Genomic DNA, 144179 nt, shown 5'->3' with positions numbered 1-144179 from the left:
TTACGACCTGGCATTTGGCTAGCTTCACCTAAGCCAACCAAATGTTTGGTCGTAAGCCCTGGGATGCAGACTCCCATCTTCACTCATATAACAACAACAAAAACCATAGATGTTTCATATCAAGTAGAGACGAGACACCTATATGTATATATAAAACTAATAAAAAATATTAATCCATACATTTTTTTGTTTAAATTAGCGTTTTTTGTATTTTAAATTTGATAATCTTCACATTTATATAAAAAATCATATTTTCCAATATTTACATATTATTTTTCTCATATATCGCGATTACTTCAAAATTTAAATCCCTTTTTACAAAGTGAACGGGGCAAACTATTTGACCAGTTGTATTCCGGCCTTATCTGCCGCCTGATTGATGGAGCCAGATAAGGGAGCGCCTTCATGCCCGGTCCGCACCCCTAAACTGTCTAACTACACCCTAATTAAAATACAACCACCGCGCCGAAAGATCCAAACCATTCGAAGAAAGATAAAATAGCGTCCTAAAATCACCCCGACCGTTTGTTTCGACTCCAAATGGGCTCGACAAATTAATAGTAAGTTCGGGGATGTGTCTTGGTACCCCCTAAAGTATATTCCTTAAGGGGCTGGTTGCATTTAGATAAAAGAGTAGACACCTCTCCACCTCTTCTGCCCTCCGCATCCCGCTAGAGAGATAAGATAAAGACTCCGTGAGCTACGACAATTCGACTTTTGTTCATTTTAAAAATAAGCATCCGATTTTTCTTTATCGAGCTCTCCGCCTTATTAAACGAGATTATTCAACCCGATATATATATATATATATATATATATATATATATATATATATATATATATATATATATATATATATATATATATATATATATATATATATATATATATATATATATATATATATATATATATATATGTGTTATTCTGAAATTAAAACGTGTTTTTTGTTATTAAAACTGCGAAATGTATCACATTTCAATAAGTGAAAAGAAGTCATTTAACTGTGTTTGAAAATTATGAGGAATGCTTCGAAACACGTGTCAAATTAGATTTTAAGAAATAGTGGTATTCACTAAATTAAACTTTAATTAAAAATAGATACATATTACCACAAAGTGACTGGCGAATCAATTAATGAAATATTTCATATTCTCTGATTCTTGTTTTGAAGTTTCTGAAAGTTATTCTGTAGTTAGATTTTAAGAAATACTGGCATTTACCAAGTTAAATTTAGGTTTGAAAAAAACTAATTATTTCTGATTGATACATTAAACACACATTTAAAAAAATACGATAATGACTTTGACATCATGTCTTATTATTTTTTAAGACGTTATATAAAGTTGTGTATGGCAATTTTTATACCTTATAAAATCTTAATGGTCTTTTTAATTTTTTAAAAATCTTACGTATGCCAAATACTTGATGGCGCGTATGTATGACAAGAGATGCATGAATGTGAAAGAATGTTTTCAAAAACAGAGTGGTATGGCGTTTTATTCTGTCTGCCTACCCTTGAGGGGAGGAGGCGTGATGGTTACTTAGTAAATAAGTATAAAATCGTAATATTTTGGGAGTTAATCCTCAAATTTCACTAGGAGCGGTCACGCCGCTGTATACTGGTTTATACTGTACATATCGCTCACTCCTTTCAACAACGTCACATATCAAAAATCCTCAATTTTCAGTAGTGTATGTTTTCGCAGAGCCCAAAAATGTACTATGTCCCAGCAAAAGTGGCATATTTTTAACATAATATTTACCCGCTACAGGACAGACAACTTTGTTTTTGCATTTTGAAGAAAATGTATTGTGTAATTATTTTTTTAAATATACTAAATATGTTTCAAATGGAGAAAAAACATACAGGTTTTACCTAAAAAGATCTGTTACACAGTAAAAAGTTCAATAAGTGGCTTGATATTTATTTTTAATACATTTCATTATATTTGCACACTTTAAAAACGGTCTCCTGAAAAATCAAGTTTTTTGATATTTGGCGTTGTTGAAAGGAGTGAGCGTTATAACATTATCTTTCTGCAATTAATAACGAAATAAAGTCCGGCTTTAAAAACCCGATGAAGTGTGGAAAAAATGCGAAAACCAATTTCGTATTTGGAATATCGTTATCAGCCCCCCCCCCCCTCCCGCATCCTGTACCCCTCCCCACCCTCCCCCCATCTCCCCCTCGCCCAGCCCTGACCACCGATAACAGAATCAGGCGAGCTTTCAAATAAAATAAATATGTATATTGATGAAAGATTATAAAAATTTAATAAATCTGACAGATACAATCAATTTACTTTGTACTAATACTGACCCTTTTAATCCCAGTAACGAATCATAAATACGATTTAATGTTATTTTTAGAATAACACCTTTTAACCAGTGTATCAATATTATAATCTATATACATAATTAACTAACCCTTATAGATTTTATAATATTAATAATAATAATGATAATAAATTTATTCCAGCTTGACTAAGTGATGGGTGCAATACTTAGTCAGCCATATGTTTTATTATTTTTTTTTTATTTTTATTTCAAACCCTTATCCGCACACCAATGGTACATAGGGCACTGCATTATACAAACACAGTGTTATCTCGATCGTTAGCACATGAAAGAAAGGTGATCAGCCCTCCGCTTCAGGTACCAGTCCAGGGTAATTTTGAATAAATATTAGAGTGAAAAAAATCACCTATATTTATTTGACCCCCCCCCCTGGGAATCGAACCCGGGACCTCCAGAACGGTAGCCGAGCGTGCTGACCATTACACTGCGGAGGCGGACAAAAAATTTTATAAAGTGAAATTAAAATTAGCATAAAACAAATAAAAAAAAATAAGGAACGGCGCAAGAAAAACATTTAAAATAAAGTTTTAAAAAATGTTGTAGAGATGCAAATCAGCTCGCTGGCATATACAAAAGTTTTTTTTTCCATATACTGAATAATATATCCCCCTCCGTGGTGTGATGGTTAGCGTGTTTAGCTACCATACTAGAGGCCCTGTGTTTGATTCTAAGGAGGGTGAAATTAAATATTAATGATTTCAAACTAATATTTATTTAATACTACCCTGGACTGGTCCCCGAAGCGCAGGAATGATCACCTTGCTTTCATGTTAGTAACGATCGAGATAAAACTGCATCAATATGATGTAGTACCCTATGCACCAGTGGATGTGGAAAAGGGTTAGAAAAAGAAGTATATAAAATTATACCTATGTATGTACATAAATTCACAGTGAGTAACCATATTACAATCTTTGTTTTCTTTGAACCCAATATTGCGTAGGCTGCTGCACGTATATAAGCAGTGTAATATTGATCCTTAAATACATAGTGATCGACAGAGCGCTTCAGATACCAATTAATTAATTTAGGTAACATTTAAATATTGGAGGAAAATAAACTTATATTTATTTTAACCCTCCTGGGAATCGATCCTGGCACCTCCAGTATGGAAGCTATAAGCGCTGACCGCTACACTACGGTAGACGATATAATAAAATGATAATGTTACAATGTAATTCTAAGAATGATTTATATGTAAATATAAACATAATATGTTAACACAACTCTATTACAGAACGCCCGATAATACATTATAACAAATTTAGATATATTTTGTTTTATATTATTTTATTTAAAAAGTTTATTATATGATTTATGCCTACATTATGTGCGCGATGAGATAGGAATCGCGAAAGGTAATAGTATTGTACATACGAGTAGGTAATAATAGTATGAGATTGTGTGTATAACAAAAAATAGTAGCATGGTCGAAATGGGTTCAACGGCCAGTAACTAAGAACTCTTAACCTTTGGTATAAATCAAAAATATTCAACAAGATAACGACAGAAGTTATTTCTTTTTTCACAGATATCATTCTCGGCTATCAAAATTATACAGAGTGTTAAAAAATACGTATTTTAAAACTGCTTTGTAAAATACGAAAATTTCAACCCTTTGTGAGAATCACACTTAAAAGTACGTACCTTTTTAAAATGAAAATGCACCGTTTGTCAAGAAAAATAATCTGCTATCTTAGTGTAATAGTTAGCGCGTTTAGCCGAGTTTGATTCCTAGGGAGGTTAAAATGAATATTAATGATTTTGCACCATATTTATTTAGTTTTGCACTATATTTAACTCCATTTTAATTTATGTTTTAATTTTTAAAACAAACACAGATTTTTTGAGTCTACCAAGTTGTATTTTATTAAAAATCACAAAAAAAATATTATGACAATTGTTTCGCCTAGTTATGGCATTTTCAAACTAATGTGAAGATTAAATGGACTGACGGTCCTTATGTAGCTATACAATTCTAGGTACATAAGGTATAGCTACATAAGGACCGTCAGTCCATTTAATCTTCACATTCGTTTGTAAATACCATAACTAGGCGAAACAATTGTCACAATATTAAATTTTATGTATTTTTTAATAAAATACAACTCAGTAGACTCAAAAAAATGTGTGTTTGTTTTAAAAATTAATACATTAGTCATTTTATTGTTTGGTATATACTCGTATACTGTTACAATAGTCGACTCTATACGGTACAGTAAAAAGACAAAATTCAAAAAGAAAACTGTAACGAATCGTTTTTTTTTTAGACCCTGTATATCAAATTATTGCGTGCATTAAATGTTATAAAGCCGTATCCAGAATCCGCTAAACAAATACTAAAGCATTGCGCACCTTCAGAACGAACAAAAAAGATTCAATCATCACGGTGTTGTTGTCGAATCAACAAGTATTTAATATCTCACTTTGTGTAAAGTGCACGCATTTTAAATGTTCACAAGACGTTTATATCTATCCGGATTTATTCGAGCAATAATCTAAAATCAATTATCTTACAAAGCGTGACTTACCATACCTTAAAAGTCATAAATTGAAAACTGAACGAGAGAAAAAAACGTCAGTACCACATCATACAAAGGTCTCAAAATAGATCTCGTTTTTTACTACACAGATTTCGATCGTTAACAAATAATGCACATAGGCTATTATTTAATTTAATCGACGAGAATCTAATTGTTTTATGTTTACACGAAGCAAATAACAGTTTGCGAATGCCTACAAATTAATTTATAACTGTGTAAAAATAAAAACAATTACATTATATCATAACATTAATCCCATTCTTTCTCAATTTTCTCAGTGGCGTACGATGCATACCTATATATTTTTTTAAACTTTTTAAAAACATATGCGTTATATTATAATATATTTGTGAAATTGTTTACTTAGAACGATTGGAGGATTCACGCTGCAATTGTTATATTTCCGAAGAAACAGAATAGTGAATATTTTTTAAATTGTAAATTGAGGTACAGGAAATAACGAAAATTGACGTTATAATCGATTAAAAAATAGTTGTTCGTTTTTTGGCAAAAAATTTCGTTGAATGTTCATATATTAGGAGACTGAAAAATGGTTAATAGTTTTAATAAAAAATACGCTTTTGATTTTCATAATTTATCTAAACGTCCATTTTTTCCATTCAAAGTAATCAATAATTTTATGTATGACTATACGTAGCCTGTTATATCGGGTTGAAAATATTGTGTTTTTTTTTTCTTCTTTTTATTTGGTTTTATTTATCAGTAGGTATCTACTCAGTAAACGGCCTTAATATGACTTACGGAACATAAATTGTTGCAGTATTTGACATACTCTAGTTAAATGTTCACGCTATTTCAATATATTGAGGAAGAAGCGAGCAAAGCTGAAATCCGACAACCTCTACTACTGGCAACTCTCGAATGAAAACCTTTTTTTGATACACGGGTGCTTCAATAAACAAAAGGTGAGATGGTATCGCTAACAAATTTTACTGTTGAACAACTCACAAACTTGTGCTACGGTCACACTGCTCATGGGAAACAGGGGTGTGCCACCTTTTAGAAAGGAGCTTTATTTTATTTTTTGTCATAAAATTAAAATTAAAATAAAATATTTTTAGCAGTGCCTTAAAAGTAAGTTACAGTCATCCATTCTTTTTTTAGTACCCACACATATAAAATTTAATTATTTCTCATCATACAAATATTATATTATATTATATATTATTATATATAATATATAGACCGAGAAAAACTTGGCATGATCAGGTATGCCAAATACTTGAAAGTGGTCAGGTTAGGAGTCGAAACAATCGGCGGGTATGTATGAGGAGATGCATGAATATGGAAGAGGCGAAGAATGTTCGCGAAGACAGAGTGGTGTGGCGTTCTATTCTCTCTGCCTACCCCTTCGGGGAAGCGGCGTGATGGTTAGTTAGTTAGTTATACAAATATTAACAATTTAAAAATTACGATAATGTGTCTTTTCTGTGTTATCCCGTGCCGATGACTTTTATAGTACTTTTTTAAATAAAAGTATTAGATAATTAATTTGTTTTTCTTGAGTGATGCAATTATGTATGACATGGCCGAATGATACGATTTCCATTATGAAATTATGAATAGCTTTTTTTATTATATAATTTCGTTATTTATTGACTTTGAATAAAGGGAACACGTTATACAGCTTTACTAACTGCGTTATTTTCAAAGTTCATTTGACTAAACGAGGTTGGTGTTGAATTTTTTTGGTGTGTTTCTGTGTTTAATTAATTAAATATGAATTAATTACATTTTTGCTTTAAAGGAATTAAACATAAACATGTCTCACACTGTGTATAAAGTAAGAATGTAAGAACGAGTACATATTGATGAAGGAAGATATACAGAAATGTATCTAAAATGAACATACAAAAAAAAATTGATATTGATTTATCCCTAGTGAATTTAAGGCAGCAAAAATGTTCTTGTTTTCTCATACATTCGTATTTGATTTTTGTATTGCATTAGAAAACAAAATAATCTATCGTATTAGGAAATCAAACATTGGATATAGTAATTATCTGAATGGTTTCCATCACCATTAATTAATTTTCTAATCAAGAGTAGTCGACATTATTGTGTTAAAAATAATTGATTGAATAAGTTAACTGCCATCTTTCCTGTATTCAGACATCATAACTGTAAAGAGAAACATGATGTGTCATGTTTTGAAATGATTGATGAGAACATTTTGCATTACACTATTGTAAGGATAATGTGCCGTAAGAAATATCGTAATAAGGTCGTGATTGTATTGTATATCTCCAAGTTCCGATAGTAGCCACTAAACAGAACATTCTGACGTTTAACCCTTTAATACGATTTATTGAAATTATAAAACTTTATTTAAACTAAATTATTTACTCCTTTTATAGAATAATTTGAAGATGGAAACTATATAAGAAATATTTCTGATTTGATAAACATCATTGAAAGGTGAAAATGCTTATAATTTCCGGGATCAATTCCCGGAGAAGTCAAAATAAATACTAGTAATTTTTCACTTGTATTTATTTTGACTTCTATTTATTTAATATTACCCTGGACTGGTACCCGAAGCACAGGACCTTGCCTTCATATATTTAACGATTAAGATAACACTGTTTCTAGACGATGCAGTACCCTATGTACCGTTGGGTGCTGATAATGGTTGAAAGAAATAAAAATATATAAATTAAGTAATACAATATGTTATAAAAACCAATTTTTATCATAACACAGCGAAAAAATATAAATTATCTTTCATTAGAAAAAATACATATTTATTTAAAATGTTGGAAAATATATTGAAATATTGTAGGAAAGCAAAAAAATGTGTATTTTGTTTCTCAAATTATAAAAGTAGCGAAAATTTTATATACTTTCATGCTTTTTTATCGATAGCTAAATGTACTTGGATGTATCTAAGAATAAAGTTTAAGTGTAAAACCGACAAGATGACTTTTAACGTATTTAATTGTAAATATGCGGTTACAAAGGGTTAATTAATATTTATACAATACGATTTATTCCCGTACCATTTATAAACAAACATCTCACGATCCGATCGGATAAATCGATTCCCGCCTTTTTGTAGATCCATAGATTTTTCCCAAGAACAGATATGGAATCAAATTTAAAATTCGTCCCGCCCACGGAGCCTCGGGGTTGCCACAACCACAACAATTTTATCTGAATATGATCTGCTGCGCGCGCAACCAGTCTGAAATTCTGACGATCTATGTTTTGGGCTCTTATTATTTGTATTATCAAAATTTAATGAAGGAATCATACACGATATTATTAATGATAATTTTTAAATATTTTAGTTTCTACGTAACAATTATTCATGGAGATTTACACGGAAATTTGTAAATTTTTCTTTTCGCTTCGTAAATTTTGATCAAAAGATAATTTTAAAGTACACATACATATATGTTAGTGGATAATTGTGGATTTTTAGGTAGTATAGGGTTATCACTATGTGCTAAAAGATTTATATTTCTTGGTAATTATCCTTCAAAGCCTTATCCACACCCGATGGCGCATAGGGCACTGTATCATATAAACGCAGTTTTTTCTTGATCTTTTAACACACAAAGAAAATGTGATCAGCTCTCCGCTTCAGGCACCAGTCCAGGGTAATATTGAAATAATATCATAGTGAAAAAATCACTTTATTTTACCCCCCTGGGGATCGAACCCGGGACCTCCAGAACGGTAGCCAAATGAGTTGACCATAACACTACGGAAGCGGACAAATCACTTTTATTTATTTCACCCCGTCCACTTGGGAATTGAACCTGGGACCATCAGGATGGTAGCCAAACGTGTTAAAATTTCTTGTTAAACGATTGCAAAATAACAGTCTTAACACTTGAAAATTTTATGAATTATCCAGGACTGATAAATTATTCCAATACACAAGGACTTTCCTCCATGTATCAAAATGACAATTTTTTAAATCCAATTTTATTTTCTTTATATTTTTTTTTCAATCTAGAGCATTAACAAAACATCATCGCATTGAGCTACGGTCCAAATCACCTACACCACCAATCACACGTTAACACAATATTCACGAACCACCCCGATACACAAAAGTTGCCGTGACACGTGGTTCACGATCTCCAATACACACAGACGAAATATACACACACTCACTCACACGAATCTATCGCCGATTTGTTATCTCCTAAACTAGCACCAGCGGTACTAAGATCTTATCTTCGGCTCTTGGGGACGTTATGGAAAAGGGAAGGGAATATTTTAGCGGCTCGGGGTAGCATAAAGTATAAATATATTTTCTTTTAATTTTTTTTATAAATGTAACGTTCTTTATCAGTGTCATGACTGTTATAATTTTAGGAATTTCCCAGTTTATAGATTACTATCGCATTTGATATAATCAGCGGTAACAAAAATAATTAAGATAATTTGATTAAAATACATAATAATAATTGATTCCTTAAAATAGACGTAGATTGCAAAATGATTAAAGTGTATATAAATTTTTTTCAAAAGGTTTTAATTTCTGCTTACTTTTATTTAAATTAATAAATGCATATAACACATACATGTAAAAAAATGTATTGATATGGGAGTATTTAAGTTTGTGCATTTACAGTACTTACTACCTGTCATTAGCTGTTTAAAGCGATGACTTATAATAACGTGATCGCTTAAGCCAGCCAATGACATGTTTTAATCTCTGATAATATTCACTGACTTACTTCTTTGTCTCTTTTAAGATATCAGTCAAAAATACGTGTTGAAGTTTAACTAGTAATTCTGTTTACGGAAATTTTTGTGACAAACGGAAATTTCTTAATACGTGACATACCCATATTAAGAAATCCCGTTAAAATTTGACTCATCGAATGAAAGTTCAAATATAAAAGAGTTTATTCTGATCCTCACACCTGTATCCTACCCTCATACAGTTAGAGCTGTCATTTATCAAGTAATTCACCGTCCGTCTTCATGGCATATGCTAAAAATAAATTTAAACTCACCTATTTTCGTTACGCTTAATAAGATTTCCAAAGACAATAAGTAGAAATTTGGAAGATCTCTATATTTATTGCACATTCTCCATGCCGTCGTTCGTTCAAGAAACGTCAGTTTGACAGTTGCTTTTGTTATTATTGTAAATAACTAACTTTTTCTGGTCACTGACCAATCATAAGATAAAAATATCTCGTTTAACTAGCTGAAAAATGTTAAATAAACGCGTTACCTATTCTATAAATTACCAAAAAAATCAACTATTATAGATCGAATATAAGTGACAAAATAATGTTGCACTTTTTTTAACTGTTTTTTCGTTGTGACAATGATTTCCTACAACTTTTATAGAAAAAACCTAAATTAGATGAACCTCAGTAGAGTTGTTTAGTTTTTTATAAAAATAAAAATAAAATACTACAAAATGTCTTAAATTAATTATCGTACGTGATAGATCGCACTGTATAATTAATATTTTTTTCCTTGTTAATATAGAAACCTTTAAAAAAAATACAATATGATTACACGAATTATAAAAAAATACAATTTTAACTTACACACGTAAATTCTTCAGTAATTAAAATTTATTGGTATACATTATAATATTATCTCAGTCAATAACATTATTATTGCACAAAATATCTAGACACTTTAAACACAAAATGATTCAATAAGAACTGTGACAGTAAAAGTTGGACACAAAAGTAGTGTCGCGCCGATACTAACACAGTACACATAACATAGAACACACAACGCCGCGCAACACGTTTTAAGCACACCGTGTACCAACACAGACTGATCGCAAATTATCTCACACGACACAACACAATACACAATGCACCACCATTTGGAGAACCGGGGAACTGGTGATAAGAGAACAGCCCAGGACCTTCACTCTCCTATCCTTATCCCTCAGAACTTGTGGCACAACCCACGGATGAAAAATGACGTCAGATTCTCAGAGATAACAAATTTAGGGTCCGGGCGGGAGAGATCCTCGGAAGATAAGATAAATTTGGAAGACAGGTCTCAGGAGGCGGAAATGAAAACGAAGAGGGGAAGTCTAGAGCTACAATAAAATTTAACAATTTGAATGTATTCGTTTTGGAGATTACTGTTTTGTACGTGTAAATTAAGATAATTTATTGATTTTATGAAATTATTTACACTGATAATATAGTTCAGAATCTTAAGCTTTTGAAAAGATAATCCCCCATTTGTTTGTTGGTCTTTAATAACTTTGTAAAACCAAAGCTTATTTTTTTGAACACTCTTATATTTTGGCCATTTTTTGTCAAAATTTAATGAAAGCGCTTCTGAACTGTTTGGTTTATCAATGAAAAATGCGTTTTTGAGATAAATATAAATTTAGGTTAAAATTTTTACGTGACTGGAGAAAAATATTGTAATACATTAGTATTCGGCTGTCCAAACTTAAAACACAATAAGGGACATTTTTTTGAAGAAGTTTTTTTTTTGCAATTTTGGATAAGTAGAATCTACTTAGTCCAAAGAAGCAAAAAAAACGAACTACAAAAAAAATGTCCCTTACTGTGTTTTAAGTTTGGACAGCCGTATTGTTGGTGTGCTTTTTAAAAATAATATTGCCAACAGGGAACAATGTGTAAAAGGTTATTATAAGTTGTTATATCTCAATCCGGAGTATATCTCTCCCCACACCCCATCCATCCACCTCTTACTCACCTACAGATGTAGAAATAACAAAAGAGTATAAAATGTGAGTTGCCAGTGTTATCGAGCGCATCTTATATTATTCTGAGAATGGCCTTAATAAGTCAGCGCAGAATGTTATCTATTCTGTTTTATCGCTTCTTTTGCTCCGGCTGATAATAATCTGAATCCAATTAGTGGTGGAGTGTAGGTCCCTTGCTTTACCTACCCACACCGAGCGCAGTACCGAACCGGCCACACGAGGCGAGTTCCACTTCCCAGGAGAGGAGTGGATAAAAAAGGTGAGGGGATCGAAGACATTGTACACGAGTACATCCTTCAATCACTAAGGCCTTTTGATTCCCAGGCCCGCTTTGCGATATGCACCGACAAGCGTGTTGCGGGTGATAAACAGACAATAAAGCGAATCAGCTGGGACGCGAGAACATATGAGAGGAAGTTGATAAATAGTGATAGTAGGCACTTCATACAGAGTACTGAGCGATGCTGATTATTTGCCAATTAATATCAAATAAAATCATTTTTGATTTCCGTTTTAAACATCAGATGCCGTAACAATGAGTGCCAAGGTCGGCAAGGACCCGATTTGGTTAAAAAAAATACAAAGTTTTGAGTTTGTCCACATACTTGTTTACAAATTTCGAAAAGTGTGGTTGTAAATCATGGGTAGCATTAGTGAACGTTGCACGTATGTAAAGTGACCACTTAACCGGCTTACGATGGGTCGCAAGCCCTGTAAATGCCCGGACATCCATATTCTTCATCATGTATGTTGAAGTGTAAATTGTAAAAAATTTATACCAGCTTACAAAAAAACTGTGATTCCTCTACTATTTTCAGTGTCATGTCATTATTGTACCATGTCAAAATTGGATATACTCCTATACTACTGTTTAAAACTAACTAACTTACTAACCATCACTTCGTTTCTCCGCAGGAGTAGGCAGATATAATAGAACCCTACACCAACTGTCATTGCAAACAATCTTCATGTCTTCAACGTTCATCCATCTTCTCATACATTCCCGCTTAATATTCCGACTCCTAACCCGACCACTTTCAAGTATTTGAAATACTTGATCGTGTCAAGTCTTCCTCAGTCTTCCTCTGCTCCAATTTCACAACAACATTCGCCCCATAAATTTATTTTATAGTTCTTTCTTCATTCTTTCCACATGCTCAAACCATCTCAACACACATGTATTAATTTTATCGATAATGCTTATGTCCGCCTCCGTAGTGTAATGGTCAGCACGCTCGGCTACCGTTCTGGAGGTCCCGGGTTCGATTCCCAAGGGGGGTAAAATAAATATAAGTGATTTTTTCACTGTCATATTTATTCAATATTACCCTGGACTGGTACCTGAAGCGGAGGGCTAATCACCTTTCCTTCATGTGTAAACGATCAAGATAACACTGCGTTTATATGACGCAGTGCCCTATGCACCATTGGGATGCGGATAAGGGTTTTATTATTTATTATTATTATATTTATCTCAGGCTTGCATTTTTTCCTCATTTCCCCTTTTCACGACCCTAATAGCAGTACAATGATTATAATAAACATATGTTATACAAACAAAAACAACAGTTGGGCAGTGAAAAGCATTGCAGTACTCTATTCTTCACTAAGAATGATTTTATTAGCATTTGTTTTGTATTTTCCCCTGAAAAGAAAAATGATATACGAAAGTTGTAGATAATATTTTTCAAGGTGGGCCTTCATGATTATTTACGAATAACGAGTATGCTTTATATAAAATTTAAGGAGTACAGCATCGTATATAACGTTTATACTTGTAAAATGGGAGACTTTAGGTATCTAGTCATGCATGTCATAAATATAATATTCATATTTATGAGGTGAATGTGGTTGGTAATAGAAGCAGAGGAAGACCGAGGAGGATTTGGCATGATCAAGTATTTCAAATACATGAAAATGGTCAGATCAGTGGTCGAAATAATCCACGGCCATGTATGAGGAGATGCGTGAATGTGGAAGACGCGAAGATTGTTTACTTTGATTTATAATTTATATTGCTTCATTTTTAGTTTTAATTTTTTTTTAAAATGTAAATGAACGTCTTGTCACGGGTTCTGTTTAGTAAGACGTTCGTAAAAAAATTAAATATGTATTGTAAAAGTAATAAATAAAATATAAAGACATTGGTATGGCATTCTATTATCTCTGCCTACCCCTGCGGTGAAACGGCGTGATGCTAAGTTTTTTTTTTTTAAAAAAGCAATATTGATAGTCAAGCTTGTTGTCCAAATAATTTGACAATACCCGGAGACTAGCCCGCCTGAGGAGGTGTGGAAAAATTGAAAGTATTCTCTGCTCCCGGTAAGACGTGGTCTTGCCTAACCTAGAAGGTAGAAGGCACAGGGCACAGCTCTGTCTCCCCTCGCAGTGGCCTGAGTGACGGCGTCTGCGGACCTGATCGTCTCGGTCTTCAGTCACGACTCGAGATCCCACACATCCCTTCTCGGAATCACGTGTATACTGGATCTGATTGCGTTACTTCTTACTTCTACGAGTACATCCTGGCAATACAACAGCCGAGCCCTTATCGCTCCCGAGGCACATAAATCAATCTTGCTGCTAATAAAACATGAATCACCACAAGGGTATTATTATTTGACATTAAGTGTGTATTTTTGTATGTGCAATATGCTGTTTCTGCGGTTGGTACATTCCATTCCAGATGCCATGTCTTGTTAAACTAGAATAATTGGATTCTGTAAACTCGATCAATCTCAACAATTAACTACTCTAAAAAAAGCACCGATCTCCGCAATGATTAAATTGGTTGTGTCACCATTTAAAAAATAAACAATCTATGATTTCCGTTTTATCACAATAATTTGATTGTGTTTGTCTCAACTTTTATATTTATTTATTGACTTGGCGTTTAATTTGTAGAACTCCATTTTAATTTATGTATTAATTTTAAATCAAACACAGATTTTTTGAGTCTACTAAGTTCTACTTAGTAGACTCAAAAAATCTGTGTTTGATTTAAAATTAATACATAAATCAACTTTTATACATACATACCCGGCAATTACTTTGGCTCCTGATCTGACCACTTTTCAAGAATATATTTTAAGTACTTAGTTATGCCAAGTTTTCTTCGGCCCTCCTCTGTTTCTAGTTACTTCTACATTCGCATCATAAATTTATTTTTTACTGTTATTTCTTCATTCATTCGTTCCATATGCCCAAACCATCTCAACACACCTTTCTTAATTGTATCGATAATGCTTATTTCAACCTTGTATTTTTTCCTTATATTTATCACCATTTGAACATCATTCTATCATACATCGTTTTGGCGCACATTAGTCTGAGATATTACATTTCGGCTGCATTCGGTCTATTTTCATAATATATAGTATAATATTGATACATTCAAATCAATTGTAATATATATTTCTATATAGTTTCAATAGAAATCCAAATTTATCTCTAAAGACGTAGTAAATATTTTATGTTTATACATGTAAAATACAAAAAAAACGTTATCATGTCACTATTTAAACACGTGCACTCAATCATTGAGAATATTTTTTTTAGATCTAGTACGATTCGCAAATGTTTACAATACGAATAAGATAACTGATAACATTTTGTCCTTTTATTGCCAGTAAAACTAAATCACAAATAAAATTCTCATAATATAAAAAAAAAACGTTCCGATAATATTGTTTTTAAGCATTGATATATCTGAACGGTTCTTCCGACATTATTATTTGAAAATATATATGTTTATATATCGCTCACTCCTTTCAAGAACGTCATAAATCAAAATACTTGATTTTTCAGGAGAACGTTTTTTATTTATTAAAAATAAATATCAAGCCACTCATTTAACTTTTTACTGTGCAACAGATCTTTTTAGGTAAAACCTGAAGGATTTTTCTCCATTTGAAAAATATTAAGTATATTTAAAAAAATAATTAAACAATACCTTTTCTTCGAAATGTAAAAATAACACTTTCTGTCCTGTAGCGGGTAAATATTAAGTTAAAAATATGCCGCTTTTGCTGGGATATAGTACATTTTTTGGGCATTCAGAAAACATGCTCAACTGAAAATTGTCTTTTTTTGATTTATGACGTTCTTGAAAGGAGTTAGCGATATGCATATTTATAAATATATTCTTATTTTTAATCTTCTTACGAAGAAACAAAAATCCTTTAACCATTCTCATTAATTCCTCTCCTTTCCTTTTCCTTCCTGACAATTATATTTTTTTTACCATACCCTTACCCTTTTACTCCCTTCCTCACACATACACTCCCACTATTTTTTTATTTTATTTTTTTATCTCTTAATGTTTTAATAGTTATTATAACACAAATGTGAAAATGTTTAATCGGCTTTATTTTTATTCATGCAACTATTTTTGTTACAATGATTAAAGAAAACACTTCGTTTTTTACCACTTGAGTTTTATTATAGACTACATGTTTCAGAAGTTAAACTTCCATCATTCAGGTCTGTATAATAACAATATGTTATTATACAGACCTGAATGATGGAAGTTTAACTTCTGAAACATGTAGTCTATAATAAAACTCAAGTGGTAAAAAACGAAGTGTTTTCTTTAATCATTGTAACATGTCTTACCACAAAGTTAATGCCGAAACAATAAATAAACTATTTTTGTTAATGTAATGTAATGTTTATTATTGTCAATGTAACTTTTTTGTTTTATACTTTTTTAAATGTAAATATCCGAAAAAATAAATAAAAATAATAAAAAATACAGAAAACGAGACTTAAACCAGACTTGTTAGCTTTTATATTTTATCAGCAATATTTATTTACCATTGCGAATGCGAGATAAGTTTATGGATCGAGCAAATACAGAATGATACTGATCATGCTTATCTCTCGAACGTTTTTTCCGTTATCTGTTGGACTTAATGCCACAAAGTTGTGATAAAATCATTTTAAACATTGTGTTTATCTATAAAAATCCACAAAAATCTGCAGAATTTCAGGCGTAATCTCTCCCCGTCGTGTTTGCTTAAAATAAAAGCACTCGTAAAACGTGTCCACGATGTGTTAAAAGCCGGAATGTATTTGCAGATAAGTTTTGTGAAAAAAAATGATATCTTAACGCACACAATCATAAGAATAAAGAAAGCCTTATCGTATTCCTTATAGTCAAACAGCTTTTTTTAAATCAGTAGGTACCTTATAATAATGATAATATTAATAATAATAATAACTCTTTATTCCAGCTTGACTATGTGGTGGGTGCATTACTTAGTTAGCTATATCGCTCACTCCTTTCAAGAACGTCATAAATCAAAAAACTTGATTTTTTAGGAGAACGTTTTTGAAGTTTAAAAATATAATACAATGTATTTTAAAAAATATCAAGCCACTTATTGAACTTTTTACTGTGCAACAGATTTTTTTAGGTAAAACCTGAAGATTTTTTCACCATTTGAAAAATATTTAGTATATTTAAAAAAAATATAAAAACAATACCTTTTCTTCAAAATGCAAAAACAACACTTTCTGCCCTCTAGCGAGTAAATATTAAGTTAAAAATATGTCTCTTTTGCTGGGATATAGTACATTTTCTGGGCATTCCGAAAACATGCTCAACTGAAAATTGACGATTTTTGATTTATGACGTTCTTGAAAGGAGTGAGCGATATATGTTTTACAACATTTTTTTATACAATGAAATTAAAAATAATAAACATAAAAGAGGGTGAAAGAAAAAATAAAAATAATAATAATAATTAACTTGGAGAGCTGTAGATGAACATTAGCTTATAATTCGATTATTATCATATCTCGTATAAAGTATGTTATGAAATTAATAGGGGCCGATTTAACGTCTGAATTTCAATAAAAACGTGCTGAAAATCTCACCCTAATATAAAACTTGCAGTTGACACTATAAGGTTGCGTGGCTATGAGAACCCACCTTTAATGGCGTTTCATTTTAGTTATGTGGCAATAATTATTAAATCGGCGATAATTACTATGGTAAATGACGCAATATGTTCTGTTTCCAATAGTAACAAAAGGGTATCTGATACAATTATACTTAAGTAAAATTATACTTAAATTATAAGCTAACATCTTCTATTTTTTTACAAACGAAAGAAATTTCAAATATTACAGGAAAAATATAAAGTAAAAGGACATACAAAACAAGATTGCTAGAAAAAGGCAGTGACACCAGATACTATCTTTCCTCACCTGTTTTAATTGCATGTTTTTTTATATTACTAATATGACTCCATATTACAGTTTGATAGGTACTCGTAGTAGAAACAGATTGTGCAAAGGTGTTTAAGAACTGGAATTTTAAGCATAATTCAAGGAGTGTAGGTACATAATGCAATACAAATTAACTGAATATTTTTTTTACTTTATTCTTTGACATTTCAGCAAAGATGAAGAAAAATATGGAAGTCTGAGCATTTACGGGGCTAATCACCGTCATTGGCTGTAACATTCACCACTTTACACACGTGTAACATTCACCAATTCTGCGCATGATTGACAACCATACTACTGAAATTATTAGAATTTCCATATCTTAAATAATATTGTTCAAATTCGAAACATAGAGCTTGAATGCACTAGAATTTCACTAGAGACATCTATGGTGAAATAAATGAAGTGTTTTATTAAGCAGAAATTCTTAATTGGAGATAATCCAGATTTGTGAACAAGTATTTGAACACACTCAAAATTTTGTAACTGAATATTTGTTATTGCTCGCGGTAGCTATATGTTCGCGTACTATCTGCGTACCGCTGCGGGCGCAGAATCCATCTTGGAGATAATCAAGGGGATTTATTATGGCCATTTGTCAACAAAGCCATTCCAGGATACCACCAAGTATCTCTAATTACATCTGTTTCGACAAAGGATGATTTAAATTATTGTTCTCGGTTAATAAAAATAATGGAAATGCTCCCATTTGGGCGCAGAACATGGGAACCTTATCGCCATATTTCAGAAAAATGGCATACTATTGTGCGCGCAGTGCCAGTGTTCTGATACCGCGACCGTGTTGTCTAGTGTGGTAGACTTCTCACATTCGTTTCAGTATGAAGAGCTTCAGCTTATCCGATCCATTGCGACTGGGAAAATCTTATTTTATTACTAAGATTTTTATAAAATTTATGGCGGTCTTATTAAACCGATTTCTGTCATTACAAAAAGTGTACGTATTTACTTTTATTTATATCTTTTTGACATCTCAACAACGAATATCGAAGTCAAGAATTAATTTGATATAATCCAGATTTGTGAACAAGTATTTGGACACGCTCAAAATGTTGTATTTAATTATGTTCTAAACAATTACCCAAACAGTAGATTATGTCTAAATTACGGTAATTGAAAATGATGCAGAATGCATCGAAACAAGTGCCACAATAGATTTTAAGAAATTGGTGGTAGTAAAATAGTAATATTTACGAATTAAAACTTAAATTTTAAATATAAACCTTAACTAATGTCATGCAAGTTTATCGAAATACAAAGAAAATTTTGATAAAGAGTACCGAACCAAGAAATTATTTATAAAATAAAACAACATCTATATACAGTCTCTCGACTGATGATGATGTTGTCGGTAACGATGAAACCCGGTCACTGGACTAATTGAATAAAAGTGAAAAAAAAAAACAACTTAAAAGTTGCTTTCTTATTTTATAAAATGCAGTTTCGAGAGCAATGTAAGTGCAAACCTAAAATCTAAGAATTAAGTTTTATTTCATTACACACGACTAGTTTCAAATACAACAGTTGTTTTGTTAATCACTTCAACTGGTTTAAAAGCAAACAGTTTTTTGCTCAACTTTTGGTATAATTATTTGATTCAATTTCATTTTAAAACCCCTTATTGTACGAGTATTATGTCATAAAATTATTTAATTTAATTAATAAGTTCAACAATAATGTTTAAGTACAATGTTTGTTCATAATACGAATATAAAATTAAACAGTTCGTTACACATAATTTGAATATTTAACAATCACACATTTATTATCAAAATAAAACCATTTTATCGTTTAAATTTTGCACCTTGAGTTTAAAAATTATTATTTTTACATAAAGAATTAAGATAATTTTACGTAACACAATAATAGATTCAAGATGATGCAATATTAATCTACTTATTCCATTTATAAAAATAACTTTGAATAGAGGCAAGAGCAGCAACAAAAATAATTATGTGGTTTTATTTTTATACGGTGGTAACTCCATTTTTGTTACAATTTATCTCGTTATGTCATTACGAAAAAACTGCACTATTAATATTTATTAAAAAAATGCTGTAAGTACCTACATATTATGTTGATGCATTTAACGTTAAATAAATGAAATTACAACATATGGAAGAATTCAACAACAGAGCATAATACATCTTTTAAAAATTAATCCAACATTGATGCTCAATAATGAGCAGAACACAATTATATTATTTTGATATTATACAAATGTATAAATAGTTCACTTAAGTAAGCTAGGCAAATGCTAAGTCATAATTCCTGGCACACTTAAACTTCCAATTTCTTTCGTATAAAAACAATAGAGGCTTCGTGTCAATGTTAAGTTTTCTCACGTTTTGGATAAACCACGAGGTTGGTCAGATAAGATTTTAGATGTTGTTTATAATTTCGCTAATTGTTAAACAATATTTGGTATAATTTGGAGTTGACACATTATTTTTCCTTGTAGCGATAGTTATCTGTCAGTGTGATTACTCCAAGATTCTGTGGAATATCAGTAAGTGAAATAAAACTAAGCTAAAGGTTATCTCTCCTCTGATCCGGACCTGGTTGATATATTAGATCTCTTATCATTCTTCAACAGCAGTAAAAAATATATTTATTACATTTCCGATATCGTGCGATACGAGCGCAGCTATTTAAATAAAGGAAATAATTGTGTTCTTTTCATATTGAAAAATTGCGACTTCAATAAGTCTTCCAATAATTTTCATTAACATATTACTAGAAATGAGGATAAAATAAGAATACCATTTAAAAAAATATATATTATGTATATATATAGAAATTCCAATACGTTTTTTACAGCTCTCGCTCTAAAATGTAGGAGTCCCACTTTAAAATTAAAGGATTGAACGTTAGTTTCTTTTTAAACAGTAATATTTCTAAATACCAATACACGAACTCGATCTTTCTTCTAGCACACGTTGTGACGAGGGTGTGGAGTATACTAGAGTGGTGGCATGGGACACGGGAGGGGGGAGGGAAGAGGGTTACGGAGTCGGAGAGTGGGGAACAGATCGCTCAAGAGAGATATCATAGATTGGCAGTAAGATAACCGATGTATGAAGTCAGGGCTCGCCGTGTTCACTAAGAGGAAGTATAAATTATGAGAATAAATTGTTTTATTAAATCACGAAAATACAAGTTACTTCCGTTGTTTCATTTGAGTAGAATTATGTAACAATGTATTACCTGTCATAGTTTTTCCTTTAACATACCCAGACATGGAAATAGTGCACGTCTGCAAACGAAAGCTTCTCGACGGAATTCTTTCTAATTTGGTAAACGTGATATCTTTTTGTGAAAAATTTAAATAAGTTGAGTTGAAAATGACTTTGTTGAATTGATTGGACACAATCAAACAGCTTTAATGATTTTATTCAAACTTTTTAAGAGTCGCAAGCTACCATAAATTTATCACTTTATTTTTTTATTTACTGTAAAAGTAAGGATTTAAATCATAAGCATTAGTTTCATTAAAATAAATATATAAGTTTCTAACTAACTACCAACCTCTTTCTACCTTTGTTTATTCTTTTTTTTTTTAATATTGTTAAAACTAAAATTGATTAAAGTTAAAATAAAAAAAATTCGTATAAATATTAGTATAAGTTATAAGAACATAAATAACAGCAAAGAATAAAAATAAAAATAAAACAAAACAAAACATCAAATCAAATATCGGCGTGAAATCCTTTAGTCAAATCAAAATAAAGGGCTCCTTAGGTTGTTTGTTACGAAAATAGCGCCATATAAATTATTAAATATTATAATGTTCTTTAATAAAAGCACGCTCGGCTACCGTTCTGGAGGTCCCGGGCTCGATTCCCAAGGGGGGTAAAATATATATAAGTGATTTTTTCACTGTCATATTTATTCAATATTACCCTGGACTGGTACCTGAAGCGGAGGGCTGATCACCTTTCCTTCATGTGTAAACGATCAAGATAACACTGCGTTTATATGACGCAGTGCCCTATGCACCATTGGGGTGCGGATCAGGGTTATATTATTATTTACTATTAATAAAAGATAATAATGATATTTTGTAGTAAAATAAGACGAAAATTAGAATAAATTTAAAAGCAGTGATAGAACATTTCTTTGTTTTACTTTTTATAAAATATTTTATTTTTAAATTACAGTAAATTTTTGGCACTTATTTTTTTTCATCCATTTTTTATCTTAGAGACGTGTCCTCGACTCATCCATCCATTTGGTGGAACTATCATTAGTTATCTCTGCATGAAGCAGGATGGCGCGATACCAGATCTTTCTAGAGAATCCATTTTAACTCCCTTATCTTCTCAGTTTTACAAAAAATAAGTGTGTCCCTTCAGAACTAGATTTGAGATTAGTGCGGAGTAGTTCGGAGCCAGACTGGGCTAAGACATATTTCATATTCCCGATATGTGCGAGTCGAATTCTGAACGATGTGTTACTGATAAGACGAAAGCAGTAAAAAAGGATCAAATGTAAAAACAAAACTTTAATGCGCTTGTAACAGATGAAATCTTTAACATGAAATAAGGAATAGAGCAGAAATCAATTTGAAGAATCAATCAGAGGTTTCAATAATAAAAAAATCATTAATATTTTTTTTACGTGCATACATTTATTTTAAGCATATCCATTTCGATATATGAATCTACGTGAAAGATAAAAAGGTTTTTATATATCTGTAAACATCTATTGTGCAAAGTTCGAAAAAATATCAATCGATAAAGCCATAATCATAAATCATACACACATCTCTATCATTGAAAATCTTAATTGAAAATTTGATAAGAATTTTTAAAAATAACGATCAATGATTGTGATGAACAAATATTATATCGAATATGAGATGGTAGTTTAATTTATTATTTTAATAAGTACCCTTATATTAAAATCTGTTCTAATTGATTTAGGCTAACTCCAGAGCTATCTTCACGAAAGACATAAATCTTTTAAGAAAAATTAAGCTTTTAGCTAAACCATTAAAAAAATACGAAACAAAAAAAAATTAAAAATTAATTAAGTACTCGTATAATAAATAAATCTTCCGTGTAAGTCACAATTGATTAGTCTCTTTATTTTTGAGAGACAGCGTATCTAGAGTGATATATTTTATAAATTGGTAATGTACATATAGTTAATAAATTAAAGTGTAATTTATATTTTTTTTAAAGAAAAATATTTGTGTTTGTTATTATTTACACAAATATTTCAAGTTCATACTATTTCTGTGAGCCTAAGCGGCTCGTAATTAGAAATAGGTATCAAATTGTGGTATAGTGGGTTCTGTCTGTCAAACTCTGACTTAAGAGTCCGCGACACTAACCACGGGACCACAACCCGACACGAGCTCAATAAGTTCCAAAATAATTTATTTGTTATCGAAACAAATGAATATTTATGAATTCATAAAAAATATGAATTATCTACATTTCAGTGAAAGAACTAACCAGCCAATTTTATTTTGATTCATTACCATTTATCTTTTTTATTAATATTTTATTTATTTATTTTTTATATGGTTATGATAAATAAATCAATATAGCATAAAAAAATTCCGAATAATATACATTTTATACAAATATTTCCATCTCGTTCTATACATGCACCTATAGTATTTTTTTAAAACTAATTTCTTTAATTTTTAAAAATGTAATAGGTACCTAACTATACATTTTATTAAGTACTTATATATAGTACCTACCTGTACATTTTATTAAGTACTTACATATAGTACCTACATAAAACAGTTCTACCACCAGATGTCGCATGCGTCGCGCTGAATAAAACAAAAGACATCAGATAGAAAAAATATTATATTCTGAACTGTCAGAATCAGATAGATAGATAGAAAAATATCATAAAGATTAATTAAGAAAAAACTTTAATTATGAACTTTAATTACAAGGCAACACATTGTTTATTTTATTATTATACACCCACTTTACATATTATTTACACCCAATTTACGAAGGAAAATATTACCACGTTATTAAACGATGCTGGTGGGGAAATTATATGAAAAAGATGTAGGTCCATATTGGCGAACAATGGATAAAATATATTATCAATACCTGATTTATTATCTTAGTAACATCGATACATTAAATGATCAATCAATATGTGATTAAGAATGTTGTAAAGTAAATCAACTGATAATGAATTTGTTCGATAGGGAATCTGACGATAAGATGGCATTCCTGATTAAACACAATTGGAAATTGATATTTTTAATAGAATATCGTATCAACATCTATAAATAATAATTATATTTGATACCGTACATAATTATGATCATTATTTTATATCAATTTTAGATCCCCTTATAAATTATCATAATTTAATTATGAATTTTGGGGATACCTATCAAAACCACATCTTTTCACAGATTGGTAGATTTAATAGCAATAAATGTATCTAAAAATATGTAGTTATTTTTTATTTTATTGGAAGGAAGAACAACAGTTACAATATATGATACATCAGAATACAAAAAATAAAATCATGAGTACCAATTATAGTTCTTCACAACTATACATAAGAGAGGTCTATATAAAGGAAGAGACATGAGACAAGGATGGGATAAAGAGAAAAGGAAATGGCAGTGATAGGAAAAGAAGAAAAGGAAAGGACAGGGAATAGAATTACTTTTTTAGGTTTATAAGATTTCGAACAATTTAGCTTTAAATTTTGAAAGATTTTGAAATATTTGTTATCTCTATTATTCTAACCTTTATCCGCACCCAATGGTGCATAGGGCACTGCATCGTAGTGACGCAGTGTTATCTTGATCGTTAATTACATGAACGCAAGGTGATCACTCTTGCGCTTCAGGGACCAGTCCAGAGTAACATTAAATAAATATTACAGTGGAAAATCACTAAAATTTATTTTAACCCCTTCCTGGGAATAGAACCCGGGACCTCCAGCGCAGAAGCTAAACACGCTTATCATTACACCATGGAGGTGGACAAAGTATGTGTACTATGTAGTATCTACAAAAAAAAAAAAAATTATGGTATTAATATAGTATAGCCGTTGTGAAAATTTTTATTTTGTTAGCATCTTTTAATAAATCATCTTTGCAGTGAACGCGTTAAGCAAAGTGTAAAAATAATATCTTCTACCTTATTATAAAAGATTCTCTGTAGATGCATATAATTATTAAATATACGGTTTGTAAACATTATTTTTGTGTTAATTCACACCACGAAGGCGACAAAATATTTTGAACATTTTCACATTTATACCGTGTTGTTACAATTTTTGAATATCATTTATTTTTGGGCGAGGAAAATTCTTTAAATTTCATAAATGTATCGGCTCACCCATATGCCCAAGAGTAAGAACTGTTGTAGCCAAAGTTTGAAAATCTACCACCTTGAAATTTCCATATTTTAATTCGGAATCTTCGATAAAACAGATCAACCGGAAACTTCCATATTCCGTATTCCACAATTCACATCACATACGTCACTTAAAGTTCCACTTCCCCCAAACGGTAAGAGGTTCCACTCCGTGAACATACGAACATTTATCTGACCGCGTGTTCGGATACCGAAAGCAATATTTCTACATTTATGGACTGAATATCTGCAGGTTCTTATCACGAGTTAGGCACACATGGACACATCTATCCAGAACACAACGGTGTGTCTGGAATTCCATTTCCTTTAACCCTTTAACCGCCTAACCCCTCCCATGCACCGCGGGGATGAAACAGGTTAATAAATACCATTCTGAAAAGTACATAAATTTTCTCATAAGGGTATAGTCGGTGAAACAAAGTAGTACATTCGGCGTAATAATAACTGTAAAATACTCTATATGGCTATAACCTACAGTAATATATTATTAATAAAGTACTTTAATATTATTAAGAACACATCATTCTTATTATCAGAGTTATATATATTTCAGAGAATAAAATGTGACACAAAAATTATGGATTTTTATAAGTGTGTAGTTCATTAATGAAAACTTACTCACGGTAATAAAATTATAATTTTTTAATATTTTTTATCTTTCGTAAGTTTTTGTCCGCCTCCGTAGTGTAATGGTCAGCATGCTCGCCTACCGTTCTGGAGGTCCCGGGTTCGATTCCCAGGGGGGTTTAATAAATATAAGTGATTTTTTCACTCTAATATTTATTCAATATTACACTGGACTGGTACCTGAAGTGGAGGGCTGATCACCTTTCCTTCATGTGTAAACGATCGAGATAACACTGCGTTTATATGAAGCAGTGCCCTATGCACCATTGGGGTGCGGTAAGGGTTTTATTATTATTTATTAAATTTTTACTTTAATTGAAAAATATGTAATTATCTGTAAAAATATTTATATATTTAGATTGTGTGTTTTTTTAAATTTCCTATTCTATTTAACGAACTGAGCTTCAGCGATGTTTGCTCGGATACAGCTATTTGATAATATATTAATAAAAAATGTAACTTTAATGTGTTAAAAATAAAAACTCATTTCAAAAGATTAAAAATCAAAAAGTTTTATATGACATTGAAATGTTTTAAAGATTTTTTTATACAGAACTGTCCATTGTTCGTAGAAAATCACTGTAAATCTTTTTTTAATTGATCACACCTTGATTACTTCATGAATTTCTACGGGTTAAGGTCGTCGAAACGTTATATTTTGATATTAAGTTAAAATTTTACTTGATAAATATCACTTTATCTTAAATCTATTGTGACACGTGTTTTGAAATATTACGCATCGTGTCATGCATATCAAAAATGATATGTAAAAATTATATAAAAAATGACTTTTATTTTCAGACTACCATACAAGACCATACAAGTTGCCGTACGTGTGTGTGAAATGTGACAAGTTCAATATTAATTGTTTAGAAAATGTCTCTCATTACTCGTAACATTTGTCATGAAGCTACTGGCCGAAATAATTGACAGAGAGGAAAGATACACAGTAAATAGTGACGCAGTAGCTGTCAGGAATGTTTATGAAAAAACTATCTAAGCCGAGATGAGTGACGCGAGATTTGTTACATGAAAAATGGTCCAGGGGAGAGGCTAATGGGATCGGTAGCAATGCTAGCACCAACACTGCCAGAGATGAACTAGGGCTTAAAATATTTATTTTAGTGGCGTGCACAGAGAATTAATTAAGGTAGGCAGTAAAGGTAGGTAGTAAGGTAAACTTCTTCTTCTCCTTATTCTTCTTCTTCTTCTTTTTCCATGTTCGCTCCCTAGGTGGCGCATATGGCCAACACGAAACATCTCCAAGTCACTCTATCACGCGCCATTTCCATAGCTTACTCCCAGGTCAATCCGGCATTTCGAAGTTCTGCTGAGTATAGTCGGTGAATGGTTGTTTGCGGCCTACCGGGGCGCTGGAATCCTCGGGGTTGGAAGAAGATGGAATTCTAAGGGCATGTCCCAACCATGTCCACCTTCTCTTCATCAGGACTTTCAGTATAAGGGCCTGTTAGGTTCTTCTCCTCACATCCTAATTCCTGACGAAGTCATACCACACATACAGCTGGGCGTCATCATCACAGGAGGAGTTGTAGTCAAGAATGGTTAGAATTGGTGAATGTTACACGTGTGTAAAGTGATCACTTAACCAAGCCTAAAACGTCGTAAGCCCTGTAAATGCCCAGACTTGCTGGGTTAAAAAATATATTAGAAATATTGCTTTCAATTTTCTTTCTTTTCCATTTAACTGGACTGACTAGTAATGCGTGGCCGGGTACAGCTAGTTTAAAATTAATAATTTTATTTTCACAGTAAACCAAATACACCTCTTCTCGAAGAGCTTTTGCCCCATATTAACAATTATCTCCCATCGTTGTTCACATATTGTTCCATCTTCTGTTCGTTACCCATCAACATATTGATATTATATTTATTTAACACATTCAGGCCGTGGTGTATCAATCACCAGATTGAGATTTCCGTTTTAACGCACTGAGGCCCGGGCCCGGCTGTAAGGTGGCCCCATACACGATGCAGAGACCCGATTACGTTCGTGAGAGACAAAACAATGTATTGTTAAGATTAATAGTCAATTTTAAATGGTTTCTACTTCTATCAACAATAAAGAAGAAGCTTGCTAAATGTGACAGAGTGTAAAAATAAATGATTGTTTTTTTAAGGCACATTTTTTTTGAAAAAGGCTCTAATTTCTCTCATTTGTTGCTTTTAGATATGAGGCATATGAGTTTTAATTAAATTAGAATTTAATCAAAAGTTGGTCACCCCATCAACAATAAAAAACAATGTTTTTTTTAATAAAAGAGAAATATTTGTGTTTTTGCTATTTACAAAAATATTTCAATTTCATACTATTACTATTTCTATGATCTTAAGCGGCTCATTATTAGAAATAGGTATCAAATTGTGGTAGAGTGGGTTCGAACCGAGAAACTCTGACTCAAGAGTCCGCGCACTAATCACAGGACCACAACCCAGTTTTTAATAAGATTTTTTTCTTTATTATTTTTGAGTGTGTCTCAATACTTGTTCACTAATGTGGATTATCTCCACATATGAGTTATTTTTACATTTTTGACATCTCAACATACTTATGTACATTTAGAAAAATATGGAAGTTTACGTATTTACAGGGTTTTTTCATAAGCCATGTAAATACCCAGATATCCATATTCTTCTTCATCTATGTTGAGATGTCAAAAACATTTCTTCAGTTGAGATCTAAATTAGTTTTAGTATTCTTTCTTTTTGACTCCATATGCTCCACCTAGGGAGCGGATATGGTTTAATAATATTCTTTCTTCACCTTTGATTCACATGCCTAAACCATCTCAATACACTTTTGTTAATTTTATCGATGTCTGTATCAATGCTTATCTCAGCCCTTTTCTTTTAATAGGGCCGGGTAAAATGTTCTATAGCTCAGTCTAGTAAAATAAAAAATAAAAAATAAAAAAATTACTGTATAAAAACATGCGCGTACTTGAATGCAAAGTTTTGTCAAAATTAAAACCAATATGATATCTATCTCGAACAACTTTAGGAGATTTAAAATTTTAATCAAGCAAACATTTACATTTTAATTAAAATAGATAGACACTATCAATTTTAATTTTCAAAATAGTAATAAAAATAGAGAAAAAATTAAGTACACCCACACACATATAAGTTTATGTGCAATGTATCGATACGTTACGAATATACTATATTATACATATCGCTCACTCCTTTCAAGAACGTCATAAATCAAAAAACTTGATTTTTAGGAGAACGTTTTTAAAGATTAAAAATATAATACAATGTATTAAAAATAAATAACAAGCCACTTATTGAACATTTTTCTGCGCAACAGATCCTTTTAGGTAAAACCTGAAGGTTTTTTTTCCATTTGAAAAATATTAAGTATATTTAAAAAAAATATTAAACAATACCTTTTCTTCAAAATGCAAAAACAACACTTTATGCCCTGTAGCGGGTAAATATTAAGTAAAAAATATGCCTCTTTTGCTGGGATATAGTACATTTTCCGGGCATTTTCCGAAAACATGCACAACTGAAAATTGACAATTTTTGATTTATGACGTTCTTGAAAGGAGTGAGCGATACACTGTAGTATAATACAATCACACATGGTGTTTTGTTTAAGGACTTGTTAATCTAAAAGGGGCTCGATCTGAAGATAAAATCTTAATTGCTTAGAATATAAAACCACTCCTGACATACTGCGAGTGTCCGAGTATAAAACAGAAGGCAACTTTTTTTTTCAAAATACATTTAAAAATACAATTTTATTATTATTGATCGGCGGATATCACAAATAGTTATCGTCAGTATAAATATCGTGTCGGAAGCAATACTGCATTAATATACCTTTTTGTAAATATACCTACGTAGTTTTAAATGGAAACAATTTTAATTGATATTAGTAATGTTAGTAAATAACCACTCACCGACTACTTCTGTCTACCGGTTTCGAGACGTACCCGTCTCTTCGTCAGGACATACACTACAATTTAACAATCATGCGAACAACACTACACCACACCCACTTAGTACTATTCACATACACTATCACTACACATGCAAAACATGCAGAGCGAGTTGTTAGTCCCACCATGCTTTTGGGAAACTGTGGTGTAGTGTTGTTCGCATGATTGTTAAATTGTAGTGTATGTCCTGACGAAGAGACGGGTACGTCTCGAAACCGGTAGACAGAAGTAGTCGGTGAGTGGTTATTTACTAACATTACTAATATCAATTAAAATGTTTGACCACAAAGTAAATGCTTTGAATATAAATAATAGGAAACAATTTTGTTTATTGTAGATCGAATCGTGAACCTCGTACATAATTAGTTTGGTACAAACGAGTCAAGAACTAAAAAAGTGTCATCCTATCAAATGAATGTTTAATGTGCTTTAAAATATAATTATTTACTATTTGCATGTATATTCTTTAAACCCGACAATCGCCATGGATCTTCCTCTAAAGATATCTAGATGAAGACCAAAGCATTCATGGATGCTACAGAAAGATAACATGATCCGAAGGCATGGCCTAGGTGACGTTGTCAATGACAGAAGGACCTACAACCCGAGGAGAGATGACCCCAACTGTCTGCAAATATGATAAGTATAGAAGGAGTCAGGAAGAAGAAGATTTCCATGTATATTCTAGTCATATCCACGTATAATGTCAGTGTAAAACTATGACGTCATCATTTTACAAATAAAATATGTTTGAAAAATATCAATTTATTTGCAATAAATTGAGGCAAAATCAATATTTTCATTTGTATTGTAAGTAGATAAGTATATGCGAGGTTTGTAATCACTTTCTATTGGAAATTACCGACGCTCAGTATTCAGTACACAAATACTTAAAAACTATATAAATGTTACTCGATACGATTTGTTTAATGAGATTTTCAACGACACTTAGAAAAATGGAAAACTCTAATTATTTCTGCGGTTTCTCTTTTGTGTCGTTCATCCAAAAAACGCCAGTGACGATTGGCCTTCTTTATTAGTTCAAATAAGAACTATTTTGTTAAAATTGACATTGGTCTATCTGCTTTAAAATTAAGATTACCTACATACTAATTTTCTAATTTCAGTAATTGATTCAGATTTTATTATTAATAAAATACTATTTGAACAACCTTCTTGGCACTCCTTGGTCCTTGCGTTTAGTCCACCTGTTGGTGATTTGGAGAGGCAAAGGAGTAAAACAAGGATTCAAAACACGAATAACTATTTAATCTCTAGAAGCGTTCAATTAGGTTTACACCACTCCCGATACATTCATCATCGTCCTCCTACGTGTGAAGAGATATTCCAATACTACATAGTTACTAATACATACGAGTACATACGTGATCTTATGTTCAACCTCTTGACTCCAGGCTAATATTTTAAATTATAACACAATAACGCAAAAGTTACACATTTTAACTCTCAAATAAATTAATCAATTTAACTTTTACTAGAGGGTTCATTTTTGTCAAAAATATATCATATAAACTAATTATAAACTAGCTTTAGCCGGTTATGCGTTGCTATGGCTCAGTTTGGTTAGTTGAAAAACAAAGAAATTAGAAAGCACACATTTCAAATGAGTTTAATTTTGAAATGCTTGTGAAGCAATGAAAATACTAAAAATCTATGAAATAACAATACAATGATTAAAGAAAACACTTCGTTTTTTACCACTTGAGTTTTATTATAGACTACATGTTTCAGAAGTTAAACTTCCATCATTCAGGTCTGTATAGTAACGAAGTGTTTTCTTTAATCATTGTAACATGTCTTACCACAAAGTTAATGCCGAAACAATAAATAAAATAACAATACAATCGAAAACATTGAAAATTCTGAGTAACAGTAGAAGGTGTTTGAGATTTAGAATAAACAACATTTACATTTTTTTAATACAGATAACAGGTTTCGTAGCATAGACTGAGAAACAAGCATGGTGGGTACGATTCCCGCTAATTTTAATGATTATTCATTGAGATGAAGATTATGAGTAAATTATGTTTCTTGATTTCTTTCTTTTCTTCTGAAGTCCCTGAAATACAGTAGGTACTGGAGGTAAAAATAGTATTCTATGTATAATTCGTCGAAGATAATTATATCTTATTTTTAATTCATAATTTTGGCAAAAAAACACTATTGTTTTAAATTTGTATTACAATATATTATTAAATGAATAATATAAATAAATACAATATATTATTAGATGAAAGTAGACTGAATGCAGTCGAAATGCGATCTCTCAGAAGAATGTGCAACAAAACGATGTATGATAGATGTACGAATAGTGAAATAAGGAAGGAATGCAAAGCTGAGATAAGCATTATCGATCAAATTAAGAAAGGTGTGTTGAGATGGTTTGGACATGTAGAACGAATGAGCGAGGAAAGAACGGTAAAACAAATTTATGAGGCGAATGTTAGCGGGAAAAGAAGCAGAGGAAGACCGAGAAAAACATGGCACGATCAGCTTTGCCAAATACTTGAAAGTGGTCAGGTTAGGAGTCGTAACAATCGGCGGGTATGTATGAGGAGATGCATGAACGTGGAAGAGGCGAAGAATGTTTGCAAGGACAGAGTAGTGTGGCGCTCTATTCTCTCTGCCTACTCCTGCGGGGAAGCGGCGTGATGGTTAGTTAGTTAGTTAGTATTAAGAGAATAATTTTTCCTTTTTTTATCGGGCTTTAAGAGGTTGCAAGTATCTACGATTACGCCTTGATCATTGCTCTTGATACACAAACTTCTAAGAACTCATCTGATTACTTCTCGAACAAATATTTGAATGCCATTAATTATTTAAGATAATTTACTGCTACTGATAATGCTTGCTTTAAATATTTAAATTAATCTCCTAACATCGTCAACAAAGTTTCAATTTTAAACATCATCTCGTTGTAAATTTGTAAATAAAATGGAAGAAATAAAATCATTCACAACGTTTTGAGTGTGTCCAAATACTTTTTCACAAATTTGGGTTTTCTTATAAGCTGCATAAAAAAATGAAAATCATGTTTTCAGGTTATTCCCATTATGTAAAAAATAAACGGAGATCGGATCTTACATACATCTAAACAAAAGGGTCTCTGGGATCTTACATACATCTAAACAAAAGGGTCTCTGAACTCATATGTAGGTACTGTTTCATTGAGTTTCAATAAAAAATTGTCAATCATGGGTAGAATGTCAAAAATTGCACGTGTGTAAAGTGATTACTTTAATAGCCTATGACAGGTCATAAGCCCTGTAATCACCCTGGTTTTATATTTTCTTTTTTCGTCAAAAAAATATTAAAATTATATCATCGCTGTCGAACGATCATATTTTAAAAGCGGAATGATGGTTTATTTAAAAATACAATATAAAAAATATAATATCAAAATACAATATTTGATTATCTCCAATTACTCCTGTAATTGGAGATAATCCAGATTTTGTGAACAAGTATTTGAACACACTCAAAATGTTGTAAAAATACATACATGTAAACCTGGGTCATAATATTTTTTGTTTTCTTTTTTAGGTAAATACTACTATGGATAAAAAAAGCTAGTTTACGGAATTGAACCCAATAACACTGATTTGTCCACAACATTAATTTGGACTTCAACCCATTGCTCCAAAGTTCCGAGAATATATAAGCGACATATGGCTATCGGAGTTAAATTTTTCAAGCGGTCAGTTGGATATTTCAAATAATATATACAAAAATTAGATTCGAACTACAATGGAGTTTTAAGCAGTCGTAATCGACAGCTGCAGTAGACTTGCAATAGCAACCAGTTCCAAAAGATAAACCCTTAAAACTTATTATTTGAAACATGCGAATTGGGAAGTTATCATTCAGAATAAATAAGTTACATACTGGAACTTTTAGCACACAATTTATATAAATAACTAGTCAATTCTATCATATTTAATAATTGTCTTTTCATTTATTAGCAAACAGGTATGACACTAAAAGTATAAAATCAATGAGTATAAAATGAGCCGTTTTATTCTATGTCACATTAATATACATAGTACCTTCATTAGATACGTGATGCTACTTCCAATAACAGGTTTGTAGGTGTGTCACAAGTCAAAACTATTCCCGAAACGTCACAGTGTTAGTTAAGCATTAAAAGTTGTGTTTTGACCGATCGAAGATACTCAATTTGAGATACTGCTTAATTTATTTTATTTATTTATTCAAAATATCGTTTCGACACATGTGCGAGAGTGACAGATGTATATTGTGGCGCGATGTAACGCGAAGGTGAGAAGGGTACAGATGTGTTGTGTGGCTCGTAATCGAGTGTTGGTATCTCGGGCGAGATCGTCTATCAAGGCTGACTCCTCTTAGTCGTTTCCAATGATGGATTATCATTTAAACAGTAGAATACTAGAATAACTAGTGTTCATTTTATCGCCGGGTAGGTACTTTGCCGACCACTGAATTCTTGAATTTTGATGCTGTCAACACTATCCTTCAATTGTAGGTATTTAAGTATCTGGTTACACCATTCCTGAGGCATAATCCAACTGGATTTCCTCCTCAAATTTTTCGATGCAGAATCAATTAACTGATCTCTTTTAAGTAAGAATCTTACTAAAAATTGTTTGTTTTGCAACTGTATTTAATTTAATAAAATAACAACTACAGGTTTTTCCACTCATATAATATTTTATTTGACCAGTTGATAACTGACTAAGTAAAATATATGTGGAAAAAATATTTAGTTGTTTTACTATATAAAATGTAATTCCACCAAGTAATATTAGTACTAAATTCAAAGCTATATTTTATTATATGAAACCCAGGAAAATAGGATATTCTGAGATTTTTCGCTGCAATTCCTCATCAAAAACAATTTTTATTCATTTTGTGAAATTCTGGCATAATATTTTTCACCTATATTTACTGGAATTTTTCATAAAAAAACCTTTTACAATAATATTATTACTGTAGGTAGTAATTTTAAAACGTTGTGAAATATTTTTCAAATAATGGAGGAAATTACTTTATTCAAATAATAAAAGTCTTTAAATGAATGCAAATTCTAATAATGACGTACCACGGTGCAGTGTCCGTCAATTGTATGTAATTATCATACATATTAGTAATATTAATCAAACCTTTTCAAATCTTTCTATAGTATTCAAAATTAAAATAAACATATAATAAAATCCACAACATCACATTTTTTTAAATAAACTGAAAAAGTTATTATAAGAAAGTAAAAACACAGATATCTTTGAAACATCTGAAAAAAGATTGAATTGAAGATAACTAACGATTATTACAAATAGAAGATTAAGTTATAATTAACCATAAGATATAATCGCATTACAAAGCAAAAATTTAATGTTATATATCGTCTGTTGCAAGGAGCATCTAACCAGTTGCTGATTACTTTATTTTTATCTTAATTAATTTCAGCTATATTGTCTCATATAGATTATTTCACTGCACGAGATTTTTTGGGCTTGGTAGTGTTAAAAAAGGGCCGCACTTGAATATTAAATTTATGCGGTGGAAAGTTAATTTAATTACCACAATAAATATTTAATTAAAATTTTGAACACTGTACAAAGGCGTTGATTTTTATTTGAAATCTTGTAAATAGGTTCATCGGTATATATAGCTAAATCCATTACCAAAAAACCAGAAAATGAATTTCATTTCATTGATTGATTCGGTACTCACTTTGTGGTAATATCTATACATTTTTAATTTAAGTTTACTTATAAAATACCACTAGTTTTTAAAAATCTATTGTGACACGTGTTTCGATGCATTCCTCATCATTGAAAATGTGTAAAAAATATATGGTTGTCATTAAAACTACATGGTAAAAGTCGGGTTGTGGTCCCGTGGTTATTAGTGTCGCGGGCTCGTAAGTCAGAGTTTCTCGGTTCGATCCCCACTCTACCACAATTTGATACCTATTTCTAATAATGGGCCGCTTAGACTCACAGAATAGTATGAAATTGAAATATTTGTGTAAATAATAAAAACACAAATATTTCTCTTTTTTTTTAAATATTATTTTAAAATGCAATTCTACAAAGAAATGTCTGTACAATTTTTTGTTGTCTGTTATTATACCCTACTTTTATGTGCAAAACATTGTGCATTATATCTCATGTAAAAAATCGTATATATCATATAAAAAAAATCGCGCTAGATTTTTAGTTGCGACATGTTATTTATGAACAACTAGAATACGATTGCAATACTTGGCATAATTTATCGAAATTTAACTGAGCAATGGTATTCCTTTTACAGTTCTAAATAGTTTTCTCTTTTTATTTGAATATATACATAGTTTGGAACTCCACACATGTTGCACAGAAAAATCTCTCGCTCCGGCTCTCGTAAGAATGCTTCTGGAATGTGGTCGCTAGATGTCACATTATCACATGACATGAACACAGAACACAACCCATCCCGACTGTCCTCACGCACACTCTTCGTCCCTGTGACGTGTATCACGTGTATGCGCTTGTAGGGGTGGGTGTGCGTGCCTCGAGAGGTTTGTAGTCTGTTGTGCTACACTGCATGTCTACATGACTCTCAGTGTCCCGACATTGTGTCGTTTCTTTTTTTTATTTATTTATTTTTTTACTAGAGTAGATGACGTTGATGTAGACTAAAGAATGTGATCCGTAACAAGGTTTACAACATGAAACATTTTTTTAAATTAACTTCCCAAAAAAGGACAATGAAGATTTTGTAATTTTAAACAACGCAGTGCGTAGCTTATAACCTTTTTCCCCCTTTTCACCCTCGAAAATGAACATGATTGTTGTTTAACGTTGATCTGAACGGGATACCTTAAACAATTTTTAAAAAATGGTTATACTCAATGAAGACAGGAGTATATATGCGTATAATAAGAAATAAGCGATGTATTAAATTAATTTCAATATCTTTAATGTAAATAAATATATTTTATTTTATCATTCATACATACATACTCGGCGGGTGATTCATACATGAGGAGATGCATGAATGTGGAAGAGGCGGAGATTTATTGCAAAGAAAAGTAGTGTGGCGTTCTATTCTCTCTGCCTACTCCTGTATTGGAGAGGCGTGATGATTGGCTAGTTAGTTAATTATTTTATCATTTAAAAAACTAGGGTAAACTTTATTGTAAATATTTGTAAAAGCTAAATTATTTTAAAACTTTCACGTATAGACACATTATATAAGCAAAAGTACCTCAGTATTCAGTATGTACCCTATATTTTGCCACTTAAATTCAGCGATAAGCACGTTTGATTGCCATGCACGAGGCTCTGGGCTCGCGTTGGGCATTTAAGTAATATATATTTTTTTTTAAATATATATCATATACTTCTTCGCTATTATCTAAAGATTTCATACATTTATATCGTCCATTTGTAATTAATGTATTACTTAGTAAATACCGCTTTTTCTCAAAATCTACTGTGACATGTGTTTCGATGCATTCCGCATTATTTTCAAACATCGAAATGTTTGATAATGATGCGGAATGCATCGAAACACGTGTCACAGTAGCTTTTAAGAAAAAGCGGTATTTACATTAATTGAAAATGGATAGATTTTACCACAAAGTGACTGCCGAATCAATTGATGAAATTATATCGTTTCTTATGTACCATTATGCGTTGAAGAGAACAAGTTGACTACCTCTGCAGTGGCGAGTACCTGGTACGTCACTGTGTGTGTGTGTATTTGTATATACTGTATTGGTTTACTGACACCACTACCACGAGATCAGAGTAATGACAAATGAGGCTCTATTAATCATAGCAGAGCTGAGATGGAGCGATACGGGCAGCGCTAATGTGGCCAGTTAACGAACTGCTGTCTACTGTGCTGAAAAGAATGTAATCACGCTGCAGTCACGCTTCATTTACAAACAACAGAAGCCACGTTAAATTCCATACAAATTAATGATCATTACGAGTATTTGCAAATCTTCATACCCGGGAGTACTCATGAAGAAGAATATGGAAGTCTGGGCGTATACGGGGCTGACGAACGTCATTGGCTGGTTTAAATGATCACTTTACATATGTGCAACATTCACCAATTCTACCCATCATTGACAACCACAGTACTCTTTTTTTTTTTTTTAATTACCTAACGTCCAAGTGACTCTGAAATCTAGCTACGGCTTATGCAACACCGTTTATCATGTCCCTACTCATACTCAGGCTTAAACTTTATAAGTTTCATAGCCTTTGCCTACTTGTGAGTGGATTTACTCTTTATGTTTAAAGTTACAATAATTTCATATAATTCATGAGTGAAATTTCTAGGCAAAAACACTCGCTATCACCACACTACTCAAATTCTTAAAAGTTCTATATATATGAACCAATTTTGAAACATTATTCTTGAATCATTAGAACTTCACTAGAGACATCTATTGGTGAGATGAAAAAATTTGGACACACTCAAAATGTTGTGAATGTAATTTTTTTACAGTTATATCCCAAATATCACTTTAGCGTTTGTTTCGAAATGAATACATTGCTTGTGATTTCGTATTTTTTCACTTGTAGTTATTTTTCTTCAATATTTCAACGTAAATATGGGAAATTTATTCAGAATTTCCGCCTTTTCAGGTTGATCGCGCGCGTAATCTCTTCTCTGCGCGTAAATATGAAGTAATTGTGGATTACGGCAGAGATGCGATCTCCGATAAACCATGGATTAGCCGTGCTACGGGTTGTGTGGATGGAAGAAATAGGGGTGGCGGGGGACCGGTGGGTAGATCGGCCTTGGATACAGCAGATAGAGATAATATTATTATATCGCGCGCAACTTTGCTGTAGATACAATATGATTTATTGTATATTGGAGATGCTTATCTCACTAGCCTAACTCCTGACTCTATTTGCGACGTACTTACTCGATACTTGACAGTATAAATTTTATGGCCATCGTAAATATTTAAAAATTATGTTTTACATTAAAAAAATAATGTAAAATCCTGAAGTGATAAATCATATATTAGGTCAACATTTAATTTTAAACAGTTTTGACGATTATCTTTAAATATATATATATATATATATATATATATATATATATATATATATATATATATATATATATATATATATATATATATATATATATATATATATATATATATATATATATATATATATATATATATATATATATATATATATATATATATATATATATATATATATATATACCATTTTAAGCCCTTATCCGCATCCCAATGATGCATCACTGACTGCATCATATAAACGCAGTGTCATCTTGATCGTTAACACACGAAGGAAAGTTGATCAGCTCTCCGCTTCAGGTACCAGTCCAGGGTAAAAGAGAGAGAGAGAGAGAGAGAGTTAAATTAAAATAATGTAGTAAATATTGGTTAATGCATAACGTGATAAATTGTTTTATTATATTTTAGCTTATGTACAAATATTATCTGCCCTCTGATTTCAAAAGGCTGTATACAGCAACATTTAAAATTATGTATATGTATGTGTATATACTTATATCAAACGTTTTTTTTTGGTCAATTAATTTTTACGTCGAAAAGAAAGCAAAAATCTTTTAAATATAACATTTCAAGAAAAATTCAATTATATCTAACTACGGTGAGTTTTCGTTGGTTGATAGATATTCCTTCTTCTATAAATGATTGTACAATTTTCGTTAGATAAATAAATAAAGGAATAGCACCCATGTCAAGACACGTGTTGCTACTCGTTATGGGGGTGAGTGCCACGTACAACAGGTGCTCTCCATTACGGGAGATGGGATCATCACCTTCGGGCACCAACACCCAGGGAGCCTCAACCTTCATAACATATTATATGTTACAGTACGTGTGTATCGTGAACTTAATATTACCTCTACGAATTAATAAGAGAAAAAAAGAAAAATTGTAATAACAATACAATGAAAATGTTATATTATATTTTATTCCATATAACTAATACACTAAAAAAATATATGTGGCGAATGTGAGCGGGAAAACAGAACGAGGACTGCACTATGACAGCGCGCCGCGCAGGCTAGCCAACTTGACGACTAACGCACTTGCTAGTCTTAAGAATAAAAGATTGGGGTAGGTGTTCACACCGACTGATATGAATATATATATATTTTTTTAATTCTAACTTTTTATAAAATACAATGTAACGTCTAATTTGATTGTAAAGTGTCCAATTTAGTTTGTAAAACGTCCAATTTGAAGTGAAAAACCGGTTTCAATAAGTGTTGAATGTGCACTGGGTACGGGAAAACTCTGGGCATTCCCGTAAACGCCCAGGCCATATTCTTCTTCGTCTATGTTGAGATGTCAAAAAATAATTTTAAAAAATAACTCCTAAATTGAAGATAATCCAAATTTGAAAACAAGTATTTGGACACACACAAAATGTTGTAAATAAATTATCCAGTCAAAATTATAAAATAAAAAGGATGTTTTCTAGCGTTATCATGTATATGATTATAATCCAGGATCCGGACCTCGCATACAAACAAAAGAGTTTCTGCTCAATTAAAAAGCTTCTTTTTATCTCATCAATAGATGTCTCTAGTGAAAATTCTAGTGATTCAATTACAATGCTTGGTAATTGGATCATATATATATATATATATATATATATATATATATATATATATATATATATATATATATATATATATATATATATATATATATATATATATATATATATATATATATATATATATATATATATATATATATATAGATATAGAACTTCCAAGAATTTGAGTAGTGTGGTTTTCAATCATGGGTGGAATTAATTAATGTTACACGTGTGTAAAGTGATCACTTAAACCAGCATATGACGGTCGTAAGCCCCGTGAATGCCCAGACTTACCATATTCTCCTTCATCTACATTGAAATGTAAAAATATAATACATTATTGCAATTTACATCAAAATTATTTATATGGTGAAGTACAAAAAAATAAATTTAAGGGCTCTCGAAATATCCAAGAAATGATTCCATTAGTCCAGACTCGAGATAACCAGCCTATGACGGTCGTAAGCCCTGTAAATGCCCAGACTTACCATATTCTCCTTCATCTATGTTGAGATGTAAAAATGGAATACGGTACATTATTGTAATTTACATTAAAATTATTTCTATGATGAAGTATCAATAAATTTAAGGGCTCTCGAAATACCCAAGATCTGATTCCATCAGTCCAGACTCGATATAACCATCGGTGTTTCTCATGTCCTCGGCCATCAGCCGTGAGCCACCAGCAGCAGCCAGCACGGGACCTCGTGTTCCATTGTCACAATCAGCCCCCCTATCTGCCGATCGAGGCCTGCCAAGTCTGCTGGAACGAGATTAGGATCCGGCCGCATAAACAATGGCTCGATGCGAGATAAGGCCGGAAGACCAGGTTGAATGACTGCGAGGAGCCGTGAGGAAATTTTTGGCAACCGGCGACTTGAAAGGTGACGTCACCGGTCGCCTTGGACCTGACTATCATAATGAACGCGAGCCAGTGCGTGAAGTGGACTCCTGTTCGCACACTAAACTGGCGAAAAGAGAAATTTTGTATTTCGATAATCAACACGCATATCTACAGCGAGAAGTCATGTAATTTAGCTTGATTGTATCGATATTTATAGTAAAAAAACTAATATCAGTCAGTCAGAGAATGTATAAATGTAAAAGTAAATTTTATAGATGATTCAACTTGATATGAAACTTCTATCGCTCTTTTCATATGAATAAAGATGGAGTCTGAGCACTGAGCAAGTTTAAACATCTTCAATATTGACAAATCATAAATAGGGTGTAAAATCCAGTACCTGAAATATATCTGATATAACTGAATAATTAATATCAATATTGTATAAGTAATGTTTTACTTCATTTTTGACCCAGACGAGACGAAATAAAAATACGAATGAATCATGACTCCATTTTTTTCTTAATAATAAATTGATGCGAAGAAAACTACAAGGCTATGTCAGGACAGCCGGTAGTGGCATTCCATCTTCACTGCCTACCCTGGCAGTAATTAGGCATAATAAGCGTAAAAATTTTATAAAATACTACCTAAAGGACACTTCACTGTGATTAAAGTATTTTAATCACATAATTTTTCTAGTAGCGAATTCAATATTTTAATTAACCCTTATAAAAAAAAACATTTCACATAAAAAAATTAACCTTGCAGTACACTTACTTTGAATTAATCATTTAAAATTGATTTTAGACCACTTAATGATTAAGTATTTAAGAAAATAAAAATTAAATTGTTGGTAATTGTGAACGCAACACAGTTGGTAATTGTGAACGAATCGAGAACATTTTTTAAATTTTATTTTATCGACATGAAGCACTGCGTTGATGACATCGATTTGTCAGTACTTTCCTAGTAATAAGTGCGGCCCTTCAAAAGGCCCTACACGGAAGTCCAAGGCACGTATTTTGTTTGTTTGAGGGTCCCTGACTTCGACTGCGGGTCCTGGTACTATGCGACCGTCTGCGTCTGCGAGTAATAAGGATATTCGGATAATAAACACGTAAGGATAAATACATGAGAAGTAATGTCTAGACAGGTTAAAAAGAAAAGTATTATGATCACCTAATGTTCCTTAAATGCTTTAGTATTTTTTTTTATTTGAAAACACTAAAACACTAGTTATTTACTATGAACTTTAGTTATTTACTATGAACTTTAGTTATTTACGATGAAAGCCTTTGATAAACTTTTTAAGATGACTGAATGATAATGAATGATAATCTCGCGTTCCTACAAACCATGTGTAACAATATTTCACGTCATAATAAATTATTAATTACGTTTTCAAAATATATTTATTTTTTGGTTAGCAAAAGATCCATTGTGAAACATATTAAAATTTGCATTTAAAAAAAAAACAAAATTTTAATACGGGATATAGTTTAGTCCACCTTCGTAGAGTAATGGTCAGCACGCTCGGCTACCGTTCTGGAGGTCCCGGGATCGATTCCCAAGGGGGTAATATAAATATTAGTGATTTTTTCACTGTAATATTTATTCAAAATTACCATGGACTGGTACCTGAAGCGGAGGGCTGATCGCCTTTCTTTCATGTATAAACGATCAAGATAACACTGCGTTTATATGACACAGTGCCCTATGCACCATTTGGGTGCGGATGAGGGTTTTATATTTTATAAATATATAGTACAGTTGCTAATGGCACATTCAACTGAATAATTTAACCTTTCCGGGAGTACAAAAATTGATGTCCGACTTTCTCTGGGGAGTGGGTTCTTTTTACATGAATTTTTATTAAATCGATGGATTATTAAAGTAGAAAATATGTTAAAATAATTTTATAAAAAATACACCAATTCAATTTTTTTTAAGTATTACAAAATTACACACAAATATCCACAGATGTCATTGTCATACAATTTATATCATACTAACTGACAGACGGACTTTGACGTTAATTAACGTCGATACTCCTTTAAGGAAATTTGGCACTGACGTTCATTTACGTCCATACTAGCGGGCAGATTAAACATTATCGTTGAAGTATTGAAATAGTAAGTGAACAATTTGGAATTAAAAAACATATTTTAGAACATTGAAAGATACTATATACATATTATTATTTACTGATTTTCCATTAACTTTCTAGAATAACAAGATGCTTTAAATATAAATTTTAAATACTTGTATAAGACCACGTTTAAATTAATTAATGTAAGCACGACTGGTTTCTATAACTACAGATGTTCTCATCAAAAGATGAAAAATGATTTTTTGAAGGTTATTCCACAAATTTAATGCCAAATCAATAAATAAATTTAGTTTATTTTGGTAATCTTAAATCAATTAAAAAATTTTAAGTTTTCAACAATTTCAACAAAGTGTTTAAATCACTGTCCAAATTAATAAATTGAATCTGCCATTAAGAGTGTTCTGGGAAGGTAAGTACTATAATTTGACATTTACATTAATATCATTAATTTTGTGAACTTTTGATTAGACTATGTCTCCGCCTCCGTAGTGTAATAGTCAGCACGCTTGGCTACTGTATTGAAGAGCCCGGATTCGATTCCCAGGGGGGGGATCGAATAAATATAAATGATTTTTTTCACTCTGATATTTATTCAATAATACCCTGGACTGGTACCTGAAGCGGAGGGGATTATCACTTTTTCTTCATGTGTTTACAATCAAGATAACACAACGTTTTTATGATGCAGTGCCCTATGCACCATCTGGTGCGGATGAGAGTTTTAATAATATTTGTTACATGTACTATTTTTTTTTAGAAATGGTTTATAACATCTTTAAAAGTTTATTTAAAGATGATATTGTTTCATCATAAATAACATAAATAAAACGTCGAATATCGTTATTCATTATTTTTATCAATAGTGTTATCTTTACTTAAGATTATATTTTAAGAAATAACGACTTTAAAAAAAAAAGTGATTTCACCACCCAAAGTAAGCAAAATTTCCTCTGATTATCGCACAAACCGAGTTCAAATATCAGGAGTACAGGAGAGTGGAAGATATGCGTGACCCCGACCTCCGACACTGATCGGAAGATCTTTGGAACCAGATAACATATATTGAAACGACACCGACCTTATCAAACTTGTTTTATCAAATTGTTTAAGATGAACAATATTTCCGAGAATGGAATTTATTTATAAGATAATGTTTAATTAAATAAAGAGATCATGACATTTGTATTTCGGATGATATTAACAACGCAAAAAAATTCAATTCACAGCTATAGGCATTATGAATTCCACCGTGTTTGTAGAATCCAGCAATAAAATTTATTTACTATCGAAATGTCGAATTGTACCAGGATGCCAGAATTTAAAGAAGAAAAAGTAATTTCTCTTTTGATAAACAGATTCTTGGAAGCGCTTCAGATTGATGTGTAGAAAATACAAAACAATGATTAAACATATCGCTCACTCCTTTCAAGGACGTCATAAATCAAAAAACTTGATATTTCAGGAGAACGTTTTTAAAGTTTAAAAGTATATTACAATGTATTAAAAATAAATATCAAGCCACTTATTGAACTTTTTACTGTGCAACAGATGTTTTTAGGTAAAACCTGAATGTTTTTTCTCCATTTGAAAAATATTTAGTGTATTTAAAAAAATAATTAAACAATACATTTTCTTCAAAATGTATTGTTTAATTATTAGCGGGAAAATATTGTCTAAAAAATATGCCGCTTTTGCTGGGATATAGTACATTTTCTGGGCATTCTGAAAACATGAACAATTAAAAATTTACGATTTTTTAAATATGACGTTGTTGAAAGGAGTGAGCGATATGTGAACGTACGGATATAATGGTTTTAAATAAGAGCATTCTAGTCCATTATGTCTCCCTGATAACTTAAAAAAATTATTTGAATTTTTTGAATAGTTTTAATTTTCAAATATATATCGGATTCATAAAATCATTTATTTGCACAATTCCATTGACAAAAATGGTCATGGTTGTTTAATTGATAAAATACGAGACATTTCTTTATCATGTCTATAATAATATTGACATCAAGGAGCAGATAACCAAAACGTCTTCTATAGCGTTGTGTGCAAATAATCGGCGATTAATCAAATCATTATTTATCAACGATAAATGAATTCGCAAAATCGCATAATGTGCAAGACGTAACCTCGACATTGCAATGCATCGAAATAATGTAATCTTTAAAATATATTTCCCGCACAACGCCGTAAATGGCAATTTTACGAAAATTATTTTTAAACTTCAAATGGGATATAAAAGCTTGAAATGTGTACATAAAATTGTAAATCTACATATATACGTTATTATGCGTATACAGGACAATCCTAAGCCGTTTATAATTTTTTTTTCATGTACTGTGTTATTTTCGTTGTCGGCTTTCATAGTGTAGTAGGAGGTCCTGGGTTCGATTATGAGAGCACAGTAACTAACTGAGTGTTATCTTGATCGTTACTTATACGAGGACAGAGTGATAAATTCTACGCGTCACGTACCAGTCCAGTATAATATTCAATAAATAGTCAGCGAAAAATCACATCATCTTAAACTGGTCTTGATTGTGTTCTTTGTGCTACTGATGTTGTGCAGAAAGTTGATTTATGAAAGTATTTCAACATTATGAATCTAAGTATTAAAAAAAAAATAGTACCAAATGAATAAGAGAACTCACATTCTAATGTTAAATTGCCTCCCCTGTAATATTTCCTTTATTGCTATCTGCATTTAGGTACCGATATGTATATTCTTAAATTACTCGAAATACTTATTTTTTTTACTTATAACCCTCCTCCAGCGCGGTAGCTAAACACGCTGACCATTACATCTCGGAGGCAGACTAAGAAAATTATTATTTTTATGTTATAGCAATATGAAGAATAGTATTTTTTGTTTGTAAAAGCTCAAATTAAATCAATAATCGATTATATTTAGTATGAAGAAGGTTCATAAAACTCATCGATTATCATTACTATAAATCGTGTCATAAAAAAATACTTTAAAAGTTTCGTTAGCTTTTTTCCACAAAAATATTATTATAACATCAAAAAGTCTCACAAACTTTTCTTACCTTGGTAAGTCCATACTTTGAAAAAACAATGAACACTAAATAGAAGATAAACACCGAAGGCTAATAGAAAAAGGAGTAACCCCGTTCTTGAGAAAATGAATCTAGTGAGAGGTTCAGTAATGAGCATCTGGGATCAACAGGTGCTCTGTGAATCCTCTTCCACCTTCTGTGTCCCCCTTTACCACCCCAATCTACCCTCACCCTCCTTCCTACCCGACAACCCTGCTCAATGTATCATCCGTTCTAACCAAACAAAATTTCTATCACTAATAATTGACGTTATTTTTCCTTTAATTATTTTACTATCTGGAAACAGATAATACCTTTTCAACATTTTGAGTGTGTCCAAAAACTTAATTAAAAATTTGGACAAACTCAAAATGTTGTAAATAAAATAACTGATCAAATTATAAGCTATATAAAAAATTGAAATTCAGGTTTTCAGGCGGGTCTCAAGTATGTGAATTTAAACTTTATAAAATTTATTACTTGCTTATTAATACAAGTTTAATAATAAATCCTTAATGTTATTTTTTACGGAGTGTGTGGAGTTTTTCGGTTAAATTGTATTAATAAAGAATTGATTAAAACAAAGTTAATTAATTTTATAAAGTTTAAAAAATGTGCCACAAAGTATCTGTGGAAAATATTTAAGAAAAAATATGTGAATTTAATCCTAAAAAGGTTTGTATTTTACGAGATATTCATATTTTTTGACATTTTTTTTATTAGCTGGTGTAAAGAATATTCGGTGCATGAAAAACTATTCATTTTTTTAACGACCATTCTTTCACGTATCTAAAAAAGTAGGGACGATAGAAAACATATATATTCTTCTTGATAGAGTTTTCTCTTTTTTCGTAGGTGTCTAATTTTGATTTCGATATCCATATTTTAAATCACTTTTTAGAGTTATCCATTCGTTGCTTATCGCCAAACCATTTTTACCGAATGATCGGTCTTCAAATCTCTCTTGCTGGATCAACACGCATTTAGTTTCTCGGTTTCATAAATTTTCACCATATCGAAAGCTTTTTTTCATTGATAATGTAAATGTATTCTTTTATTTAAAAAATGTTTTGTGTTTATTGTGCTAAAAAAAATATAAAAAAAAACATGAAATCAGATTGCTTGTAATACATAAGTTAATTTAAATTTTAGGTTTTAATAATATTGCTTCAAATTTTACATACCCATTGAGGAAATATGCTAATTTGTTTTCTTCAGGCGCAGCGAATGTAAAACTTGGTGAAAACTAGTGAAAACTTACCTGTAACAAAATAAAATAAAGTGTTACATTTCAATAATATAAAATATATTAATTCAAGATTGTATTTCGCTACACGGAATACATATTCTGTAAGAGGTCACATCAGATTGTCAGAATCTACATACTAGGGAAACTATATATCCGTTCCAATACTGACCAACAAAATGAAAACAACCACCCCGTATAACAAGGAATATTTCATCTAAATAAAGGAAAGGCATTAAATCATTTTTCAAATCAGACCTTTCTACGTGGAGTTCCTACTCGTGTTTAAGTTGTATGTGTAACACGCAACTGCGGTGGTAAGGACACCTCCTCCCGCTTCTGTCAACCTAATACCGGGGCTAATATGCATATTCCAGCACGCATGCATCGTACTTTACATAAATATACATCCGACCTCCCTTTGAGTTCCTGATATTTCATTTACACCTGTTCATTACAGAAGTTTACTTTGTCTTAATGAAAATTTAGAGGGATAAGGAAACGCATAGTGTTTGAACTAATTAGCGTGGAAATAAAGGGTTCTTCTTAAGGGTTGTAATTAATTCCTAGAAAATAAAATTTTATTGTTATAAAAGAGTATACCGAAGTATAAAATTTTACGATCTTGATAGCTTTGTTGAAATTTTCAATGATACGGCAGGTTGTGAATTAATAGAAAAGCGTTTCATTGCTTCATAAAGGAATATGAAATGAAGCTCACAATGCATTTCATTCCTTTATGTTACTGAATATGTTGAAAGCGGTAAAAAGACGCAACTTAATTATTAAAGTTTTACTTTAGCAGTCATGGTATACCTATATTTGTAAAACGAGAGTGCAAGAGAACTATGGGGAGATAATCCGGGATTCTGAAACTCTAGAAACAAAATAAATAGCACAAAATATAACTTTGTACGTCCAGCAAAATAATGACTAGTCTTTTTGCTCATTTCGCATTACTGGGGTGTAATGAAACAGCCCCACCGGAAATGACTGAAGCGGATATGGAAGAAGCAGTACAGCCTTCGGAAAAGCCAGCCTGAATAACCGAACTTTATAAAGGCTCAACTTTGCAGGCTCTATCGGCTTCCGGTCTGCCACTTGTGAGAGGCGATAGGGGAAAAGGGACAGCATTACGGATATATGTTAAACAGGAAAAAGCGATCTCGCGAAAAACGTGACGCCATATTGGAAAATAGCCTTCGGCGGCCGTAGATTTTACGAACGAATGCATGTAATGGTGAAAATTTAAAGAATTTGGTAATTTAATTTTATAGTTATTATTTAATACGGTTAAATGTTGCGTTTTGATTCAAAATTCAGATTAGAAACACAAAAAAAATTCCATATTTACTCCACTGTATTTTTATATATAATGATATTATACTCGTATTCTTTTATACACTTTACCAATTTTTTTCTGGCCAGTAAAGTACTTGTATAACAAAGAGACATATTTTATTTTTAAAATGGCATAAACTTTTTAAAGAATTGAGAAAATATTCAACTTACTTTAGGAATTCATTTAAATATATGGAAAATCCAGTGATATAAAATTCCTATGAAATTATAAAGTGATAATTTTTTTGTAGGAAAATATTGAACCATATATTAATTTTTCATTTTGTTCAGCCTCAATATGGGACATCTCAACGATGTCATCAAAACTATGACGTACCCATTGGCATAAGAATACTTATGGACTTATTATTTTTTGTAGATGCAATTAATATTTTTTTTAATTAAACACTTGAATGTACCACTTTAATGAGTTTTATTTATACATAAGACTAGTTTTGAAAACTCACAGATGTTTTCATCTTCTGGTACAAATTAAAACTAACGAACAAAAAGTATATTTAGGGGTATATTTAGGTTAATAAATAAAGGGAAGGGAGTGTTTAATTAAAAATAAATAATCAACATGTCATTCCACAAAGTTAATGCCGAATCAATAAGTAATATAATAAATTAAATTGAATAGATCATTTCCTTGAATTACAATCGCACTTTACAACTTACCTTACATTTTACCCTTTTATTTAAGTTCATTATACTCTTAACAATTCATTTGATATTTAATATTAAGCTATTGTTATTGAATTAAATATCTTATAAAAACATCCGTTGAGAAACAAAACATATATTATAATAACATCATGAGGTATCTACAATGAATTGTATTTACTTCGAGTTATCCTAAATCCAACCCTATTTTAATCCCTCATCCCTTCTTTAGAGCGGCGATGTTGACTGGTTACAAACACGAGATATTTATATTCACGGAAAACATTGACGGTCAGAATTGATTTCTTACTGAGGGGGTTGTATGGGCGATAGGGTTCACGGGGGTGTCTGCTCCACACACGGCGCTGGCAACGGTTAGGGGTGAGAATAATGGTCAAACGAGATGATGCAGATAGCATCAGAAGTGAGAGTTCATTTAAATGAAATACAATGCTAAGATTAGCGACCCTGTGAGTGTCGACTTATCAGATGATTATCCGGGAAATAATTTCACATAAAATATACGTACGTTTTTCCATAGTAAACAGACTTTAAACCTTTATTCTTTTGAATAGATTTATATTATCCACTGACACTTCGTGATGGAATTGCATTTTTAATATATATTAGATTAAAACCAATATTTTTAGCTTTTCCACTTTATTTTTATTTGACCAGTGACCGGGTTTCGTCGTTACCGACATCATCAGACTGGTCAGACCAGTCTGATGATGTCGGTAACGACGAAACCCGGTCGCTGGTCAAATAAAAATAAAGTGGAAAAGCTAAAAATATTGGTTTTAATCTAATAATATATTAACTTTATTCTTTTGATAAAAAAAAAAATAATGCATACAATAAAAAGACGAAATCCGGTCACTGGTCAAATAAAATAAAAGTGGAAAATTAAACTTCACAATTGTTGTCTTCTTATAAAATACTTGCACCAAATTTGAAAACGAGAATTTCGTATAAAATTATGAAGTTTGTATTTTGAAGACTGATTTTTTTTAAATAGCAAGAGCATTAAACACACTGTGGGTATTTTTGATACATCACGACGTTTGTTAAACAGTGATGTAATGACTATTACATCAATATAATAGTGCCACATTTTTTACCGAACTATGTAATAAATATAGGCTTTGACGAATGCATTGATTAAACTGCGCTTGGTGAACGAAACATATTGAAACTTTTAATGGGAAATCCATCTCGAAAGGGAGAATCTAAAAATATCAACGCATCCCATAAAATATAACGAAAAAACATCCGAGAGCTCATAAAAAGTAAAAAAATATATATACCATAGTAACCGCCGTTCAAGTAGACTGCATCCAATTCCCATTTCCATGCGATCGAAAATAAAATTCTGAGATAAATCCTTTTACGTGAGAATGGAATTGAATAATCGCCTGTGTGGAATCCCGCCCCTCTCGCGGTCCGGGGGGGGTGGAAGGGAGGGGAGAGGGTAGTGGGGCGGGGGTGAAGGCGTTGCTTATCGCTTACTCGCAGATTGAATATATTTCATACATGTTTTCATAGAGCGGCGGCAGTGAGATTTACCTACAGGGTGGACCGAGATGAAAATAGAGTTTTTCATTAGGACATCTCAACATAGATGAAGTAGTGATTAAAGAAAACACTTGTTTTTTTACCACTTGAGTTTTATTATAGACTACATGTTGCAGAAGTTAAACTTCCATCATTCAGGTCTGTATAGTAACTAAAATATAAAATATAAAATTGTTTTATAAATAAGGACTTTACTTTTTCCTCTCTCCTTATTTATAGAACAATTTTATATTTTATATTATAGTTACTATACAGACCTGAATGATGGAAGTTTAACTTCTGAAACATGTAGTCTATAATAAAACTCAAGTGGTAAAAAACAAGTGTTTTCTTTAATCATTGTAACATGTCTTACCACAAAGTTAATGCCGAAACAATAAATAAAATAGATGAAGCAGAATTCAAAAGTCTCAGTATTACAGGGCTTATGATCTGCTATAGGCTGATTCAGTGATCACTTTACACACGTGCAACATTCAGTAGGCCCGCAACTTTTTAAGTGGCTGTCCAGCACTGGAAGAGAGCCCCGTTTAACAGAGAACTTTGGGTAGTCCAAGATAAAGGTCTTTGTTTAGTACTGGACACAAGAAGAAGGGCGAAGTAAGTAAGTAACTAATATTCACCTTTTTTATTATTTTATTGATTGATTTGGTGTTTAATTTGTAGAACTCCATTTTAATATATATATATTAATTTTAAATAAAAAACAGATTTTTTGAGTCTACTTAGTTGTATTTTATTATTAAAAACACATAAAAATTATATTGTGACAATTACTAGGCGAAACATTCATTTGATAATGCCATAACTAGGCGAAAAATCTGTGTTTGATTTAAAATTAATACAATATTCACAATACTGACACATACATAGGTAAAATAATTGTAACTCCTATATATGTCAATAATCTCATGACATTATTCACTGGGGCCATATATGATTAAGAAAGCTTTTATTTAACAGAAACCCTTTTATTTGGACGTATGGAAGATTCGAACCCCGGATTATTTTCACATACTGGGAACCGCTTGAAAACATGATTCTCGATTTTACACAGCTTATAATTTCACTAATAATTTAATCACAATACTGATTGTAATCACACATGTAACATTCTTTCATGTTAATTATTGATTCTACATTCACTTTGTGGAATGGCATGTTGATTAAAAAAAATAAAAGCTTGTATTATTTAATACGACTTATTGTTAAGTGTTTTTTTTTTCAATAAGTGGTATTATACAAGTTTTTTTTTTTTTATTTCATTCCATTTTGTCATCGTTGATCACTAAACTGCTAAAAATTTTAGAACCCTTACATAAATCATAAATCTCTCATCGCTTCCAGTGGACAAATCCAGATTAATAAGTGCATAACATAGGGTCCTAACATAGGGTTTTTTCTATCCCACATAATGCATACTAGAAAGTACTTTAGTAAAAGTTTAAGAATCCCTTACCCGTAGCATGACCTTGCATTTATAAGCAGGATGCAAAAAAGGGAAAGAAGAAAAAAAAACAACAAAAAAAACAAACAAAAAATAAATAAATAAATAAAATAAAAATAAAATAAAAAATAAAAAAATATGTATATATATATATATATATATATATATATATATATATATATATATATATATATATATATATATATATATATATATATAATATGTATATATATATATATTTTTAATATATATATACATGGTCCTTCAATAAGGACTTTCAAACTTTCAAATTTGATAGCGGCCATATTGTTGATGCTTAATCTGTCAAGCTTATTATCATTTATTAAGTCTGTTATGGAAAATCACCATGGATGGATATAGCGTTCAACAATACGTGCAAATGATAAAATTGTTTTATCAAAATAAATGTTCTGCTTGATTTTAAGGATTTAAACACACCCGAAATGTTGTTAGTTATTAATAAAAACCAAATAATTATAAACACTAACTAACTAACCATCACCCCGCTTCCCCGCAGGGGTAGGCAGAGAGAATAGAGCGCCACACCACTCTGACTTTGCAAAAACATTCTTCGCCTCTTCCACGTTCATGCATCTCCTCATACATACCCGCCGATTGTTACGACTCCTAACATGACCACTTTCAAGTATTTGGCATACCTGATCGTGCCGTGTTTTTCTCGATCTTCCTCTGCTCTTTTTTCCACTTACGTTCGCCTCATAAATTTGTTTTACCGTTCATTCCTCACTCATTCGTTCTACATGTCCAAGCCATCTCAACACACCTTTCTTAATTTTATCGATAATGCTTATTATAAACACTACTAAATAAAAATCATAAAAATTCGCTAAGGACAAGGAATGGTGCGGAAACGAGAAAGGTAATAAGTGAGCCCTCGTAATATGTACATATAAAGTATTTAGTGGGTTGGGAGTCCACCCCCTGGGGCTGTGATGGTATCGCGGTTTATCAGCCGCCAGCAGTCACCCCCTTTCGGCTGATTTTGTTTTATTTCAATATAAGCCTCCTTCAACCCCTCCCCGGCCCCCCGCCCACACAGGGCGGGAGGGGGTGTGAGCAGGGGAAGAAAGGGCTGCAGTATGGAAATCGCGACTGCAAAAGTAATGTGAAACAAGTATTACACACGAGTTAATGAATTCGTGTTTTACCATACAAGATTAAATTTCTTTACATTAATTTTATTTTTAAAAATGTGCATTTTATCTCAACATAGATGAAGAATAATATGGTATTCTGGTTATTTGTTTGAATTTCAGCCATCTATGTTAGGTTTGAGAAAGCTTTTATTTATAGTATGCAAGATACTAACCGGATTATTTTACATGCTGGTAAAATATGATTTTAAATTTTTATGCAGCTTATAATTTGCCCAGTTTTTTAATCACAAAATTTAAAAGTGTCTTAAATTCTTGTTTACAAATTTCGGTTTATCCACAAAAGAGTTATGTTTTTACATTTTTTTTTACATTAAAATACCATCTTTATATAATACAGCCTCTAAATCTCAAGTCAGTGATTTGTATCACTTAGACATATATTTATATATGTATAAATATATTCTTCTAACTCAAATCCGCACCCAATGGTGCATAAGGCACTGCATCATATAAACGCAGTGTTATCTTGATCATAAACACATGAAGAAAGGGTGATCAATCCTCCGCTTCAGATACCAGACTAGGGTAATATTGAATAAATATTAAAGTGAAAAAATCACTCATATTTATTTGACCTCCCCTGAGAATCAAATCCGGGACCTTCAGAACGGTAACCAAGTGTGCTGGCCATTACACGATGGAGGTGGGCAATACAATAAGATTTTTTTTTTAATCTAAACATTTTAGTCAATAAAATGTTTTATTTTAATTTATCATAAACCCCAATACTAAAATTTCGTTAAAAGTTTTTGAGTTCAACATCTCGTATAACGAGTATCGCGTATATTGCTCGCTTATATAATGACCTACGTAATGACTTTATGAGATTCGACTATCATAAATCCATTCTAGAGATTGTTTGTGATAAGAACTTTATATTTGTGTTAGAATGTAAATGTTATGGGGATTGATACTAGATATGAAATATACAAGCTATAAAAGAAAGATTAAACATGGTCGCAAAAAATAATTTGAACGTGAATAATTCAAAATACTAGTTCTTGTAAGAAAATTGTAAAAATATATTTTTACATTCAACCTATTCAAACCCCTATTTCAGTTAAGGCTTATAATACGATAAAACGGAACCCAGTTTTCTTTAAACCCAGCAAAAAGAAAGAAAAAAAATTCTTCGATATAAATATATGGTTCTGAAAAGAAAATAGTTATTGTAAGGTAAGGAGTTTTAAAAAAATAAAAATTAAATTCAACATATGTATTTTCTAAAAAAGTCAATTTTTAATACATGTTATCCTTACTTCTGTTTTTAAACATTACATTTTTGTGAACATATATTTTATCTCATGTTAAAAAAAAACCTATTTAACATTAACTAACTAACTGTCCATAATATCATTCTTCCTATATATCCTTTACATTTTCCGCCTCAACTCCTTACCTGAGAAATTATAATATATAAATTAAATTAAATTATAAAAAATGGCAACGAATGCTTCATATTTAATGATTTTATATTAATACCTCCTCCATTTTATGTCTTTTTAGCTGAACTAAACCTAAAGTAAATATTTCTTGAATGTTTTCCGCAGATACTTTGTGGCACATTTTATTAACTTTATAAAATGAAATAACTTTGTTATAACCAATTTTTTTTAATACAATTTAACCTACCGGTTTCGACAAGAACCTTGTCATATTAATTCAAAAATATTAAAAACATCAAAATACTCTCACCAAAAAACTTCCACACACTCCGTAAAAATCTTAAATGTTGCATTTAGGATTTTTACGGAGTGTGTGGAAGTTTTTTGGTGAGAGTATTTTAATGTTTCTGAATTAATATAAACCCTGATGATGACAAGGCTCTTGTCGAAACCGGTAGGTTAAATTGTTTTAGTAAAAAAGTGGTTAAAACAAAGTTATTTAATTTTATAAAGTTAAAGTAAATATGATTATATCCATATTATTTTTTGACATCTCATCAAAGATGAAGAAGAATATGGAAGTCTGGGCATTTTCGGGGCTTACGACCGTCATAGGCTGGTTTGAGTGATCACTTTACACACGTGTAACATTCACCAATTCTACCCATTATTGACAACCACACTACTCAAATTCTTGGAAGTTCTATATATATGAACCAATTTAGAAACCTTGTTCATGAATCACTAAAACTTCACTAGAGACATCTATTGGTGAGATGTAAAGAAGCTTTTTATTAAGCAGAAACTCTTATATTAGTATGTGAGATCCGAATCCCGGATTATAATCACACACATGAGAAACGCCAGAAAATACCATTTTCATTTTTATTATTAAGCTTATAATTTGACCAGATAATTTATTTACAACATTTTGAGTGTGTCCAAATACTTGTTCTCAAAATCTGGATTATCTCCAATTACAGGAGTTATTTTCATATTATTTTTTGACATCTCATCAAAGATGAAGAAGAATATGGAAGTCTGGGCATTTTGGAAGCCCCGTAAATGCCCAGACTTCCATATTCTTCTTCATCTTTGATGAGATGTCAAAAAATAATATGAAAATAACTCCTGTAATTGGAGATAATCCAGATTTTGTGAACAAGTATTTGGACACACTCAAAATGTTGTAAATGATTATATCCGATAAAATCAACACCAAGACAACATGTAAGTGTGCCCACACACCATTTTCAGGATATAAGTTATAAGTAATATATATTACCCATCCCAAAGTGTGAGTGGATCCCCTAATCTGATTGTGAATACCGCGTATGAAGATTTTTACACCCAGTTTACATAATCGTATACAACACTTTTTCATTTCCCTTTCGCAAACCCACCCCCGGCCCCCACCCCTAGCGGAGGAAAGGCATTTTCCCATCATCAGATAAAATGAAAAATTATTTTCATCGTCAAACTACTCCATAGTGCCCATATTGCGTGACAGTTTTGTATGCTTTCTATTATATTTATATGCTCCGCGGACGTGTCGACCTTAACCCTTTGCCCCCAAAAGTAAACACAACTTATTAAATCCTTTTTATTCATTATCACTTAGATTTTTCAAATATATACGCTGCGGTGTTTTAAATCAACCTATTAATGACAGCAATTCAATCAAACATAAAAAAGCTAAAAAAAAAACAGATTTGTTTAAAATAATAGTTTATAAGTTGACCTCTGTGGAACGCAGAACTGCGCTTTCGTTTAACTTAAAAACAAGGTAACACCGCATTAACCCGCTGCGTTATCGTACCCGCACACATGCAGTGCCTTATGTACCTACTACATGAGTCCGGATATGGTTCAAAGAAGAAAAAATTCAAATAAAGAAAAAAATATATATTCTCTTTTTATGCATTTTAAATAAATTTTCAACCTGAAGTAATATGAATTAATTATTGTATTTATGCATTAGTTTTTTTATACAATGATTCCTATTGTGATAAATAGTACTTTTTTGCACATACCAAGATACTTAAAATCGAAAAATGCAAGCTTTTCAAAAAAAATTACGAGTATGTTTTACTTTTTTATATATACATTTCACACACTTTTATATACTACCTTCCAAAAATTATCACATCATTTTGAGTGTCCAAATCTGGATTATCTCCAATTATAGGAGTAATCAGACTTCCATATTCTTCTTCATCTTTGATGAGATGTCAAAAAATAATATGAAAATGCATTCAAATTTAAATGCGCATTATTCAAAAAAGTAATGAGTTAAGCAGAAAATTAACAAACAAATCAAGTTGAGACACCTAAAATTTTTGTTTTTACTTTTAATGTTTAGTAGGATTATATTGTTATGATATTAATTTGATTTTAAATTCTCGACATCCATTTTTGGATTGCAAATTATATTGTGTTCTTATTATTTTGTTATAAACACAAACTTAAAATATCTAGTGCGTACTTTGATTCGGGTCCAATGGGGTTAAGAGGATATTTTCACGCAATATGAATAAGCGGGCGATAACATTTTTAAAGGTCCCGATATCTATCCCCCCCCTACCTTCCTCCCCCCCCCCTCCCCACCACAATCCTTCACTACTGTGTGTATATTATAAATGATGTACACCGACTGGCTGCAGTGTTATCTGTAGTCTCCACGAGATGCTGCCCATCCCCTTCGCACCCCGGCCGGGGCGAGGGTAGGAGGGGGACAGAGGGAGAAGGGTGGAACTGGTAGACTGCAGATAAAAGATTCTTGACGCGGGAATCTGCGTGAGATATGGCAGAGAAAATGAAAATATGCGGAGACAACAGAGGATTGGAGAGGCAATTTCAATATAGCATTCATACCTTTCTGCCGAAAGGGGTGTTATGGTTAGCACCCTACTTGGGTAGATATATTATAATAATATAATATAATATATAATAATATAACTATATTTTTATGAATCAAAATATTTTTATAGAATATTTTTTCATTTAAAAGTACAAATTGTACAAAATTTCAATAAATGAAAGAAGTCACTTTACGGTATTTGAAAATGATGTGGAATGCATCGAAACACGTGTCACAATAGATTTTAAGAAACAGTGGTATGTACCAATAAATCTTCAATTGAATATAGATAGATATTACCACAAAGTGACTGCCGAATCAATTCATGAAATGAAAACGTATTTCTTTTCAATTAAGTTTAAGAGAAATACGTTTGAAGTTTGAAATCAAGTCGATTCTGTTAACATTATGATTAACTGTTTAAACGTATAATACATATATTATCATTGTCGAAAGCGCCAATATCATCAAATTATTTTTTGACATCTCAACGTAGATGAAAAATATGGAAGTCTGGACATTTACGGGGCTTACGACCGTCATAGGCTGGTTTATCACTTTACACTTTACACACGTGTAACATTCATCAATTCTACCCATGATTGAAAACCACAGTACTCAAATTCTTGGAACTTCTATATATGTATATATCATCCAATTTCGTAACATTGTGCTTGAATTACTAAAATTTCACTAGAGACATCTGTCCTCGTAAGCCTTGTAAATTCCCAGTCTTCTATATTCTTCTTTATCTTTGTTGAGATGTCAAAAAATAATATGAAAAATACTTTCTATAAATGGAGATAATCCAGATATATAAACAAGTATTTAGACATACTCAATATGTTGTAACTTCAAAATTTTATGAATTTAATTATTTTGATGGAATTATTTTCGATTATATGTACTGAACTTTTTTTTAAACATTTGTATATCTTTAAACCATCCTTATGATTATTGCTTAGATCTAAGAAATTTACGATTATTACTTTCTTCTTCGTACCCTCATCCTCACCCGATGGTGCATAAGGCACTGCATAATATAAATGCAGTGTTATCTTGATCAATAATACACGAATGAAGGTGATCAGCTCTCCGATTTCAAGTAACAGTCCGGGAAATATTTAATAAATATTGAAGTAAAAATGCACATTTATTTATTTGACCCCACCCTGGGAATCGAACCCGGGACCCCCAGTACGGTAGCCGAGCGAGCTGACCATAACACTACGGAGATAAAAGAGAGATTTAAAAAAATAAACGTTTCTGAAAGTTTCTAAAATGGTATAAAATCACCTCGTTCGAAAAACGTTTCAACGCTTCGCTATCTCAAAAAAATCCAAGAAAACCCGGATCTCTTGTCACAGTTCCAAATCGGGAAATCTTTCAGCGGACCATTCCCATACACACAACATTAGTTCTCTAATGACCCCCCACCGCACCTGCCCCGCCCCCTTCCCACCCCTGGGGGGGGGGACACATGGGGACGCGTTATCTTTCTACAACACCAAACATTTTGATCGCGATTTCTCCAGCTACAAGCTACAGCACCCAGCGGAAGGGTGAAGTGATACTAGTGGCTAGTCTTACTATCAAGTCACAAGGGGGTTCAGTTCAATATTCAAAATCTCTCGGAAGATTTAGGATTCCCTTTGAGATGCTCCGAATCACATATGAAAGGAAGACATCCACATTAAACCCATTAAATACTTCATAAAAATTAGATTATATAAAAGGAGAAGATAAAAATTCAAATTGATTCGGCAGTTATTTTGTGGTAAAATCTATCCATTTTTAATTCAAGTTTCACTTGAAATATTGGTATTTACTCAGTTTAACTTACGTCAAAAATTCGAAGTGTAACTTTATCACAATATTTTAAGTGTGGTAAGTAAAGGTATAATGGTAACTTACACGTGTATAAAGAAGTCACTTAATTTAGTCTACGACAAAGAATAAGCTCTGTTATCATTTAATAATTTTAATACACCCTGACGATGACAAGGTTCTTGTCGAAACCGGTAGGTTAAAGTTTACTAATAATTAAAAAGTGGTTGAAACAAAGTTGTTTAATTTTATAAAGTTTATAAAATGTGCCACAAAGTATCTGCAAAAAACATTCAAGAAATCTGTTATCATTTATTTAATATTCATTTCAATAAATTAAATAAATCAAATTACATTGTCCTGTAAATTATATTAACCTTATTTTGGATTTTGGAGTCACGGTAAAATATTACTTGATTTTTAAATTTAAAACACAAGCCGTTTAGTCTTACCTTAAATAAACTATAGAGTTGAAATGTTTGAGTACATCTTCACTTTTTGTTGTCTCGTATTATTAATTAACACGATTTGTTGTACAGTAATATGGAAACATTTTTTTATGGTTTTTATTTAAATGTACTTTTAAAAACATTATATTTTTTAAGAAAAAACAAAATGTGCTGTGAAAAATTCATTTTTTGAAAACAAAATGTGCTGTGAATTTCTTTTTTCCTGAGAATTTTTCTAAAGGGTGATCCATTATAGTATTTAGTAATAAATTCCAACAGTGTTATCTCGGCACAAAAATGGTGATTAAATACATCATACGCCTATAACGCTGTCGAAACAAACGTAAAGTACATTTTCGTGTACATCTTTCGGGTTGTATTCCTTAGACTTTCCACCTGAAGGCGTCCGTTTGTAGTTTGGAGAAAGCAACCTTAAAGAGTAACAGTCTTATCATTTTTCTGGCAGTGCCATTAGCTTTCCACAATAGCGTCGAGGCGGCCCGCGTACATAAACGGTCCGTTATCCGTTATCCTCTGGCGCAGCCGAGTCGTTATCAACGGTCTAACGGCCGTTATGACACCCCCTAAGTGATTCTCGCCGTTATAACGGGGTGGGTGGACGCGCCGGGGTAGCAAGGACGCGGCTAATCGCCGAATATTTGTTTATCGCGCGCCACATATCTGGCGGACGACTTGGAACCTCACAGATAAAGGATAAAGCGGGTACTTGGATTAACCATATGATAAAAACAACTTCTTTTTCATGTTTTTGCCCGTTGAAAATACATACGTGGGTGTCCTTTTTACTTACATTTATAACTGTTTCAACTACATCGACTTCAGTCTATCAAATATTACTCTGAGATTACTTTAAATCTTTTAAAAATCATGTTTACAATATTCAACTTTTCCCGCACATCGCTCACTCCTTTCAAGAACGTCATAAATCAAAAATCGTCAATTTTCAGTTGTGCGTGTTTTCGGAATGCCCAGAAAATGTACTATATCCCAGCAAAACGGGCATATTTTTAACTTAATATTTACCCGCTACAGGGTAGAAAGTTTTGTTTTTGCATTTTGAAGAAAAGGTATTGTTTAATTGTTTCTTTAAACATACTAAATATTTTTCAAATGGAGAAAAAACCTTCAGGTTTTATCTAAAAAGATCTGTTGCTCAGTAAAAAGTTCAATGAGTGGCTTGATATTTATTTTTAATACATTGTATTGTATTTTTAAACTTTAAGAACGTTCTCCTGAAAAATCAAGTTTTTTTTTATTTATGACGTTCTTGAAAGGAGTGGGCGACATGTGCTCCAATTACACTGTACAACAATTTATAACTTTTATTTTGTAACTTGTATGAAAATACCTGATCTTTGTGTACTTTGCATGGCTGAATTAAAAAACGAAGCAAAAAAATGTAGCAAATCAGATTTTTTAGTTATGGATATTTTTAATTCTGATATTGACCAAAATGTATCTTATTATTTATGTATAAACATATATTAATATATAATGCTATCGTATTCAATATTAGTAAGTTAATATATTTCCACTGTTACTCCAAAATTATCAATACTTTTTTTTAATCCCTTAGACCTTAGACTAAAACATGTCTAGATACCAACATACGGTTTCAACGTACAAACAATAATTTGAGTGTAAAATCAAAAATTGACGTGATACAAGCTTGTCACCATATAGATTTTGAATAAGAACGATTAACTTAGTCCAAATCAGTTATCAAAATTTCAGTTACAAAATCATTGTTGGCCAGTGTTATCTGACGACTCGTTATAATCGAATGTTAAGGATCTGTGCGTTAGGTTTATGAGCACCCTGACATTTCACGATCACATAGCGGCGGTCAGTGGTAATGCATTGACAATGTAAGGATTTGTTCTGCGTACTGCCAGGGTTATCGAAAATACCAGCATGTTGAGTACTCTTTATAACTCCTTGTTACGAAGTAAACTGGAGAGGGGTTCGATGATTTGTGGGCTACATAGCCACATGATCGTTTATAATATATGATCCAAGAGATCAATCGTACTCTCCAGACTTTTAGTTCTAGAAGTGAAGTGTATTTGATAGGACAGTGGATTTGCATGACGTAAGTAAGGAAGCGCAGGGTGAAAGATGTATACAGAAATGAAATAGAGGGAGATTCGTAGGTAGAAAAAACAGAATAAAATGTCACTCGGAGTTGCATACCCGTACTCGATCAAGCGTATGTAGAATTCAATTAAGGGATATCTTAATTTAAAGCAATATCATTATCATTAAGGGAGAAGTATAGAAACGAAATTTATCTTAAAACAGCAAATGAAAAATATATAAACCATCATATGTGAGTAATTTCATAAAAATCAGTTCACATATTGACTGTTTTACTACCGGAGAGCGCGAAATATGTGGCTGTAAAATGGCTTAAGATTGATGGATTCAAAAAAAAATAGTCAGGCATTCAGTCTTGCTTTAAAGTTAAGAAATTTGCTTCGAATTCGTATGTCTCAGAACGAAGTGTAAACAATATTCTCCAGTCCAGTAGGCACGTCTCCCCCGCGCCCGTGGCCGCCCGGACGTCCGGTAAGGATGGTGGGGGGGGCGTCCACCCGCACCCCCTGATCATCCACACTCGCGAGATAGCTGCAAAGGGAACTTATCTCTGGACCAGCGCGTTCTACCAACTCCCGCGACCTTTGCACTCCTCGGTTTATGTTATTTTGTTATCTTATTTTCTGCCATAAGAATGAACGTTAAAATCAGTGGGCCGGTTATCTGGAAGCGGTACATATCATTACCAAAATATACATAGTTTTAATACAAAGTTTCTCAAAGTAGTCTATATGGACCCCGAAGGGTCCATTTCGGCTTGCAGAGGGTCTATGGTATGGAGGGTATATATCTACAAAAAATGGGGGCCCAATGGGCCCCCATTTTTTGTCTTTTTAAACAGATATAAAAAATATATATTTTTAAAACATATGTAAAAAGAACTCCACAAACAAGACACATAAGGTGCTTGGAGGTTCACCGCTAAAAAAACGTAATATTTATGAATATTTATTTATAATTATATGTATGTACGTACATGTACGTATAATTTTTTACAAATCATTAGCCTAATGCTCGCGTTTTTTTTTAACAAGAATATTGCTTAAAATATCGGGTTATTTTTATTTAAAGACTTTACATACCGAATTTAAAAGTTATTCCGTTAAAAAAACAGCAAAACAGAAGCAATAAAAATGTAAAAAATAATTTTATCTAATTAAATTAATCATACTAAAATATAAATATATTTTTTAAACTTTCAAAAAATTGGTTTTATCGAAAAATTTTCAATAAATTCAAACACAGCCGAAGGACTTAGCAGAGTGTTTGATTTAAAATTAATACAGCCGAAGGTTAGATAATTGACGAGCACAGTTCATTAAGGCGTTCTGCAAATTGTTATTACGCCTTACACAATTGTCTGTCTGTATTTTGCAAAACATATCAGAATTTCAATTCCCAACACTCAATATGTGCGATTTTATTTTTATAAGAATATTTTTGTAATTGTATTTGTTGTAAAAATAAAAATGAAAAAATTCAAAATATAAATATTTTTTAAATAAGTCAAAACAGACATAAATATTAGTATTTGAATTTTAAAATTGTTATCCGATGTCATGTGTTTTTTCTTTAAGTTTATCTTTCATCTATATATTTATATGAGGCAAAATAAATACACAAATGTGATAGTGTGTGACTTTTCAATGTAAAATAAATAAGACATGCAAATATAGAGAAATTTCTAAACCCCACCGACATTAGCATCCCCTCTCCCCTCCCCGGTGCAGGTAATGGGCCGCGAATAAAAGATAAATTACACCCCAAAACCACCCTTATCTGTCACCCAATAAATATTGTTTTGTGAACCAGATCTGTCACGGGGTGTGTTTACATATTTCCCCGTAAATCTTTCATGATCAAATAGTTTCTTATAATGGCGTCAGACCTTCGCGCGACGAAGGTCTGCCGGTGATAAATACCGCGATCCATCAATGAGAACTTCCCAGTCTTTCTACTGCTCCTGACTACACAACACACTGACTAGGGATGATTGATGGCCCGTTAGCAGATCAACCCCACTAGGTTTATATTAAGCTGATAGAATCTTGCATGCCGATATTGAATAAACCACGAATTTAAGCTTTGAGCGTTATATTATCCTGCCTTGTTCCTCTACCCGTAAGTAATATAATAATCCGACTCCGTAGTGTCATAGTCAGAACGCTCAGCAAGCGTTCTGGAGAACCGGGTTCGATTTCCAGTGAGGGGGTATAAATATGAGTGATTTTTTTCACTTTAATATTTATTCGTTATTACCCTGGACTGGTACCTGAAGCGGAGTGCTGATCACCTTTCCTTCATGTGTTTACGATCAAAATAAAACTGCGTTAATATGATGCAGTGCCCTATGTAGCATTGGGGTGTGGCTAAGCTAAAAAGTGTTTCACGACCCCTCGTAAGCAAATCCAGCTGTCTTGTTCTGAATTCTCAGTACATCAGCAAATTAATATAATCTTGTCCAAACACCTTTCTGCGAGGCCAACATTACGTACGTTATCGAGTAGGATCTGACCATATAAAATATCGGGAGCTCCGGAATGGTGCCTAGGTGGGCACCACAACAACTGTTGCGAGGTGAAACGTTTTGGCGGGAAACTGTATCGAGCTTCCGGCGGACGCCGATAGGCCGCCATTTGGCTCGATGTATGGCCGCGATAGGGCGCTTGGAATGGGCCATAAAACGAACAATTTTGATTGAATAGGTACATTCCTACGTTTCTTTGTCCACCCCTAGCCGAGGGAAGGCGTCAGGTGGGAAATGGAGATTTAACTTAAGATTTAGAAAGTAAAGGAAAATGTAAGATTGTTGTGTGAGAAGGAAATAAAAAATAATGAGATTTTTTAAGGGACGTACCTATTTGGTCTTTTTTTCAAAGGTTTACATTCTAATTAAACCATATTGAGAGATTATCAACATGAAAATGATTCAGATAGTTTACATATAAAGAAGTTATGATTAAAAATTAACATTTTTAATTTTTTATCAATTAATGAGATAATTTCTCAATATTTTTGCCTTCGTAGTATCTTATCCCCCTCCATAGTGTAATGGTTAGCACGTTTTACAACCATGCTGAAGGCCCCAGGTTAGATTCTCGGGGGGGGGGACAAAATAAAAAAAAGTGTTTTTCACCGTAATATTTATTTAATACAACCCTGGATTGGTACCTGAAGCGCAGGATTCATCATATTACTTCATGTATGTAACAATCAACATAACACTTCGTGAATACGATACAGTACCGTTTGCATCATTGAGTGCTGATAAGGGTAAGAAGAAAGTTTAAAAAAAAAGTTTTTCAAAAAATTCATCACTTAACGTTAATATCTTATAACTCTTAAGAAGCGTCTGAGACATTATTTTTATTTATAGTTAGAATACTAACTCTCCATCAATCCTCCTCCCTTAGTTTCTCCCTCTACCTCCTTCCCTAAACTCCCTTTTTCCTTTGCCCTCCTTAATATCATCTTTTGTAATTTATGTTTTTTTAAATGTTAATTTGCAATTTATGTTTTTTTTAATGTTCAAGTACTATCTAACCTCTGACTGCAAACAGCTATATATTGTATAAAAAAATTTGACCAATATCACTAGTCGGTTTTTGGTTGGTTGGAAGATATTGCTTTTTAGCAATAAGCCCGCCAATGTATTTATTTTCTGTACATGAAGTTTAAATAAATATCTCTGCGTTCATGGATACTTCATTCTCGGCAAAAATTATGAATTTATATTTTATATCATCTATGTAAGTACAATTTACAATAATGTGCCCTCACTGGGTTTTCCCGTGCCGAGGGCCCATTTTACCATAATTGGTATTTAAAAAACTACATGAAAATAAAATAGTTCTTGTCATGTAATCAAATAAGATAAGGCCAAATAATGCTATCTATTTCATTTCTACTAACTTTCATTATCGAACCATGATTATTTTTTTCATACGCAATTTTGTTATTTAATGACTTGATGGATAATCGAAACAGGTTGTAAAACTTTATTCCATAATATATAAGTTACTTTGACTAAAATAGGTGTGTGTTAAATTTTGTTTGATGTGTTTCTGTGTTTTGGATCTTGTGGTTACATGTACATTTTCATAAAGTGTGCTAATGTTGATTTGTGTGCTTTTCTGGGAGGCGCTTTCTTGTGATATGTCGCTCACTCCTTTCAAGAACGTCATAAATCAAAAAACTTGATATTTAAGGAGAACGTTTTTAAAGTTTAAAAATAAAATGCAATATTTAAAAATAAATATCAAGCCACTTATTGAACTTTTTACTGTGCAACAGATCTTTTTAGGTAAAATCTGAAGGTTTTTTCTCCATTTGAAAAATATTTAGTACATTAAAAAAAAAAACAATACCTTTTCTTCAAAATGTAAAAATAACACTTTCTGCCCTGTAGCGGGTAAATATTAAGCTAAAAATATGCCGCTTTTGCTGGGATATAGTACATTTTATGGGCATTACAAAAACATGCACAACTGAAAATTTACGATTTTTGATTTATGACGTTCTTGAAAGGAGTGAGCGATGTGTGAGTAATTTTTGAATGCATATATGTATATGTAAGAATTTAAGTTTTGTACTGACATTTCTTAGTGGAACTGCATTTTGTAGAATAAAATAACAACTATGTAGTTTTTCCACAATCATTCGTTACCGACATCATCAGACTGGTCTGATGATGTCGGTTACGACGAAACCCGGTTACTAGTCAAATAAAATACATAGTTGTTATTTTATTATATATGTAAGAATTCTTTTATCGTATCGTTTGTTTTATAGTCATATATTATTTTAAACTTACTGTCTAGGGACGAGTAAAATTCTAGTGCATACCAATAAATTAATTGCACACTTACTATCAGTTGATATACAAAAGGTTACAGTACGAGGAGTAATAAACATGTTTATCACGTCCTGTAGTGACTTCCTTACTCCTTCCTTAGCTCTAGCTTCTTACTTCTTGTCTTCTGATTACATTATAAGCTACACAAGAACGTAAGCTACCAGGGAAACATAAGCTAAACGGGGGACCATAAGGAATCGTAACTTTATGTGCCATAGTCAAACTAGTTTCTGCACAACACTGAATACATAATATCGATAAGGCAGATTTGTAAGACTAGATAGTAATGCGGCATAATTAGATACACATATTAACCATAGAGCTAAGTACGAGTACCTACCGACAATAACATATAACTTTTTTTTTAAATACTCATGATACAATTTTAAGTTCGTTAATTTAAAGTCCAAAAACTTCTTTACCAAATTTTAAAAAAACACTCTCCTTACCATCCATTGTTAACTTTGTGTAATACCACTTTTTTAAAACACTTATTTGTGACTACCGGTTTCGGAAAATTATTCCATCATCAGATCGTTAAAATTAAAATAAAATAATTTCATTCATTAATTCATGCTATTTTTTTACATCTCAGCATATATGAAGAAGAATATGGAAGTCTTGGCTTTTACGGGGCTTATGACCGTCAAAGGCTGATTTAAGTGAATTTAAAATTTTCTGTTTTAAAATTTTTATTTTTGTACAAATGTCAGACCATAATAATTTCATTTTAATGACCTGATGGTGTAATGATTATTCCGAAACCGGTAGTCACAAATTAGTGTTTATTAAAGTGGTATTACACAGAGTGAACGATGAATGATAAGGAGAGTGTTATATTAGTATACCACAAAGTTAACAATGCTTTTAATCTTCAAAATATATTAACTTAAACCAGCCTATGTCGGTCGTAAGCCTCGTAAATGCCCAGACTTCCATATTCTTCTTCATCTATGTTGAGATGTAAAAAAAATATGAAAAGTAACTGCTATAATTGGAGATAATCCAGATTTGTAAACAATATTTGGACACACTCAAAATGTTGTTCTTAAATTCAAATTTTGTTTGCATTCTTAATATTTTTTTTAATTTATAAAAAAAAACTTCAACTAGCCTGTGACAGTCGTGAGCCCCGTAAATGCCAAGACTTTCATATTCTTCTTCATCTATGTTGAGATATCAAAAAATAATATGAAAAGTTACTCCTGTACTTGGAGATAATCCAGATTTGTAAACAGTATTTGGACACACTCAAAATGTTGTTCTTAAATTCACATTATGTTTGCATTCTTAAATTCTTTTGTTTTTTAATTTATAAAATAATAAACAAATAAAATTCTTAATATAACATGTGATGTAAAGTATTTATAATAATATTTTAATTTTATGTTGTTGCTGTGATAATCATCGGGTTTATCGCGGTCACTGATATGCTGATAAGAAGGTTTTCCGTTTTATTTATTTTAGTATATTATTATAAGCTACCAGTCACATTTCTTCATTTCATTAGACTTTAAGTATTTCATCTCAATATAAAAAACACTTTCATAATCAAGTACTAAATTATCCACCCTACCGTTGAAATACCAAAATATGGGATGTTTCGTAATGAGCAGAAAAGTGTACGTTACACAAAATGTATAAAGTGATCACTTAACCCAGCCAAATGCTCGGTTTTAAAGCTTCAATCTTCTTTCTTCAACTTAAAATAAAGCATTTCAATAATAAACAATAAAATATTAATTTATTATTAGAAGAAAAAGTCTATTTTTTAACTTACAATATGAATTGTTAAGAAAAAGTAAAGGCATTCTTTGTTATTTTAGTTGTAATATAACTTGAGCTGATATGCTCAGACTTCAATCTTCTTTCTTATAAAAAAACAAAAGATGTTTCATCTCAAGCTAAGACACTTAAAATAATACAAAATAATAAAAAAGAAAAAAACAGTTATAGTTTTAAATTTGTAGTATTCTGTTGCGTATCGATCCTTGAGACTGTGGAAATGACTCTTCATTATGCACAATTATTCTTATAACATTATTTAAGGGTTTTTTTCCGTTTATAATATACTTCCTTATTGATACTAATAGTTATAGGAATATAGTTTCGTACAATTCGGGTCAAAATGCCGTCCTAATTCAAACAATCTTATTTTCAAACAAATGCCGATTAGGATTACCTGAGAAAAATATTGAATCAATATACATATTAGTGTATATCGTAAGGACTAAAATATTTATGTACTTAATTTTTCAGTGAAAATTCGGCAAGCATATTTAAATTATTTTTACCCACCCACAGTATTCAAAAATAAAATACGTTTAAAAGTATAATAATATCTTATTGCTTTCTCGTTTTCTTCCTGATAATTTTACCCTAACTTACACCTGTTAGTACTATCCCATTGAAGCGCAACTTGTAAGCCTTTCTCACATATGTAAATGGTACATTAAGCGAACGTACGCACTTTATTCAGGTAACATTAATAAGATAAGGATAATATTATATTGCCATGCAACAGGAGCATGTTCCTTGCTGCATGGCTACAGGATTGCTACGTTGTTTTCAGTTAAGTACTTTATCTTACATAGGTGTTCCTAATTTATTAATACTGAAGTCATGAAAGATTGAGATAATAATCAAAATTGATACAGCAATTGATTTAAGAGAAAAGTAACACAAGATAAATCATCTTTCATTCTTATTTCGAAGTTACTTAAACTATTCTGAGTACGGATATGTAACATCAAGTACTTAGCCATTTTTAAAAATATTTATGTTATTGTTTTTCTATTTTATTTCTTTAATGTCTTTTATCCAGAGCTCATTCATTTACGTCATCTGAATCCTTTAATATTTTATTTTATTTCACCCCTCTAAGATCTAAAGCATAGTACTCTTCACCACGCCTAATCAACCATCAAGTGAATACGCACGTATCCAATACGGTATCTTTTGCATTATATGGGTATGGACAATAGGAGTCAAAGATAATGAAGAATATAAATTAATATATTTATTACCAATTATATATTATAAATATTAAAAAAAAAAAAAAATATATATATATATATATATATATATATATATATATATATATATGTATATATATATATATATATATATATATATATATATATATATATATATATATATATATATATATATATATATATATATATATTTAAATATATATGTTGCATGTTAATTCATAATTACACCGTTTATCCGTTTACGACTTTCAATAAAACTTTAACATTTATCGGGAACACCTGCATACATTCTATTGTATATACAGACATGTTTTTGTAACAATTAAAAAATACAGGAAAGTGCATTACACTCATCCGCTAGAAATGCTGCTATATTATGCACATTCCCAGCTACTCTTGCACACTTGTACATGATAAAAGAGTACACAGTAAATTAAGAAACAAAAATAAAAGTGCTTTGAAATAAATTTAAGTTTTAGCTATTCTATAAAGTTTTAGCTATACAAAAAATCCCTGATTCTTATTTTTCAGATATAACAAATAATTTGTATTAATAATTAAGCAATTGGATGAATTTCCATATCATTTACTTCTTTATTTTAAATAAAATAGAGATATTTTGGTTGCAAAACAGTTCACAATTTGCTTTATAATTTTCACGTTGGGGTAACTAGAAAGTGATGAATAAATTCATAAATATAAACTTTAAAAAATATAAACAATACATAATTTACCCGGATTATGACAAGGTTCTTGTCGAAACTAGTAAGAGAAAAGTACTAATAAAAATGGTTAAAAAGTAAGTATAATGGTTTTATTTTATTATTTTATCATTTGTATTAAGTTATACAAATGATTTTTACTTAACTAACTGAAGAAAGATTTTTGTGAGCTTTATAAAATAAATAAAATTCAAAAGTTCCACTAACCCTACAAAATTATTTGAAAGTGCAGTATTTTTTTCGATTCGATTCGTGCTGCCCGTTTTAAATCTATCGAAAAAAATATACAAAATCGGAAATATTGTAATATCCCCGTATAAATAAATATATTTTGATTACTTCCGATGCCTGTGCCCAATTAACCAGTGAAATAGTTACCAGGGGAACATAAAACCAAAAATGTAATTTAAATGTTTCGCTTATTGGAAAAATTTTCCAGTCGCCACAACATCGCAACTAATAAAAGGGTAATTGTCCGGTGGCACGCAGCGAGATTACAGAGGAATGTTATCCGAATAATAAATAGAAAATATTTAACGAAATCAACGGCGACCGGGGGTATTAATATTTTACGGGCAGTAATCGCCTCGTAGACGATATTACTCATTCCCAGTACGCAGAGAGGATAGAAAGGGAATGTAATCTTGCTATAAACTTTTTAAGACTCTTTATTCTTGATTCCCAAAGACCGTAAACAGAACTCGATCCATGAAATGCGACGTTTTCAAACTTTTTATTCAATGGAGTTAAGTCAAATTGAGGATAAAGAGTTTTTTTATGCAAAATTTATATGTAATCCGTATCAATTTTAATTCTAAGCACTAAGCTTAATGCACTAATTTGCTGTTTAGAGCACCCATAATGATGCCATGTTTCAGCGTAAAGTACAAGAATAGGATAAAAGTGTAATTGTTGCAAAGCACAGCAAAACACAAATATGTACACTGATTCTCATCAGAATAATTCCATCTATAATTTTTTTTAAAAAATAGTTTGTTTCACAAATAATGATCACAGGGTGACGACCCAATTTTTATTAAAATATGAATCTCCAGTATATTATTTGGAAGGATATTGAATATTTTTAAACGTTATTTGAGAATATTTGAGGTACATACATTTTTGAAGCGAACCCTTATCGACGCAGAACTGAACTCATAACCATTTTAAGATGCATCTTTCTCCCTATCAGAACGAGAAACTCTACTGCACGTATGATATTAAGATAATAACAATAATTGCAGGCGAATTTGTTTAACCATTCCCTACAGAACGATCCTCAAGATCTGATAATTCGGTAGACGTTGGGAGTTGGGAGTGCGCAAGATATGATTTTCTGCACTTATCGCGACGGAAAAGGAAGCGCTCTTTTCGTATGCAGTTCTTGCAACTTGCATTGTGTTCAAACAAACATTGTTCGGTATTTTGTACAAAAGGTTAGCGCAACAGAAAATTAGCATACACACATAATAACGCTGGTAACTGCGATCTTTGAGATGGTATTGCAAGATTACCGAGGAAATGATTTACGGGTTAATTCATACGAACGCCATAGTTGTTTGATTTCGGTACCTTTGCTTTTGATCGATATTTCTCGACGGAATCCTATTATAATGATATTTCCTTAAGGCTACTTTAAGCTATAAAAAATGCCAGAAACTTTAAATTAGTACCCTTTCGAGTCCCTTCAGTAAACTATAAAATTATAACAAATGAAATCAGTAAATTTAATTTAGTAACAGCTTTTTCGCTATATATGGTAGAACAGTTTCAACCTAACAGTAAACCATAAAATAATACTATATCTGTAAATCTGGAGTAATTACCTTCGTATAATCGGTGACCAGACACCATGTCTTTAATGAAAAAACTTTTTAGGTTTTCTCTCTTTACGATTTCATTATTTCAAGATTTGAAAATAATTTTGTGGAATTTAAGTGAAAAAAAATTCATTCAACTTTGCACCTTTTAAAATTTTTTTATTGATAAATTTTCATTTATTCATACTTGGAGTAAGAAATTATGTGTTTATGATAGCTGAAGTGTGATATAAATAATAATAAAGACTGCAAATTTCCTTAATAACGAGAGAATACTTCATCAAAAGAAGTCAGTGCCTGATCTGGTTGTAGACTGACCATAGTCAGTTTTTTTTTGTTTATTTGAATTTTTTATCCAAAAATGTTATCAATGGTTGATCTTCGCCTTTGAGTTGGATTTGTTGAAATCACCAATCATAATCATGGGCATTTTGTCCAGTTCTTTTATCAGTAATGCTGCATCTTCAAAAGTGGAAATTGTTGGCTAATATATATACTAAAACGTGTATATTTAAGGTACAACAAGCGTTTACAGGTTCTCTTTGCTACGTATTAATAGAAACGATTCTTACACTCATTCCTTTCAACTGCTGGCTGAATTTCGAGAAAGGGAGGATTATATGTTAATATATTTATTTATTAAAACATACTTTCAGCTTTTTTGTCTGTTCCAGGCCAATTTGTCCTAGCGCGCCTAAGAAAGTTTTAATGATATTCATTTAATAAAATGTAGAAATAAGGAACGGTTGAAGATAAATGTCCCGTTAATGCTCAATAGATGAACTAATATTGACACTACCGCTCGCCTCCCGCTGCCTGTAAGGAACCCGGACTAAACTAGGTCGCGTTTGTCCTATTGTCCAGTTTATAATAAATTTTGGCTTATTTGTAAAATGTTGTGTCGGTAGTATGGATCGCCGTAGAGCCTGGCGGGAGGCGATAAGGTTCCGCCACGTACCTGCCGCGTGGGGCGGGGGTGGCGGGGGTGGGAAGGGGCGGGGGCGGGGGTGACTATCTCCTGCAAACACGCGAGATAGATCACGGGCCTCTGTGGGACGGAGCCAGGGAATGGAGATTGACATAAGTGTTTAAAAACACTACGTCCCGTAGGTACTCGTTTTTAACCATAAAGTCAGTATCTAGCTAACGTTTTTGATGTTAATTATTTTGATGTTCATACAGATACAGTTCCGATAAGCTTAAAATCATAGGGGTTCAATACACATTTTTTCAAGGAATTTTTTTTTCTGTCCATGTACTTTTTTTATCATATAAATCGCAGTAAAATTAAAAAAAAAATACAGTAACACGTATTATTAACAATATATAAATAGTTTAAATTATACGCATACATGAATAAATAAAAATAAAATTTTGTTTTTTATATTAAGTTTTTTGTATTAACTAATTCTACTTAGAAACCTATACCCTTATACCCTGTACTATGACTATTTATTTTGTATACCAACACACAGGACATGCCTTTGTGGGATCTTTTTTCGTATTCATTTTATATTTTATTAATATTTTTTGTATTTGAATTTGTGCTATGTAATGCAAAAGAATTTAAAATAAAGAAAAAATAAAATAAAAAAGTAAAAAGAAGTCTAATTTTGAAAGTATATACATTTTTCATTGTTTTCAACAATTTTAACCTAAATAATATATACACATGAAAAAGAGAGAGAAAATAAGAATACAAACATTTTACGATTTTCATAAAATTAACTCTTGATCATTCACCCATTCCTTTATTTTGCCTAGAATTTCACTAGAGACATTTATTGGTGAGATGAAAGAAGTTTTTTATTGAGCAAAAATTCTTTCATTTGTATTTGAGGTCTTAATCTTGGATTTTTAATCACATACATGAGAAACGCTAGAAAATATCCTTTTCATTCTATTATTTTAGGTCATAATTTGACCAGTTATTTATTTACAACACTTCGAGTGTGCCAAAATACTTGTTCACAAATCTGGATTATCTCCAATTATAGGAGTTCAATGAGTTAATTCCTATAATTGGAGATAATCCATATTTGTGAACGAGTATTTCTTCTCTTCAAACCCTTATCCGCACCCCAATCATTCATAGGGAACTGCATATAAACGCAGAGTTATCTTGATCGTAAACACATGAATGAAAGGTGATCAGCCCTCTACTTCAGGTACCAGTCCAGAGTGATATTGAATAAATATTAGAGTGAAAAAATCACTCATATTTATTTGACCCCCCTGGGAATCGAACCCAGGACCTCCAGAACGGTTGCAGAGCGTGCCGCGACTATGACACTACGGAGTCGGATTATTATATTACTTACGGATAAAGGAACAAGACAGGATAATATAACGCTCAAAGCAAAGGTAGCCGAGGCTGCTGACTGTAACACTACGGAGGATTTGGAACGAGTATTTGGAAACACTCAAAATGTTGTAAAGAAATTGACTTTTTTTGCAGACGGCAGTGCCAACCCTGAGTGAGGATGGCATATTCAATTTGTAACAAACCCGCGGGTTGCGATACTGATCTCATGAGGATATTGTAGCTCGCACAGAGTACCACTATACACCACACTACACCGCACTTATATCGTACGTACGTAGGTACAGGTAATGTCGGGCCATGACTGGACATGATAATAAAACACATTGTTACCAGAGTGCCTGTTGTGGGTCGTTTCACTCTATTTTTGCAGATCCAATCGATCAATTGTTTCTTAGCATAATATCAAACCGAAATTGGTAAGTCTTTTCTTGTAAAATATGTTTTAAATAGCATATGCGTTAAAAAAATAACGTATAAAAGATTTGTGTATTAATTTTTTAATCAAACACAGATTTTTTGAGTAAGTAAGAATTGTATGGCTACATAAAGACCGTCAGTCCATTTAATCTTCATATTCGTTTGAAAATGCCATAACTAGGCGAAAAAATTGTTCCAATATTCATTTTTATGTGTTTTTTTTTTTCATAAAATACAACTAAGTAGACTCAAAAAAATCTGTGTTTGATTTAAAAATTAAAAGATAAATTAAAATGGAGTTCTACAAATTAAACGCCAAATCAATAAATTATAATCTCGTCAATATACATATATTATCTACAATAACTTTGATAAATAAATAAATAATGCAATATATAAAAGTTCGTTTAATTTGGTAGTAAAAATTTTTATCTATTTTTTTTTAATGTAGGCAGTAATTTTTTTTAAGTATTTGAATACAAAACATCGATTTTTTTTTACATTTCCTAAAATTTAAATATTTATTTTACTAGGTAGCTTTATGAAATTACATTTCAAATACAAGAACAATTATGGAAGAAAGATTAACTTTAAAAAAATACGAGTCATGAATATGCTTTACACGAGAAACGCCACCATTAGTGGAAAAATCAAAGCAAAATCATTATAAGAAATCACAATAATTATTTACTTTGGTAAAATGAGTAATTGGTAAAATTTTCTAATAAACTCGAGAAATAATTGGAATGGTAAATTGAGTAAGTATTTAGCGATAACAATTAAATCGAAATAAATGATTAACCAACCTTTGTGGAAGTTAATAATAATTTATTCCAGAAAATTCCACAAAACAATAGGCGATACACCCCGCAACGCTTTAGCCCAGTCGGCAGGTGAAATGTGTTTGATCACGATATTAATTTAAAGGGGGAGTTAATTTTATTTCTATGGTATGTAATTTTCGCTATGCGACATGGTTTTCGGCTATTAAAATGCCTCGGGCCTGATTGGAGCAACCTCACCCAGATTGTGCTTATTGAATTTTTATTTCTCAAAATAAAACTCGAATTATCGAACACGACTCTTTCAATAAACGTATTTTATATCTCGATAATTTTTATTGCTATTTTTTGTACCTAAACAAATAAGAAATATTGCGTATATTATGTGTTTATCAATAATAAGATCTAGCGTAGGAGTTTTGTTGTATTCAACAGTATGACCTGTTTTAAGGCCATGATAAAAAATATGAAATAATCATGTTTCTATTCGGTATTGTACGGGTATATTACAAGTACCTACCTATATATCACAAATACCGCTTGATATCATGAAGTAAATAAATAATCATATCGAATTTCCTTTATCACCTCTCTCAAGTAAAAAATATATCGCTCACTCCTTCCAACAACGTCATAAATCAAAAAACTAGATTTTTTAGGAAATCGTTTTTTAAGTTTAAAAATATAATGAAATGTATTGAAAATAACTATCAAGCCACTTATTGACCTTTTTTCTGTGCCACAGATCTTTTTAGGTTAAACCTGAATGTTTTTTCTCCATTTGAAAAATATTAAGTATATTTTTAAAAAATAATTAAACAATGCCTTTTCTTCAAAATGCAAAAACAACACTTTCTGCCCTGTAACGAGTAAATATTAAGTTAAAAATATGGCGCTTTTGCTGGGCATTCCGAAAACATGCAAAACAGAAAATTTACGATGTTTGATATATGACGTTCTTGAAAGGAGTGAGCGACATGAGCTTTGTTTTATTTTACTACGATTTTTACTTTTTTTCATCTGTTTTTATGCTCTCCTTGGTGCAATACTAGGTTACTAGAGAGAGGAGACAGGTTTTACTTTTTCAAGGAACACACCGCGGGAAAGTGTGTTTGGCAATGGCGGAAAACTTCCCGAATGGTTGCGCAATAATACACGATAGCCGACCAATAAGTAGAGTATAAATCAGATGATATCGTCTCTCGTTGCATGGACCCAACCAACCACTAACGGGCAGTGAGGTAACATAAAGCTAACTTTGTAATCTACGGAACCATCGTTCTACCCTAAAAGTATACATAACAATTCAATTATTAATACGATAGTCAGTATTCCTTCGTACTGTATTCATAATATAAATACGAGCATTACATCATTTCGTATTATAAACTGTTTAGCATAGATAACTGACGACGTCGATAAGAGCCTTTTTTTGGTTTGTGGTTTCGGTTAAAAGAAAGGAAATGTTGTCATATCTTAAACAAGTTCTTAGGATGATGATACCAGTTGTCGCAAAGAGATAACAGGCAGTGCTGATGACTCAAAAGTGATAAAAGTCACATTATTTGTGTATTTTATGTATTTGTGTATAAAAATAAGAGAATTTTTCGACCGGAACAGTGTTTTTCCCCGTCTAAAATACTAGGAGTGCATATTTATTAGGAGACACTCAACTCGCCCCTCTCGATCAATCAAGACTTGAATACTGAACGTACAGGCCCTTCAGCGGTCTTGGCACCTTATCTCCTCATATTTTATGGACTCCTAGCACTCGTAGATAGCGTTGGATGCCAAATTTTACTTACAACATTTTGAGATAAATAAAATCCGTATTACAAAGCTTTTTTGCTTAAACCAAATAACTTTTAAAAATTATAATTATTAGTGGAAATATTGAAGAATAAAAGTTGTTGAATAAAGCAAAGTTGTTGTTTCGTCTACTGAGCATTAGATAGATTGATAAGCATAGATTTCGGCTTCGATTCCTACGGGGGTTAAATATAAAATTATATTTAGCTAATTATAACTAGAATATTGCCTACAGGTTTAACTTCCCAAGACTCAGTTCTCTGCGTACCTTTCGATGCAGATAAAGGTTAAATGAAGAAAGATCAAATAATTTTGGATGTAAATAAGATTCTTCAAAGATGTATTTTGAAATTTTACAAAATAAACGACTTTAAAATTATATTAATAACGTTTATATTTTATATTAAAACGTATAATAATTTCATATTTAAATGAGTAATATTTAAAATGTAATAAATAATATTTTAAAGAATGATTTTTTATTTATTTATTTAATTAGCTTATATTATTTACACTTAATTTACATCATATATATTGACATCTTTTTACAGTAAACAAAACATTAATTTTTTAATTCTTTCAGACTCTTTTCATTCTTCATACATTTAGGCATCTCATCATACATTTCTAGTAATACGTTCATGAATATTTTTGATTTACACTATTTTATCCTTAAAATATTTTTTTAAAGTGGTTGAATTTTTAAAGCGAATATCCATGGGACGTGTAATTCTCACAGCGGAGAATTGTAAATTTGCATCTAATACCCTCATATGGGTATTTGTAAACAGTGTAAGTGTGAATAGAGAGTCCTATCGGTCCTGGGCGGTATTTGGGAGCAGATAATGTAACGAGTGTTATCTCCATTTCCGCCCCTGGCCAGTACAGATAAGGTTCCCAGATAAATTGTGGATAATTTATTGCGCTTCGCGTACTCCGAGATACGAGACGATACTATTATTATAGCTGTAAGGTGCCCATGAGCCAGAAATTTAGAGCTTTTTCAAGCTTTATCGAACATGTACAACGTTCATTGTTATCTACGTTCAGGATCTATGTTTCGCCAAAGAAATCCTATTTCAAACTTTAATGAAATTTTTAATAATTGTACTCTCATTTTTCGCTCCGTAAAAAATAACTTCGATTTAAATCTAGTTGTGTCAGTATTATATATTTTATGTACATACGTAAACCTCCCTCTTTACCATATGTATCATTATTATATTTACTAATATGATGAGTTAGTGAAATTGGTTAATAAAAAACAAGTAGCAATCCATTTTCTCTACTTCGAATATATGTGTTTTTTTATCTTCATCTAAGGCAGATGAAGGAAAGCTCATATGAATAACCCACAGCCAACTACCCTATTCGATTTTCTCACACAGCTACTTAGTTAAAACAAAAAACATTTACCAAATAAAAGCGTCCTACATAATAAGCAAGTAAAATAATAACTGCAACTCCTGAATTTAAATGTTTTATTTAATTTTAAATATTTTTTAAACGTCGTTAATATATCAATAATATTTAATCACAAATACATATGTCTTTATACATAAATGGGCTAAAATATTATATTATTACCATGTCAACCGATCTAAATGCGTAATATCTAAAGAACTCTTTAAAAAAAATTAGACACTGTGGCGTCAATGCTTGTTTTTTTTGAATATGTGTAAATTAGCGATAATAACCTCTTGTCCAGCTGTCGGTCAAACCGTTGAAAGATTGCAACGATCACGCCGACATTTGGTGACGGCGCTCAGTGCGCGCGGTATCAGCGCACAACAACGCAATCGGCGCTTCCATTGTTAGCGATTACGTACATGACGGAGTCACAGTCCATACTAACACCAACTTTATCTTCAGGTCGTCATGCATTCCTGTACCCAGATTGTTCAGTTTATCCCTCGCTGACACTGCGCACATATCGCTCACTCCTTTCAACAACGTCCAACTTACGAAAATGAACTATACGAAAATGTACTATATCCCAGCAAAAGCGGCATATTTTTAACTTAATATTTACCCGCTACAGGGCAGAAAGTGTTGTTTTTGCATTTTGAAGAAAAAGGTTTTGTTTGATTTTTTTAATATACTAAATATTTTCAAATGAAGAAAAAACCTCCAGGTTTTACCTAAAAATATATGTTGCACAGTAAAAAGTTCAATAAGTAGCTTGATATTTATTTTTAATTCATTTCATTATATTCTTAAACTTTAAAAACGATGTCCTGAAAAATCAAGTTTTTTATATATAAATGACGTTGTTGAAAGGAGTGAGCGATATGCACACATAACTACGACGCATCTAGCTCATGTCTCATGTCTTCTGTCCTCTTGTCCTCTGCAGATATAACTGATATCTTTCCAATGAAGCAGAAAGTACTGGTCGATAAGCGATAGCCTGCATTGATTTTTCTGACCCCTGTTCGAAACGTCTATAAATAATATTAATACAATAGAAAGAAAATCCAATCGGCTGATAACGAGAGAACAATGCCAAGCAATAAAACAAAATTTCAATTAAATCTATCAGACTAAAGTTGAACATCTTATTATCGGTGTTAATAATTTTTAATAAAAAAACAATGCTATCATCTTCAGCAATAGCAATAATTAAATTTCGTGCCAAAATATGACGCACCAGATAAATTACATTAGACTTTATAAAATTAAACAACTTTGTTTAACCATCTTTTTTACTATAAGTACTTTAACCTGCCTTGTCATAATCAAGGTTTGTTAAATTCAAAAACATTAAAAATATTAAAATATTCATAATTAATTACATTCCCTTACCAAAAACTTCCACACACATTCAAGAAATTACATTAGCCCCAAATTAACATTGAAAAACTAAATAATACAATACGTTTATCACTGTATAATATTTCCCTTGCGCCAGTAAATGAATATTTTGATAGCGTGATTGTTAACTACGCACCTATCATTGAATAAATTATGAAGACATTTATCATCATCAAACAATACCAGGAGAGCAGACTGAGCGAGATAAAATATTCGGCTATCGAAACGCGGGCGATCAATCATACTCCTTCAAAAGATCTCCTCTCCGGCGTGAGCACTGCGCGCCTTTCCACAAATTCTGCTATCCTAATGATAAATAATAAACGACTCTTATTTTACACAAAGATTTGAAAAAGAGAATTAATTTAATTTTTAAAAACATACATCAGTATTATATAAAAATATATGTATTTTTATCTCATTTTTTTCTATGAAAATTTCTTGGAAATCGAGAAACAAACAATACTCTTAAATAACAAATTTAATAATTGTTATGTTTCATTTGTTTTAATTTTAGTTAGTAACAAAAATAATATTTGTTACATTTTTTTTTAAATAGCAAATAGGGAATTTTAAGGGTAGTATTTTATTATTCTTAAATTTTATTGAATTGTAACATGCAGGTTTTTTACTTCAAATTAGACGTTTTACTAGCTAAATTGGATGCCTTTCTTCAAATTGGATGCTATATTGTATTTTGGGAAAAAGCTGGAATTTTTAAAAATACGTCCAATTTTAAGTAAAAAACGTGCACAATAATAACATAAATAAAAACTTAGGGACGTTTAAATTCAGCCTCCATTTTCATGCTAGCTGAACACAATTCTTAAATAAGAGGTAACCATACAGGTAGCTATAGCATTATAGTATATAACATATTCTGAAACTACCCTAAGAAAATAGGTTCCACTTTTATGAGGGTGGAAGGTGAAAACGTATTTGAACGATATAAGATAAGGTATTCGATTTCAAACCTTTCGATCTAAAGCGAAGATTAGATTTAAAGATTATTTTAATACACGTTCTGCTAAGGTACTCTCTTATGGAGCTGCAGACATTCCGCTAGATAAGGCTTCATACATTTTACTCTTTAGTACAATGGACACTTCTAATTAACGAAATTTTAAAATTATCTTGAGTTTATGAAAAACAGGGTTTTTGTGTGATAAATCCAATATTTTAAAATGATGTTTTTTTACAATGTTCATTTATCGTATAATAGGAAGGTCAAATTACGTATATATATATATATATATATATATATATATATATATATATATATATATATATATATATATATATATATATATATATATATATATATATATATATATATATATATGTATATATATATGTATATATATCGTAGTCGTACAGGAGAAAGTGACCAACTATCAAAATGTAAAATTTTCAGAAGGGCCATTTAAGTCACTTTTGCTTGGCAAGAAAATAAACATCAATGCAGTTAGTCATTTTCATTATCAAGACAATATACTATGCTTCCAAGTTCAAAATCTTTTAGGATTATTTTTAAGGCAATATTAAGCTAGTAAGATTTCAAATAGTCAATGATCACGTTTTTGTTAAAAATGCACTTGGTCCTGTATCCTAATGTATCCTAATACTTGTTTTTCTCTTATGAGTTGTGAGAATACTTTCGAGGACATTACTTTTGTTTTCTTTACATTGTCTCGTAGGAATAATTATGGGTGTTCCATGAATCTAATATCTCAAAATTTAACTTCATAAATCCATTGTTTGAATCTAGTTTGTAGGTGCCACGTTTCACCTTGCACCGTCTTCGGAAATTTCTTTCCCGAAAACTATTGGACCTGCCTAGATACAAGGGAGGATAAGTGGGAGATAGAAGATAACGTGGCTTGTGTGCTGGAGAGAGAGGGAGGGTAGATATAGTAAAAGTGGTAGTAGATATGCCATACTAGCGGTGCAAAGGTGTGGAGGCAGATAGGTGAGCCATGGCGGTACCAGCATGTGATAGCTAACTAAAGTAAACCGATGGATAATTTTGCGATAGCAAGTCAGCACTGGGATACACAGAAGTTGCAGAAAATAGACACTTTGAGATCGTGGAAAATCCCAAAATAAAAAAAAAAAAAACATAATGTTAATTTCTTTACAACATTTTGAGTGTGTCCAAATACTTGTTCTAAATCTGGATTATCTCCATTACAGGAGTTATTTTCATATTTTTTTTGACATCTCATCAAAGATGAAGAAGAATATGGCAGTCTGGGCATTTCGGGGCTGACGACCGTCATAGGCTGGTTTAATATTAGAGTGAAAAAATCACTTATATTCATTTGACCCCCCCCCCCCCTAAGAATCGAACCCGGGACACTCTGGTATAATTTAAGCATACAGAGATAAAAAAGTCTCATTTCATACAAAGATACCAGTTGATGTAAAAAAGCGATATGCATTTTTTAAAAATAAAAATGAGGGTAAATCAGACGTTTTGAATCCAAGCAATTTTGGATTTCAAATGTGCTCGGAGAAAATTAAAGCAGTATCATGGTCGAAAAAAATCTTAGAAAAATGTTTTCAAAAAGCATTAATTTATGTTTGATTTTATTAAGAGTGTCCGGAGAAAATTAAAGCAGTATCATGATCGAAAAAAATATAAGGAAAATGTAATAAAAAAGCATTAATTAATTTTTTATTTAATCGAATAAATGATGTTGTAATTATACATGTTTCCATTTATTTTAATGCGTAAAGCCATCTACAATATTTTCTTATAAGTACATATGTGGCTTATCAAATGTTAGAAAAACAAATCATTAAACGATATTTTTTTAACATGTATTGCAAAAATGCCTTGGTGATATTTTACCAATTTACTTTTTGACATAAACATGATTTTAAGTTTTGAATATTGAAAGCATTAACTTTGTGGATCATCTTGATATATTATTTCGAGAAATAATATGATTTTAAGTATTTATTTTAATATCATAATAGTGTTCAATATTTGTAAAATTTGATTTTTGACAATACTTAAACATCAAGATTGTTTCTCAAAAATTATACACTCATTAGTGATGCAACATTTTTGTAAATATATTTTTCTTTCGTCTTGTTAAGTTCCACTACCGATACACTTCCTGTAGTTCAAGAGATAAGCTTTTCACAAAAACAGGTAATTTGAAGAGAATGAACTTTAACTTATCGAGTTTGTATTATCATATACCGGTTGTGTAATGATATGGGACAGATGCGACTTTGTACAATAATATGCTATCATACATACGCGCATTAGTAAATCTACATAAAGTAATCAGAATGCAGCAAATTGATACGATTCCAATGAAAAATAACACCTCATATTTTTTTTACGTACCCATGTACATAACAACACTTTTAACTTAAATATCCACATTTTCACATAATTGACCTTTTTCTGAAAAAAAACTAAACTAACCATCACGCCGCTTCCCCGCAGCGGTAGACACGGAGGATAAAACGCCACACCGATTTATCTTTGCAAACAACTACGCCTTTTCCAGATTCGTGTATCTCCACGTACATACTTGCCCATTATTCCAACTCCTAGCGTGACCACTTTCAAGTATTTGAAATACTTGATCATGCCTAGTTTTCCTGGTCTCCAAAAAATCATGTTTTTCCCGTTAAAGGTAAAAATTGTAAATATTGGTATTCGAATGCAACGTTGTATCAAAATTTCTAAGAAACCAGTGAATAACTTTATGAGATGTATGATTTTGAACAAACAAACATGATCATTTTATTGTTTTTTTTTAATTAAAAACTTGTAATAAACCACTTAAACATTAAGTGGTTTATAACAAGAGTTACATTTTTTAATATCAATTTGTCATTCCACAAAGTTAATGCCGAATCAATAAATAATATAATATTTTTATTCATATAGATTACGTACGTGTAGTTTCAATGTGGCTATCAGTTTTGGAAAATTGATCACAATTCCTTCACTCCTTTCAACAATGTCATATATCAAAACTCGTCAATTTTCAGTTGTGCATGTTTTCGGGATGTCCAAAAAATGTACTATGTCCCAGCAAAAGCGGCATATTTTAAACTTAATATTTACCCGCTACAGGGCAGAAAGTGTTGTTTTTGCATTTTGAATAAAAAGTATTGTTTTTTTTTTTTTTTTAAATATACTAAATATTTTTCAAATGGAGAAAAACCATCAGGTTTTACCTTCGTAAAAAGTTCAACAAGTGGCCCGATATTTATTTTTAATACATTTTATTATATTCTTAAACTTTCAAAACGATCTTCTGAAAAATCAAGTTTTTTTTATATATGACGTTGTTGAAAGGAGTGAGCGAATTGTGATCTATTTTCCTTATGCATTTTTTACTGTTGCAACTAAAACACTCTGGATTCTATTCGGCATTGTATACGTATAATAAACGATAATTTTATAATACGACTATAAATAATAGTCGAGCTCGTAGATAGCGACCGATGTGATTATTTTTTTAAACTAAAGGTGACTCTGAAAAACGTGGAATGATATCGTTTCTAAGACATGCAAATATTCCACATGCGATAAACAAAAACGTCGTAAAAACAAAAGAAGAAACTACATTTGCAATTCAACAGTAAATCGTACCTACTTGCTTTAAACACTTGATAGTTTAATAGATTATAAGAACTCAATCGTGTACGGTGAATTAATGATCAAATTAATGTACATGAAAACATAGCCATGGTAGTATTATGTGTAGATTTTGATATATTTGTTAAGGGGGTATTCGCAAATATCCAATTATTTTTTTTTTAAATATATATGTTTATTTTGTACATTGTTTTTTTTTAATATTAATAACTCACGTAAAGAAATAACAATTTATTAAAAAAGACTTTGTTTCAAATCTCTATAAACATTTTATTATAACTTAATTAATATTGGTATTAATCAGTCTTGATAATGAAGTGGTTAGTTTCGAAAGCGGTAGACATTTTAATTTAGTTGAAATAAAATATTTATAGTGATTTTAAAACAAAGTTACATTTTAATTATAAAATGGAAAATCAGAAAGTTAGCTTCAAATGTAAATTATATTGAAAAAAACTAAAATGAAAATATAGATATATAAATATAAACATTCACATAAACATGGATACATATACATCTACATATAAGTATTACTTAATTAAATTAATAAATTTACTTATCAAAATAATGTAAAATAAAGGTCTTCTGCCAACTATTGTTTAGTTTAGTAATGAGATATATTATAATATGTAATCTATGTATTGAACTGGTATATGTAGGTGGTTTGATTCGCAAATTTTATCGACTTTATGAGTTGGAAGTAACGGCTCTGAAATGAGGGTACCCTCTCCACCTCCTCTACCCACGTGTGGTTTATGGGAGGGTAGGGGCGTCGTCGGGAAGGAGGGGTAGGAAGGTGGGAGAAGAGGAGGAGATAAAGTATAATATTAGGAACACGAAGTGACCGAGAGGAAATGAACTTCCCCGGGAACGGTGCGTTCAATTCATCCCTTAAATTATACATTTTGATACCATATCCACATGCACATATTATTGAGATCAGATAAAATAACGTCACATTATAAATAATTGTTTTTTTGGCAGTGAGAGAATGTTCTTGCCAAACAAAATAATAAGATGTATAATTAAGATTTTGTCTTATGGACCATAAACAAATTAGACACAACTATCATTATATTTGTATTATTTATCGATTTGGCATTAACTTGGTGGAATAACAGTTACCGTTGTGTTTTTAAACACATATAATTAAAAAGGAGAAATAAATACAATATTCATATAATTTGTATTAGAAACAGTGTATCCATAAAATTAAATTAATATTCTATGAGTTCTCTGGCCAGAAAATTTATCTACAGTGATATTACATCTACATATTACTTATTACTTATTAATATATTTATTTGTTTTAAGTTAAACATAATGACTATTTTTTTACAATAAAACACTTGTATAACAACCACTTATTGAGTTTTTCATTACACAGGACTAGTTTCGAAAACCAACAGTTTTACTTTTAACCTGTAGGTGAAAACATCTGTTAATTTTCGTAACTAGTCATGTGTAATGAAATAAAACTCATTAAGTGGTTTTACAAGTGTTAAATTCTAAAAAAAATGTCATTATGTTTAACTTAAAACAAATAAATATATTAATAAGTGAATGAAATATCGCTATAGACAAATTTTCTGGCCAGAGAACTCATAGAATATTAATTTTATTTTCTGGATACACTGTTTTTAATACAAATTATATAAATATTGAATTTATTTCTCCTTTTTAATTATATGTGTTTAAAAACACAACGGTGAATGCAAACTATTTTTTCCATTACCGTAAGTCATTTTACGGTCATGTGAATATTTTGTATAAATTTCACTTACAAACACATATTAATAATATTATAGGTTTTTGTTTTAAATGTATAGTTACATCACTGTTAATAAAAATATTGGGTACGATGCTTTTGGTAGTCAGACACATTTAGTTTACATAAACATAGTTTTATAAAATAAAAAGATAATATATAATACTGTCAAATAAAGATTATTACAGGCATAATGTAAGGAGATCAGATATGCTAGTTTGTGGCGTATATTTTAATCAAATATTTTCCGGTCTCTTTACGACTGGAACAAAAAGTATTATTAGGAAAAAATCATATCCGCTTTTAAATAATATAAAATATCCTAATAAAATATTAGGAATTAATTATTTAAATATTAAAAATAACAACAATAATTCTTAAGTACTATCATATATCAAATAAATTTAATTACTTGTGTTTTCTTTGTATCATAAAACGGAAAAAATGAGCGTAAATTTCCCATGATACAATTTAAATGTTCTTAATAATTACCCACCACACCTAGTGTAATGCTTCTCTTTCAACTGTAATTCCTAAAAATGTTCATCGCTAATGTATCCGGTTAAAACATTTTCAATTAAAAATGGGGTCCAACGACATTAAATATACTAGAACACAGAAAGGCATTTAGCAACCTCAGGTGTGACATTTTCCGGCTTTTGTAATGGCATTTTTTAACTATCGTATGCTTCCAGTTGAAGGGGAAGAATACACATGGGCGGTAAGAAACGAAACCCGTTCAATATTTGAAAAATTGTATTGTTACTTTAAATTTATACATAAACGAAAGAATAGTTCATAGTTATTACGAAAGACTAATCGTTATTTAAAAACAATTTGTATCTTACTTTTAAAGTATTTGTTTAAGTAAGGTGTTTTAAATTTTAATTATTTAATTTTACAACCTTATGAAAATTGCGTTATTTATTTAATCAGGAAATTTTGTTAAATTAAAGAATTGTGTATAGTTTTAATAAAAAAACTTATCACTTCAAAAATTGTTTTTATAGTTTAAACGTATTTTCGACATTTTATAAAATACAAACTTACAAATTTTTGTGCTGTTTATTTATTACAAGAAGATTCGTTTATTTATTTAAGTAAGTAAGAAGAAAATAAACACGTATTTAAATATTGCTGCGACTCAGTCGATATAAATGAATTTAAAAGACAATGAAAATACAGATTTCGTATTTAAATGCAATGTTGTGTTCAAATTTTAAAGTAATCCGAGAATTACTTTCGAGGATTTGAGACAAAATAAACATTTACATTATGTTTATAAATTAAAGATTAAATATTAATATGAATCATTGTTTGAACACTGATATTTTTATTTTTTTAATTGTGATAATTACGTATTTTAGCCTTGACATCTAAGTGACTTTGAATTGAAATTTGAAATTGTGAATTATTGAAATAAATACACTTTTTATTAATATCAGCTAAAAGAGAAATTAAAGTGGTCATTGCCCAGTTATCAAAATATTTTTGAGTGCCATGGTTATTAACTACTTATTTATTCATTATCAACAAAAAAATTCATAAAAAAATTCATTTAAAAAAATCAAAATTCTATTCGTAAATACGAGAACACCAAATATTTTATTCATTTTTTCTCAATAAATTCTTTAAAGAAGGACATACAATAGAGAAATGTAAAAAAAATTAAATATCCAGTGGAATTGTTAAGAATATTTAATGATATAATTTCTTTTTGTGTTGCTTAATATAATTCTCCTTCCTGCTAAATCTATTTTTTTATATCATACACTGTTTTTTTAAATCTCTGAATGTTTTTTAATAGTTTTATAACATAAATATGGAATTGTTTAATTGGCTTTTTTTTTAAAGTAACTATTTTTTGTTAATGTAATGTAATGTTTATTATTGTTAATGTAACTATTGTTTTTTATACCATTTTTTATATGTAAGCTGTAAAATTCCCGAATAAATAAAATAAAATAAAATAATCCCGTATCAGGATAGCAGGATGCCGAGTAGCTGACACGCGCCGCGCTATAATATCTAAAATGATATTGACTCCTTGTAATATCCTTGTACATCACATACATTAGCAGTTCTGTAGCGGAGACGGTCAGGAAATGAAACAAAGGACGATTCTTGAATATAAATCGTCCCCCACCTCATGACACGAGTTAATGCAACATTATCGCGGCCTAGGGGAGAGGTTGTAGGGGGTGGAAGAGAGGGGCGGCAGCCGAAATGAGAACATGAGAAAATACAAAATACGTCAGAATAAACGATCTGAGGAAATTAACTGTTTTTACTTAAAATAACCATTTTTGTCATGTTGATACCAACCTTAAATAGGTGGTCAACAATGATAAGTTTGATATGTTTGTTTAATAGGGTCTTACTATAATTATTGCGTACGTTTTTTAACTTAACTTAATTTGATATTGATAGTTACCTTTTTTATCTTAATTCAGATCATTCATTAAAATCATTATTCATGATCCTGCCTGTCTATGTATATTAAACTTTATTCCTGATCCCATTTTATTTATTTTCGTTCACATATATATATTTTTTATTTAACATAATGTTTGAAACTATTGGTTAAAATGCGACAAAATTATTTAAAATATACCCACATTGTTTATCTCATATTTGTCAACATGAATAACGTCAAAATCAATATTTGAACGAATTTATGAGTTTTTGTATTGAATTGTAATATAACATAGAGAGTTTAATATTTTGTTTTATTTATCTTTCTTTATATATAAAAATATAATTTGTTTGAATTTTTATGACGTACGTGGGAAATTTACCATTTTTTTATGCTATTTTCAAATACCAACCTTATTATGTTACTAAATATGAATAAATTTATGGGAGGATAATATTTTTATTAAAAATGAATAATATAGTTATTTCCATTTCATTTTATTTGACCAGTGACCGGGTTTCGTCTTTGCCGACATCATCAAATTGGTGGGAGGCTGTTATGTTAAATACACAACAAAGCAGAGGTTTAAAACCATGATTTTATATTATTATTCTGATAAAATTAATTTAAAATCAATGAATTTAAGTAGTGTATAATAATAACATTTCAAATTTTATATAAAAAAATATTTTTCTACTATATGTAATCATGTTTGGCTGTATCTGAAACCCTTAGTTGACATCTCCTTCTACCGCACACTTGTATAGGGAAGTCCAGTGTTCTTTCATAGTTTTAATTATTTTGATTAAACTCAGCTTTGATTATAAATGAATCGGTTACTATGGTTTATTTAGGAATAAACGAATCATCAATCAATCCTGTTGATGATCTTGTTATATTCTTCGTTTCTTATTCACTTCCTTTTGCAGGATATTTAGATGAAAGGATTTGTGAATCTTCAAAGCTTTAGAAACTACCCTTGGTGACTGTAGAATATGGAATATAAATAAAATAAGATAATCTATACAATATTTTGACACGTTCCGTCATCGTTTCTAACCCTTTAGCTTCCAACTTGGAACGTGACTTAAAATAGAAGATAATGTTTTTTCTGAACGCAGTTTATTTTATTATTATTTAATATGGTTACAAAAGTTTTTCTTAATAATTTTAATTAATTTTCTAGACATTTCTACTATTTTAATCTTAAAATTAACAACGCAGTTCTCTCCAATAAAGAGACTTTTTATATATTTATTTTTTCTTATTATTATTATTTAATACGGTTACAAAAGTTTTTTGATAATTTTAATTCATTTTCTAAACATTTCTAATGTTATAATCTTAAAATTAATAAGGCAGTTCTCTCAAATAAAGAGACTTAGCTATTGTGCTTGGAGAGAGACTTACACTTATTTTTTATTGTTTATGTTTGTTGGTAATATAATTTCTTTTTATTTTATTTATTTTATCGTAGATTAACATGTTTATAATTCATTTGATTTATTTTTTGCATTTTAATATCTTCTATTTTTTTATATATATAAGAAGGTTATTAAAGTACTTAGTTCCCAAATGTTTAAAGTTCTATTGGAATCGTTTGGAATTGCATTTTGGTATTGTAATATCATGTTGGTATTTATTTTATCTAGCAACTATTTCCCATTCGTATTTTTAAAAAAACGAATATTAAAAAATAATTAAGCACAAGACAACAACTTCTGATATTTTCAAAAAGTGTATGTAATAAATATAATAATTTATGAATAATAATTATACATAAACCTATTAGCCACGATAAGCAAATGCCAATGTCACCTTCTAAAAAGATACCTCAAAGAAATAAAATAAAAAATATTTTAATAAATTATATGAACAATTTATCAATCAATTACAAAAATTGCCTCATCTCGTTATTATGTTGGATTGAAAGTTGTTGATTTAACAAGGAAAATAATTATAAAAGTCAGAAAAATTATTAAATAACAGCTCTAGTGTTAAATTTCACATTTATGGTGCATGTAGCACTGTAACAAGTATATTTTTTTAAAAAAACCTTATCCGCACCAAATGGTGCATAGGGCACTGCTTCATATAAACGCAGTGTTATCTTGATCGTTTACACGATAAATGTCAATTTAATATTGTATTTTACTTGATTAATACCACTTTCTATTAAAATATCGTTTCGATGCATTCCGCATCATTTTCAAATACCGTCATTAATCAATTAACTATAATTTTATGTACACTGAATACAAATATAATACAATTTTGATAAATCTATAATAAATATGTAGTTAAGTACTTTTCAGATTTTTTACTTAAAATTGTACCTTTCGATATTGTTTGATAACCTAACGTCCAAGTAACTCTAAAATACAGATATGGCTAATACAATACCGCTTTTCATGACCCTACTTAGGCTTCAACTTTTATAGCCTTTTCCTACTTGTGAATGGATTTACTCTTTATGTTTAAAATTATTATGATGTCATGTAATTCATGAGTGAAAATTCTAGGCAAAAACGCTAGCAAGTTCAACTTCTGAGATAACTGAATAAATTTTAATATAAAACTCTAAAAGCGCTATGTACAACTAGAGGATTTCTATTTTTTTCTCGTACTTTCTAGTGTTGTAAATATTTTTCGTTTGAAGCTAAAGTGAGGTTACAACGTTGTGAGTGTGTCCAAATACTTGTTCATAAAATTTGAATTATCTCCAATCACAGGAGTTATTTTCATATTATTTTTTGACATCTCATCTAGTGAAGTTCTAGCGATTCAAGAACAAGGTCTCTAAATTGGTTCATATATATAGAACTTCCGAGAATTTGAATAGTGTGGTTGTCAATAATGGGTTGAATCGGTGAATGTTACACGTGTGTACAGTGATCACTTAAACCAGCCTATGACGGCCGTCAGCCCCGTAATGCCCAGACTTCCATATTCTTCTTTATCTTTGATGAGATGTTAAAAAATATATGAAAGTGAGGTTAAGTTAAAACAAATTGCCGCTACATTTAGGGTGTAATAAAATACGAGTTGAAGGGTTAAAGGTTTGAGGAAGCGAATACAATGGGGTGGTGAAAAATTGCGTCACATAATCTCTAATTTATATTCCGCCCGCGTATCCGCATCACTTTATCAAACATCAGGGAGTGTGTTGACGGACCGGGCTAATGTCGGCCCGAGATGATGGATTCTCTATTCTTTGTTTAATAAACATGACGCGCCTCGCAGTCATCTCCGAGTGTCGGGGAGATGAGATGTCTCCCGATCCTGATAGGATGAGGAGTGATGGAACTGAAGCACCTGCCTCCGATCAACCTTAATATCATCATTTTTCCCTGACTGAAAAACGGAAATTTTCAGCCCTAAGTTTTGCGAGCCCATTACTGTATTATCGACAAACACAACAAACTTATAATTGTTTTAAAACTTATATATAACTAAAAATACATTTTTTTTATTTGTTAAAAAAAATCAAATACATGTATTCCTTCGATCATCCGTGTCTTGTGGATTATCCGTGTCCCATAAGGGTGTTTTAAAGGAAGCACCAAAAACATTCACGAATTTGGTATGCGATTTGTACCCCGAAGGAAGCCCTAGCATGGTGATCGAAATGTTAGTAGGAGAATGTATATTTTTACATTGAACCCCTGAATAAATGCCAATTTTACGGATTTCTATGAAAATTGTAAATATTCATGTATTAATATTTCAAGAAAATATAAAAAAATCTAAAATCCTCTCTTGGTAAGGATGATTTCTTAATAAAAATAATAACTTAGACCTTAGTAAAATTATTATTTTACTCTACAGGAAAAAATGTTGGAAATATGTAGGAAATATGGGAAAGACGTTACAAAAAAAACAACAATTATATTGTATTTTAAAATAAAATTATTATATAATATTATTAAAAATATTTTTTTGTTTCACACCAATTATTGTTAAAATAGAGACGAATAGAAAGACAAAACTTTTAATTCATGAGCCTGAAAAGGCATTTAATCTTATCCTAATATATTTTTGAAAATGTCCTCTAAAAAATATATATTTCTTCTTTAACAAGTTACATTAGTAAAACCCTAATTTTAAAAAGAAAACTGAAACCGGTAATTAGGAGATATACCTTCCCCTATATCACATAATACAGATGCGCTTAGTGGGGCTGATAATAATTAGCAACACGACGATGATTTTAATTAAGGCATTTGAAATGAGAGTTAAAGAATGCTGTAATTCCTCTATAAATTTTAAAATCATAAGAAAAATGATATCCATATTTCTTTTTTATTTTCCCTTGAGAAGGCAGAGTAAAACATATAATTTAAAAATATTATCTACAAGTAAAGAAAACCCAGTGAAGGCACATTATTACTATTTTTAATTTGTAATTATATACACTTATGATAAAAAAAATACATATTCTTTATGACCATTATAAATTTATAAAATTTTCAAATAGCATAATAATTTGTAACGTCTTAAATAGCATTATCAATTTATAAAATTTTCTTACAATATTACTGTCAATATCGTAAGTAAGGATTTATTAATTAAGAGGCAATAGAAAGTTGTTTTGTGTGTAAAAAATATACGCAATAATGTCTACTTATTGTAATTCAACAAATAATGTCTTTTTGTCCGCCTCCGTAGTGTAATGGTCAGCACGCTCGGCTACCGTTCTGGAGGTCCCGGGTTCGATTCCTAAGGAGGGTAAAATAAATATAAGTGATGTTTTCACTGTAATATTGATTCAATATTAACATGGACTGGTACCTGAAGCGGAGGGCTGATCACCTTTCCTTCATGTGTAAACGATCAAGATAACACTGCGTTTATATGACACAGTGTCCTATGCACCATTGGGGTGCGGATAAGGGTTTTAAAAAAATGTCTTAGTAAATAAAATAAATAATAAAGTACTTAAATAAACATGAAAATGAAATATTAGTCAATCGATGATTTTAAAAGTCGAAATATTAGTCAATCGATTACAAAAACTCTCCATACCGAATTGCGGTTCAAATTAAGCAAGAATAGTGAAATTTATTCTCAAAAATTCATTTTAATGTGTCACGTATTTTAACCGTCTTATACTCGTATTGTACTCTCTTTAAGGGACTCATATGTACATATTACGGTGTCCAAAATACTCTAGCTTGAAATAGTTGGAGTATGCAACGCCTAGTACTCTAGGCATTAATCGCATATTTTTTTCTACATACATGTTTTTATACATTCCGTCTATATATAGGTAATTTCCTTTGTAGCAGAAACATCTTTTACTACACACACTTTTACTTACCTCATTTGTATCTTTCAAAAATGTTATACTCAAATATCCTAGAATCCTTTGTATAATTGACAATCAACTTGTTTGAAATCGCCTACTAAATACTCATAAGTAAAGATTCACTTAAAAATGAACGCTACAATCTTATTGAATTGAGTTGTTTTATCTTTTTTTTCCTTATACCTACATAACAGAAGAATGCTGTATGGAATGCATACATAATTAATTTTTTGCAACGTATTCATAAAGGTTATACAGATTACAGGAATATAATGTTGTTATTCTAATAAATTTTAAATATCTGCATATTTAATTTATTTACCTGATTCAAATCCATCTAGAATGTGGCAACTAGTTTTGGTCATGTGTGTTTTTATACACACAAACACGTACGATATGAATGTGTTAGGCCTTCTCTGTCATACGTGTATCAGTTACAGCAATACTAATATAAGAGTAGTGTGAATGGACCACCGAAGGATATCAGATAAAATAATAATGTATTGAATTGGATTTAATAGAGTTTGTAATTTATGGCTTTTTATATTACACATTCAGATTTTTAGGCGTTTGGCTGGGACTCATACAAATTTATATAACTCCGCTGAAAAGATTTTCTTTATGTTTTTATGATTACTATCCCGTTATTTTAGCAACTTTTAAACTCATTCGTCGTTCACTTTGTGTAATACCACTCTAATTATCATTAAAGTGGTATTGCACAAAGTGAACGATGAATGATAAGGCAAATTTTGTTTGAACAGACAGATTGGTGTGGCATTTTATTCTCTCTGCCTACTCCTGTTGGAGCGGCGTGATGTTTAGATAATTTATAATTCCATCAATAATTTTAAGTTTTTTGTTATAAAATAAGGTTACGCAGAATTTTTTTATGAATAATTGTCTATATTTTTTAATATATATATATATATATATATATATATATATATATATATACGTATGTATATATATATATACATGTATATATGTATATATATATATATATATATATATATATATATATATATATATATATATATATATAATCGTCTATATTTATAATTGTCCGCCTTAGTAGTGTAATGGTCAGCACGCTCGGCTACCGTTCTGGAGGTCCCGGGTTCGATTCCCAGGGGGGTCAAATAAATATAAGTGATTTTATCACTGTAATATTTATTCAATATTACCCTGGACTGGTACCTGAAGCGGAGGGCTGATCACCTTTCCTTCGTGTGTAAACGATCAAGATAACACTGTGTTCATATGAAGCAGTGCCCTATGCACCACTGGGGTGCGGATAAGGGTTTTATTATATATATATATATATATATATATATATATATATATATATATATATATATATATATATATATATATATATATAGATGTTAAACATAGTGGTTGCTTTGTCAGTTGAAAATTAATAACTGTGGTATTGTAGGTCTTGCGAACAGCGGTGTGTGTCGCGTTTTATAGGGTGTTGAAAGGCCGTCTGTAAAGGCAGAGGTCAGGGCAATAAATAAGAACAAATAATATTATGGACCCACACCCCACACGGCCGCCTGCGGGCACGGGCTTATAAGTACACTCCACAAGTTACAGGCAGGTGTAGCCAACCACACGTTATTCTTTACATATTATTTAGCGCAGAATTTGCAATTCTATGAGGATGTAAAACATATTTTTTTTAATTATATCAAAACATTTGTATCATTTGGTGTCTATATAAATTATAATTTGAAAATAAAGTGATGGCTCTTTTTTACGGGAATAAAAAACGAGATAGTGATTAAGAAAAATCTTTTTTTATCTCTTGATGAGTGCGGATATATAAAAAAAATATGTAGCGGTGTACAATTTTTTTGTATTTACTTGTTAAAAGAAGGCGTTTTATTTATGTCGCAACAAATTAGTCAAAATAGACCCACTTTAATCGTTTAATCAATATAAAATTTCGTTAACATTCGGTATTTTTTCTTCAGTTTTTTTTTGTGAACGAACAAAAATAGTAATCAGTAAGAAATAAAAAAAACCACACGGATAAATCAAATCTCAGGTTTCTCAGTCAAATCAAATCTCAGGTAACACAGTCGATGAAATACCAATACACCTTAATATAGTATATGGATATACATATATTCGATATGCATATATTATTATATACAGGTAAAAAATAAACATACATTTTTATCTATCACATTAAAAGTTTTATGATAAATTAATACAAATAAAAATTAATCACCGTATTCAAAGGTGAACAAGATTTTTAAGTCCTCTTTATTATTTTTTTTACGTATCTAACCATCCGTCATATCATCCCTTTCCTCAACTCCTTACCTGATCCTTTTTCCTATGCTATAGCAATCAACAATTTTACGATTATTGAATATTTGTTTATAAATTTAGCTTTCGTATCTCTATTTTTTGTTAAATGGGGTTACAAGTACTTCATCAATTAGGATTTCAATCCCCTGGTCCCACGGACGGATGGAGGTGTTATGTGTAAAGCGGAAAGATGCGATAAAGTCGTTTGTTGCATGGTGTTGAAAAATAAATCCGGTACGACACCAGGATCGCAGAAATATAAGGCGGGGAAACAAATTACTCCGCATTTCAGACAGATCCCCGGAGCGAGATACCAGGAGTACATGACTGAACGAAGAGGTGGCGAAAGCTGCCGGAGGGCTGGGTGTCGCGACCCAACTATATCCCGTATAAACCAGGCGTATTATCAATTGAATACCACCAACGCAATAAGTGCTGAGCAATTGCATTGACTACTCAATTAAAATAAATCATTTATTGTGAGGTCTTCCCAACCGTGTATATAGAAAACTAGATCCGTAAAACTGAAAACATCTTCAACTCGCTGTTTTCCTAATCACGAAGCGAGAAAGCGAGGTTTCACTAGGAATCACTTTTATTTATTGGCTTACCAAACCCGCTTCGGATTTAGCTAGTTTATAGAATAAACTTCGATAGGCATGAGAAAATAATTAATTGCATGCATATTGTAGTACAATGTTACAAAATTCATAATAACAACCAAAAGGGAGTTGTCGAAAATCTTAGACATGTATTTATTTAAGAATAAACTGTGTTATAAAGTGCAAACTTGTGTATATGGTGAAGTACATGTGTGTATTTCATGCAGCAATAGTTTTTCATTATTTTACATTATCATATATGACTTACAGCATTATGCTAAAAGATATATGATATGTATGCAAGACCTCACTCACTTCAATTGACATGTTTCTTGCCTCTTGCACTTGACATTTGTGGCAATTTGCCATTCCTATTTATCATCTGATACGACCCACGATCACTGGGCACCTTCAGTAAATAAATAACCGAGTGAGATAATGAATCAGTTGGTTGGTTGTCTTCGGCAGTAAAATTCACAGTACATGGGATGCAATTAATTCCCTGTGGGAACCCGCGATACCATGGTAGTATGGGTTTACTTACCAGGAGTACATAGAGTATAAGGAGTCTGGAGGCTTCGTGTTAGGTGCATACGAGGCGCGATCAATTATTCTGCATCCCGGGTCCATAGAACATCCGAGGAATGTGATACGTACAAGTGTTTTATTATTTGAAATATTAAGTTAGATTTGATCAATTCTTCTGTTTATTTCACGTGGGAGGGTGATGAATAAAATAGTCACAATAAAGTACTAGGCGCATTTGAATATTAAGTATAAATCTATGGTAAAAAATGAGATTAGTCTCACCATGAGGTAAAATTTATTTTAGCAGGGTAGTCATAAATTTTTAACGAAATACAGTTTATCTATTGCATAATGTTAATTCTTTGTATACCTACGAAGAGACAATTATTTTCTAACCTGACCTTTCTCAACTTCTTTATGCTTGGATACCCATTTTCCAGTGACGTCAGAATAGTCCCAGGAAAGCATGTGATGGCACAGGTTTTCCTAGGAAGGAATTGTGACGACAGCCTCGCGCCAACCTTCACAGTGTGGAGGGAGGTGACTCCGCCCCCTGGGAGGGGCGGAGGAACTACGAGAGCGGACTAGTACAGTCACCCGACGATACCTCCGAGATGTGATGCGCGCCTGGTAATATTGGCAGGTTGAAAACGTCAAGTATCAAGTGCACAATATGAAAATTTTATTTAAATCCATTTTTTTATTGTGGTACTTTTAGTTATTTAAAATATGGTTTTTACAATTATTTTATATGATCATACATAAAAAAATAGCTTTTAATTTCTACGTAAGTAAGTTCATTAAACTTGATAGATTTATAGAACTCTTAAGCGAATAGCTAGTTCAGCAATTGCTTCTTCTCATAAAGTAGAGAATATGTGCTAAACAAAATAAAGATCGTTTTATGAAAGCTAATAAGAATTTAATACATCATATCCCTCATCTCATCTCGCCCACTTTGTATCCGGCCTATTGATGTATTACATCCCGAGTAAGTTGGCCCAAAATGGCCCTTAAAAAATACAATGTCCAATAAAAGGAATATGAACGTCATAATATTATTATACCGATCGGAATCTCGGAGTAACAATCACGAACGGGTCAGCAATGGCTGCTCGCCGGAGTATTTACAAGATAAAACATGTTTATTTTCCTTTTATTACAAAATTACAGATGCCAGATAGCCCACCCCCTCGGAGCCCTGAACGCAATATTGAACTTCGATACTAAGAAATTATTATTAACTGGATCGTGAAATCTCATTGCTAGAAAGCTGTTAACTTATTATGTGAATCTTGATACAGATGTGCCAAATGTGTACTTTAACCCCTTACGACATGTATTTTTTCAATGGTATGGAAACATAATATATTTATTATACTCGTATGTGTATGTAGCATATACGTGTGGACAAATTAGGGGTGAATGGGAAATTGACATCGTTTAAAATATTAAAATAAATATTAAATATTTAAAATATTAATATGTTTATTGGAGAATTTTTATCAAACGATATACTTTCTTCGTGATGTATTTACAAATTGTACATAAATATGTAATTGAGTAACAAGTAGTTGGGGGCTCATATAGGAAAAAGTTACCATATATGTTACACCCTTGAAGAGGTGTCTGTGTCTGTTGCGACGTAGATCTTAGAAAGGGGTTACTACTGGCTTTTTTAAAAACATAATTTTATAAATTTACACATATCAGTTTCACTCACGTATGTATGTAAATTATAAAGTTCACTGTTTCATTTTATTCACTGTTTGCTTTGAAATTTTAATACAACGTTTTATGGGAATACATGCTTGTTTTTATACACACAACAGGTGATTTTATTTATTTTTTATTTGGAACAGATAAATTTATGTTTTTTTAAATGCAACGACGCACAATCGCATCGAAATCTGTTGATCGTAACATGAAAAAAAAAATACTAATTTTTGCTCATGGCAGACAGCATGCTACTTGACACCGCTGTAACTTAACATTTGCAATGTTTTGGATCGTATTGTTGTAATATAGAGTTTAATATTTTAATTGCATCACAAACATTGTGGAATTGCACAATTGAAGACTGAACTTGACCGGGTACAGCTAGTAATATAATAATTTTATGGGGGGCGACGGGAATAGGCCAGGTCAATATGTCCATTTTAATATATCACTACAGGTTATATTTCATGACTGTATATGTGTGCAGGTATTATTCTCTAGTAAGTGTTGATGAACACAATAGCCTATGAGTCCGTGTTAACTCGCATCTCCCCGTGGGACCCGCCCACTCGTCACGACCTTCTTTCAACTGCCTTTCAGCATCACATGATAACCCACCCTCGGAATACCCCCGCCGCGCACTCGCGCTCTCGTCTGGACCTACATGCAGTACCCCGGGCACAACAGGCTGTCCTAGTTAACCCCGGCGAAGAGAAATTTATATGGCGAACGTGCTCCATAAAGGATTAGCGGAAAAGGTGAGCGCGTGAAACTATTGCTTGATAGATGATATACTTCCTACTTTTGTGTTTATTTTATTAATTATTACAAGACAGTTTTATATATATATATATATATATATATATATATATATATATATATATATATATATATATATATATATATATATATATATATATATTTATACATATAAATATATATAAATATATACATATATATATATATATATATATATATATATATATATATATATATATATATATATATATATATATATATATATATATATATATATAGTATATAAGTGCTAATGAAACAGGGCATAACAACCCGGAAAAACGTATCAGTTGATTAATCAGATAATGTAAGCATTATGTTCGTATTATTTTTTGACATCTCATCAAAGATGAAGACGAATATGGAAGTCTGGGCATTTACGGGGCTGACGACCGTCATAGGCTGGTTTAAGTGATCACTTTACACACGTGTAACATTCACCAATTCTACCCATTATTGACAATTGCACTACTCAAATTCTTGGAAGTTCTGTATATATGAACCAATTTAGAAACCTTGTTCTTGAATCACTAGAACTTCACTAGAGACATCTATTGGTGAGATGTAAATAAGCTTTTTACTAAGCAGAAACTCTTATATTAGTATGTTCGTATCATAAACATATTGTTCGATATTGGTGAATATCAAGTTTATGTCTCATGCCCTCAATATCAAAAATTTAAAATATTAACCAGTTCCCTAAATGGCAGTAAGTTTTCCTGTGTTTTTTTTTTAATGGTTACTTTGATATTCTTCTCTCAGTCTATAAAATACAATATCACATTCCCTCAGCATTACAAATTTACCATATAAATAAGTTAAATGGCATTATGTTTTTTTTATTAGTTCTTAAATTGTAAGGTGACTTTTATATTCTTCTCTCAATTAGATACAACTATTTATTTTCATAAATATTTGTTCTTTGTTATATAAATAAACTGAAAATTTCTTTCATACGATCTTATGAGCAGTATCTGATTCGAATTCATATACAATGTAGCCAATCTATACATACTATAGGGTGGAACGTTACACGCAGGTACCCTTCACAGATTTCCGCAGCCCGCTGATTGGATTAAGACCTAAGACGCAGACTTGTATCCGAGAAGGTCCGTTGTTCGATTCCCGCTTAAGATAACGATGGCACAAAGGTATCGATGTGCGAGCAACATGGCGGCTGATGTATACGTACCTCTGGCCCGTGTACAGGTGTGGGTTTGCAGTGGAGATCATGATTTATGCGCTGGAAATGGGGCATAATGCATGGCCGGGGAGCGTGATCGATCCACCAGTGATTAAAGAGACCAGCTAGGACCGAGAGATGGAGGGCTCGAAAGCAATGAGGAAATGAAAGCAATAAAACGAGAATTAGCCGAGGAAATGTTGGAATTTATTGATAACCGATTGGCGCAACAATAGAACAGGGTGGTGATATGGTTTTTTCAGTCATGTTTTTGCAACAATTTAAACATACTGATCAACTTTGTTGGATGAACCTTATTCACTTTTTTTTTCTATATCATTATCAATATTTGTATCCCAAGAAAACTTTCCAAATATACTAAATCATCTGCCTGTTTAAAAACTTCCACCTTTAATACTATTTTACATTCAGATGTAAGAGATCTAGATGTAAGAGATTCATCTCTTTAAAGACTTTGAATTTGTCAACATTCATCACCAAATCACTTGCCTTGCACATTATATTTTACACCTTTGACACCATCTCCTGTAGGTCTTCTTTACTATCGGCAAGAAACACGACATCACCAGCTTACAACCTTCCCTATTTTAACATATCTCTATTAGTCCGGGAATACACAGAGCAGCAGTTGGGGTCAACTGCTTTATGCTGCCACAGTTGAGTATTTCTTGTCATACTAATATCCTATACTGTGCAAATCGAAAATTCGAACGTACAGTCGTAATCGAGAGCTGCAGTTGACTTGCAGTGAAATTTGTTTTATTATTGATTTTTTGCACTGACTAGGGCCATGACTGTTTAAAGAAGAGTTTTCCCGAACATAGTAGTCTCGCTTATCGCTAAGCTTCGCGCTGTGGTCTTTTGATTCTCCTCTAAAGGCTGAGGTTTGACATGCAGTGCATGTAGCGCATGTTGTTCTGCAAACCTTTGTGCATGGTCCTCGGGTCAATCAAAAGGTGTGTTATTAACATTTTCTGTAGTTGCAACTATGTGAATATTCCTATGGTAGTGACGTGTAGTATTGTTTGCGTGCTGGTGTAGTGATTGTACGTCTCGAAACTAGTAAACAAAAATCTCGGTGAGTGGTTATATACTAACATCACTAACATTTTTGTAAAAAAAAAACACTTTAAATCAACAATCGAAAAGGATCACCCTACACCATCTCGGCTGTCCAAATTTAAAACACAGTAAGGGACATTTTTTTTGTAGTACGTTTTTTTTTGCATTTATAGACTAAGTAGACTCTACTTAGTCTGAAAATGCAAAAAAACGTACTACAATAAAAATGTCCTTTACTGTGTTTTAAATTTGGACAGCCGATCTGCTTTGCTGTAAAGTTTCGTTACCTTGCTCGCCAAATTATCGAAGGCTAGGTTTAAAAGAATTTGATTTAAACTAAACAGTTGGCTGTTATTCACATTATTCATAGAACTGGAAAATTTGATGACTTGTTCATTGATCAGTATTCCAGTCCGTTCCGATATATCACCAATGGGCGGTCAGTATCGCGATGACGTCATTTTATGTGATTTACGATCTGACCGCAGATAATGTGTTGGCGATACATGCACTTATCGCTATTCTAATCACTAACAATAATATATTGATGTTATCCATTCTAAAAACTAACCAATTTTCATGTTTACCAATTTAAAACGAGAAACACTTAGAGCAGCTTCACTTAAAATCAAGTGAAGTGCTTCTTAAGCCCATAGGACATTAAGAAAAATTTAAAACGTTTTTTTCAACAGTTCTTCTCACTATTTTCAATCTTAAATACTAACTTCTGAGGAGAGTTCAAACTGTATATTGGATTCATCTTTTGAAACTAAAATAATTATTTAATATTTCGTATTATATAGCATTGTTAACTTCATGGTATGGTAATATAACACTCTCCTTGTCATTCATCGTTCACGTTGTTACTTCTGATACCACTTAAAAACTCTAGTTCACGACTTCTAGTTTTGGATTAACCATTCCAACATCAAGTCAGATCAGTCTATAGTTGACCTGATGATAGAATGGTAGTCAAGAAGTAGAGTTTCATCACGGTATAAAATAAGGAGAGTGTTAATATAATCAATCAAAACAAATATGATTTTATGTAATGGCATTTTTTTAAACATGTTTTAAAAATTCATCGTAGAGTTCATCGCGGTATTAAATAAAGAAAGTGTTAATATAATCAATCAAAACAAATATGATTTTATGTAATGGCATTTTTTTAAACATGTTTTAAAAATTCATCGTAGAGTTTCATCGCGGTATTAAATAAAGAAAGTGTTAATATAATCATATTAAAACAAATATGATTTTATGTAATGGCATTTTTTTAAACATGTTTTAAAAATTCATCGTAGAGTTTCATCGCGGTATTAAATAAAGAAAGTGTTAATATAATCATATTAAAACAAATATGATTTTATGTAATGACATTTTTTTAAACATGTTTTAAAAATTCATCGTAGAGTTCATCGCGGTATTAAATAAAGAAAGTGTTAATATAATCAATCAAAACAAATATGATTTTATGTAATGGCATTTTTTTAAACATGTTTTAAAAATTCATCGTAGAGTTTCATCGCGGTATAAAATAAAGAAAGTGTTAATATAATCATATTAAAAGAAATATGATTTTATGTAATGGCATTTTTTAAACATGTTTTCAAAATTCATCGTAGAGTTCATCGCGGTATTAAATAAAGAAAGTGTTAATATAATCAATCAAAACAAATATGATTTTATGTAATGGCATTTTTTTAAACATGTTTTAAAAATTCATCGTAGAGTTCATCGCGGTATTAAATAAAGTGTTAATATAATCATGTTAAAACAAATATGATTTTATGTAATGGCATTTTTTGAAACATGTTTTAAAATTTCATTGAAATCCTTCGTCAGGTGGTGTTAAGGGCGTCGCATCAGAACTACCAGTTTATATTATATGAAGTCTGGAGAATCAGTCCGACGCCAAAGATATTTGGATCCAGGAGTGAAATATATACGTTGGAATACAGATAACGTAAAGGAAAAAACTCAGAGTGCAGTGCAATACTGCTACATAGGAAATAAAATGGAGGAGGAATATTAAGATCAATATAAGAGAATAAGAAGAATAGCAGCAATGACTATGATACTCAGGATTGCATACTCGTATTCTTACTTGTGAAAACTTAAATCTAACCACGAAAGTTTGAGTCCCGTGATTTTTTAGGTGTGTCGAAAGTTTTGTTCACAAATTTGGGTTCTTCCACATACTCGTAGGAGTTATTTTTACATTTTCATACATACATTTTTACATATTCATTTAAGACAGGTCATTAGCCCTGTAAATACTTAGATTTCCATATTCTTTTTCATCTATGTTGAGTGTCAAAATGTAAATATTTTTGACACATGTAGACTCTAGACTCTGACGGTATTTTACTAGATAATTTGAAATTTAAAGTAGGATATAGGAAGAGATATGGAGTTTTCATTACTAATTTAAATATTAACAGGATTTGTGAATACGAATTAGTTTTACAGAATCCACAAACAAATTAATGTATATTTATATCAGATCATATCAGAAAATATCGGAATATTGTGAATTCATTGTCATTTATAGAATCATCACCATTTCCGTTGCTTTGTCTCTTTCTGCTAAATATGTAGGTATTGGGAGTGAGGAGGATGGACCAAAGAGGAAATCATTGCGGTTTCAATCGTGACGCATGGCGGTATTCATCGAAATAATACTGTAAGTGATACTGTGAATCATTCGAAGCATTTTTTTAAATAAAGTTTTTCCTGATACCGATAATCAGTGTGAAAAATTGCCATCATTTGGTTTAAAATGTCATAATTCATAATATTATATAAGCACAGTATATATTTTTAGTGTAAGTATCACTAAAAATATATGTAATTTGTATTTTACACGAATAATCCCGGAAATACGCGTTTAATGGCGTTACGAATCCAATGTCAGGTAAAATGAAGTTAATGTTTTGATACCTCAACATAAATGAAGAATATAAAATGCTGGATATTTACAGGGCTTACCTGCTTACAGGTTGCTCGTAAGCTCTTTAAATACTCAGAACTTCAGACTAACATATTCTTCTTCATCTATGTTGAGATGTCAAAAATGTAAAAATAACTCCTAAGTGGAAAAAATCCTAGATTTCTTAACAAGTATATTATTTCGAGAAATAAAAATACTTTGTGTTCTGATCCACTCACATTTTTATTAACCAACTAGTTTCGGCAACAACCTGTTGTCCTCTTCAGGGTTTCATTTTTACTTATTTCATTTATTAGTAATAAATGAAACCCTGAAGAGGGCAACAGGTTGTTGCCGAAACTAGTTGGTTAATAAAAATGTGAGTGGATCAGAACACAAAGTATTTTTATTTCTCGAAATAATATAGCAATATGATCCACAAAGTTAATGCTTTCAATATTCAAAACTTTCTTAATAAGTATTTATATTTATATTAAAAATTTTGTGAATATTAAATAAAATATGAATTTTGTAAACGTATTTAAATACTGAACTAATTTTTACTATGACTTGTATTTATTTAGTAATTTCTATGCATACATAGCATAATAAATAAGAGGTTGAAAAAAAATTATATGAAATATATCTAAACATAGCATCATGATATCCATGTTAGATAATAAATAACATTATTTGAAAATAAAGGAATTATTAAAATAGCTAGACGGTACTAAGTTTTCTTTTTAAATTCAAACAAAATCATATTATCATATTATTTTTTGACATCTCATCAAAGATGAAGAAGAATATGGAAGTCTGGGCATTTACGGGGCTTACGACCGTCATAGGCTGGTTTAAGTGATCACTTTACACACGTGTAACATTCACCAATTCTACCCATTATTGACAACCACACTACTCAAATTCTTGGAAGTTCTATATATATATGAACCAATTTAGAAACCTTGTTCATGAATCACTAGAACTTCACTAGAGACATCTATTGGTGAGATGTAAAGAAGCTTTTTATTAAGTAGAAACTCTTATATTATTATATAGTATGTGAGATCCGAATCCTGGATTATAATCACACACATGAGAAACGCCAGAAAATACCATTTTCATTTTTATTATTAAGCTTATAATATGACCAGATAATTTATTTACAACATTTTGAGTGTGTCCATTTACATCTCACCAATAGATGTTTCTAGTGAAGTTCTAGTGATTCATGAACAAGGTTTCTAAATTGGTTCATATATATAGAACTTCCAAGAATTTGAGTAGTGTGGTTGTCAATAATGGGACTTCCATATTCTTCTTCATCTTTGATGAGATGTCAAAAAATAATATGAAAATAACTCCTGTAATTGGAGATAATCCAGATTTTGTGAACAAGTATTTGGACACACTCAAATTGTTGTAAAATCATTATCTACTAAAAACCATCATCAGCCGATAAGCATCAAAAAACAACTATCCAAATATACAAAAATTAAGTATGTTCTAAATACACACAAATTATCAGCCATAAAAATTTATAATTACAGTGCACACTGCAATCCTTCACATAAAATACAAATAAAGCGAGTACCTCCTAAGACGCCCAGCCCAAAGTTAGCTATGAAATTTTTAGTACTTAATCCATATAGCTGAAAAATTACCTTAGCAGTCAATCACTCGTAGATCTGCGATAAGCCAATAGTTATGGCGTTTTCTTTCTGAAGGCACATTGTGCTGAAATTAATTATTTTTATGATCAACAAAATGTCGTGCAATAAAAATTTATGATTGACTAACGGTGTTTTATCTCGGCGATTATCTTCGCAGACTCAATAAGAATAAGTTTAAGGAAGATTCCATACCGAGATGAAGTTGTTAAATGCTCTAACGTATTCATTTACAATTTTTTTCCGTAAACCGAGAAGTAGAAATTTGAATATTTTATTCGTCTTTATTACATGGTTTCATACATTTTTTTGTTTGCGATATAAATGACTTTAATAACCTCAATAGAATCAAGTATTATGGACCAATATCAACTACGTTAGATCAAATTCGCAACATTTTATAATAATAATAATAATAAAACCCTTATCCGCACCCCAATGGTGCATAGGGCACTGCTTCATATAAACGCTGTGTTATCTTGATCGTTTATACATGAAGGAAAGGTGATCAGCCCTCCGCTTCAGGTACCAGTCCAGGGTAATATTGAATAAATATTACAGTGAAAAAATCACTAATATTTATTTGACCCCCCTGGGAATCGAACCCGGGACCTCCAGAACGGTAGCCGAGCGTGCTGACCATTACACTACGGAGGCTGACAAAAACGCAACATTTTAAGTGAGTACAAACCCTTGTCACAGATCTAGGTTTCTCCAGTTAGGAATTATTTTTATTTAGACATCTCAACATAGATGAAGAAGAATATGAATGACTTAGTATTTACAGGGCTTAAACTTATCATAGGTTGGCCTAACTCATATACATATTATCTCCTATAATTCACAAGTTATTTTATATGTGAGTTCTCTGCAGCATCTTCGGTTGAGTTGAGAACGCATTGACAAAGAAAATTTTGCAAAGAAGCAGCTTTAGATAAAGCAGAGACCCTTATCATTTGAAATTATTTTCAAATTATTTCACATACTAGAATCCGGCTGAAAAAATGATTTTCAATTTATGTTCAGCTTATAATTTGACTAGTTTTTTATTTACAATGTTTTGAGCGTTTCCAAGTCCTTGTTCAAAAATCTAGGATCCTCCTCTGGGGTTATTTTGCTGTTTTTATAAAATATTTTATTATTATAAGGATATGTCAATTTAGATCAAATCGCTTAACACAGAAATAGTTAAATGCAGATCTCCTTTCTTTATTTTTAAAGTTACTATAATTTCATGTATAATTAGTAAGTATTAATAAAAAATACAAGTTTAAAAGTGGCTTTTTGAAATGGGACTCAAGAGTTTCTGAAAGATATGCACCCTACCTAAATAAATACAGCTAACACATTTTTATTGTTGCAATGTAACTTTTAAATTAATATAAACTATGTATATACCCACATTTCTCAATTTCTCACAGTGTACAACTGTGCTCATTTATGTAGTTAGTGTTTATATTACTTTATTTTATGTTTGCCATTTGTAATTTCTAGTCATTTATTTTTATATAATGTAAGTAGACACCTCGTAACGGGTTCTAGTGAGGTGTTCATAAAAAATACCTGTAATAATGTATTTTAAAAGTAATAAATGAATCAAATTAAATAATTAATGAGAGATTCGATTCTAGATGAAAACCATCGTTTGAAAGGTTGCCAATATTGTCGCTAAAAGAAATGTGACGTTGTTTCAAAACATACCTACATATATGTACGTACTTAAACGAGCAACGTATAATACTAAGGTAATAGATAGAACGGAAAATACAATGGTCAGGAGAGATGACGGTGAACCGATAATGTTGTTCTTACAATGGTGGGCCCGGGGGTCCATGGGAACATTCCCGGATGGAGATATGATAGTCGGAGCTGCTGAAGGCTGGATGAAGGATGAACCCCAAGATGTCATAGAGGGTAATATTCATCTAACAGGTTGAAATCAAATCAAACAAAAAAAAACAACTTAAGATTTCGTATGAAAAACAAAGTAGACTGAATGCAATCGAAATGCAAAACAATGTATGAGACTATATATATTATTATGGCGAAATAAGTAAAAAGGCAAGGCTGAGATAAGCATTATCGATAAAATTAAGAAAGGTGTCTTGGGATGGTTTGGACATGAATTGATCACCTCAAAAAAAAAACAAGAATTGACCCCTCATAGGTAAGAAAGTACCTTCTTCTTCTTCAAACTCTCATTCGCACCCAATGGTGCATAGGGCGCTGCATTATATAAACGCAGTGTTATCTTGATAAGGCAAGGTGATTAGCCCTCCGCGTCTGGGTAATATTGAATAAATATTAAAGTGAAAAAATCACTTGTATTTATTTAACCTCCCCCTTGGAATCGAACCCGGGACCTCTAGTACGGTAGACGAGCGTACTGACCATTACACTACGGAGGCGGACACATTATAATAATAGTAAGTACACATTACTATAATATTAGTAGGACGAAGATTGGTTCAATCAGTATCATTGAAGTATTCCCACAATTTACTGTGAATGATTCTCGCAGTTTCAGGTATTTTTTATTAAGAATACGTTTGTAATTCCCACACAGGTCTCTCTCTCTCCTTGTTAGATATCGGGGCAGGAATCTGCCGTGCGAGAAGATCAGTTAAGAGAGAAGTAAGAAGGGAACAAGGCAGGAACAACGTGAAGACTAATAACCTCCGGGGTATTGGGTTCTGGACTCGTCAGGTACGAGATACAAGATGCATCTGCGTCAGTCACCTTCTCGGGCATTATGCTCTCCTGCGAAGTGGATCACATCTCCTGGTGATTTTTCACAATCGTGCAACGTTTCGCGGTATCCAAGAGTTCTTTCCATATCTAAATGCTCCGATCACGCAATAGTGCTGTGACTCGTCCTGTTACATTGTAATGAACCTTTAAACTATTACATATTAAAATGTAATAATGGTTCATGTATAACATGTGGATTAAGTACTCATTTAGAAAGTCTTCATGATATTTTGCAGCTCTTTTAGGAAGTGTCCGCCTCCGTAGTGTAATGGTCAGCACGCTCGGCTACCGTTCTGGAGGTCCCGGGTTCGATTCCCAGGGGGGTCAAATAAATATAAGTGATTTTTTCACTCTAATATTTATTCCATACTACCCTGGACTGGTACCCGAAGCGGAGGGCTGATCACCTTTCCTTCATGTGTTACCGATCAAGATAACACTACGTTTGTATGATGCAGTACCCTATGCACCATTGGGGTGGGGATAAGGGTTTGAATGAATTAAGGAAATGATAAAGGTAGATGAGTTCTTTAAAAAAATCACAATATTTTTATTGTATTCAAATCATTGCTACACATTCTGGATGTATCTCCACTTAGAAGTTATTTATATTGATATTTAAATGCGTATAACATTCATTATTCTACCCACGATTGACAAATACACTACTCGAATTTCGAATGGTGTAATTATGCTTCAATTTAAACCTTCTTACACATGCTATTTCTCTGCACCATCTACGGTTGAATTTGGTTAAGTGATCACTTTATACACGTGTAACATTCACCATTGTACCCACGATTGACAACCACCTTCCTGTTTTTTTGGAACTCAAACATATATGGTAAATATTTTATTAATTATTTCGGCATTTACTTTGTTGTAGGACATGATGAAATTTAAAAGAAAACCCCTTTGGAAGCTATGCTACCATATTCAGGTCTAAATATAAACTTATATTTCGACCTTAAGATGGAAGCATAGCTTCCGAAACTAATCTTTAAAATAAAATAAATGTAACTCAAGTGGTAAAAATTAAGAGTTTTTTTTTAAATTTTAAATAAAATCTCATGTCGCTTCATGTTAAAGTTCGCGGCAGTATCTATGGTTGATTTGAGTGAGTTTTAGTAAGCAGAGACCCTTTTATTTAAATGTCTGCAAGATTGACTGCCTGTAACATTTAAATTTTTATTCAGCTTACAATTTGGCGTTATTTAATGTGAAATAAATGAGAAAAGTAATCGTTTCACAGTGTATGAAGCCTTCTCTTATTTATTGATTCGGCATTTAATTTTTAGAACTCCATTTTAATTTATGTACTAATTTTTAAATCAAACACAGATTTTTTAAGTCTACTAATTTGTATTTTATTAACAAAAACACATAAAAAATAATATTGTGACAGTTGTTTTGCTTAGTTATGACATTTTCAAACGCCTTCTCTTATGGTCAAGACTTCCATATTTGCTTCATATAAAAATACTTTCTTCTACATTGAGATATCCATAATACCTTGATAATGGCCCTAAGGGTCTAAATCCAGCGCTTGAATGCAATCAAATAAATAATAACTTGTTTTAAAGACAAACGTTTTTGTTTTCAGTTTATAGCGGATTAGGAAGGCGTTCAGGAAATAATATAGTATCCTATGGCTGGAATAGCATCCTGCGTGTGGAGGGCAAAGTTGAGTTAATACTCTAGACCTGATCTTGATGAACCTGCTGCAGTTTCTACATCATCATGCACTACACATAAAACACACCCCATCATGCACTTAGTATATCTGATGCAGATTGTAATTACTTACTAGTGGTAAAAATTGCAGTTAGAAAAAAACTACGTTCTTAAATATCACATTATGTTTTTTTTTAAGATAATAAATAAATATTAAGAAAATTTTGTAAACTTACTGAATAGGCATATGTTTATCTCATTTAAAGATACATACATTTAGAAGAGAAGATCCACATACTTGATTTTTTTTTTATTTGTAGTATACTCGTACATGTAGACTTACCTGTAACAAAGAGATTGAATTTTTAATAATATGTACATGTGATTCATAAAATGAAATAAGGACTAACAGTTTATTCATAAATATTTTATTTGACCAGTGACCGGATTTCGTCGTTACCGACATCATCATCATCGACGACATCACTCGTAAGAGACTAGATAAATTCTATATTATATACATAACAAGGCAGGAGCTGAAAACAATGATTTTATGTAAAAAAAAATCTGACAATATGAATTTAAATTAAATGAATTAGAGTCTTGTATTATAATAATTATTACATTTAAGTTATGTTAAAGATAAAATTTTATTTTATTTTATTTTACTAAAACTATTAGAAAACAAACAAAAGGTACCTAATAACAAAATTTTGAGTGTGTCCAAATACTTGTTCGCAAAATCTGGATTATCTCCAATTACAGGAGTTAATTTCATATTATTTTTTGACATCTCATCAAAGATGAAGAAGAATTTGGAAGTCTGTGCATTTACGGGGCTGACGACCGTCATAGGCTGGTTTAAGTCATATTCATCTTATTCTTTTGGTCATATTCGTTTTGGTCATATTCTTCTTCATCTTTGATGAGATGTCAAAGAATAATATGGTTCCTAATTAAATGTCACGTCGATAAGAAATAACTGCCGGAAATGCCCCGACCTTGTTGTGTATATAACAAAGAATTTTGTCTAGGCTCCTACCAGTTTGATGATGTCGGTAATGAAGAAACCTGGTCACTGGTCAAATAAAATAGAATAATAAAAATAATAAAACCCTTATCCGCACCCCAATGGTGCATAGGGCACTGCGTCATATAAACGCAGTGTTATCTTGATCGTTTACACATGAAGGAAAGGTGATCAGCCCTCCGCTTCAGGTACCAGTTCAGGGTAATATTGAATAAATATGACAGTGAAAAAATCACTTAGATTTATTTTACCCCCCTTGGGAATCGAACCCGGGACCCCCAGAACGGTAGCCGAGCGTGCTGACCATTACACTACGGAGGCGGATAAATAAAATATGGGTGGAAAAAACTACATAGTTAAGTTTTTTGTAAAATTCAGTTTTACCAAGAAATGTCATAGCAAAACTTAAACCTAATATATACGATTACTTCCTTAAAATATCTTGCCACCCTGATCTATACATAAGTAAAGACAATTTGTTATTAATTCTTATAATTTATTTCATATTATGATATAACATTCTGAATGATGTTTGCTGATCATTGCTCAATCATTCATCATTAATAATTGAACCTTGTAACAATAATTTTCATTACTAAACTAAATTATGACTATTTTGCAATAATTTTATCGGCCGTATAGGCAGATGCACAAAACGTATTAGCTTGTTTATTCCAAACGTAATCAATAATTTGTATATTAGTCAGAGAATTGAATGTCAGCATTACTGCATACATGATTTAATTTTATTTATTGTTTCGGCATTAACTTCGTGGTAAGACATGTTACAATGATTAAAGAAAACACTTCGTTTTTTACCACTTGAGTTTTATTAGACTACATGTTTCAGAAGTTAAACTTCCATCATTCAGGTCTGTATAATAACTAAAATATAAAATATAAAATTGTTCTATAAATAAGGAGAGGGGAAAGTAAGGGGAAGGGGTTAGTCAAGGAACGGAGTTTGAAAACAAAGGAAAAATGGAAAGCAATGGCGAAGAATTTTGAAACAATATATTATTTAATAAATTATTATTGGAATTCAGATTTTTTTGTATTTCCTTGTTCCATATAAAGGCCAAATTATGAATTATCTTGAAAATTTAGAAATACAAAAAAACCTGAATTCTAATAATAATTTATTAAATAATATATTGTTTCAAAATTCTTCGCCATTGCTTTCCATTTTTCCTTTGTTTTCAAACTCCGTTCCTTGACTAACCCCTTCCCCTAACTTTCCCCTCTCTTTATTTATAGAACAATTTTATATTTTATATTTTAGTTATTATACAGACCTGAATGATGGAAGTTTAACTTCTGAAACATGTAGTCTAATAAAACTCAAGTGGTAAAAAACGAAGTGTTTTCTTTAATCATTGATTCATGATTTAATTTGTTAAAATATATTTAAATATTTAAATTAATTTTTATTCATTTATTTATTTAAACTTCATGTACAGAAAAGAAATAAGTACATTGTCGGGCTTAATGCTAAACAGCAATATTTTCCAACCAGCCAAAAACAGACTAGTGATATTGATTAAAATGTTAGATACCTATATAGCTGTTTGCAATCAGAGAGTGGATAGTACTTGAACATTAAAAAAAAACATAAATTACAAATTGACATTTAAAAAAACATACATTACAAAAGATAATAATAAGGAGGGCAAAGGAAAAAGGGAATTTAGGGAAGGAGGTAGAGGGAAAAACTAAGGGAGGAGGTTTTGACTTAAATTTGTATAAAACTATATTGGAGTTCATTAATGTAGACACAACTAGTTTCAAGAACGACATGATACAAACTTTGTATTTTCACAAATTGAGCACATATGTAGTTCTCAAAACTAGTTGCGTCTAATTTAATAAACCTAAAAGTGGTCTATTAATTTAAAACTTATTCTTAAAACATAAAACTTTTTTGAAGCAATACCAAGGAATATTGTTTTTGATAAAAAAATATCGAAATCTTCTAGTGCACAACCATGATACACACGATTTACCCCCAACGAAGGTTTGATAGTCCCAAGAATTAAAAATAAATGTGGGAGTCCAACACTTCAATGTATCGTTCCGAACATTTTTACTTTGTTGCCGACGGAGGTTAGAGGTCAAAATACAATATGGAACAAAGGCAAAATAAAGGAATGGATCAAGAGTTAATTCTATAAAAATAGTTTATATCATCTTTTAACAAAATTCTCTCTTTTTTGTGTATATATTAGGTTAAAATAGATAAAAACAACAAAAAAAATATGTAAAAAGAACTCCACAGACAAGACACACAAGATGGCTTGGTGGGTCTCTGCAAAAAATATTTTAAATATGTTTTATAATTGTTCTTTTAAATAAATGTATACAATTTAGGTAAATAAATAAAATAAAAATTAAATACTAAGATAAGTCACATATTATAAGACCATTATATAATATTTTGTTTTGAGACATAGATCGATAGTATTATCGTAATGTTTATACGATTTTTATCGTTTTTGATAAGTTGTAAAATTTCTAAAAGTTATCACGTTTCACGATTATTACAATTTGCACGAACTGATAAGAAATAATAGAATTGTTAATCCAAAGAAATATAAATATGTTTTTTTTTAATCCCGTGAGATAGTAATCAAATGGCTTGTTATTATTGATAAATATTATTGATAAACTAATTTTTATTTTATTTGATTTGTCACCTTAGTCGAAACGTAGAACGAGTTGATATTCTCTGTTTATTTGAGTTTTTGTCAGATATATTGGTTCCTTAAGGCCTTACTCGCAAACATAGATTTCAGTTAACGACTGGCTGCGCGAGGAGCGACAAGTCTCTCTAGGACCATTTATTTTTAAGAATAGGAATTTGATTTTATTTTAGAATATGCAATTCGATGAAAAACTTTTTTTTCAGTAGAAAAACGTTGTTTTAAGCATAAAATTCAATCGCGTTAAAGGTCACCTGCGCTTAAAGAAAATTCAGTTGCGGTCTATTAATTACTACTTACTACTACCGCTTACCCATGTTCGCGCCCAATGGTGCATAAGGCACTGCATCGGATTTACACAGTGTTATCTTGATCATTACTTATGAAGTTAAGGTGATCACCTTTGTCCACACACCAGTCCAGGGTAATATTAAGTAAATATTAGATCGTAATAAAGACGCACTCTATTCACTTACTGGATATCAAATTGTTTAACTAACCACCATCGAAATCAGTGCTTTTTTCAACAAACCCTGTATTAGTTCGTTTGCACTTGTATTCTTTTCGTGTATTTTTAAGTCTTGTGAGATCGTTTTAGAGATTACAATAAATGGGTAAATCAATAATTCAAATCATGTTACTTATTCTACTCCCATCTCCCTCACGCCAATTGAATTTCAATTAAGCTTTACTATTTATATTAGATGCTATCTCTATTACGCTTATGCAAACTCCACATAGACCAAGACGCACACCTGTGATATGTACCCATGCTAGGGTTGCAACACACAACATTTTTACATTTATTTATTCTTAAAATCAGCATGATATATCAATCCGATGACATTAACATTGTAAACTTTAAAAAAAACATCAATACCATATATCGGTGGTGTAATGCCAAAGGGGTATATCTGTCAAATTTCATTTTCTAAGTTTGTTCCACAAAATGTCTAAAATAGTGTATTCCATAATCTGGCAAAAGGATATAGCTGTAGTTGCAATACTTATTTAGTTTTATTTAGATATGTACATATAAAATACATTAAACAAATGAGTTATTTAATTTCACAAGTTTGTTTTTGCTCTCCAGTAAAATTTGGTCTGAGACAGATATACCCCTTTGCCTTTACACTACCGATATATAGTAAAAATACGGTTAAATAATTTTTTAATATTTTGGGACATTAAGAATTATTTTCGTGCCTTAATTTCTAAAAATAAAAATATATGTACGTTAAACTGTACAGTTCCTCAATTTAAGGCGTAAAAACGTAATATTTTTCATAATAAAATACACGTTTGACTACGATAAAAAAATTCTGCACTCGATCCTTACCATTTAAATAGAAATCCTAGGAAAAAAATCCTTTAACCACCCTCATTAATTCCTCTCCTTTCCTTCTCCTTCCTGCAAATTCTATTTTTTTTATACCATACCCTTTTTTATCTCTGAATGTTTTTAATAGTAATTATAACACATATGTGGAATTGTTTATTTAGCTTTATTTTTATTAGTGTAACATTTATTGTTGATGTAACTATTGCTTATTATATACTTTTTTAATGTAAAGCTGTACAAAAATCAAAATCAAAATCAAAGATTTCATCCTGTCTACCAAGTCATTAATTTTTTAATGAAACTTAAACATTTCATATATATACCATACATTAAATATTTATTTATTTAATATACAAAATATCTTTTACAATTTTTTTTTTGACATCTCATCAAAGATGAAGAAGAATATGGAAGTCTGGGCATTTACGGGGCTTACGACTGTCATAGGCTGGTTTAAGTGATCACTTTACACACGTGTAACATTCACCAATTCTACCCATTATTCACAACCACACTACTCAAATTCTTGGAAGTTCTATATATATGAACCAATTTAGAAACCTTGTTCATGAATCACTAGAACTTCACTAGAGACATCTATTGGTGAGATGTAAAGAAGCTTTTTATTAAGCAGAAACTCTTATATTAGTATGTGAGATCCGAATCCTGGATTATAATCACACACATGAGAAACGCCAGAAAATACCATTTTCATTTTTATTATTAAGCTTATAATTTATATATATTAAAAATACATATATATATATTAAAAATAATATTTATTAAAAATAATATGAAAATAACTCCTGTAATTGGAGATAATCCAGATTTTGTGAACAAGTATTTGGACACACTCAAAATGTTGTATCTTTTATAAACATAATTACCCAAATTTCAACCTGAACAAAAATATTAATTTGTGGTTTTATTTAGTATTCATCACGTTAGAAGCAATTATTTTAAAAGTACAATGTAATATTGAAAAATTACACAAATAAGCATTTTACCTAAAATCTGGGATTTTCTGTAGCATTTGTTTACGATTCTACGTGTATATAAACTATTAGTTATTTTAAACGTTTAATTTTTTTTTTATTAGTTTTAATCAGTTTGAACTCCTATAAATGTTGTGACAGCCCTGAATGCAGCCACTAAGGAAGAATGTAGGCTAATACAATTTAAAGTCATAATTTAATATGGTAACAATGGAGAAGTTTCGCCATCATGAGATTGGTTCCAATCCGGGCTGATACGAGATCTCAATACGTACAGCTTGAGGATATTCAACACAGCGAGAACTAACCGATCCTCACAGCTTATAATTCAGATTTACCGTACACCAGAGATAGTACTATACACTTAATGAAATCTTAAGGTACAACACTTTGAGTGTGTTCAAATGTTTGTTCACAAATCTGACTTATCTCCAACTTTAAGAGATATTTTTCGTATTATTTTTTTGATATCTCAACAAAGATGAAGAAGCAATAATTCTCAGACTATGACGGTCGTAAGCCCTGTGAATGTCCATACTTCCATATTCTTCTTCATCTTTGTTGAGATGTCAAAAAAAAATATATAAAAAAACTTCTATAATCGCAGATAATCCAGATTTATGGACAAGTATTTGGACACACTCAAAACCTTGTAAATAAATTGATTGGCCAAATTATAAGCTAAAATGATAAAATTGATATTTTCTGGCGTTTCTCATGTATGGGATTATAATCCAGGGTTCGGACCTCACATACAAATGAAAGAGTTTGTTCTCAATAAAAACCTTGTATTTATCTCACCAATAGATGTCTCTAGTAAAATTCTGGTGGTTCAAGAACAGTGTTTAAAAATTGGATCATATGTATAGAACTTCCAAGAATTTGAGTAGTGTAGTTGTCAATCATGGGTAGAATTGATGAATATTACACGTGTGTAAAGTGACCACTTAAACCAGCTCAAAGTAATGCTCAGTAAATGCTCAGATTTTCATTTCATCTTTGTTGAGATGTCAAAAAATTATATGAAATCTTAAGGTATTATAATGGTACAGACGTTCTTATCACGAGGATAAACTAAAGATAAGCACAAGTAAAAAATATGGAAAATGTTATAATACTAGGATATCTCATTATTGACATCCTGAAACATGGACACATCCAACGAAACCACTACGAAGAACTTCTGCTGCATTCTCATTTAAATCAGCTTTTAATAAAACTACAAGAAAAGACGGTGAATCTTGAATCAATCACATAATGGTCAAATAACAATATGACAGGCGCCGTGGCGTCGTTGGGTAGGCGCTCAACTACGAAACTGGCGACGCGGGTTCGATTCCCAGCAATTGCAAAATGAATTCAAGAAAGATTTATTTTCAATTGGTCTGTGTGTCTGTCGTGATATATTTTCACATTTACCTTCCCTATCCTTACTATCCTACCTGCAGACAAGCATCTAAAAATAGGCGCTTTGCGGGTTATTATTCCTTTTTAAAAAAATTATAATTAACTTGGTCACCCCACCTAATTGAAGTCAATAAATCTAGTTATTATTGTTGCATACTTGTGATTTCACAACATTATTTTTTTATGGTGTAATTGAACGTGTCGTCACGAGTTCGGCCTAGTGAGACGTTTCACTAAAAAATAAAACACGTATTAAAAAAATGAAAATAAAAAATTAATAAAAAATAAAAACTTCATCGTCACATCTCAGTTTTCTATTCCAAAATCCATCATTTCAAGCTTAAGTACAATAAACTTCCTTTTTACACGATTCCGATATAAACGGTGTAAAAAACAGAAAAATAAACATGCATCAACAAAGTGTAACAGTAATTTAGAGTGATATTACACGAAGTTAACTATGATATTACCATACCAAAAATTTAACACTACTTTTAACCTACAAAATATAGTCATTTGGATATTAAATAGTCGTGTAAATCAGTAAGAAAATGATAATGTACAAATGGCTTTGAAATCTAGCTATAGCTTATGCAGCACCGCTTATTATGTTCCTCCTTAGGCTCCAACTTTACAAGTTTTATTGCCTATTCATAATTGTGAGTAGGATTACTCTTACAACATTTTGAGTGTGTCCAAATACTTGTTCACAAATCTGGATTACCTCCAATTATAGGAGTTATTTTTTGACTTCTTATCAAAGATGAATATGGGTTTACTCTTTATGATTTAAGTTTTCTATAAAGAGTAAACCCACTCAAAATTTGGAGAATATCATATACTATAACTTCATGTAATTCTTGAGTGGAAAACTATAGGCAAAAACACTCGATCGAAAGGAATTCCATTTTATTAGTTTGAAAACCAAAATAAACAACACAAAAATGTGTTTACGGCCAACTAATATATAAAATACACAATTCTAGGAATGGCAGATAGTTATCTTGGGTTTATGGTTTCGTCCTGCAGATAAGATCGTATCAGGATATGAGGTATTTGTGAAGGGATAAAGGATAAAGTTTTTCTTCTACCGCGAGACACGGTTTGGACCACAATTTGGGTTCAAACTTAAACTATGTGTATCGAATCACTCATTTTATACATTAAAAACACTTAAAGTTTATAACTGACATAACTTTTATATTGACTCATACCGTAGTAGTCAACTAGTTATTCAGTATTAACGTAGGTACTCTTAACTCAGCTATTAATACCTAAAAAAAAGTTAGTTTAGTATATGTACGTATGTAATACTCATAAGATTTTTTGCCTTCTTAAAATAATTTAATGTTTCATAATCAGCTTATTTTTTTAAAAATAACTTCATTCATAAATTCAAGGCAACGAATTAACTCAATGTACCTACACAATAAACAATTATTTTAAAACGTTGTTAAATGTCTGTATAATAAATTGAATATTATTTCATCCGAATGCTTGTTAAATGTAATAATTATCCTAAAAATGATAAATAATTATTAATATTATTTCGATACTTTGTGACCATTTTACTTTTGAATTATTTTCATTAGTAAAAGATTAATCTGATCATTTGCATAACGAATCATTTGAGTGCATTTATCGGATAACCTGATTCACTGCTGAGTGGTTGCAATTAATATAACATATTTTTTTATTTATGTAAGGTTTGTATATATATATATATATATATATATATATATATATATATATATATATATATATATATATATAAATATATATTATATATATATATATATATATATATATATATATATATATATATATATATATATATTTAAATATATATATATATATATATATATATATATATATATATATATATAAATATATATCCTATCCGCACCCCAATGGTGCATAGGGAACTGCGTTATATAAACGCAGTGTTATCTTGATCGTTTACACATGAAGGAAAGGTGATCAGCCCTCCGCTTCAGGTACCAATCCAGGGTATTATTGAATATATGTAACAGTGAAAAAATCACAATGAACCCGGGACTTCCAGAACGATAGCCGAGCGTGCTGACCATTATACTACGGAGGTGGACACATATATTTATATATATATATATATATATATGTATATATATATATATATATATATATATATATATATATATATATATATATATATATATATATATATATATATTTATATTTATATATATATATATATGTGTGTGTGTGTGTGTAATCTTGCAGATTTCGTACCATTCTCATATTTGTTTTCGTAGAATTGCCCCATGACTTTTTTTCCATATACACTTACAATCACAAGATTTAGCTTTGATCAGAGCACAAGTAATCACATATGATTGCCAGTGACAGTATTACAGTGTCGATGGTACCACAATAATAAAGTCGCCGGGCATAAATTTGTACACACACAACAGCCGGACCAACACATGAGCCGACGATCGACTAGATTGTACTCCAATATGTTAGAGCATTAGGGCAAGCTTTATCGGAAATGATCGGGCCGGCCATTAGTCACTGATAGTCCGCCATATTAATTGTTAAAAGACCAAAAACTGTTGAATTCCTGGCCGGCTGATAGCGGTATCGGCGGTGTCCGGCGGCGGCGATAAGGGCCGTAATGACTGCGATAGGAGTCGGGACAGGGTCTGGTCTCGAGTCTAGAGTCGAGAGTCTCCTCTCTCCTCGACCACTAATGCTAGGCTTACCATACGTCCCGGTTCGACCGGGATTGTCCCGGTTTCAAACACGGGTCCCGGATTAGATCTTGTCCCGGTTTGCGCGAGCACTGTCTATTTATTTTTAAGAAACGTCTCCATCATATTACTTCATGCAGGGTTCATCATATTGCTTCGTGTAGGTAACAATCAACACAACACTTCGTGAATACGATACAGTACCGTTTGCATCATTGGGTGCTGATAAGGGTAAGAATAAAGTTTCGTAAAAAAACACGGTATTTCAAAAAATTCGTTACTTAACGTTATTATCTTATAACTTTTAAGAAACGTCTGAGACATTACTATTTATCGTTTGAATTCTAATTGTCCATCAAACCTCCTCCCCTAGTTTTTCCCTCTACCTCCTTCCCTAAACTCCTTTTTTCCTTTGCGTTCCTCATTATCATCAAATTGTAATTTATGTTTTTTTTAATGTTCAAGCACTATCTACCCTCTGATTGCAAACATCCAAATATGGTATCAAACGTTTTGACCAATATCACTAGCCTGTTTATGGTTGGTTGGAAAATATTGCTTTTTAGCAATAAGCCCGCCAATGTACTTATTTCTTTTCTGTACATTAAGTTTAACTAAATAAATTTATCTATTCAGTGGCTGGCTGCAGAAGTTATAAACGGAATACACCAATCAGATGATCGACAGCAAATTAATACTGATAGTCTTTTTGATGAGCTGTCGCTCGCAAAAACTTTTTGCATCAAAAAATGAAGAATGGAGTTTAACGGCTACCCAATATGATAACGTGGATAAATGGGTCCAATTATTCAAACATTTTCACGAGCAACACATTGATGCACCTAATATGATTAAAATTATGCAATATATTTTGTGCCTACCCGGGACATCAGCACCTTTGGAGCGTGTTTCTCAATAATGAATCACATTTGGTCGGATGACCGCGACCGCATGCTGGAATCTACTGTACGAGGTTTGGATATGCAGTGACTTTTATGAAAAAATAAAATAATTAATGACAGAATATTAAAAATAATTCACACTTGACACAATAATTAATTTCTTAACTTTAAATTAACAACTTTTTGCAATCGATTTATTTGGTTTTTTTTTCCTAGCTGTTCCTCTTGTCCCGGCTTAGAGCTTCATAATTATGGTAAGCCTATCTAATGCCCGCCGCCGACACCAATCTACGGACACTCTCGTCCGCTGATTAGCACTAATCATTATTATTATTGATCGGGAATAGTTACGGTTATGACTACTCTATGGGACCATACCATGTATAATGGCGAACCTGACAGAATGAGGTACCGCATCAAGACAATACTTTTGATTAGATGCATGGGTAAACATTATATAAATAAACGACTCTCATAGTAATTAATATCATTCTTCTTCTTCTTTTTCCTCCTCTTCTTCTTCTTCTTCTTCTTCTGCCTTGTGGCCTGTTTTTAAGAGGACCATTACCCTCCTGCGATGTTGATTCGCTTATGTCAATCCATCTCTTTGGTGGTCTACCCGGGAGTCCATTCTTCTCACATGCGTATACCATTGTCTCCTTCGTTACCTTCCCCACCTAACGACATCTTCGATCTCGCACATTTCCCTACATAATATAATATCATACTTGTCGCTTTTTTATATCTTCTTCTTCGTCTTCCTACCTTTATTCGCAACCAATGGTGCATAGTTCACTGCATCGTATAGACGCAGTACTATCTTGATCGTTACTTACATGAAGGCGAGGTGATCCCTCCTGCGCTTCAGGCACCAGTCCAGGGTCATATTAATTCAATATCAGAGTGTAAATTCACTTTTATTTACTTTCACCCCCATCGGAATCGACCGCGGGATCTTCAGACCTTTGGCTTAACACGCTAACCATTACACTACTGAGGTGGACAAAGTGTGCGTACTAGTATCTACAAAAAGATAATTATTTTTTTTTTGCTATAAATATAGCATAACCGTTTCGAAAATTGTTATTTTGTTAGCAATGTAATTCTTTGCAGTGAACGTGTTAAGTACAGTGTAAAAATAATATCTACTACCTAATTAGAAAAGATTCTCTGCAGATACATATGATTATTAAATATACAGTTTGTAAACATAATTTTTGCGTTTATTCGAAGGTCAAATAAATTATTGATGCCGAGTTATTTCCCCCGGCTTAAAAATTAAGTATGGAAACTATCGTTAATATATTATCTGTTAATTACTGATTACGAAGATAAGGCGAGTCTCGGTGTTTATCTCGCAAGGTTAATTGGCTACAAAACACCTTCTTACCAAAATTAAGAATTCGACGGAGGAAACGTGGTAACGAAACCGGATTTACAAAATACATAAATCATATGACGTTTGTTTTTAAATTGGCTTTATATGGTTATAAACCACCATTTAACGATGAATTATAACAATACCAACAATGTAAGGCGGATAAAGATATCAAAAATAAAGTTAATACAGGCAGTACATCAAATAAAAGACATGAGTAATATACTTACTCGCATATTATCAAAATTAAAACGCCTTTTTAGTTTGAATGTAAATAATTCTTCAATTTAAAGCGCGAGTCCTTATTTTTTTATGTTTAATTAACATTTTTTTCAAATCTTCCCAACTGGACTAGAATCTATAATCCCTGACAACAGTGCACAAAGCGACCACATTACCAATATGCCACGAGACCTGACTAACCGATAAAAATTATTATTATGTATAATTTTGTTAACAATTTAAAAAATACTGATAATGTAACCATCGACATATTTAATGATGGCACGGAGAAATACAAAAATATAAATTTTGAAACGAGTACTCGTATATTATTACTATAAAGATAACCCTGTTCCGATCAATAATAACGGTTGAATATTCGATCGGTTGTTTAAATTTACATCATTTCGTTGGCAAGACCCTCTCTGGGTGCCGTATGGGAGTACAAGTCATAGCGATGATTCGCAGATAGACGCGCGTCTCTTGTGGTAACAGCGCGATACTGAGATAAGATCCAAATAAATCATGTTCAAGTGATCGATAACGAGGATCTACGATCTACATGGGATGTTTTATATTTGCCCCGCACTAATCGTAGGATTCCATCTGCGATAGGGAATCTCTCGTTCGATAGCAATGTTCAGAACTAAATCCGAACAGATTGTAATAACGTTACCTACTTGCGTACTCTGTAAGTATGTTCTATTTTAAATTTTAAAAAATAAGTGGTGGAAGTCGTTTTACTGAGCACCTTTTGTAAGTAATGAAAAACGCTTCAATTATAAATCCAAAAATATAACATTTTGAAAAATTTTACGTAATCATTTTAAAAATAATAATAAATTTGGACAATTCATATAACGCCATTTTCGGAACATACGAGTGCTAACTCAAAGGCGCTTTACATACAAGGCGTATATATATATATATATATATATATATATATATATATATATATATATATATATATATATATATATATATATATATATATATATATATATATATATATATATATATATATATATATATATATATTATATATATATATATATTTATGTCCGCCTCCGTAGTGTAATGGTCAGCACGCTCGGCTACCATTCTGGAGGTCCCGGGTTCGATTCCCAAGGGGGGTAAAAATAAATATAAGTGATTTTTTCACTATAATATTTATTCAATATTACCATGGACTGGTACCTGAAGCGGAGGGCTGATCACCTTTCCTTCATAAGTAAAACGATCATAATAACACTGCGTGTATAAGACACAGTGCCCTATGCACCATTGGGGTGCGGATAAGGGTTTTATTATTATTATTATTATATATATATATATATGTATATATATATATATATATATATATATATATATATATATATATATATATATATATATATATATATATATATATATATATATATATATATATATATATATATATATATATATATATATATATATATATATATATATATATATATATATATATATATATATATATATATATATATATATATATATATATATATATATATATATATATATATATATATATATATATATATATATATATATATATATATTTATATTGAAAATGTAAATAGCTACAATTTGAAATGACATAAAATAGTTTGTTAAATCGATTTTCCTGAATTATTGAGAAGAGATAAAAAAATCGATCATAAGGTGATCATCTTATAACCTGATTCTTTGATGGTAAGTGGCTGTTTATGGGGAAAAACGAAGCGATAAACGGATTCAAATCATATCGCATAGCGATATGTAAATGATATCAAAACTACCGAGTTTTCCTAAAAGCGCTTTTCCAAAAATAAGAGTTTGCCCACTCTTATTATATCGTCATTTCTCAATAAACTCGAATGCATCGACAGTAATGAGGTCTTCCATGGGAGGGGCTTTGGCTTGTTTCCGGGTTGTGTTTACATCGTAGGGCGATATGATTGGGATTGATCTCCCATTTAGATATATGAAACACATATGGTTCATAATAATGTTTTGTATTCGATATTATAAGTTAGCTGGCTGCTTTGTTTTGTAATATTTAAAAGACGGCCTGGTTAGCCACAGAAGGTACCTAGAGTGCGAGTAATAAGCCATCTGTCCAGAGAATTCGGAATCATTAATTCCTCCGAAACGTGTTCAGCAGAGAGAGATAGGAGGGCAGACGTCATCTGCAACAGGTGTTAGTAGATAGTGAATGAGATAACTATAAGGAATAGAGAGGCTGCACAGGTGAGAACATCTTGCTATGACAGACACCCGAGTTGACACCTCGATAGACCTCGCTACATCGTTACGTATACTTGCTGTCGAAAATTGAGGCAAAAAACGATCTTCTTTTCTTGAAACTACATATTTCAAATCTATGAGTAAATCAATTATATCCAAAAATTATTGAATTTGATTGGTATGAAATCATGCGTTACATAACTCTCTGTAATATTCGCAATCGCACGTAAGACTTTTCAACGCCTGTAAGTATTTAATTGCAATTAATTAAGAATTTTATTTATTTATTAATTACCAGTGAATGCGTTTTTAAACTGCCTCTGAATAACTAAACGCAGTAAAAAATATTCCAAATCTTATACATTTTTACAAAATATGTACTTCACATTTTTTTACACTTCAGAAGATCTTACTTTAAACAATTCTAATTTCATTAATTATCTTAAATGGATTTTTTTCTTACATTATTTTTAAGTGAAATAAAATGAGTTATATGAAAAATATAATAATGAAGTAATATGAATCGAATCTTTACTTTTTTTCCACATTAATTTTGATAACAAATTAAATACTTTCAGTTCACATGTTTTTTTTTTTAAATATTTATTATATCTCATTAAGTATCATCAGTATTATACACAGGTAGTTAAACTTTTCAATTTGCTAAAAAAGCAAGCAAAATCAAAATTTGTTCCAAACAAATAGTATGATTTTTTTACATGTTTATGATAAGGAATTATAAAAATTTCTTAAGCAAAAATAACTGTGTGCATACAACGCTCACTCCTTTCAAGAACGTCATAAATCAAAAAAATTGATTTTTCAGGAGAACGTTTTCAAAGTTTAAAAATATAATGTAATGTATTAAAAATAAATATCAAGCCACTTATTGAACTTTTAACTGTGCAACAGATCTTTAGAGATGAAACCTGAAGGTTTTTTCTCCATTTGAAAAATATTTATTATATTTAGAAAAAATAATTAAACAATACCTTTTCTTCAAAATGCAAAAACAACACTTTCTGCCCTTTAGCGGGTAGTTATTATGTTTAAAAAATATGCCGCTTTTGCTGGGATATAGTACATTTTCTGGGCATTCCGAAAACTTGCACAACTGAAAATTGACGACTTTTGATTTATGACGTTCTTGAAAGGAGTGAGCGACATATGTTAAACATTTGAAAGTTTAGTAACAAACACGACAAAAGCTTGTTTTGTGTAAATAACAAATTATTGATCGAGTATGAAAATAAAATTAACAAACGTACAGAGGAACCATAGCCGAATAAATTGTTAAAATTGTGTAATATTGTATAAAACATTCATTCTACAAAGGAAACAAAAATATGAATGTCCTTGTGAAGAGTAAATAGCTAAACGTAGAATTATCGATACCATCTTCGTGAATATAAAGAAACAGTGTGTTTTGTGCCCACGTAAACATTAAAGATGGAGTGTAAGATTGAATATTTAATGGAAATGGCAGGTGTCTACTGGAAGAAGTAGGTACACTGGTACAGAACACATACGACATATTTATCGTAGCAATTCAGGTGATGTTATCTGCCTTACCGATACAGTCTTTACATCCTGTTAAATGGATAACCTAACAAAAGGCTTTGCCTGTAAATGTATTATTATTTATTATCTGTCTGTAATAACTGATTGAGAGTGTCAACAGTAATTCAACATAGTAAACTATTGTAATAGCGGGTTGAAGAAGGAGAGATCCAAAAGAAAGATGTAATAGCGAACGGAATAAGGCTGCAAAACAGGAAACATTGCTTCCGTGAAATATTAAACGAAATAAAATATTCTCAATATTATTAATATTTAATGCATTTACTTTGTGGTTAGTTTTTTACATTTTTACTTATTTTTTTCTTCAAAAATGTTAATAATATTAGTATATAACCACTCACCGAGATTTTTAAATCTACTTGTTTCGAGACGTACCCATTTCTTCGTCAGGACAAGGCAGTACAGTCTCGTAACGCATGTTTGTGCATGTTGGTCTTCGGTAAAGACCAACATGCACCTTTAGTGTATGTTGGTCTTCGAGTCGACCAAAAATCGCATGTGTTAGACATTTTGTGTAGTTTTAAGTGTGTAAATGGTGCCATGGTGGTGAAGGGTCGTATTGTTTGCATGCTGTGGTAGTGATTGTCCTGACGAAGAGACGGAAACGTCTCGAAACAGGTAGACATAAAAATCTCGGTGAGTGGTTATTTACCAATATTTTTAATTTTTTGTAAAAAAAATGTATAAATAAAATAGTTTAAATGTGATTTTTTCTATTTTAAAGTGTCTCAAATTTGTTGATATGAAATATGTATACTTTTTTTTTCCTTTTTTACTAAAGAATCTGAAGTTGGAAGACCTGGCAAAAAGCGATGAACGATAAATATTTCATATCAAGTAGAGCAACCTTTAAATCGACATCTCATCCGTATGGTGAAAAATCCAGTGTCCGATGTAAGAAATAATATTTATATTGTGGCTAAACTCTGGCCAATGTCTGTACACGACGAATTCTCCAGTTCCAGTGTAATGGTCAGTTCGTTCGGCTACCGTACTGGAGGTCCCGGGTTCGATTCCCAGGGGGGGTCGAATAAATATAAGTGATTTTTCACTCTTATATTTATTCAATATTACCTTGGACTGGTACCGGAAGCGGAGGGCTGATCACCTTACCTTCGTGTGCTAACGATCAAGATAACACTGCGTTTTTACGATGCAGTGCCCTATGCACCATTGGGGTTTGGATAAGGGTTTGAATGAAGTGACTAACTAACCAACTATAACACCACTTCCCGCATGTGTAGGCAGAGAGAATTCAAATTGTCTTTGCAAACAAATCCTCGCCATTCTTGCAACTCTTCATCATACTTTAATATCATAACGTTTAACATTTTTTTACACAATCATTCCATAATATCTGGCAACACTTTGCATTAACCCCTCAAAATATTCTCCAATGCGTTTGTACCACTAATAAAAGGATCATCACATAAAAATATATACCTTAGTCATTATACTATATTCGGCATATAATCTTTATTAGTATTCGGAAACAGTAGCAGTATTTTTAGGCGGTGTTATCTTTAATATACTCTTACATATCAAAGAGGAGTCAAAGCATAAAAGCAAATAAGTATGTATTAAAATAATAACAAACATCTCAAGATAGTTCGGGAGTTAAAAAAGTCAATAATTTTGGATTACTCATAATCTGATTTATATAAAATAGTTATCTCAATATTTTAATAAATTCAGACCTGAAATTATGTATTTGATATAATATTATGTTCTTTCTAGTTTCTGATAGATAGATATGTGTTATTTTTTATTATTTAATATTGACCAACTAACAAACTAACCATCACCCCGCTTCCCCGCAGGGGTAGGCAGAGAGAATAGAACGCCACACAACTCTGTCTTTGCAAACATTCTATGCCTCTTCCACGTTCATGCATCTCCTCATACATACCCGCCGATTACTTAGACTCCTAACCTGACTGCTTTGTATTTGGCATACCCGATCGTGCAAAGTTTTTCTCGGTCTTCCTTTGCTCCTTTTTCTAATTACATTCGCCTCATATTTTTTTTACCGTTCCTTCCTCACTTATTCGTTCCACATATCCAAATCATCTTAACACACCTTTCTTTTGCATTCCTTCCTTATTTCACTATTCGAACATCTATCATACATCGTTTTGTCGCACATTCTTCTGAGAGATCGCATTTCAGTCTGCTTTCATCCTTATTTTGCCAACTCTATGTTTTACTTCCATACATAAGGGTTGGACCAGGACTCGGTTGTGTACTGCCAGTTTAGCTTTCGCTGATAGTTTTTTAGTGGCTACAACTCTATTTAATCTTGTTTTTTTTAATGTACATATTGCTTGTAAAATGTGTTTTATGACATATCGCTCACTCCTTTCAAGAACGTCATAAATCAAAAAACTTGATTTTTCAGGAGAACGTTTTTAAAGTTTAAAAATAAAACACAATGTATTAAAAATAAATATCAAGCCAGTATTGAACTTTTTACTGTGCAGCAGATCTTTTTAGGTAAAACCTGAAGGTTTTTTCTCCATTTGAAAAATATTTAGTTTATTTAAAAAAAATAATTAAACAATACCTTTTCATCAAAATGTAAAAACAACATTTTCTGCCGGGCGAATATTGAGTTAAAAATATGTCTTTTTTGCTGGGATATAGAAAATATTCTGAGAATTCCGAAAACATGCACAACTCAAATATCACGATTTTTTATTTATGACGTTCTTGAAAGGAGTGAGCGATATTTATTAAAATAAATAAATGACGCAGTCTGGGAATATACGCTTTCTTGTCTATGATCCAAGTAGCATGGAAGGCAAGACGTAACTAAAAGTCGATTCCCCAAACTTGAGTAGAACATAAAAATTGATTAACGTCAATACTCCATAAACCTTATAAATATTTATATACGGAGCGGAGAACTTGTACATTTTATTTGCATGAAATATTCCGAAATGTAGAGACAGTACGTAGAAAGTAGGCATGGCATCAAGCAGTCGTAGATGCTATCGCGACACGAAGAGAACAGAAATGTTCTAGTTGGATGTACAAAATACATTTTGATCGATTAACTGTGATAAGGGCATAATTTATCTTGTATTCCGGCGATAAAAGCCGACCGATTACAAGATGTAACTGATAGCGTCCTAAGATGGCTTCGTGTAAATATTGTTCGGTTTCTACAACGAAATTATCCATCCTCAGAATGCCATCTACCAATCGCGCATTCACGTCATTCGAATCGAATCATTCATTATAAATTATAAAATAATAGTCTGATGATGTCGGTAACGACGAAACCCGGTCACTGGTCTAACAAAATATATGTGGAAAAAACTTTTCTTTTTTGACATCTCATCACAGATGAAGAAGAATATGGAAGTCTGGGAATTTACGGTAAATGCCCAGACATCCATATTCTTATTCATCTTTGATGAGATGTCAAAAAATAATATGAATAAAAAATAACTCCTATAATTGGAGATAATCCAGATTTTTCAAGTATTTGAAATCCTTGATCATGACAAGTTTTCCTCAGTCTTCCTCTGTACTCATTTCTACTACATTCGCCTCATTTCTTTTGTACACTCATTCGTTCCACACGACAATACAACCTCAACAAACCTTTCTTAAGTTTATCGATAATGCTTATCTCGGACATTTTTTCCTTATTTCACGGTTCGAACAGTTTTGACGCTCTGAGAGATCGCATTTCAACTGCGTTCAGTCTTCTTTCATCCTTCTTTTGACAACTCCATGCTAACGACTTAAGGTCCTGGGGGTGTTATTAATTACCTACAAAATTATATGTTTTACAAAGAATTCTCAAGAGATAAAATAAACGTTTATAATAAAAAAATAAGTATTATTCACGTTTGAAAATGGATGGTTTATTAAATAAATTTACCGATGCTTTGTTGTCAGATGAATTGGAATAAATAAAATTGATTGTAATATTATATTTTATATAGATTGGTAATTTATTGCTTTATTAATATGTTTCTTTTGTCAAACTGATAGACTATAAGGTCATATGTTTTTATGAAGCAGATAAAATATTGTATTTTTCCATTACGTAACGTTTTAATCATTTGTTTCCAATTTACCTAACAGAAAACCAGTCATTGACTTTCATCTTGTTGATATCATTTTACTTTCTTATCAAAGGAAATAGATTTTTTTAAATGGATGCTTCAAAAAGATTAAATGGTTCGAAGGCATTCTATATTCATTAGTGTAGTGTGATATATTTAAAATATTAAAAACAAATACATTTCTAAAATTTAGACTTACCTTCACATACGGTATTTGAAAATGATTCGGAATGCATCGAAACACGATTTGCAATGGGTTTTAAGATAATTGTGTTTACCAAGTAAAACTTAAATTTAAAATTGTAACTAGAATAGCGTACTACTACCATCACGCCGTTTCTCCGCAGGGATAGGCAGAAAGCCTCCTCACCTCCTTCACATCCATACATCTAATCATACATGCCTTCCGATTACACAGACTTTTGACGCCGCCAGAATTTAGGTTCTGATTGATCTGACCGTGCCAAGTCTTGAATAAGAATAGCATATATTTTTGGTAATGTGTCGATGAGAAACCAATGCTATCTCGTGTCATAGCAGTCTATTGCAATCAGTTGAAGACAAAACAAAAGATAATGTGTGAATTGTTTTCCGTTGATAAGTATTTTTTTGCTGCAGTTATCGAATGAAGATGCACTTTTATATTTACGAAGCTCCATTATCTCTATGTCCATATCTTTGAGGGCAATGCTCCTCCACTCCAATGCACTTCTAACTTCTCTCTGCAAGGGGTGGATGAGGGAGGCGATTGACACTGTACAGTGTCACAAAATTATGCTCACATCGAACCAGCAACAATAATGTTATAATACCTGCACATATCGCTCACTCCTTTCAACAACGTCATAAATCAAAAAACTTGATTTTTCAGGAGATCGTTTTTAAAGTTTAAACATATAATACACTGTATTCAAAATAAATATCAAGCCACTTATTGAACTTTTTACTGTGCAACAGATCTTTTTTGGTAAAACCTGTTAAAAGATATTTTCTTCATTTAAAAAACATTAAACCTTTTCTTCAAAATGCAAAAACATCACTTTCTGCCCTGTAGCGGATAAATATAAAGTTAAAAATATGCCGCTTTTGCTGGGATATACATTTTACATTAGTACATTTTCTGGGCATTCCGAAAACATGCACAACTGAAAATTATTTTTGATATATGACGTTGTTGAAAGGAGTGAGCGATATATCACAAATATTTCGAAATTCACCTGGCGACACGTTATATTAGTGACCTCTGTGTATCAGTGGTGTCTCCATTAACGACAATTGCGAATTCCGGTTGTATCTTGACGTATTTCGTTAATCATTTTAGTGATTTGTTTTTTCGTGTACTGTGTATACCCAATATTTTTTTATACATATTCTGAATAACTAAGTTAAAAGTCAACATTACCTTATTCCTATCATTTACTTAAACATACCAATAATAATAAAATAAAAAAAACATATTGGTATTTTAAACTAGCTATACTGAGTACCTACTTTGTTAGAAAATTTATTTGTGTACATTGTAGGTTTATTAAAATGTTTCTGCTCATTTTAGTTTATCAATATTTTGGCATATAATTGATAATTATCAACAACAATATAAACTGGTCAAAAAATTAGTATAATTAACAAATTAAATTATATTTTGAATATTGAAAGCATTATTTTTGTGGATCATAGTGTTGTTTTTTGATGTACTCACATTGTGAGAACAAATCAAAAAACAAAGTCTTTTTATTTCTCAAAATAATATAAATAAAATTCTGTTTTCAGACGTCTCTTAGTATGTAAAATATCTCGGGAAAGAATCTTACATACATTTGATGAAGATTGCTGGTCCGAAAAACTTACTGATTTCAACCCTTAGATGCCGCCGAAAAAGTAACATGCAGTAGATCTTTTCAATTGAAGCATAAATACTTCCTTAAATTCACTTTTGAGTAGCATTATACTTAAATTTTAAACAGTGTATAAAATGATTACCTAAATCAGCCAGTGACAGATAATAAACCCTTTAAATGCCCAGTCTCCTATATTCTTCTTCATCTATGCTGACATATCATTAAAAAATATTTTTCATAAATATCTCTCAGTTTTCACTTATTTATTTGCATCCAGTGATCTATTATATGATGTTTCAATAAATCGATCAATTGACATCCAGATCACAATTAATATCTCACGTATTAAGACAACACTTGTTTTTTTTAAGTATACGTAAATCAAGTAAATCTTTGTCCGCCTCCGTAGTGTAATGGTCAGCACGCTCGGCTACCGTTCTGGAGGTCCTGGGTTCGATTCCCAGGGGGGGTAAATTAAATATAAGTGATTTTTTACTGTAATATTTATTTAATATTACCCTGGACTGGTACCTGAAGCGGAGGGCTGATCACCTTTCCTTCATGTGTATACTATCAAGATAACACTGCGTTTATATGAAGCAGTGCCCTATGCACCATTTGGTGCGGATAAGGGTTTTTATTATTATTATTAAATCAAGTAAAAAAAATTGACTCTGGAAGACATGACAAAACGAACAACAGACAATTGTCAAAAAAATACGGAGAACAGTCTAATCTCCGTTTCGGTCCTGGTGAGAAGACAACAATAAATTAAGTTTTCCATTACCAAGTCACCATAAATATGTCTCCGTATCTCGACTCATGTGGAAAAACATTTCACCAAACAATGAGTCACTTATCTTGTGGATATAAAAATGCAAATACAGTCTGCATCATCCGATATTGCGCAAGTGCATCTCCACGCACTGCAGGCTGGCAGATCGTTAAGGATAAAATGCATTTAAGTGGAAATATCATAACCAATAAAGCGGAAGTTTATCGGTAATCACAGTCATAAGTATAACCCTAAGAATCAAATGTCATCAAGGCGGGATAATCGACAGCCCGCAATTTTTTGTGAAACCCAGATAATTAACTGGTAAAAAAAAAGATAAAAGATATTTTCTGGCGTTTCTCATGTATGTGAATAAAATCCAGGATTTGAACCTCACATACAAATAAAAGAGTTTCTGCTCACTGAAAAGCTTCTTTCATCTCATAGATGTCTCTCGTGAAATTGTAGTCAATTCAAGCAACACGTTTCGGATTTGAACAATATATATAGAAGTTCCAAGAATTTGAATCTTCAAATGCCGTTTTTGTATTAAAAAATTAGTTTTTTTTCGAAATATATACAAATATAGTTTTGAGAAGAAATAAAGTAATTGAAAGATGAGGAATTAAAAAGATTTTTAAACAAATATTCCATAAAAAAAAACAAATTCTTATTTATTGATATTCTAAAAAGAAATTATGCTTAAACAATACGTGTGGCCTCTCACACAGCCGGTCGCGTACTGAATTGTATTGAGTGTTCATAGTGTGAAATCTGTACTGAAAATTTGAAACCTTTCTGTCTCTTGGAAAATTAAAAAATGTCAATCGCGTGTTAAATAGTGAATATTAAGTGATCGCTTAAACCAGTCATAACTGTCAAATTTCATATTAGATATCGATAAATATCTATCATAAGGAAAATTATTGAGTAGAATAAATTTGACAGATTTACTTATTTTTCATCTACATTTATAGAAAAATAATATTGATAGTCGATGAACATATTATTATTTTTGTAATTGATAGTAATTATAATTTTACAAAGAATCCATTTTAATTGTATAAAATAAATGCTACATGAGATTGATAAATTTGTTCGACGATATATTAAGTTTCCCGGGTAGCAGAAGGCTGAAGAGGTGAGCGCGCACCTTTCACGAACTAATAACTCCGCAGAACAATAGCACTAACTGGGAACGTATTAAACAATAAAGAAACGCTTAATCGCCCTGTCGATTTCAAATAAATAAAAAAATAAACAAGAGAGTCGTGCTTTGGGGGCGGGGCGGTAAAGGACAGAGGGGAGCGGAGGGGGGGAGATGGTTGGCGAGATAAAAGTTGCGTGGTGGCGCGATGGGGTATTATGCGGTGGGTCGGGGTTCATAACCTGCGCAACGCTATTTTGTGTGTATTTCGCATTAATCAACCGTGTCAAGTTATGGTCCCATGGTTAGTATCGCCGACACTTAAGTCAGAGTTTCTCGGTTCGAACCCACTCTACCACATTGGGCTGACAGAAATAGTACGAAATTGAAATATTTGTGTAAATAATAAAAACACAAATATTTCTCTTAAAATAAAATAAAAAAATAAAATAAAATAAACAAATTTAAAAATGTAGTTAACATAATATGTTTATGTACTACAAATGCATGTGTGTATATTGTGCGGTGGACTTCATTTTTTGTATGATTCCCATAACTACGATGTTGCCAGATAAACATAGGTTTCCAGCGCCATCGAATATTTGGCCATTTTTAATTTATAACTGGCGAGAATTTTAAATGAAACACTGGACATTTTTATATTAATTTTGAATATAACACGCACCTGAATTTCGAAGACAATTATGAAGAAAAAAACTGAGTCTTATGGTCTGAAAAATACAGGAATTTAAATAAATGATATTTGACAGACGACGATCGTAGTGGAAGTATTGCCAAAGGTTTCTTTTTAAAATAATATCTTTAATGATACAAATCACCTGTATACAAAGAATTTATGTAAAGCTTTTACAAATAGCTGTAATAAGTAATGAAACATTACAGAAAACTACAAGATAAAAACAACATTACCGATAACTGAAGTATAATAATAAGATTGGGTGGGTATATGAATAGTATTTTATACAGATTAGTAGAGTGAAGCACGAAGAAGATAGAAGGTGCATTGAGATAATGCCATGTAGTGTGTAGGTACGAGTATTTACTGCATACAGCCTCCCACATGCTCCGTACGTGTTAATCAGGCCACGTACGACATGCACTGACCATTGGACAAGATAAAATAGTTGCTCTTTTTGAAAACAAGATTAGACTTGAAATGAAACTTGTTGAGTACTCATTAGTAATACAATATTTTTCATGAGTTAAATGGTAATTTGCCACAAGCGTGTTTTCAGGATATTATAGCATACCTGTGAAATACAGAACTAAAGAAGTTAGAGGTTTTTTTAAAATTTCAATAAACGGACAATGATTTTCATCATTTTTACTTTTTTTTTAATAATAATATCTCGACAATTACACAATATTTTGAATGTGTCTTAATATTTGTTCACAAATTCAGCGTTGTACCCCACTTACAGACCAAGGAATCAGGAATGGCCAGTAAATGAAAACATTTTTAAAAACGGGCTTTTTTATAAATCATTTTTTTTATTTTACAAAATATTGTAAATAAAACACATAGTTACCGGTTTCGATAAGCACCTTGTCTTCTTCAGGGATGGATAAGTACGTATAATATTTTAGAGCACTCTTACTGCTTTTTTAACAATACATTACATACTGATGCATATGCATGTAATTTTGTTAGTGGTCACCAATTTTTTTGAGAAAAGGGTTTGATTGATTTTTTTTTATAAACCTGAAAAACGTATGAATAATAAATCCTGATTTCAAATACCCATTTTTTTCGGTTTGGGTTTACTACCTACTCTTTAATTTTATTCCAATTGAGCAATTGTAAAGCTGTCATAAATTCACAAATAAATAACAAAATAAATAAATTATATATGAATTATTTATACGTAGAAATCGGGAATTTTGAGGGGCCAGATCTTCACCGAACCAGATCCAGCCCGCCAGCCGTATGTCGATGATCACTGATCTTTGTATTCTGATGTTTGATTTATCAAAAGTTGACTAGAAATAGTTATTGTATAATAGAAATAAAGCATTATCTGGATACTTAAAAATAATTCACCCCATTCTTCAATGACTAATAACAATGCATTTGTATTTTGTCACTCCTACCTCAGCCGATCGTATCCAAAACGTTCCTTAACAATTTTTCTGATATTCTCGATGAATGTCCGTCTTATCTAATAAACAAAAAGGATAATGTTCCCATACAACTAACTACAATCACCAGCCTGAAAAGCTCAATGGCAGACGCGAGTTAATACGACTTGAATGAATTTTTAAGAGTCATTTAAATCCTCTTTTAAGCTTACTTGTCAGAAGCTCACGATGAACTTAAACAATAGGGTGGACTCAATTAAAAATATTCATCATATATCAAAAGTATTTCAAAATAACTTCAAAGTTTACTTTTATTTATTTTATTATATTAACGAATTAATACTTAAAGTATGTTTCTCCTACGCACTGTTTAACATACATACCGTAATACATAATTTTACACACAAGGTACCCAATACATCGTTTTATCATTAACTAGTAAAAATTTTATAGAGGCTAGAATATTCCCCAGGAGTTAAAAATGTATTAAAAAATAGAATTTTTTTGAGTTTTCAAAAAATATTGCTTCTTTATTTTTTTGTACGATTTTTGCCTACATATTAACATTATAAATTCAAATTTTTAGCATAAAATGCATATTGCGTAATGGATTTTTTGAAATGAAATATGTGCACTTTTCGTGTATTATTTCAGGAATATTTCACAACTTATTAAAAGTAAATGATATTATATCTCAACCTAAATGAAGAAAAATATGAAAGCGTGTTTAGGGCTTAAGACCTATCTTAGGCCGGTTTAAGTCATCACTTTATACATTTACACTACTCAAATTTCGTTTTTCAAAGTTATATTTTTGTTTTCTTTAACACCATCTTGCACATGCTACTTCTTCAGCACCATCTATGGTTGAATCTATTTAGTTTTTTACCAGCAGAGACTTTCGTGAAATGTATGTAAGATTCTTCCCGAATTATTTTATATACTAGGAAACTCCTGAAAATATCATTTTTATCTTTTTACAATTTGACCAGTTATTTATTCACAATATTTTGAATGTATCCTGATATTTGTTTAGATTTTTTTAATTCTCCCATTTTTATTTCCACTTATTTATAATTTGAATAAATAACTCCCAAGTGGGAGCTCTAATCCCTAATTTGGGAACAAAGATACAAATTTGTAAACAATGAAACACTCAAAATATTGAGGATAATAAATGATTTTAGTGTATTTAAATTTTACATTTTCAAAGTAATCTTTTCCCCACCCTAATGAACCCAGAACAGCAGGTCCGATCTAAGATTGAAGATTGATTTTTTTTGGGGCCGAAGAGTCTAAGTAATTTATTTTCCTCGCAGACGAGAGAAGATAGTTGTGTTTTGTCAGCTTATCTGACCATCAACCGATACCTCTGAACAGTAGCACAAGTCACGATACATGCCCGCTACACCATTCTACACACTGACGTCATCTAACAAGAGTAGAAAACGAAAAAAGGTTGGAACAGAGTGAAGAATCAAATACAGGATCATGAATAGAACAAACCAACCTACTAAGACAACATACAAAGCGACTACTGATCACATTACACTTTTTGACTATCAAAAAAATGCTTAATTTAACAAACTCAAGTTATAGTACATGATTTTTGGCCCATAATTCTAAATGTACACCTTAATACATTACCATATTCTGGTGTAAGAATGATTTTATATATATATATATATATATATATATATATATATATATATATATATATATATATATATATATATATGTATATATATATATATATATATATATATATATATATATATATATATATATATATATATATATATATATATATATATATATATATATATATATATATATATATATATATATATATATATATATATATATATATATATATATATATATATATATATATATATATATATGTGTATATATATATATATGTATATAGATATATATATATATATATATATATATATATATATATATATATATATATATATATATATATATATATATATATATATATATATACAATATATAAATGCCCTCTTATCACAGACAGCTGTATAAGGAGGTTCAAACTTTTGAACAGTATCATAAGTGCGTTGTTGGTTGCTTGGAAGATGTTTTGCGTATGAGTGTGTGTGTATGTGTGTGTGTAGTGCTGTATTGATATAACAAGTTTTTTCCCAAATCAACGCCAGCATAAATAATATTAGTTACGAATTTACGCCAAGAAAAATGCTCTAATGTGGCAATTTTGACTTCGTCAAAATCTTCGATTTCGAACACTTCATAACCATATTTGTGGGTTGTTCTTACACTGAAATCGTTGGTATGCTACTTGTGAATCGAATAGTTAGTTATCACGAGCACAATCCGTAAAGGGCACCCAATACAGAGAAGCTCATTATACAAATGTTTCCACTTGAGATAACATCTAACTCCGCGCCCAACATGGGCTACGAACACTCGGCCACATTATGACTGGGCCAGACACCACTCATACTAACCACTCACCGGACCAAGACACGAGATTCAAAGCACAACACAAGACAAAACATTCATTCTAAGTTGTTAGGCACAAGGAGAGTGAGGTATATTTAAATGTATCGTAAGAATGACAAAAATATTCATATTAATAACTTTTTATTGGTAGATTTTCGACTTTCAGAGTTATTTCATATGGATATAAAACATGTTTTATCGAGCAGTAATTATTATGATAATGTTTGCCATTTTTACGAAATATCGTCTCAAAGGTGACTCTCTTTTTTTCCCCGGGCTTCTTAAATTTAAAGACATTTACAATGCTTCAATCTTATTTCAAACTTTCATAAGGGAAGATAAATACAAAAGACAATGTCGAAGAAAAACGCAGAATATATTAAGAAGTATTCCTGGAAGATGAGATAATGGATCCACTGCAATACTATATCGCTATTTAGAGCGGCTACAGACCGAATAAAAAATTCATTAGTTGATCTATCATCTATCCATTTTTAATTTAAATTTTACTTGGTGAATACCTCTATTTCTTAAAATCTATTATGACACATGCATGCATTCCGTGTCATTTTCACGGTATTTGAAAATGATGCACAGTGCATCGAAACAATGGATTTTAAGGAATAGTGGTATTTACCAAGTGAAATTTAAATAAATAAATAAATTGTTTTAATGATTGCCAACATTCTGCTTGGAGGTGCATGATAAATAAAACCAACATTTATGTTCCATATTTTATACTGATTTCATTAACATTCACGCGTATATTACCGCTTTGTCATTTAAGTAATTGTAAAAACGTTAATTTTGGTATTTTTGCTTTGATACAACACAAATATTTTTTGAATATACTAGAATCTATAACTGTGAGGCACTGGTTCGCAAACAAAATCACATCCTTGGAGGACCACTTCTAGGCTCCGAGAAGATGAAGCTCCTACCACCAAGACAGGTCGTTAGCTACATGTAGGTCTTGAGAGTGAGCTATGATACAAAGGGAGATCACAATAGACCTAATATGGTCTAAATGACATAAGGGATGTAAGATCCCTCGACCTCATATTTATAAAAATGAAAACAAAATCCACTAGAATATTGTTTTATAAAGGTAGAGACGAAGTTTGTAAGAAGGTCCCGGAATGTACGGCCAGGAACAGCGACACGGGTGTATATCACGGCGACAGTTGATTCGGGTAATTTATTCCCGAAACAAAAGATGTCTATCGCGGCGGCCAATCGGATTACAATAAATTTTCGAAGGAACCGCGGTATTTCAAAACATTTAGCAATATTTCATTGGTATTCTTTTTGAGTATCGTGAAACGGCCCACACGAGCCGTCACTGTATCTCACTTGACCTTTTAAAAGATTTTTTCGAGGAGTCGAGGATAAATCTTATAAGCAATAAAAGGGATTAAGATCCTAATCAATTTATTTATTGTTTCGACTATTTTAATAAAGATTACAAAATTATTGTTCTATTTTGCATACACGATTATTTTTTTTAATCAACCGAATGTTTGAGCTTGGGTGACTAGGAAGTAAAGATGGAAATCAAAATACAGCCATCTCAACATGGATGAAGAAGAATATGAAAGTAACTAGGAAAGAAAAAGCGGGAATCATTTTTTTTGTTTAAATAGTGGTAAATAAGTTTATCAACTTGTACTAACTAGACTTGTTAACAGTGCCTAGTAAGTATCCCTACATATATCTCCATTCTTCTTTTATCAAGTTCCTTTTCTTAGCAATAATTCCAATCTTAGCGAGACGTGGAAATCAAAAGCGCCGGACTAATCACCATCCTGTTGTAAATTTATGACCATGTCAACACAGAGTCGGACCGATGCGGTGCCCTATGCACCATTTGGGTTCGAATAAGGTCAAGAAAGAAAGAAATATTAAAAACCATACAACTCTTTATTGGAACAACGACAAAAATATTTTTATACCTATTTTATTCTTTGGTCGTCAAATTATGTGTCACCAAAAGTTATAGGGAAAACATGAAAAATATCGGTAATAATCCTGAGTGCATTTGATTATACTATATGTACATACCGCTCACTCCTTTCAAGAACGTCATAAATCAAAAACTTATTTTTTCAGGAGAACGTTTTTAAAGTTTAAAAATATAACACAATGTATAAAAAATAAATATCAAGCCACTTATTGATCTTTTTACTACTGTGCAACAGATATTTTTAGGTAAAACCTGAAGGTTTTTTTCCATTTGAAAAATATTTAGTATATTTTAAAAACAATACCTTTTCTTCAAAATGCAAAAACAACATTTTCTGCCCTGCAGCGGGTAAATATTAAATTAAAAATATGCCACTTTTGCTGGGATATAGTACATTCTCTGGGCATTCCGAAAACATGCACAACTGAAAATTGACGATCTTGAAAGGAGTGAGCGATATGATTTATATATTCTTATCAGAAGCCATCCCTAGTCGTTTTTTAATATTATTTTATAACCAGTCGCAAACTGGTTTAAAATGTCAGAAGTCACATGGAGGAATTAAAAAAATCACACTAACAAAAGATGTCGCGTGCTGAGCGCATGCCCCTTCGTGTGGGAACGGGAATCTAATAAGGGTTCAAACATAATACGGAGTATCATACTATTCATAGCACCAACCCCTCGATGCAGGGGTGAAGCGCAAACTAACCCTAGAGGATGTAAAGTGATCGTGT

The sequence above is a fragment of the Brachycentrus maculatus genome, unplaced genomic scaffold (assembly GCF_059751285.1).
Source record: "Brachycentrus maculatus isolate JH-2025_06_01 unplaced genomic scaffold, ASM5975128v1 h1tg000512l, whole genome shotgun sequence".
NCBI classification, from domain to species: Eukaryota; Metazoa; Arthropoda; class Insecta; order Trichoptera; family Brachycentridae; genus Brachycentrus; species Brachycentrus maculatus.
Note: the sequence above shows the minus strand (reverse complement) of the source record.